The 144,179-nt window shown below is 33.2% G+C and overlaps 11 protein-coding genes across 13 annotated transcripts in view; 7 read left to right on the forward strand and 4 right to left on the reverse strand.

Moving 5' to 3' along the window:
- Positions 1 to 3,974: 3,974 nt before the first annotated feature.
- On the reverse strand, positions 3,975 to 12,178 carry LOC130647020 (splicing factor 1-like). The gene is made up of 14 exons (XM_057452729.1): positions 11,911 to 12,178; positions 9,691 to 9,898; positions 9,328 to 9,447; positions 8,960 to 9,035; positions 7,980 to 8,132; positions 7,559 to 7,648; positions 7,209 to 7,239; positions 6,103 to 6,374; positions 5,544 to 5,672; positions 5,412 to 5,469; positions 5,205 to 5,288; positions 4,780 to 5,062; positions 4,333 to 4,532; positions 3,975 to 4,250 (listed from the first exon to the last, which is right to left on the reverse strand). The coding sequence occupies exons 1-14, from the start codon at positions 12,067 to 12,069 to the stop codon at positions 4,203 to 4,205; spliced, it is 1,911 nt and encodes a 636-aa protein (XP_057308712.1). The 5' UTR covers positions 12,070 to 12,178; the 3' UTR covers positions 3,975 to 4,202.
- Positions 12,179 to 14,723: 2,545 nt separating this feature from the next.
- LOC130647022 (uncharacterized) lies at positions 14,724 to 21,812 on the forward strand. The gene is made up of 10 exons (XM_057452732.1): positions 14,724 to 15,029; positions 15,107 to 15,152; positions 15,578 to 15,598; positions 15,686 to 15,708; positions 16,156 to 16,255; positions 16,763 to 16,801; positions 17,351 to 17,413; positions 19,075 to 19,166; positions 20,018 to 20,091; positions 20,405 to 21,812. Exons 1-10 carry the CDS (start codon positions 14,950 to 14,952, stop codon positions 20,896 to 20,898), a joined length of 1,032 nt encoding a protein of 343 aa, XP_057308715.1. The 5' UTR covers positions 14,724 to 14,949; the 3' UTR covers positions 20,899 to 21,812.
- Positions 21,813 to 22,613: 801 nt separating this feature from the next.
- Positions 22,614 to 44,531, reverse strand: LOC130647021 (uncharacterized). The gene is made up of 13 exons (XM_057452730.1): positions 44,443 to 44,531; positions 37,963 to 38,068; positions 36,301 to 36,413; positions 35,389 to 35,481; positions 29,839 to 29,983; positions 28,832 to 28,959; positions 27,901 to 28,263; positions 26,624 to 26,770; positions 25,187 to 25,235; positions 24,474 to 24,646; positions 23,958 to 24,050; positions 23,286 to 23,465; positions 22,614 to 23,169 (listed from the first exon to the last, which is right to left on the reverse strand). Exons 1-13 carry the CDS (start codon positions 44,509 to 44,511, stop codon positions 22,954 to 22,956), a joined length of 1,875 nt encoding a protein of 624 aa, XP_057308713.1. The 5' UTR covers positions 44,512 to 44,531; the 3' UTR covers positions 22,614 to 22,953.
- Positions 44,532 to 45,568: 1,037 nt separating this feature from the next.
- On the forward strand, positions 45,569 to 53,368 carry LOC130647092 (transmembrane protein 183-like). The gene is given in 4 exon segments (XM_057452821.1): positions 45,569 to 45,694; positions 45,843 to 46,134; positions 47,392 to 47,822; positions 47,825 to 53,368. Coding segments are annotated over 4 exon segments (969 nt in total). The 5' UTR covers positions 45,569 to 45,591; the 3' UTR covers positions 47,968 to 53,368.
- On the forward strand, positions 50,759 to 66,507 carry LOC130647091 (uncharacterized). Of its 3 annotated transcripts, none has more exons than XM_057452817.1 (16): positions 50,759 to 50,881; positions 55,482 to 55,579; positions 56,014 to 56,046; positions 56,956 to 57,260; positions 58,563 to 58,721; positions 59,512 to 59,565; positions 60,018 to 60,056; positions 60,677 to 60,792; positions 61,098 to 61,368; positions 62,258 to 62,511; positions 62,635 to 62,797; positions 62,881 to 62,986; positions 63,363 to 63,417; positions 64,497 to 64,661; positions 64,837 to 64,904; positions 65,725 to 66,507. In XM_057452817.1, exons 2-16 carry the CDS (start codon positions 55,528 to 55,530, stop codon positions 65,787 to 65,789), a joined length of 1,905 nt encoding a protein of 634 aa, XP_057308800.1. In that variant the 5' UTR covers positions 50,759 to 50,881; positions 55,482 to 55,527; the 3' UTR covers positions 65,790 to 66,507. The 3 variants fall into 3 exon arrangements, with proteins under 3 accessions (XP_057308800.1, XP_057308801.1, XP_057308802.1); XM_057452818.1 differs by having other exon boundaries at positions 60,680 to 60,792; XM_057452819.1 differs by lacking the exon at positions 58,563 to 58,721.
- Positions 66,508 to 81,369: 14,862 nt separating this feature from the next.
- On the reverse strand, positions 81,370 to 86,836 carry LOC130647196 (uncharacterized). Its single transcript, XM_057452967.1, has 5 exons — positions 86,617 to 86,836; positions 85,870 to 85,966; positions 84,183 to 85,383; positions 82,556 to 83,269; positions 81,370 to 81,726 (listed from the first exon to the last, which is right to left on the reverse strand). The coding sequence occupies exons 1-5, from the start codon at positions 86,739 to 86,741 to the stop codon at positions 81,602 to 81,604; spliced, it is 2,262 nt and encodes a 753-aa protein (XP_057308950.1). The 5' UTR covers positions 86,742 to 86,836; the 3' UTR covers positions 81,370 to 81,601.
- A 10,469-nt stretch (positions 86,837 to 97,305) lies between these two features.
- On the forward strand, positions 97,306 to 108,138 carry LOC130647023 (T-complex protein 1 subunit alpha-like). The gene is made up of 11 exons (XM_057452733.1): positions 97,306 to 97,470; positions 100,446 to 100,531; positions 100,615 to 100,743; positions 102,660 to 102,757; positions 103,107 to 103,399; positions 105,047 to 105,173; positions 105,388 to 105,563; positions 106,414 to 106,537; positions 106,893 to 107,085; positions 107,452 to 107,615; positions 107,740 to 108,138. Exons 1-11 carry the CDS (start codon positions 97,410 to 97,412, stop codon positions 107,945 to 107,947), a joined length of 1,659 nt encoding a protein of 552 aa, XP_057308716.1. The 5' UTR covers positions 97,306 to 97,409; the 3' UTR covers positions 107,948 to 108,138.
- Positions 108,139 to 108,257: 119 nt separating this feature from the next.
- Positions 108,258 to 110,896, forward strand: LOC130647025 (uncharacterized). Its single transcript, XM_057452735.1, has 2 exons — positions 108,258 to 109,347; positions 110,033 to 110,896. The coding sequence occupies exons 1-2, from the start codon at positions 109,146 to 109,148 to the stop codon at positions 110,194 to 110,196; spliced, it is 366 nt and encodes a 121-aa protein (XP_057308718.1). The 5' UTR covers positions 108,258 to 109,145; the 3' UTR covers positions 110,197 to 110,896.
- A 151-nt stretch (positions 110,897 to 111,047) lies between these two features.
- On the forward strand, positions 111,048 to 122,834 carry LOC130647024 (prolyl 4-hydroxylase subunit alpha-1-like). The gene is made up of 11 exons (XM_057452734.1): positions 111,048 to 111,454; positions 115,303 to 115,428; positions 115,811 to 116,019; positions 116,251 to 116,302; positions 116,409 to 116,629; positions 117,746 to 117,916; positions 119,578 to 119,737; positions 120,107 to 120,234; positions 120,465 to 120,533; positions 121,238 to 121,334; positions 121,890 to 122,834. Exons 1-11 carry the CDS (start codon positions 111,136 to 111,138, stop codon positions 121,958 to 121,960), a joined length of 1,623 nt encoding a protein of 540 aa, XP_057308717.1. The 5' UTR covers positions 111,048 to 111,135; the 3' UTR covers positions 121,961 to 122,834.
- A 5,002-nt stretch (positions 122,835 to 127,836) lies between these two features.
- Positions 127,837 to 135,478, forward strand: LOC130647569 (calcium-dependent protein kinase 3-like). Its single transcript, XM_057453472.1, has 2 exons — positions 127,837 to 128,372; positions 133,054 to 135,478. The coding sequence occupies exon 2, from the start codon at positions 133,074 to 133,076 to the stop codon at positions 134,472 to 134,474; it is 1,401 nt and encodes a 466-aa protein (XP_057309455.1). The 5' UTR covers positions 127,837 to 128,372; positions 133,054 to 133,073; the 3' UTR covers positions 134,475 to 135,478.
- Positions 135,479 to 142,247: 6,769 nt separating this feature from the next.
- The window catches only part of LOC130648040 (protein decapentaplegic-like), a 4,851-nt gene continuing 2,919 nt past the window's right edge, over positions 142,248 to 144,179 (reverse strand). The window contains exon 5 of the mRNA XM_057454060.1: positions 142,248 to 144,179. This exon is cut by the window's right edge and continues 733 nt beyond it. Coding sequence (XP_057310043.1) covers positions 144,122 to 144,179 — 58 coding nt within the window. The 3' untranslated portion in view covers positions 142,248 to 144,121.

Here is a 144,179-nt window from a genome sequence, read left to right on the forward strand (position 1 = left end):
TTTTTTTATCTGAAAGAGCTCTGGGAACAAGACTGCGTATTGTGAATTGTTTCGTTTTACAATTTTCTGTTCTCTTTTGCAGGACACCACATCACATTTAACGATGCACCATGATTTGGCGACGTCAAATATAATGCATTGCGCACATAAATAATAATAATAATAAATATTTTTAATTTTGGATGTTGGGTACTATATCTCTTTTAACATCAAAGTATTCAGAACAACAAAGAAAGATTTCCCTCATAACAGCGAAATAGAGTCCAAAAATCGTAAAAATAAGCCCTGCAAACTTTAGTTCACGATTTTTTATTTTATTTTAATAATTAAATTTGTCTCTTTGCGCTCACTAATCTACAAAGCAGTGTATTTGTTGTATTTGTCTTTACGTTTTGCTTTTTGTATAAAAGAATACTTTTTCGCATGGGTGTGTTTTATTTAGCTTTTTGTATGTGCACCCCCCCCCCCCCCCCTACCTCACTTAAAGTCCTCAACTAAAGTCTTTTATTACTTTGTCTTCAGTTGAAGTGATTATCAAGCCATATTATAAATTACCAAGATGCAAAAGTTGCATAAACACGACGCGAGATTAAAATGTATTCTTTGAAGACCCTTCCTCCCACAATTTTCTTTGCGCTTCTGTAAGAATGAAATTAGAATGGAATTAGCGAGACAAAGAAGTGTACATGAAGATTAAAATAGAAGTTGATAAGTTAGCTATCAGCTATAAACTAAGATCAAATGAAACAGCCACCAAAGAAACTATGCAACACAATAATGAGCACCCTGAGGGAACACATAGATACGAGATATATGATCTCCCTAAGGGAACACATAGATACCAAATACATGATCTCCCTAAGGGAACACATAGATACACAATACATGATCTTCTTAAGGGAACACATAGATAAACAATATATGAACTCCCTAAGGGAACACTTAGATACACAACGATACATGAACTCCGTAAGGGAACACATAGATACATGATGTATGAACTCCTTAAGGGAACACATAGATACACAATACATGGGAAACACCTAGATACACGATGTATGAACTCCTTAAGGGAACACATAGATACACAATACATGAACTCCGTAAGGGAACACATACATACACGATACACGAACTCCCTATGGGAACACTTAGATACGCAACGATACATGAACTCTCTAAGGGAACACATACATACACGATACCCGAACTCCCTATGGGAACACTTAGATACACAACGATACATGAACTCTCTAAGGGAACACATAGATACATGATGGAAATAAAACATAATACACAAAATATATTTTCATATACAACATGAACTAATTAAGTTAAATGACATATAAATAATAAATCCATATTTAAACACAACTTGATCAATTAATTAATAAACTAAGGACATCACGTACACTTACAATAATACATAGAAAACACAAGTAAAAGTAATATATGTAAATAACACAAAGAAAAGAAAACCAAAAGTGTAGGCTGTGAGCCATACTAATACAGGAGCACTAATTATTTATTTTAAGTTTAGCATCAATATTTTGCTTTTTTTCGTAACAAAATGGAAAGAAAGCACTATAGGAAAAAAATTCTTGATAATGGCTTTCTTTGAGTATAAACATATAGAAAATACGTTTTAGTATAAAAAGTAAAAACGTCAAGTAATTCGCCATGGCCTTGTGGTTATCGCGCAGTTGATACGATTTTGAATACTTTGTTTAATAACTTATTGCACAATAGGTGGCCTTGCACTCAAAACAAGACAGTCTTTGTTAATTTTGTTATTTTTTCAAGATTTGGAAAACACGCAGCAAAATATACAGGGGACAATTTATTCTCCATAATAAACACAAAACCAAAACGGTTATTTCTTTGTAAAAAGTAATATCTCCATAAAATTCGATTCGCAACACGGCACTCCATAGCGTGACTTGTCCAGTGCATGGCTCCATATGATAGTTAGCTATGAGATGGAAACCAATATAATCCTAGCAGGCGAGATAGTAACAAGCAAACCGCCAACTACTGATTTTTGAGGCTATTTTGAGAATAAAAGGCATTACGATGACTATAGTATTTACGATGACTTAGCTGGTTGATTAGCTTGTACTTTTCACTATGCTGAGAAAGTAGGCAATAGTGAACCCTACCGTGACCCTTTGGAGACATGTTCATCGTGCAATCAATACAAATAAGGAATTCCAAAAGCATATAACAGTTCTGTTGAAACACTGATAAGTTATTTCCAAGATTTTTTTGGCACATTGGGAAGGTTGCTAAGTGAGGGAATAGTGCTCAAAGTATGGAAGTAAAGCCTACCTTAACGAGATAAATTTTTGCGGACTTAAGTTTTCGCGGTTTTCGCGGATTTTGGCCATTTTCGCGAAAATGTGTCTTCGTAAAATGTTTCCAATTCGTCGAACCGCGAAAATATGTCTCCGTAGAATTTTTTCTGTGTATAATAAACAAGTAAAAATAAGCCATTTTTTCTTCTATTTTTCACTTAAAAAAAGTATTCACATACATACAAAATTTTTTTTTTTTAGCATATCACGGATGTCTTTGCTTTTGACCTCGCCATTCGTGTTCCTTTTTTGGAAGAACTGGATCTTGATTCAAAAGATAATAACCGACAATGATCTCGTCTTTTGGCTCAGTACAGTGTTTTAACAAGTTCCTCATATTTTTGAAGCAATAAATGTCTGCGAGGGTGACATTTCTCCCTTCATACACTTTATTTATAACAAAAACGTCATAAACGTTTCCGTTCTCGTGAAAACATTTCGACTATTATAACGGTTTTTATGGAAGATTGGTATTTTGAAAAACCTGAAACTTCTTTCTCTCAACATGAACATCTGCGAAAATTTATCCACGCGAAATCAAATAACTTTCGATCCGCAAAAATATGTCCACGCGAAAATTTATATCGATAAGGTAACCGAGCTAGCCTGGATCCTCAGCAACATACTGTATACACTTTACAGTTAATAAATCAAATCCTAGCCATGTAAAGAAGGCTGCCAGGTGATTTGGCCTTTTAAAATCATTTATTCTACGGCAACTAGAATTTTTCCTTACACTTCAACATTATTGAATCTGCTTACATCGTACAGCCCAACTTTTGATATTTTTAAGTACGTAACAGGCTATACTATGGTTTAACCACTTTTTACAGTCAACCAAGTATAGTAAATGTGACAATCCTTAATTTTTTTCAGATCAGGTTTTTAGCCGTCCAACCTCAAGGTTAAAGAAATAGACGACATTTAGGTATTTCGACTGTGCTGAGACGTTAATTAGCGTAAATGTTAATAAAAAAAATACTCAAAAGATATGTATCGACCCTGCAACTACACTTTGGCAGCAAAACAATTTTGTAAAACTTCAGCAGCAAAACCAAAATCGATGTTTCTGCTGCGAGTTTTGGCAACATCTTTTTGCATTTCACCATATTTTAACAAAATTTAATAGTGACCCATACCTTTCAACATCTTATTTTTTTGACCAGGCGTTACAGAAGGAAAAATCCAACTGTTTAAAAAGATAAAATGTGATTTTTATTAGCTAAAGAAAAAGTTGGTAACCTCATCAAATTTTTTTAGAAAGGATTGCAGTTGAACTCGTCACCTACGCCTTGGTTTTTACGCAATTCTTCAGATTTCATGGTAGCATAGTAGTTTTTGTTTTCTCCGCCTATAAAAAATTTAATACGTGCTATCTCCAACGCCTTGTCCGTTGCGGGGCGCCACTAACGTTAATCGTAGCCCCGATCATAATTAGTAAACTCAACTAGCTTTTTGTCTATTTACAGAAAAAATGCAAATAATAGAAATCCAAAAAATTCTCAGTGTTTTGTATACCGCAAGTTTCTTCGCCTAAAGTGCCTCATTTGTAGACCAGATACAATTAAAATCACGAATAAATATAACATTTTTGGGCAGTATAACGCAAAATCCAGAATGTCCTAAAAATAGTATGTATTAAAAGCCTCATAACACGATAGGTGATGAACCAATAAACATTTACAAGGTTATCAGACAAAGATTAAATTTAAGTTCGTTCGTTTCAGGATTGCTGTTTGGTTATTTACACTGTAATTTGGAGTGCTTTTACCATCCAGTCACCAACACTATTATTTCGCATAACACGTCTGTTAATTATTATTATTGCGTTACGATATTCGTTTCTGTTTAACTGGATGGTGGCGGTGGCGGCGGAGGGGGAGGTGGCTGTTGGTTCTAAAAAAATAAGAATTAGGTCATTAATTCACTAATCAGAGTTTACTAATCACAGAGTTTAATAAAAAAGTTAATTATTAACCCATGGTGGAGGAGGTGCATAAGCGTTAGCCATTTGTTGATATGGATTATATCCGTAAGGATTTTGCCATTGCGGATATCCTGTTGGTTGTTGCCATCCTCCTTGGGTTTGCTGAGGATAAGCCGCTGTTGTAGGCATATTTCCCATTTGTGAATTTTGTGGTGGTGGGGGAGGAGCACTTCCATAGTTTGGTACAGCTCCTACAAAAAGGTAAATCAACAATTTGTGTGCAATTTTTTTAAGTAAATAACAGAACAATAACATTTACAATTGCAGTAATTTCAGGTTTTGTCATATGTCTTTCATTGAAATTAACTGATATGCCAACATGACCTGCTGGTATGGCCTGTGTTCAGGCACAGTCTAACTGAGATTAGCGCGTACTTCTTCATCATCAATTACTGCGATATATATACTACTTATAATCAAATTACAACACGCACTTACCACGAGCAGGCCCTTGCTGCCACGGTGCATTATTCATGTTCGCTGGTGAACCTTGTTGAGGTCTAGGTCCACGTTGCTGGTTAAGCCATGGAGGTGGTTGGGAATTTGAACCGACTGGTGAACCATACTGATTCGATGATTTATTTCCAAAGTTGACATCCATTAAAGATTTTGGACCTTGAGGATTTCCAGATGGAGGTCCCCATTTACTCTCACGTCTTCGGTTACTATCTTGAAATGAATCTTTGTCACGGTTAGCCTGACCATGAGTGTCCTTGAACCCCTGTCATAAAAAGAAAGTATCGTAGGAAGGATTTTAATATCGGGGATGCTAATTTCAATTACCTGAGTTTTAATTTGTATGACAACAAACCAGTCACGTATGCCATTCACGCCGAAAGAAAAAGAAATATAGGACTTCTTACCTGTGAAGGAGGTTGGTGATCTGGGAAGGTTTTCTTCGCTGGTTGTGGAGCATCAACACCTAACTCAGCCATTAACGACATATACTATAACAAAAAAGTGAATAACTTGAACGACCAGCAAATGATGAATAAGTTTACTAGCTTTGGCTTTAGTTTCCTAAACTTTAAACAAAAACTTCAAAACGTCTACATTTTATAACCTCGTACCTCTGTATCCATTTTTGCTTTCTCTGCAAATGTTTGCAACGGCCCAGTAGAAGAATCACTACGAAAAAATTTAACTGATTTTAGCTGATGAACTAAAGAATGCATGTTTAAAAAGGCAACGTGAAAACTTACACTTGGGCACGACAATCGACAGCCACGTGACCATATCCACCACACTTGTGGCAAGTTATTTGACTAGTTACATTCTTCTGTTCTTGACATTCCCAGTGACGATGATCAGTTGCTCCACAGTTTTTACATCTAAAAAACGTAAAGAGTTAGAATGTTTCACTTGGTAAAGAATGCTGCATTTAACATAAATAATAGACATACGAAGAAGCAGTCATAATATTTTGTTAGAACTAAATTTCGGAAGTTCGCAAAACTTTTTCTATGGAAGAATAAAACAAGACGTTAGAGGAAATCGTTTTTAAAAAAAAGAAAACGAATTCAAGTTCTGCGAATAGCGAGTGTCCAATAACTTTCGTGGGGACATTCCCTTTATGGTAAATTAAAAAGGCATTACATTTTTCACTTCCATAGGCCGGATGGAAAGCGTTTATTCAAGCGTTATCTATTAAATATAAAAATTAAGGGCATTGAGAACACAATAAAAAATATTGGCAATATGATCTAACTGTTAACCAACCTTTATCAGCTTAGATCTCTTTAAAAGTTAATCTACACTTACTTGATAATCTCTTCATCAATCAGTGTCCCATTTAATTCAGCCAATTCTCGTAACTGGTTTCGACGGAGTTCATTTGCAGCATCAGGGCATTCAATTCCTTCTTTCACAATATCACCAACAACTTGTACACCCTTTTTAACTTCTTGTTCTGTTGGACCAGTTATAAGAGCATGTAAGGGCTCGTCTTCCCCAGGCATCAGCTGACCAGGAATGCGCCCCACTTTTCCTTCTTTTACTGAGCCTTTTCCACGAATAATAATTTTACAACCAGTCTAAAAAATTAAGAAAATGCTTAACCAGAACAGATTTTAGGACTACTGATGAGAATTTTGAAGCTGATTTTTTTGTAAAAAAAGAAATTTTAAAGGCAATGAACACATCATATTGCTGTGTTTCACATAGCATTTTTTAAAGAAAAACACGTTACAGGTTGTAAGATTTGAACAGAAAGTTGTTCAAAAATCTACTTTTAGAGAAGATTACAGAAAATCCTAGAGAAACTAAAACAAATATAATCTTGGTAACCTTATTGTAGGAAAAAGGAAATTTTACCATTCATTTCAATTTATAAACACCACATTTTAAAGAAATTGGTTACAAGAGTATCAGTAAAACTAATTATAACAAAATATTTCTGGTGGTATTTATATCGCACAAATTGTAACAATAACACCATCATCAGATGGAATTGCTATTAGGGAGTGCTAAAGCGAGGCAAATATTTTACAGGGAACACACATCTTTGGTTCAAAATATCAGAATGTTTCTAGTGGTATTTATATATTGGAACTAAAGAAGCCAACACATATTTTCAGCACAGAATCTATATCGCACAAATTGTAACAATAACACCATCATCAGATGGAATTGCTATTAGGGAGTGCTAAAGCGAGGCAAATATTTTACAGGGAACACACATCTTTGGTTCAAAATATCAGAATGTTTCTAGTGGTATTTATATATTGGAACTAAAGAAGCCAACACATATTTTCAGCACAGAATCTATATTGCACAAATTGTAACAATAACATCATTACAGATGGAATTGCTATTAGGGAGTGCTAATAGTTTTAGTCCGTGTTTTGTAAGACAAAAATATATCTCACCTCTTTTTCTAGCCTTTTTAATGTATTTCCTCTGTAAATAAAAAGTAAAATCAATCAATAATACACCTGCAATTTTTTAATTCTGCAAAAAAAAAAAAAAGATATATGGGATTTCTTTTTTCAAAATTTTTGTGATTTATAAAACCACTTTTTTAGGAAAATATGATAGTTGTATGTAACAGGTATAAATGACATAAAAGCGAACACCTTAGCTCTAGAAATATATTGAAATTAACCGGTGACCTGCGGATAAATCCACCCTTTACATTATTAGTGAGACTGACGCTATTCTACATGGTTAGCAGAGTTCAATTACACAACTGACCTGAATAAAACCGGAAAACACTCACCTTGGTCCAATTAACAGACCAATAAAGTTCACAGCAGGATTTCTTTCTGCAGGAATAAATACTTTGTCACATATTTTTGATGCTGGTGGTCTAAACAGAAAAGAAATTCTTCACAACAAACAACACATGTCTTCATGACACATTATGACTTTTTGACTAAAATTCCCATCACTTCTTCCATTTTCCAGCTTTTTTCGGCCACGATTTTATATTTATTGGACCTCAAATTAACGGTATATACAATTCTAATAAATTAAGGACAAAAAATTCACTCTTTAACACAGATTTACAATTCCACTACTTATTTTAAATAATAATAGTTGCGTGACAACATTTATAATATTTCTGATATTTTCCAAATTTGTGACAATCCCCAAATTTTAAAGAAAAAAGATCAACGAAAAATGTAAATAATTATTACTTGTAATCAACCGGTGGCTTGTAATTTGGAATTTCATCAATAGCTTGTTTAATTAGAGCATGTCGCTCTTCCTCTAACTTCTTTCTTACTCGAAACTCTCTAGTGTTCAATCGCTTGCCCTCAGAGTTATAGATGGGCTCTGGTGAAGGTGATCTAACGTAAGAGAAAAAAATGAAAAACTCCATACCATTTGCTGCGTAAACCAGAATCATAACTATCATAATTAAATTTGCCTGACTTTATTTACAATGCTTTGGCTACACCTACAGCCTTAAAAATGCATCCATTTTCGCTAAATTTTTGCAGAAATTTGTTCCTTATTCACCTAAAATAATGAACCTGTATTTTTTATTAGCATCCTGGAACAAGAAAATATTAATACTAAAATTAATATTAGAGCTAGAAAATAAAAAAGAATTTAGAAGTAATTTAAGTAGATGTAAACATCCAATCTTGTATATAAACACTAAAAACCATCTAAATTCTAAAAAACATTAAATTCAGTGTCACACAGTTTAGGCAGCAACATTGGATTAATGATATTCTGCCATTGTTTACACCACCACCTCACTGTAAATTTTAAAATACCAGGTTCACAAAGAATTTTATGGATCATTTTTAACTTTAGTCTAAATATGGAATAGTTAAAATCAAAATTTCAGAATGTAGTTAATTGATTCCTTTTCTGTCTATACACCACATAATTGACACAAAACTGAATGGCAAGCGTCTGCTTGTACAGTTTTTAGAAGACTGGTCCAAACAAAATGCACTTAAAAGAAAATACTATACAGTACTTCATTTGAATTTATAAGGACACTAAATAACCATGCGATTTCACCATATAAGCTTGAAGCTTACACAAGGATAACCATAGTTTACGAAGAGCTAGAAATACGAGATTAAGCTAAAAGTAAATGTCATCTGCCAGAGATCTCTTTTTGACGAGCAACCAGCTGACGATGTGTTGTGTCACAAACCTGTCCGCAGGATCGTCAGGAATTCCCAATTCCCCTGTTCGAAGCTTTAACGTTATTTCTTCAATTTTAAATTGTACTAAGGCAGAAAATATATGATACATGAAATACAGAATACAACAAACTGTTAATAAACAGCATCATATATACCATGCTAAAATCAGATACAAGAATGTTATCAATAATAAAGAGAAAATATAATGCAGCTAAAAATAATGTCGTGATTAGCCTAAATAAAGAGGAACATAATCTAAAAGCAGGTTATTATGCACAGGAAACATACACAAGTTTAAATACTGCCTTGAAAAATGTAAAAGATGATATACATACTTACCTTAATTTAAACAAAAAGTTATTTTGAATCAACTAACCTAAATAGTGTTTCCTTTGTTCCTCAGTCAAATTAGCAGGTAGGGTTGTGGGACCATTCACAATTGTTTTATCTTCTTTGTCTCCCCATCGACTAGCTCTCTTGCGCTTTCTACGCGGTGCTAAATTAAGAGACTATGAATTGAAATGTGATGTTTATTACATTTAAAAGTTTTGGTATTTACTAACAGGATAAAATTACCACTGCAAATCTTTGTATTCATGTATCAATAAATACTAAAGTATCATGTATACTTCTCACTAGCGAGTATACATGATACAGTATACAAATACCCTTGAAGACATTCTTTATTAAGTTTGGTTGTTTAGAAAGTGCTGATCATTATTACATGGACACTACCCACCATCATTATTAGCTGGACTTAAAAAACCTTGGTTATTTCCATATTGTTGACCTTGATTAAAATTTTGTTGACCAGGGGGTCCATATCCTGGTGGTGGCATATTCTGATTGAAAGGTGGTCTTTGCTGGTACATGTTTGGTGGTGGGTATCTCATATTGTTCATAGCATGATTAGGACCATGCTGACCATATCCAGGAGGTCCATCCATCTAAATGTATTTTTACAAAAATTAAATTTTTTGAAGAAAAACAGATAAATAACATTCTAGCAGAGTTTATATCATATGACACTACAGCACGCATGTTAACTTTTCACATGTAGCTGAAGATTTGCTGAAATTTTTTTGGTAGATCATAACTAAGCTCCAATGCTAATATATCTCTAGATTTAAATTTCATGTGAAAAGAATTTGATTATTTTGTTCAGTAAAGATGTTTTAAAATACAAAGGTATACATGGCAATTTTTTTTACATGCGCAACTTACAAACGATAAATCATATATGTAAAATTTGCAGAATAGTCAGTTAACAAATTTTGGCGGATATTTAATTTGGCGAAATTTGGCAAATTAAATCCTCGCCAAATTTTATAAAATTTATCATTCGCAAAATTAAATCCACGTAAGGTAGTTTGCATGTCAGTATAGCATTTGCGGGATTTGTGGGAATGCACACATGGAATGTTATGGAATATTCTGATAGATATCAGGCATAGTTCTACATAAACCACAATGAATACAATACACTCTTGTTTGTTAGAGACGAAAGTGTGTTTTCCCAAGTTTTTTTAACTGCTGTTGTATCAATGTTTTCAAATTTTTTGGGAAACGTTATTAATAAATCGCAAAAGGTGTTTTCTTCTTATAAAGTGTGCTGTTCACAGCTGTTGCTAGGGTCAAATCGTGGACAAAATTAAAATGGCTTCCACAATTTTTTTTGAAATTTTGTATTTTTATCATTTTTTAAGTTATGGAAACTTTTTTGTATTGTTTTAATTTTACTGAATAAAAAAGTATAAAAACAATCTACTTTTCTCCTTTTTAAATATATAAATATGTTATACATGTGTGTTATGAATTTCCGAGTTATTTCGTCGAACAAAACACACAAAACTAAAAAAACATTTTTGGCAAAAGTATATCATCTTTCCAACCTTGTGCCAACGTCACGGTACTAGCTACGGACTTGAAAATTGGTATGGAGGGGCCTGGAAACATAGTTCCATCGGTCGGTACCGTGCACTGTTCGTCTTGCAAACTATGAGCTACTTTAATTTAGGCACTAAAAAAGAGGGAAAAAAGTTGCCAAAGTGGTGCATGGCGATTTGATGTAGTGTGATCCCTTTTCTGTCTAATTAAATAATTGTCTTAACTTCTAAGCAAGTCACAACGATGGCGTTTAATGTTTTGGTAGGCATGGTTTTTCCAAGCAAAATTACGGGAACCAGGTGTTTACTTTGGACCTGATTGCTCGACCCGGGAATCCTAGTTCGAAACCGGGATCGAAAATGTTGGAATAAGCAAGACAATGGTGTCTTAGCAATTTTGAAGCTAGCTAAAGTTTGGCAGAGCACGAGGTAAGGGACAAAACAGTAAACTACTTTATTTTGCAGGGATTTTAATATTATTTTTTGCTATAAGATCACCCTTTAAGAAATAGTTTTATAGCATGTAAAACTTCAAACGTGGCTAATTTTTATGTTTTTTTTATCTTTTTTCTTCTGTTTTGTATTTTTCTATAAAGAGTAACTATTTTTTGGTCCTAAAGTTTTGTATTTTGCATCGTTAATTTCATTTCATTCTTGAGATATCCTATTTTAACTGAGAGTGTAATTCGAATTATTTTTTGTAACATTTTTGTCCGCTTCGAAACAGCCGTGTATTTACCTCCTCTGATCGCACAATAAGCTGCAAATGAAGTGTTATTTTTTCTGAATTATGTAAAGGTATATTGGCTGTTTTCCAGTGAAAAATATTTTCCGCAGAATGTAACAGATAAAACAGAATCAGCCTGCCTAGTGCCACTTACAAATATTTATATTTAGCTACCCTGGTTGTGTTGTATATAATTACATTGTGTGTATACATATTCAGAACCATAATACATTGTTACTTTATTCCATACTTTGAACATCTTACACTGAGTAAGGATATTTTTTGAAAGATTGACCCTAAAGTAGAAAGAATAAATACGCCGCATCTAGGACTGAGTGATTCCTACCTGGTTTTGTGTAGAGCTAGAGGCATTTCTTTGGTGTAGTCTCTCTTGGTGTTGTTGCCTGTGTTGTGCCAACAGACTTGGACCATCTCCTTTTTGCTGTCCTAATAATACTGGATGAATTTTGGTCAAGGGCATACGATTTGCCCCTGTTCCAACCATTTTTAGTGAACACTAATTTCTAATTTAGTACTGTAGCACGATTACAGCGATGGCCATGAGGCGGTAAAAACTTACGCCGCGTTCTGAAGGAAAACGGAGAAGATTGGCCTGCCTCGTGATATTAAGTAAAACGTTTTACGGGCCATGCAAGGAAGTAGTCAAACTAGAAGCACAAAACATAAACGGTCAAGTTAACATATATATCAATCGCATAAACGTTACACCACTTTTTTTTTAATAGTATTATTAGAAACTTTTCTATTTTAATACGCGCCTCATGATGTACCTCAAAATGGATAAACCTTTTGGGCAATATACCCCCTGGTAAAATACAAACAACACACAAACGAGGCTTAACATTACGCAACAAGATGGCATCCCCAACTCAAAAAAAAAGATGGCCAAGAGAAAAGGACACGGGTCGCTTTCGTTTTCACAAAATTATTTGCAATAAAAAGAAGATCTTTCAGCAGCTGGGCCAATTTCCAATGCAATTTACCTGACCCGTCTTTAACGGTAGCTAGCTACTAGTTAGCTAGCTAGATTGATAACGCGCTATAAGTTAGTCTAGCTAACTAGCTGCCTACCATGCGATCCAGATGTTATATAGCTTGGTACCAAGCTATAACATCAGGATCGCTTTGAAACGCTTCATGAATTTAATTTTTTTCTTCTTGTTTGACAATTTTTTGCATTATTTCATTGAACAAAGTTTAAGAAGGAATGCTTTGGTGGGCATTAGCTTAGTGGTTATTGATGAAGATGTACTGATGTAGCATAGTTTTTATAACTCAAGGGTCCTTCGAAATTTTTTTTCGGGCCCTGTTAGTGAATTTTAAAAATTTTAAAAATTTGTTCGTGGCCTGAACATTCTTCGTTGTTCGTAAGTAATTCCTCTTTTCATCAATTCCGATAACTTTTATCTACAAGACACGCCCCTGAGCCTTCCAAAAATTTATCCGAATGTGTGTATTTCACAGATGGAAATCCGCTAAAAGAGGGGGGAGGGATTCTGAATCTTAGCGGCAATATCCTGCTAAAGGGGTCCGAAAAATTTTTCAAAGGCCCCCAATTTCTCAGAAGTACGATTTAATGTGAGTGATCATATAGCCACCAGGTTAACCCCCAAACATGTGAATGAAATTGTAGAGATAGCACATTAAAATGTTGTATGTTCTCTTCGCATCGTCCCACCGACTCATTTTGGTAAATAAAGAAACTAGTTTTCGCAAAATTGACAAAAACTCACAAAAATTAATTTCTGTAAAAATTTTTCCTTTATGGTGCTCATATGGCTACTAATAGTTTACAGGTCAGCGAAAATAGGGTCTGCAAATATATAAATAAAGACCCAATTAGGGCCCACGCTCAATTACACAACTCCTGGCAACATCCAAAGGCCCACATAATGTGCCATCTCCCCAATTTCCCTCACATGGCTTGTGTTAACCCAGGACTATGGTAACATTTACTTGCCCATGTTAAATCGCCATCAACAGAAATCGAACCCCGGTCTCCCGCCCAGAGTACGAGAGCTATAACCACTAATCTACTGCGACACAATGATTGACGTACGTATAATATTAATCAAAAACTTTCGATTCAGTTTAAGTATGTTCTTGTTTTTTTCTTGTTTTTTAACACACTGAGACAAATGTGTGAACCGAACTAATTAACTAATAGATCGAGCATGAAATTCCCATTAAATAATTTATTATTTTTCCTGCATAAAAATTAATTTCGATGGAATAATTCATTCTTGTTCTATGTCGATTATTAATGCATTTAATCTAAATGTCATTATTGCAAAAACAAAAGCAGAAACGGCAGAGATATGCGAGAGGGGTGAACAAAACAAATAATATATATTGTCTTTTTGAATTCATTTATTATTACCAGTAAATCATAAGCAAAGCAAATTTTATTTTGATATTCCCACCCCTCTGTCCCTAAATTATCGTTTTTTTAGTTTGGAAGTTAGGGCGGGAGGGTCACCCGAACCAGGTATATTTGCAATCACCGCCTAACAGAGGGTATTGGTAATCTTCAAGTTGTAAGTTGCTAGTTATGAGTTGGTGAGTTGCCTCTTGGTAATCAATTCCTGGGAAAATGTGGGCACTGAAGTTCATTATAATTGCTAAAAAAACGAATAAAATTTTCTACATTTCGTATAAAGAAAAGCATATAATTCACAGACCAAAAAGCAATATTTACAAAATGTTTTGTGTTTGTAGAAATGTTACGAATAAATATATGTCATATAAATATTTCAAATCATTTATTATTAAATTAACATAAAACCTGAATTTTATTTGCAGATTCAAAGTCAGCAACAAAGGGGTTTGTAGCTATATTGAATTTCCGAAGAAACGTGTTATTGTGTGATTTAATTTAAATAAGAGTTTTATTTTGGAATTAGTTATGCAGAGGTCCTATTTTTTTAAAAAAATTGAGAGAAATAACTTTATTATTTTAAGTGTATAAAAATAAAGTTGTACCATAAAAAAGCAACCTACTGACCTTGGAACTCCCAATTCACGCAATTCATGACTAGAAGATTTCCTCTACCTTATAACCAATGTCAAATCCATGACACCAGCTTTAAAATACAAAAACTAATAAAAAGAATCAAATCAATAAGAGTGCTACTGTTTTCTGTAAACACTTGTTGGTTCTCTATTAAGTTGTTTTAGGAAGAGTGCAGTAAAATAATTTGAAGGAAAGAGAAGAGCAGGGTTTTAGTTCAGATATTTAAATTGCTAATTTTTCAAAAACTGAGAAAAACTCATGCAATACGATGCATTATTTGTTTGTTAAGCCTTAAATTTATCTTTCACAGTACATATTGTAAAAAGTTTAAATTAAAGATTAAATCAAAAGATGTCTATGCGTACAACTTGTTGTGGCTGCTGGTCAGCCTTGTTAAAGTCCTTTGAAGGAGAAAGAAGGCATGGTGGAAGGTAGACATTCTGTTGAGATTGAATTATTTTGCGTCACTCCTAGTACAACTGGTTTCTTTTTTTGTTTTTTCATTTAGGTCATACCGACGTGCCAAGTATAATGAAAGAGAGTACAGTATTGAGGTAAATGTATTGTTTAGTTTAATTTGTCGAATGATCAAGAGTTAGAACTAGTCAGTAGCCTGTGGAGAAATGTACAGGTTCTCATATCATGTCAAATTTTGTGTAGTCATAACATAACTATAAAATCGTGCATAAAAAGACAATGGGGGATTGAAAGCTATGTGATTTAATCTGCCATAGAGATGAAAAAACAAACGTCTCAAATAATAATAATAGCTATCATCTACGTTTAAAATGCACAGGGCTTAATTCCATTTATAGTTACTGCTGACCGTGGCCATGTAGGGTTTTAAACAAATAGTAATAACACGAATTTTATATAAAAAGCAAATTTAGGGAAGACTCAAATTTCAGTCCTAATAATTCAGCACTAAAATAGCGATAAGTAAATACAATAACTCAGCATTTTTTATCTTTATTTTTAGTTCGAAAATTTAATTGAAGAGGTATGAGCTTTACCCTTGTTTATTTTATTTTACTCTGTGTTGCTAACATCGGTTTAAAAATTATTTTTTTATGTCTTATTTTTTTAGGAGGATTTTTATGCACCACCTGAGTAAGTCTAATGTTTTTATAGTGCTGTCATTCCATCTTCTTACACATTTATTGCACAGTGCTTTATTATGCATTGCAAACACATGCATTTGTTAGAACCTGTGGAAGTTATAAACCTAATTCCCTTTTTTAGTCAACTATATGTTTATATTAATTTGGGAAATGTTCAATCAAAATCTCAATAATAAACTTTTTTTGTGATTGTTTAGCGTTTTTTTACTCATGCGTGCGTTAAGTGATGAACAAACTATGGCCTAAATACATAAAAAAATGCATTTGAAGTTATAAAATAATGTTGCATTGAAAATTGAGCATGTTATAATACGAATGTAAAGAATGCTATCTTTGGATAGCTATGTTTCCTTATTGTAGTGAAAATGTTTTGTGTCTTTAAACAGATCACAACGTTTAGCTCTGTGTGCTTGTTATACTACTACTTGTTATTCAGCCATGCAGTCTCACAAATTGAAAGAGATTTGCTATCCAAAGGGAAATATGATGAATTTCTGCAGCACCAAAGCAAAATTGACATGGAAAGAGATGCTATGGTAAAATAACTTTGTGATTTTTTTATCAAGGTTTTTGCGCATGTTGCATATTTGGCCAACATTGCCAACACACACACCGCATCTCTACAACGAAGAAACAAGAACAATATTAATACAATGCAATAAAACAATATTACACTTTCCTTTTTTTCTAGTTCAAAAGTTTAGATATATTAGGATATTTTTCTACACAATGTTGCAGAACGAACAAGATAAATATCAGTTGTGCTTTTTCTAAAGCTTTTGTAATAGAGAAAAAGCTATATAAAATGAGATTTAATTTACTTTAAATTTTAAAATTAGAAGAAAAGCTAAATTACCATTTTTTCTGTTTGCTTTTCAAATGCCAGCCTTTTACATTATTTTAAAAAGGCATATAAAGACAGAAAAATTTTTTTAAATGTTGAATTATTTCAGGGATTGGACCCTTCTTACATTGGTAAAACTGTATTTTAAGCATTGATTTTAAATCCAATTTGTTTTAAAGTTTTTAAATTCATATTTTAGTTGCAAAAGAAGGAGGAAGATGCAAGATTGGAAGATGAGGTTCGAAACATTTATTCTTGTGTTTAAAACTGCTTAATGATAAGGCTTAATGATAAGTTTTTTCTGAAAACCCTGAACAAAAAAACATTTAATATACCTGGAATGAAAATGTCAAGAACAAGCATTCCTAAATGGTTGTGAAGTATTGTTTTTCGTTTTGTTTGAATCTTTTTTACCTCCCTATCCGCACGATTAAATGTTGACTCTAAACTTTTTTGTTCAACTTGATTGCGTACAAGAATTCTACTGATGATTCTGCTAATGTACAGCAAAAAACACCTTGAAAAACAGCTAAAAGATAGAAAAAATTCAACCAGCGTAAAAAATCAGCAGACCATAAAAGTGCTTATTTTTTATAAAATCATCTGTGTTTTGTTACACAATCGAATTGTAACTTCTTCGTTACAAGCAATTTACAGAAACCAATTGCAGCATAACATATTTATTATGAGTTGGGTGAGAATACACAAGTTGTGAAATACCTGCACCTTTCATTATAAATTTATTTAAATCAAGAAAATTTACACTGTACCTTGTTATATTTACTAGGCATATATTCAAGCAAAGAAGGAAGCATCTCGTGTGTCCAGACAGAGCCTTAATAAGAAACAGGTATTACTGTGTTTATAAAGAAAATTAATCAGGTCCAAGTTACTGATGTGGCAACTAAGTTTAAATAATAAACATATGAACTAGGTCCTATTGAACTGTGTAGCAACCAAAGATTTGCGTAGCAACTAGGGCCAAATAATTGGTGTATAAACGAGGTCCAAAAGATCTGTCTAACAACCAGGTCTTAATAGTCATTGAAATAGAGCATTAAAAATGATAGCGTACTTTGGGAACATTTTCAAAACCAATTTTCTAATTTTTTAACTTTCTAAATTATTATTTTTAAAATTGTTTACCTAGAATAACCTTGTCAGTTCCTAGTAGTACTGCTATTAACGAAGGGCCTGCGTATCCTTGTTTATTTAAAGCCGCCATTTGAGCTACGAAAGTCTTGTAAAAACAGCAATTGCTCAACTAGACAACTGTCTTAGATATCAATCCTATCCTCATGGTATACGCTAAGCAGAAAGGATAGATTCCCACTTTATAATGTCTGGTGTAAGTCGGTTTAAACCCGAGAACTTACGCACTGGAAACAAATGCCCTACTACAAGGCTATCACTTTACTGTCTTAAATTAGGCGAGGTTTGACAAATAAATTACTAAAGTTTGGTAACCGTTTTGTTTAGGTAACTTTTACAAAAAGTGTTTAACCATTTCGTTTATACACAAAATTAGAAACCCGTGAAAAACCTTAAAACATGATAAATTGCAACTTTGCGAAATTTAACTCCCGCCAAATTTAAATTTTTATGGTAACAGGATATAGCTATTGTGTAGTCTGAAAACAACCTTGGAAGTTTCCCGAATAGATTCTGATTTCCTGATGTTTAGACGCAGGGACAATATCCCGATTTTGTTTTTAACATTGTTTCTTTAAAATGTGTTAACGTTGCCATTTAAATATTGACTTGATAGAGTCTGGCAAAACCGTGACTATGTAATGTGTAAAATGAAAATTACTACAAGTAACAGTTAGCTATGTTTTTTTTTGTGTTTCCTGATAGCAGTACACATGTAATAATTCGAACACGAAAAATATGTCCGAATGAACGAATGTTTGAACCAGGCAGCTGTAAGCAATAGAGTTTCATACATCAGCGAATAATGAAACCTGTATTATAATACCCGTATACGTCTGTCCGTCTGTCTGTCACGCAAAATGACAGCGTAGCTGCGGAAGTAGCAAGAAGCACGCAGTGCGGTATGAAATGGACGGGCGAACCCGTGGATTTTTCCACGGGCTAACGACTAGTTAGTTTGAAATAGTAGATGTTTGAATTAACGGCTTTCGAGTTAGCGGATCTGTGTTAAGGTTATGAAACCTAGTGGCATATATGTTAATTTAAAATGTTGCATACTCATGCAGAGATGGTGTAGTGATAACGCATTCAGTTTCAGGCTCGAGTCCCCACTCTGGCGCACTTTAAATGTAGTGTTTTCAGCCCATTTGGTGCCACCTACTGGCCGCTAATCGGCTTGTGTGGCAGACAAGCTAGCTAAGCAATACTATAAGTATATCTAGAGGTAATGTAACATAACTACAGTGGGAAGGGAGGAAGAGCTTCCTGTTACTTACGTTTTTACTATATCTGTTAAGTCTCTTGCTTCTTGTATGCAAACCTCGACTGTTAATTTAATAATATTATAATTCCTCTTAGCCGTTTGATAAATCAAAGATATCCAATGCGAGGACGCTTGACAGTGTGGAATTTTCAAAATGGCTATCTGAAGAAAAAATTGACATTACCAGGTTTATATGTTAAATTTTCTGATGATGAAATGCTGATATAAATGAGTGGCGAAAGCCTAAAAAAAGAAATAAAGATTTTGATTGGATTGTTGGGACAGACCACAGGAAACATTGTTACGCTTGATTAAGTTTGGTTTATAGATTGTTTTAAACATAACATGAATTTGTATGTGAAATCTTCTTAACCAAAAGCTTAACTGAAGGATCATTAAAATATTCAACAAAAAATTTAAATTACAGCTACTTAAAAGAAAGTGTTGCAGAAGAAACTTTAGCGGTATTCGGAAAATTTGCAAAAAGTAACGTCAATCGAGTAACATTTTCCTCGCGAAATGTGGCGAGTTGAAATAGTCTCCAAGAGTTTGTAAGAAATAGTAGAACAGCAAAAGCTTTTTTCGCCAAAAATTCCGATTTTATAGAACAGCAAAAGCTTTTTCTCGCCAAAAATTCCGATTTTATAGAACAACAAAAGCTTTTTCAAATCTATAAAATTCCGATTTTATAGATTTGCAAAAGCTTTTTTCGCCAAAAATTCCGATTTTATAGAACAGCAAAAGCTTGTTCTCGCCAAAAATTCCGATTTTATAGAACTGCAAAAGCTTTTTTCGCCAAAAATTCCGATTTTATAGAACTGCAAAAGGTTATTCTCGCCAAAAATTCCGATTTTATAGAACTGCAAAAGCTTTTTTTCGCCAAAAACTCCGATTTTATAGAACAGCAAAATCTTTCACCGCAAACACTTTTATTCTTTAAAGTAGTGTTTACTAAAAACAGAAGGCGTGCTTGTTTATTTATTTATTTTTTTACGACGTTGATGTTTTAAAATTTTGAGTTGCATTTTTTTCTTTTAGTCCTGAATTAGACGTTGAAGATTTCGACGCCTTCTTGGAGAAAGTAAAAGCGAAGTCAGCTGAGGCTGTTCGTGGTAGGTTTTATTCGTCGAATTACGCTCTATTTTGTGTGTATACTACACGACCGCAAAAACTAATGGCGATGTTTAAGCGTAGGGGATAGATGCAACCAAAGGATCGTGTGCGTTCTTACATCACTTACGTCTTTTGGACAGCTGTGAATTTATCCTGTTTTTTGATAGCTCTTAACCAATAAATATCGTTATATTCTCTATAACGATAGTTTTTATGGTATTAATTAATATATTCTGCATTGAAACGACTTTTACTAAAAGTTGATATATATAGTAGCACGACCCGTGATATTTGAGGAACTTCTTTTTTTAGCTAAAGATGTTTCCAAGGATGACGGTATGTTTGATCGAACTCTTTCTCAAGGGTTAGAAGCCACAAAGATTGCTGGTGACGCCTTAAGCGCCTTGCAGCCAGTGGAATTGCACGCTGCAAGTGAGAGTCTGGCGGAGGAGGAAGAAGAAGAGATCAACACGCCAGATGTTAGTTTTAATATCCCAAGTGCCTCAATACTGAAAAAAACAACTCATATCCCAAGTCAAGCCTCCATACTGGAAGAAACAACGCCATCTTTAATAACTCCTGAAGCCACAACTATCGCTACTGTCAATACACCACGTAACGTAGCTGAGCATTTAAAACCTGGCACTACGTTTTCGTCACAAAGCGACGATGTTACGTCTTTTAAACTTGTTACGCCTAAAGAGCGACAAACGCATAGTATTTACGAGGATTCTCAAGATGAAGAAGAGGACGATGATTTTATTAGCGCAAATTCCGGAGGCGGATTTGAAGAGCTACTCACATAAATCCACCACGAATTTAAACGATTTTTTTAGGCCATCTTACAATTTATAACTTTATAAGACTGAAACATTTACCATCTTCTACGTTCTTCTTTCTTTCTACTATATGACTGTACCATGTCATCTCTCAATACACACAACACTCGCGTTAAGTAGCTCACTTACGGTACCGTGAAAGTTTGTACGACTTAGCGAACTTCTTCAAACCTCCCTCTAAAAAAGGATTAAATTGTGTGACTTATCGAGAATATTTGAAAATAGATTGCATGTTTTAAAGCAGCAAGATACGTGTTATTTGTCCCAGTTTTTTTTTACTTATCCAGTTTCAAACTCGTCTTCCCATGATCTTTGCTGTTGCCAGGAGACAAATAATCATTAGATAGAGACGTGTAGCTAACATATTTTGAATTTTCTGTTTAAATCAACCTTTTCTCCGGATTTCTTACTCTAGAAACGGATACTTAAAATAAAGATTGTGTTCATGTTTCCTATAAAAAGGATTTGCTCCGAGGCCTAAATCTTCGTGTTCCTAAAGTAACCCTGCGGCCATAATTTGTGTTGTTTGTTAAGGACTTTTATGAAGGAGACGTGAAATAAAGACTGCTAAAGTTGAAATTTCTCTATATATACGAAGTTAAAGGTAAACCAGAGGAAGAAAAATTACTGTAAATCATTTTTCAAAAAGGAAAAAAATCAAAAAATTTTCTGGAGTTGCGAGTTCTTTCATATTGACTGTTAGCCTCGTTTTTATATTGTAATAAATTCCTTCGATAAGCTGGTGTTAATATTGTTCCACAAGTAGTTTAATAATCTTTACGGAAAAGCAGGGAAGGTGAGCAAAACGCAACATTTGTAATTTACACGAATTTATTTATTTCGTTAGTTTGAAAATATCAACATATTATATACATACTTTACATCAATGTGTCTTCATTATTCCAACCATCAATTTTCACAAGTTTTTTTACATCCTACAATTGTTATTGTATAGCATATTTTACCGAATTTTCTGACTAAATAAGACTGCACATTTTTGAAGTTACAAATATAACGGGTGTTAATTTTATTAATAAGTCAGAAACAAGCAATCTGTGGAATTTATTTTTACGAATAATCAAAGAGATAAAAGTATTTTCAAATGAAAAACGAAAAACTCCATGGCTTATAAAGCCCACATGACATCGCATTTCGAAAAAGGTTTTGTGGAGTAAAATCCGCCAAAATAATTTTCGCATAGAAGGAAAAATACATTTCTTTCGCCAAATCTACATAGTTACCGAATGAAGAAATTTTGTCTGTCTGTTTTAATAGTTTCTAGTTTTGCACGAACACATGGCCCGTGTTAGGTAAGAATGGCGCATATTCACTCATAGCGCAGGTATGACAGTCTAAACAAACGCCCCATATTGCGGCAGAGTGACTCGTATTTAGTCATTTACTGCTAGGGCAGGTCGTAACACAACCTCATCAGTTACCAACAGATTATGATCCACAAAACAAACATCCCGTTACTATCAATTTACCCACAATACTCCAACTGAAACAGCGAATAAAGAATCACACAGTTCGCCTTCTTGTACTGTTTATCACATTTTCCTGAAAGTTATCTTACATCATCATTTGTAGTTTAGCATTTTGTTATTAAAAGAACCGAATTCCAAGGTATTTAACATTCGGGAAGATGACCAAAAAACGCAACAAACGAAAACAAAATCATATTTACTTCAAAGTTTTTATTGATTTTTGTTTGTTAGTAGTTCGGCAGTCACATACAAGTATTTCTTGATTTCGAAGCAACTGGTGCCTTACGACGTTATCTCTTTTGACTTGTTATTTTCATTATCAGGTGAAATTTTGATTAGTTTTACAAATGTGCATACCAATGTAGTAGTTAGCCATTAATCCTGTTTCTAAAACTATCATATTAACAACAAAACGCAACGATGAAAATCTCGACAGTGTTGCTTTTGCATCCAAAAGTCGATGTTCAATATGTGCATTCTGTGAGTAATATCAACGCAGTGTCTTTTTACAAAATATATTTCAAGGTTTTAAACACTACGGCAGAGGAGAGCGAGATTTCGTGTAAAGCTTTTTTTTACTGGGCATCCGATAACCCGATTCGGACGGAGTTAAATCTTCTCTGGTGTTATACATGGAGGGCGACCATTCACTTCGTGCATCTCGCACAACACTACCGGTGTAAAAATGAGATATATCGGAGCTAGCAGAAGATTGGTTGGAAGGTTGGACACGGCCACGTGGAAGGTAATGCTGTAAGAGAAAAACAAAACATATGTAAGCTGGGATAATCGAGGCATAAGTGAATCAGGGAAAGAATAGCAGCCTGCGGGTCAGAAAACAAGGGGAGAAACAAAAGGGTGACTTACAGGGTATGCAACTGGCTGATGTCGTCCGTTATAGCGAGTGACACCTTGTGCTTCTAACTCAGTGATACGGTCAGAAAGCTGCTCTTTTTCGACCACCAAACAACAGTATTCTTTCCATCTTTGTTGTGGATCATCTTCAGGTTGCGGACTAAGAGGAGTTTGGTGACGAGGAGGAGGATACTAAACGATATATACAAAGAATATAATAATGCAAGATGTATTACCTACGCATAAATATTGAGATAACAGCGTGTGGAAAAACTCAACGTGTAAGTACATTCTTATTCACAACAGTAGGTAATTTTTTTATTTCAGCCAGAGCGTTGTACTATTCATATATACTTTACGTTAAACTTTGTTAACGTCGACACACATTACACCCAAAATTGCGTTACGTCAATGGTCATTAGAAATACTTTTACCGTCATACAATGCTGGTGATTTGCGATATTTAAGAAATAATACACAGTGTAACACCCGGTGTTTAATACACAACGAGTATTTTTTAACGGTATAATCAAAACAGTAAAATGCTGGATGATCGAATTACGTCATTAACTACAACACAAATTTAAGTGGCGCAAAATAAGGGCTTATATTCATTCATTCATTCATTCATTCACTCATTCATTCATTTATTCATGCATTCATTCCTTTATTCGTCGTGCCTACCTCTTCACGTATAGACGTCGAATTTCCATTTCGTCTCATTAAATTGATTCTTTTTTCTCTCTCCCTATAAAAATCTTCTTCGTAAATTTGTAACTAAAAGAAAAAAGAAGAAACCATTTTCGAAAAATGTACACACAGAGCAGAGCAGCAATTTTTTTTTCTTTAATTCGCTAAAATTATTGTTTCTAAAAATAATTGATCAAGCAATTCTTTAGAAATTTTACAAAATTTCATTCTTATACCTTGAGAATAAAAGAATTCTAATTAAGGGTCTACCCTTAATATTTTCAAGGTTAACTTTTGATGAGTCACAAGGCTAATGCTTGCGAAAGTTTTACGCTCACAAACTCTTAAAATAAAAGTCATTGTTAAAGTTTCTGCACTTTCATCATTTAGAATTTGGCACAGAAAAAATCGATCCCATATACAAACTACAGATTCTCAAAAAAAACAAAAAAAAAACATGTTTACAATCCAAAAATGATAAAAAAGCAAAACTTTAGTTCATAAACCTACCTGTCTAAGGAGATTTTCTTTTTCTTCCGTAAATTGTGTGAACTTCTTCTTCAGTTCTTCATTTTCTTCGATTATCTTTTGTTTATCTTCTTTCTCTGCGTTGAAATCCTCAGCGTATACTTGCAGCTGCTGTTTCAGCAGTTCCACATCTTTCAATTCATCTCCTTCAAAATCTATCAAAATTATCAATAGTTTCCACAAACGACTTAACTTTTGAGCAGGTACTTGACTTGCTAAAGGAATGCCTCAACGTTGATGAAAGAGTTGCTTACACCGTTTATACCATGCAACCCGCAGCGTGAGTGGTCTTAGAAATACAAACAAACAAAAACCATAAAAACTTTGCAGTAAATATGATCAAGTTACAATTTTGGAAAGGCTTCTCACATTTTCCGGGAAAGAAGGGCTTAACAGTTGCCTAAAGAAACAAGTAAAAATATGGAGAATTTTATTACCATGCTGAGAGCTACCCGAATTTACTACAATACTCAAACAACAAGTAATTATTCGGTTTAAAAGCAGAAACTTTCAAATTAACGTGGTTACCAAAATCCGACGCCAAATTTATAGCAAATTTGAAAAAAATGTCGTAACAATAAATTGCATGAATTAAATATATATTCGTGTCTAAACATCAGGTATGAAAGTATAAATGGATGGATGTATACCATGCTGCAGGTACACTGACATAAAACGATGATGCCATAACTTACCATTGTTTGTCGACGTAATTCTAGGACTTGATTCGTGGGTGCTGTGCTTCTGAAAGAAAAAACAAACTTAAATTATTATTGTACACCTCATATTTTTACTGCTTTATTGTTTTTGAACAGATAGGGGAAAAACTGCATAATTAGTTTTGAAGTACCACCAAACAGAGAAATTCCGACATTTAACTCAAAATTAGGACGTGTGTCGGGATCTCTATGAACATGACGTCTTTGCAGGAGACAAAGAAAACATTTGCAGTCGAGCCTTAACAATTAGATCAGCCAACACTGAGCCATTTACGTTCAACATTTAACATAACAAAACTTTATATCTGACATGAAGTAGAGCCATTACAACCAGTTAACCAACACTTGCTAATTAAGTTCGACATTAAACATAACAAAGCCTTATATCGGACATGAAGTAGAGCCACTACAACCAGTCAACCAACACTGGCTAAATAGGTTCGACATTAAACATAACAAAGCCTTATAACGGACATGAAGAAGAGCCATTACAACCAGTCAACCAACACTGGCTAATTAAGTTCGACATTAAACATAACAAAGCCTTATAACGGACATGAAGAAGAGCCATGACAACCAGTCAACCAACACTGGCTAATTAAGTTCGACATTAAACATAACAAAGCCTTAGAACGGACATGAAGTAGAGCCACTACAACCAGTCAACCAACACTGGCTAAATAGGTTCGACATTAAACATAACAAAGCCTTATAACGGACATGAAGAAGAGCCATGACAACCAGTCAACCAACACTGGCTAATTAAGTTCGACATTAAACATAACAAAGCCTTATAACGGACATGAAGTAGAGCCACTACAACCAGTCAACCAACACTGGCTAAATAGGTTCGACATTAAACATAACAAAGCCTTATAACGGACATGAAGAAGAGCCATTACAACCAGTCAACCAACACTGGCTAATTAAGTTCGACATTAAACATAACAAAGCCTTATAACGGACATGAAGAAGAGCCATGACAACCAGTCAACCAACACTGGCTAATTAAGTTCGACATTAAACATAACAAAGCCTTAGAACGGACATGAAGTAGAGCCACTACAACCAGTCAACCAACACTGGCTAAATAGGTTCGACATTAAACATAACAAAGCCTTATAACGGACATGAAGAAGAGCCATGACAACCAGTCAACCAACACTGGCTAATTAAGTTCGACATTAAACATAACAAAGCCTTATAACGGACATGAAGTAGAGCCACTACAACCAGTCAACCAACACTGGCTAAATAGGTTCGACATTAAACATAACAAAGCCTTATAACGGACATGAAGTAGAGCCATTACAACCAGTCAACCATATTCACCCATTTACGTTCAACATTAAACATAACAAAAAAAGCCTTATATCAGACATAAATAAAACTCGTCTTAGATAGCATGCTAACCTTTTTGTTTTCATGCGATTTCTCGATGACACCTGTCAACCTCTGCAATTCAGTTTGTAAATACAACGACTGTTTTGTTTGTTGGTGCAGCGCGTTCTCTAGATACTGACATCTTCTCTTCAAGTCCTTTGCTTGGTGCACAGCCATCTGTGAGAGACAAATCAAATATATGAATTTAAATTACTGATATGTAGGAGAGAGAAGGCATGATAACGACATAAAATTACAACAGTGTTTTAAATTTAAATTTTGCGATAAGGATAGTTTTTCTTTAGTATACAGTAGAACCTCTAATAGCGGCCACTTTGGGGGACCCAGCTTAGTGGCCGTTGCATTAGAGGTGACCGATGTATGGATGTTTTATATGAATATCCTTTTTTATCAAAAAGTCTGGTCGGGAGAGGTGGGAGGGGATCAAAGAATGATTCATGATCAAAATAAACACAACTAAATACATGTATCTTATCAGCAAGGGGACATGTGAAAGCGTTAAAGTGGCAAGAGGAAGTTACAAAAAGATCCTTTCACATGCTACTGACCTCGGTAGAAAATTTCAAACATGATATATTATGAAGAAATATACCTATTGTAAATAAATAAAAACAATTGTTTTTATTTTTCCTTTCATTTGCTTGCATAAAGATATTTTTTGATCGTTAATAGAGGTGAAATTAGACATTGGGACAATAGAAAGTGGCCGTTTGGCCGTTGATTGGAGGTGACCGATGTATGGAGGGTTTTTTTATAAGCGTTTGACCTTGAATTCGGCAGGGACTTTTTTTTATGGCCGCTTATCAGGAGGTGACCGATGTATGCAGTTGACCGTTAATAGAGGTTCCACTGTATATGTTGAAAGTCATTACCGATAGCAAATCACATGATTTTAAATCTATTCAAAAGTCATTATTACACGATACCTTGCAAAATGGAAATGAAAGTGATATATAGAATTTTTTATCTCATAAATAAAAAAACAATTTCGAGAATTAACTTTCGCGAATAGCCTCCGCGTCTTTTCAAAACTTTTCGCGAAGCCTAACTTTCGTTATTCATGCTAAAAATATCAGAACGGCGAAACTGTCTGTATTGGCTAAACAATTTTAGCTCGCAATAAACTGCCAATAATACTCCACGTAAATTCCTTGCGTTTTTTAATGCGTTTTTTCAGAAGAATTCATGCAACATGTAACTTTTAAGAAAAAACTCCCAAATCTCTCCTTTCGAGAGAATCATAAACCACTACCATCCCCCCTTCCTCCCTGGTGAACAAATCATACCTTTTTGTCCTCCTTCTCTTGCGCGAGAATCTGCTCCATTAACATCAACGATTCAGAAAACTCATCCTTCCGAACTTCTTTCGTTTTCTTCGTGTCCTCCACCGCAGAGGATGCACTTCCTTCGTTTTCGTCAACCTGCTCCCATAACGGTTTATCATCCTTGTCATCACAGCCATTAATAAACACTTCAATTTTTTTGGTTAATCGAGCAATTTTTTTGTCTTTAGCTGCTATCTCTTTGTCTTTGTTGACGATGACAGCGTTCAGCTCTTCTTGAGCTTGTGCAGCTTCTCCCTCCAGCGCAGTGTACTTCAGGGTCAATAAATTGTACTGCGCGTCCCAAGCATGGTTGATACTCACGATCTACAGGTTGAAAAAGAAAAACGTGAAAAATGAAAAGCGGTTGAAACAAAACTATACATAAAAATCGCTGAGTACACGCAAAAAAACTTTGACACAAATATTACACATTTCTGTTATAAGAATATGGTTTTAAGAACATCAGGCTGGGAAGTCAGCTTAGAAACAATGGGTGTAATCTACTGTTTGGAACAATAGATAAATGAGCAATAATGGCGATTCTGATTTTTTTATTTTTTGATATTTTTATAAATAACGAATGCGTGTGAAGCGAATTTTCTTATAAATGATTTTCTTGTGTTAAAACAGGTATTGGAAATCACTTTTTACACACCAAGGGTATGACGAATATATATTATTAGAAAGAATTTTAGAAATGTTAAACGGTCGAGAATATCTTTTTAAAGCTACTACAATAAAATTAAAGCAGCGTGTTAAAGTTTTTTTTACTGCTGCCCCTGGCACCCCCCTCCACTCCATCCCCTTCACTATTGGAGAGGTGAGAGTAATCTGAAGAATAAGATACCTAAAGAAAACCGTCGTAGAAAAAATAATGGTCTTTATAGCTCACCTTTTTCCTTCCTTCTTCGTCTTTCGCAATTTTATCTTTTAACATTTGATTCTCATGCAGTAGATCGTTGAACATGACAGGATCCGGTATACCATTCGCTTCGCTCGTTTTTTTTCTTCGCGGTGAACCTGACACAAAGAAGAAAATGAAGGTAAAAAATACGTTAAGAATGTACACCTAGATTTTTATATTACATCAGTTACGTAGGTTACGTCGGTTGACACAAAAGCATAAGGAAAAGGAACACACAAAAACAATTGAAATATTTGTAATGAGTACTAATTTCCACGATAAAGGGCGTAACTCCCGCAAAAACTCGCGTTACTACGTTGCAAGAATATTTCGAATTTCTTCTTCTGAGCTCAAAACTACCTTGTTGTTTCGTTTGTGTGAAATATATAGAAAAAAAATCATCAAATATAGAATTATCTCGTACAAATATTTACTGGATTTTTAATTAAGTGAAAATTTATACCCTCGACAATTTGTAAGGTTAAGATGATATACGAGATAATACGATATTAACGAATGTAACCATAAAAGATGGTCGTGATCAGGAACGCAAAGGTTTAGCAAGGTATAAGTCAAGATAGCCAAAAGTTCACTTAAAATGACAACAGTTTCCAAGCGTTCAAACTATACAAAGAGATATAATAAAAGACACATGATTGGATCAGAGTAAGCAATCCAGCTTCGGGAACTTAAATTTTCATGATTTCACCATTTGCTCTAGGGATGCACCTCAGTACAATATCCTGAATAGTCGTTGTCTCGCTTTCTCCTTCATTTATGTCTCTATGAACTACATGGGTGCTTCAAGTGGAGACGAATTATCGAGACAAGATGGATTCTACAGAGAACATACAATACTTAAAAACGCCCTAAACAGTTGTTCCAGATCTCTTGCGTCGTTTTTAAGTGCTTACAGAATGGAAATACCGAAAACGTTTGGATTTAACACCACATTTGAATACTCACGAGGTTAGGTACAAATACTACTAACATACTTGTTTGGTTAGGTTTTAATAACTTCGAGTTTGGGCTATGTAGGTGAGGTACGGAGGAAGCTTTGTGTAACATATGAGCGTCTCCATCGTTGGTGTTTTCTGCTTTACTGGCCTTATTCTCCATCGCCGTTGCAAATTCTGTACCCTAAATATCGTTCAAATGATTTGTTTGTTAAAAATGATAATTAATTTTCCTAAAAAGAGGAAACATAAAATATTCTTGATAATTAATTATATAAAAAAAAACTAATTTCAATGTTTCCATTTTATTCCATTTTATAAGGTTGAGTTCAAATTTTACTCGCTTTTGAGCATGATTATGTAGGTTTTGTATTTAAAGAAAATCGAGACAAAAAACACTTAGTATAACAATGAAGTCAGTTCATATCAATGTAATCTTAAAGGTAAGTGAGAATAACAACAACAAAAACTAAGTGCAATCTTTCCATCTTTCTCAATAAACTTCCATTTCACGATTATGTTATAACCACAAAAGGTTTTACGAAGAAAAAAATTAAGTGCATAATTAACAACACTGTTATCAATTACAGAAATTGGTAACAAAAATCCTAATTCTTCTGTGTCTGCGAACTGAAGTGAAACCATGCCCCACAGGGTAGCTGAATCATTAAATCGCTAAATCTACACGAATTAACGATGCCTGAAATATAACAATGGACGAAATTTTTAAGACTAAAATATGAACGATGGACTAAAGAGCAGGATCAAATATTCCCCAACAAGAACATTAATAACAACAACAACGACAGCAGCAGCAAACTTTTGTACACAAAATGTTTATAAACACATCTTTATAAACAATTGTCGCCGTGTAACCTGATCATCATGCGTTTTTGTTGTTGTTTGGCTAAACTCAAAACAAATATTTGTGATGACGTAAACAAACAAAAACTTTTCCCCCACATCACATGTCTCGCGTGGACGAAAGCATGTAAATGCAGAATCAGACAAAACCGGAGTACTGCACAAAACAAAACTGTCATCCACAGTAAAACCAAAAAAAAAAACAAGCAGAAAAGACGCCATGGTTTATAATAACATTTCAAATTGTTTACTAAAACCTTTATACAATGCAAATCTAATTGCTAAGCTTGCGATTAAGTTATGAATAAGCATTTATATAACGATAAAGAGGAAGTATAGTGATGGTAGTAAAATGGCAACATAACAAGAGAGGACATGAAAATTACCATTGAACGCATTCCATTATCGTAATACAAGACTCATGCAGATATAAAACATGGCTCCAGACATGTTTATGCATGCCTAAAAGAATATATATTGTGGTGCTCAATTTTCCGATTGTGAGTTAAAGATGGCAGCTGCGCATAGTGACGGTCAAATTCCTTGGTATTTTTACGGGCTTTCATCTAGTAACTTATAATAGGAAAATTCTGCTCATACAGCAAATTCAGAAGATGCAAGCTTTCTAATGACTCGCCAATTTTGCAAACTAAAGAACACGATTCATAACTCTAAGAATTAAATCCATTAATGGTGAATTATCAGGTAAACAAAAATATGTTACGAAATGATAAAAATGATAAAGCCTCTCAACAACATCTTGTGTTTTCAACTCACCATACGCTATAAATTTATACTCAACAAAAAACTTTCCCTCACAGTAAGTGAACAGTCTATAAAATATTTAAAAATGATTCTGTAGAAATCTTTTAAATATTAATCAGCATTGATTCAAGAGAGAGATCAAAACTAAATGTTTAATTGATGATGTCAGCAATATTGGCAGTGTATTTAACTCTTCACGTAACACTATGCTCTCAAGAAGTACAAAAACGATAGAAGCAGATCTTGTGAAAGCACCAACTTCAGAATTTTTGTATAAATCAAACATTAAAGGGATGTAAAGTATTCCAAAAACAAAACTACTTTACCAGATTAATGACTTTCAATTTTAATTTATTTTTTTTAATGGCTAAAATATTAATGCAGGGAAATAACTTTAACTTGAGATATTTAAATTCCCTGTCATAGAGATTTCATCAGAAAAGCTGACTGTGCAAAAAAATTAAACCACGTGGTGGTCTTAAGAAGGAATATTCTTTTATACATATGTTTGTATTAAAACTAATCAATACAAAAAGACCAACAACAAAAATATATAAGCATGAAATTAAAACGTGCGCTTGGTTAAAAGCCATTTAGAAAGTATATGCTGGACATTCAATAATTTTTTTCAGCAGAATTTTCCCTAAAGCAGTCCTTTTATTTACTTTAGGCTGTCAGGTTTTTGCAAAATTCTCTTTTAATTACAGGGTAGAGTCCCACTTATCTGAGACTAATAAGATGAATGTTGAAGTTGGAGTTCAAGGTTGGAGAGGTTGTTCTGAGCAAAGCTCTTGTTGTTTTTTTTAGGTTTGTGGGTCAGACAAACACGAAGTAAAATTCCCTGTTGGTTCCCTGATCTGCATAAATCCAAAAAAAAGTTCTGTCGTTTCCCTAAATTTTAATGAAACTCGCTTTGGAAAGTACGCTAAACTGTCTAATATTATATGACTTTCCCTATTTGCCATCAAGGAATGAAAAAATAATTGTATATAAAGTATTTTCCTTTTAAAGGGTTATTAACTGGCCTCGTCAATGAGGGAAAATCAGAAACTGTTGTTAACATAACCGGCACCACAAGCCAACCAGCATGTATGAGAAAAGTTAGAAATTGTGCGTTAAAAACACAAACACATGTAAACAAAATATGAAAAATAAAAATCTTATTGTTGTGCAACATGTTATTTTAACTATCTGCTATACCTCAAAATTCCTACCAAGTTTTAACAATTATGAATTTTGAGAGAGTTCGATAACACGTGTTTTGTTTTCTTTCCCTTTAATTTTTACGGTTCTTCAAGCTTCTTTAACACACGACCACAAAAAGACCAAAAAAAGCATCCCTAAACATCCAAGTAGCTCCCCCCGTACTAACAAAATGATTTAAATGACACGTTGTATTATTTTTTATGTTTTCTGGAAGCATTGGAAGCATTTTAAGGTTTGGAATTTTTTCTCTGCAGAATGATGGCCATTAAAAGTTTTAAGGTCACCTTATCTAATTTTAGGGTTTTAAGGTCTGGAAGATATTCTAATCACCCTTTATTTATATATAAATATAGTGGGAATCATTTAAGGGCATTTTAGATTCAATATTTTCTTTCTCTAATTTTAATATCGTGTGAAAATTTGAATAACCTTTTATCTGGAATTAATTGGTGTGATTTTGAAGAGTTTTCGTATGGTTCAATTTTAAGCTTCTCTGTTAGAGTTTTTGCCTCACAATGTTTTTTTAAGTAAAACAGCATAAGGTTCACGGATGAATTAAAACAGAACCGAGAGAAGGATGTTTAGAATCGCCCAACAACCAAATGTCAAACATGCAACTGAAGAAAACTTTATTTAGTATTGTAAAAACAGTCTAGTTGGTTTTAAACAAGGTAATATTTATCTTAAAAACGCCTAACTCTTACAAAAAACACATTTTTCACATTCATGGGTCCCACTCATATTTCCAATCAAAACTCCAGGTTATCTCACGTTTTTTTTAAAAGATTAAAGGCCAAAGTTTTTTTATTTTAAAAATGTTCCAAGTACGACGAAAAAGCTGTGCCGTGCAGAGATGAACAGCTCACAAAATTTTCACTAGACTCAGCACAGGTTATAAGACCAATATCTGGCCTTACCAAACTAAACCGAATGTAGCTGCGCCACACACCATGGCATGCTTTAGCCCGTTGCATATAACAAAATAAACAATATAAACTACTTATTTAGCAGAAAATTGTTAAAGACAGATACTATTTGTTTTAAGTTCAGTATCGTGCAGCTCGGCCCGGCTCTTATAAAACTGTGTCCCCTGCCAGATTGAATCAAAGCATGCTTAGTATTTATAAGTTCGGTTCATTAAGTTTATATAACGGGCCTTAGAAATGCACTACAAATTTATATAACATAGTCAAGTCATGTTCTCTCAGTTAAAAGTAAGATATTTTCAGTGTAAACTATATATAACAATTTTTAAAGACATTTTTTTATTAGGCCTAATTGTACACGAAACAAACTTCGGTATTAACTTGAACCTCAAAATTTTGAATTCAATTTGAAAGTGCCAAAAAAGTTGAAAAGCACAATATTCATATTTAAGAAGATGATAATCTTTTAAAGAACTCTTATGATGTAGGGTACTTCTTAAAATATCAAGGTTTAAGCCTCCAAATTTTCAGCCTTGTCAATTGCTTGTTTTAAGAGCCAAATTTTAAGCCTCATACAATAACAACTTGATTCATTATAAAAAAATGTATACCAGTAAAAAAAAAACATCATAGATTTGTACACTGACTGCCATTGGATGATTTTTAAAATGATGATTTTTAATAAGGCGTTCTGGAAAAACTTATATTGATTGGTTACAAAAACAGTACAATACAGTACAATATAATACAGCTTGATTTGGAACTAAGAAAGATTATTCCTGGCCCACATGTAGGTATAGGTTTGTTTTAATGGATTATTGTCCTAATGATCTGTTTGCAATCAAGTAAAAAGCCTTATTTGGTTCAGTAAATATTATTAGTGAATATAGACAATGATAAAAATGGTTGTTGGTCTGTTCAAGAGTGAAAAATGTTTGAGACATATCGTACGCATCCACATAGTGAAAGCACAGTACAGGAAATCAACAACAAGACCCAGGTATAGCTCAACGTAAACCTAGAAGTATAGGCTGTGATATACCTTAATTATATTTCTATTCATTCAATTTTTTATGCTTTACACCTTGTATTTATTATTGAAATCGCATAGGAAAGGAAGAACTCACCAAAATTGAAAAAGCAGACTACAAATGGAGCATGGCAGAAGTTTTGGAATAAAGCAAAGATAACAGATAGGAAGGTAAATAAACAGTAATGAACTTAATGCATACTAATGATTCTTTACCAACCTTTAAATAGATGGTTAGTAATGGAAAAAGAAATAGTTTTTTTGGTCAGAGAGTGGAAAGTTAATTATTATATGTTCCCCTAGTAAGTCGGCAGGCAAAATAATGCAGTTGGTAAGCCATGGGCCACCCACTTCAAATTTTATTTTTGAATGGTGGTATCTTTGGATTTTGAAATTAAAAGATAGTTTGAATATCAGTAAAAAGATGCTACTAACCAAAGCAGAAAAGATTTTAATTAGAATTTGACTTTCTCACTTAAAAATTGCACTTTATTGCCTGTCAGTCTTTTTAGATTTTTCTGTAAATGCACAGAAATCCCATTAAACTGCAACACTGAAACTCACACACTTTTGCTGCATGCAATTTGATATGTAAACATCCTAATAGTTTCAGTTTAGTTTTGTTTCAACAAGGTCTCCTAAAACACCTATTTAAATTTGATTTTCAAGACCTAAAATAATACAACCAAATGGTTGATGCACTGAACATTCTCTACCTTAAAAAATGGAATGTCCTAATACAGTATTAAACCTATACACTGTAATATGGTGGTATAAATTTAAAAATGTTAACCTCACCCCTCTCAAATCTTGCTCTAGTTCTGTTTTAACAGCAGTTGCACCAGAAACATGTTGCGATGCTGGATCAATAGGACCATTGGACAACAAAATCTGTAAAAAAAGTATGTCATATACTTGAAAAAGTAGGGGGAAATATGAAAATGGTTAGATCTAAAAATGCCCATATCGTCAGCAATTAGTGAAGGCAGGCAGACAAACACGCTGGGGAAAAACTATTCATCTTTGGTGAACTATTGTGAAGGTAGCAAGAATGTCATTCTCTTGCTTGCGATATTATACATCTATGTTTAGTCCAATTGATTTTTATCACCGAGAAAAAATTCAATACTAGTTTTGTCTTTGCTTTTTTTATTTATTTTTACTTTACCTAGGAAATTAAAAATAATGTTGTTTTCTGGGAATATCAATATCTTGGTTATTCTTCTCTTAAAATCAGTTAAGCTTTTCAAATTTCCTGTATAAACAGTTGAAAGTATTAAAGCAGTGTGAATAAGCTCCATAAAGCATTGTAAGGGCCTGGTGTTTTGTTTTGCAAAGTTAGGCAACTGTTATTTATGATGGCATTTAGTGCACACTCTGACATAAATTTTGTTGTACGGTACCGATTTATAGAGTGCAAATTAATCCATAATTGCACTCCTTTCTTGGAAGTGTATTTTTTCTGAAGTTATTAAACTAATTAAATAATAATTACAAAATAGCATTCTGTTCATTCAAATGTAATTTCTATGGAATGTTATAATTCTGTCAGTTGACAAAAATATCACATAAAAAAGAGATTAATATATAGGTGAATGAATTATCTTTTTCATTTTTTGTCTACCTAAGTCAATTTTAAGCAAAAAAACAGTGAAATGGCTGGCAGTTGATGAAAAGTGAATTGGCAAAAGTCATAACAGTTTCACATACCTTTGGATCAAGATAATCGGTAAACACTGAATTACGATCAAGCTCACTTCCTCTTAACTTCTGCAGAAACTGATCAGCTGGGTCTTTCCTGAAAGGATTTCTGTTTTCAAAATCTAAAAATGTAAAGTCATTCATAGTCATGATAAAATGTAGCTTTTTTAATGCATGTTGGCAAAGAAGTGGAAAAATCATCATTAATTTTAGCTCAGTTTTCTTAGTAGCATTTTGACCAATTTTTCAGCAATAAACTGATGTGAAAGATTCTTACGCACAATCTAAAAAAGGTTATGGTTTGTTTTGCATAAACATGAGCCCATCATCACGATAGTAAAAAGACACATTTTGAGTAAACAAAACACAGCATTTATCGTAAGCACATTATACGTTATGTAGTTAAAAATCTGACACCTCGAAAAATAGTGGGAAAAAATTTTAAAAAACATGTATCATATACAAATTTCATATGGACTATTATTCGAATATATCCGAATTTAATTGCATTTGATTCGTATAAAAATAGTATACAATTCGAATAACATAAATCAGTTATAAGATTTAATTGAAAATCACATACTTTTTATACAATTTTAATACGAATTATAAAGGGATAAGCCCATACATATTGTTATGCAAATTTTTAATGTCATACAAAAACTTGATCTAATAAATAAAATTAAGGCCTTATTATTATTTTTTTTAAATTTGTTTCACGGGGCAGGTTTATTTTTTTGTAAAATTGTCAATTTTATAATTTAAAAAATATAGAACTAGCTATAAGGGATCCGGTGTTAAAACACAAATTTAAGCCATATGTAACGGAAGTGTGAATGCTTAATAAGGGTCGTAAGGCATGCCACGCATCTAGGAGAAGAGCTTTAGTACAACATAGTATGTCTTGAATAGGGAAAATGCACACATAAATACTGTGCTGGACTAAAAACACAGTTTACAACCTGTTGTTACCCTGTCGAAGCAACAGTCACTCAACATTTTTTTTATTTTCTACAATAAGTTCCTGTAAAAGTGTCGCATATGCAAAAACTGTAATACTCTTTTCGAAAACACTTTACTGCAACATGTTTAAATAGATAAACAGAAAAACAGCCTGCTGTTACTCTGTTCAGCTAAGCATCAATTTTATTTTGCAGAAGAAGTTTTCATAAAATTTGCAAAAATGAAAACAAATCCTACAGCTGTTCTTACAAAATTAATTGTGTTTAAAAAACAAACCAGGTATCAAAGGTATCAAAGGTTAATCAAGACTATGCTCTTATTAAACCAATAAACTTTAGATTTTTGCGAAAGTGTATATCGGAAAAAAGTGCTGCAGTAAAAAAACAGGTTCTGCCTAAATAGCTACAGAGTCATGGGGATTCCGAAAAAAGGTGACCCATCCATTTTAAAGAAATAAAATTGTTACAGCAATATATATATACCAGAATTGAATAAGAAGCCTCTTGTCAATTTTTTGTAAACCATATTTAATGGCTTTCATGTTTAGCATGTTTTAGTATTTTAAGTTCACAAAGACGTTCTGAATAATATGTGAATGTGAGAAGCAATGATCTCAACACTCTAAAAGCACCACCTGAAGACACAAGTGGGTGGCTGCTTCGAGAAACTACAGTAAAATTTTGTACCTGCACGAAACAGTATTATTACCTGAGTCCTTCACCACATCATCTTTATTGTCAAATTGAAACTGCTCAAACTTTGCGTTGAGCGAAAGTTCTTCATCGTCTTCATTCATATTTTTATACCACACATTCTAAAAATATGACAGTTATATGTATATATATTTTAATCTTTTCTCGGAAAAGAAAAAGAATAATTCTCTTCTCAGAAGCTATTTTATTTTAACAAATGCTAAAGATAAAAACATATTTTGGCCTATATAGAATAATAATAAAATTATAGGAATTATTTTTGATGTTATTTTGGATATACATTTTAGTTGAGTTGTTGTAGCTACAGTTTTTTTAATTTTTTAATATTTTTTCCTTTTGTAGCAAAACATTTTTGTAAACAGCTAAATAAATATACTAATTACAAATAAAAATGAATGAAGAGAACATGAACATTTATAAAATGTAAAAAAGTTGTACAACACACACACATCATCATCACAACACAAAACATAAACAATTCATTAATTTCAGGAAGTTTTTGTAAACCAAATTTTTTTCTGTTATTCTCTGTAAAAATCCCATTCAAAGAAGTCGTACGACATCGTCATTAATGAAAATAACTTCTTGATCACTTTTCTGGTAGTTCCTACTTTAAAAAAAAAAGCTTTGTAATGATTGGATGACTAACAAAACCCTCCTTTACAACATTCTGCAGTAATTAACCAGTAGTAATTACTGTTATTAACATATAACTTTTTTTGTAGTAATGAGTGGGTGACTCACAGAAAAAGCTATATTGACAATCCCACTTATAAATCACAAATACCCATTTTACAAACTTTTATTTTACAAATCCATATCTTATCTAATAACAGGGAAAAAGCAATGATAATGCAATCGTGTTTTGTCAGCATACTTATTTCATAGATTTCATTGGGTCATTATCACTGTTATCAATTAAAATATAGTGCCTGGCATAATTTCTGTTTTCACTGCAAACATGGGTATAAACATAGTATTCAACTAACTAATAAAAACAAAAAAGATAAAAACGAACAAAGTTTATTTGCAGAATATTCTATTAATAATATATAAGTTTTAAATCACAAGTCCATCATGAAAAGGAACATAGCTCTACAGTTCCTCCTTAGCAAATCTGCTACATTTCTTTATAAACACACTACTGTAATTTACAAATAAAAGTTTTAATTCAGACCCCTTTTATACAAAATAACTCCCAACAAGATTACAAGCAACCATATAGGCTATGACCAGACAAGAAGAGTTCTATTCAAGGACTAACAGCAAGGGAAAAAGAAAGAATAAGAGCTATTAGACGGATAACAATTTGCTAAAGATTGGAAAAAATTAAACATTATTAGATGCAGGGCTTGAATTTTAGAAAGCAGAAGTTTAATGAGAAAAAATGGTTGAATAGAACTTTCTACTGAACAATGGAACGGAAAAAGTATTATGGGTTGGAACAGAGTTTAGTTGACCTTGTTAAAGTGCTAAACATTTCGGTTCTAATGAGAAAAAAGTGGCATGCATGAAAGAGAGATCTTACATTCATAGCAGCAGTTTTTGCAATACAGTGGATAGACCTAAAGAACAAAAGCTGTTGTGGACAAAAATTATTGTGACATAAGTAATTGCAATTTAAAGGTGAAAATAAATTATGCGTTTTGACAATATCTTTATGGTTTTGCAGCATAAATTATTGCGATTTATCAGTTTCTTTTAATAATTACATCGTTTTTTAGATTTATTTCATTAAACTTAAAAATACTCTAGGCTTAACATTGAAATTTGTTTTTTTAGATTACTATTTTTTACACTTTGCTACACAAAATATGAAGTTTGAAAAAGGGGAGTTTTCCAAGAAAAAATAGTGGAAAACCCAAAACAGCAGAGATGTGTATATTTAGGAAGGACAGAGTCGAATAAAAAAGAAGAAGGATTTCCATATTAAGGGATAGAAAATGTGATGATAGAACAAGTTCAAACTTATTTGTTACTCTCTACATTTTTTAAAAACAATCCAATTTTTCGGCTGAGGCTTTGGGTTAATAAAAAATGATTTTAAGCATGAAGTTTGCTGCAATTTGAAGGTAAATTTCTGGATTCCCCACTTTACATTGAAGTTCAAAATGTATTAATCCAATATAACAGAGTATGTGTGTTCCCGGTTCAAAATTTACAATTTCCGCACAGATATTTTGATTGTGTTTGAAAGAAGTGAACAAACACAATTACATATCGTACCAGAATCATATCGTATAATTTTTGCTGAATACCGCCTAATAGGCCTTTTTATAAGAGATGCTAGATGGAAAAATATAAAATACAATTGGACATTTTAGTCATCAAGTCATCAAAAATATTATAGTGATGTGATTTTTACATCTTATTCTGTGATCCATTTGAACTACTTTTAAGCATATTTTATGAATACATTAACCATACTTGCTACACCTTGCTATGTTGCTCCCAATATAGCAAATAGCAATATATTCATCATTTTTTTACTGCTTGAATATCAGATGTCATTGGTAAATTGAATAAACAAGTAGGATTTGTGAAAGGTCTTGTGGCCTTTTTTCTTGAAAACATTTCCAGTATATATTTACAATTTTACATAATATGAATCTATTCCTGGTGGTACAACATTTGCACAAGTCACTGTCACCACTTTATTAGAACACATGTTGTATTACAGAATCTGAAGAGATGTTGTACAACAAATGGTATATAGATATTTTTAGCTATGCAACAGTTGCACAACAACAACAGATTTTGTTGCAAGCCAAGTTTTCTTAAAAAACTTAATTTTGCCAATTTCTTAAGAAAGCTGAAGAGAATTGCCTTGCCAAAAGACTTCAGACAGAAGGCTATAAAAGCTTACCTTTTGCAGAAATGCAGGTCAGAAATAATTAAAAATGTTTTAGTTGTACAGAACAATCCATGCAACAACATATTGCCTCTGGTATGGGCTAAGATTTTAAAACTAACTAAATACCCAAGATTCTAAGTTTGTTGGAAATCATTAAAAAGTGAACTCTGACAAGTTTATAGAGTGTATGCCTATCATAGAAACAGGGTTAGTCCATGCAGGATATTCAACCCTAACATTCAACAATAGATTAAAGTGTTATGCTCAATCATGAACAATTTTTTAACACCACAATAACAATGTTTGGGTTGCCAGGTTAGGGACCGTCTCCACAATCGTTTCACATTTTATACGAATTGAAACGATTATGATTGTTTCGAGATTGCATCATCATTTTTTAAAATCGTTTACAGATTGTTTTATGAAATGAAGGTGAAACGATTTGAAACGATTATGAAACGATTGAATTTTATTTTAAACTCTAAGCTTAAAAATGATATGAATTGGAAGCGAATGGGATATACGAATGGGAAACAATTCCAAAATTACTTTGAAACGAATGCAGAAAAACTTTTGAAACGAATTTTGAAACGAATTTTTAAAACGAATTCTGAAGCGAATTTTTATCCCAAAACAATAAAAAAACAATAAGAAGACGTTATAAATTAATTGCTTGAAATTATTTTTAGACATTCCTTTCTCACTTCCATTGAATGGGGTGATAAAACTACATAGTTTCGAAACCAACTATGGCTATATTGATCCTGTTTTGATAATTTTTAAACGATCTACAGCGATGTTTGAGCTTCTTTCGATTGCGTTATCATGAAAAAATTTAGACCTTACTGCTATGACTGGAGCAAATGTCCCAGATATCCGGGGTACGACTGAAACTCAATATTTTTGCTTTATTAGAGTCGCCAAATCCAAAAGGACCACAAAATACATACAACTAAGCGATTGTCCGAGCTACCCAGTATGTGACTAAACAGGATTCTAATGTAGTATACAATAGAATTTCCAGCTAATTAAATCGTTTTACATTACCAGCAGATGCTATAGACAGGTTTCTTTACAATGCTGCATTGTTTATATTCCTTATTACTCTTATCCAAATCACATCAGGCAAAAAAATACATGCTGTTTCAGCACAAGCCTATCGATAAGAAAATAACACCTGATCAGTAAATTGCTTCTCCAAAGTTACAATAGTTTAGACTGGGCGAGCAATCTGAATAATTATCTATTTCATCTTGTTTTTTATATATAAATTCTTTTTAATGCAAACAATAAGAAATAACTGATTTTCACGTGTGATGAATTGATATTGCTCAGCCAGACAAAATTTTGTGGAACTGGGGGAGCAATTTATGGCTATTAAGTGATTTTAATTTTGGAAAAACTGTTTTTACGAAACTTATAGATGAGATGTAAAAATCAATAAAAACAACTATTTTTGATTTATTTTGTTTCCAACAGGCTAAAACGAATTTTAGCCTGTTGTAACTTCTTGTAAGCAAAATATAAATCTTGGTTCAGAAAATTTCAGATCACTAAAACGATGACAAATGACAGTTGTAGCTTGGCAAAACCAACTGAATACACTAGACGGATGGCTTAATAGCGGTAGAACAATTATGTCTAAAAATAGCTTTATGTAATAGATTAAGGACATTTTGAGTCATATTTTAATTAAAAATAATAAGAAATGAAACTTGTTTTCACAGTAAATGGATTTGTTTGTTTTTCAGGGATCAGCTCTTTTTTGGCTCTCAAGATGCTATGTGAAACAAGGCTATTTTCAGTTCATTATTTTACAGAATGTATTACTAGGACTTTACATGAATATACAGTCTTGGTCATGAATGGCGTGCGATCGCACATGTACGCCTCCGCACACACCATGTAAAATTTGGGCATGCTCTTATCACACGCCTTGTTCTACTTCGTACACACGCCAAACAGAACTGAGCTATTTTAGAGTAATCCCTTACCCAAACTTTACCTAATACATAACTGTTCTTCCATGTTAAAAATGCATCTCGAAAATGTATTTCTATTAAATACCCACCTTCATTAAGATTGCTGATGTGAGATACATTTCAAATGTTTTGCGTAGATATTGCGTCGACAATATTTGTTTTTGTTTTTCACCTGGCAAAAAATTTTTTCATTAACCTTGTATTGCTCTCCTTAAGATGATGACAAATGGAAATGAAGTACAATTCCTATTGATCTAACTTCCCAATGGTGTACTTCTTAAGTTAATAGTTCTGCCCCAACTACCTCTCTATGTTTTAAGATAAACTGATTAGGACGTAAGTTGTACACATGCTATTTGCAAACTGAAGGTCAGGGCACCATTAAGTTGAATATCGCAAAAGTTGCCGGTGACATGCTTTGAAAATGATTGTCACAGGCACAGTTCAATGCAAAGCAAAACTGTACAGACTCAATTGTTAGAGTCTTTGCAGAACATCTCTCACAAAATCAAGGACAGGGCTGACTTATTGCCTGCTGTGTCATGTGACGTCTTTTTAATACGATATACAATTTTTTTGATTATTATTACTAAACATATTTGATTTCTTTTTCCCCTTTTAAAAAGATTTTTAAACTTTATTGAACATGTTCTTTCTTTGGTAGTAGTACATCATGAGAACATTCGTCCGAAAGCTGTATTAAGGTACTGGACACCTAACCTGTACCATGTTCTGGTTTTATTTAACGTGCATGGGTGTGCACTCTTCTCGCAGTATTCTCTGTGACGATTGTATTAGTGTAGGCGTACGTACCACCGCGCGCGGGCGCAAATATTCATGACCAAGACTGGATATAACAAGGCTGTTACCTTTACCTTGTTGATGGTCTCTTTTTTACACTTTTTCCTAGCTTGCCAATTTTTATTTAGTGACTGTCTCCACAATCATTTCACATTTAATAGGAATTGAAAAAATCATAATTGTTTTCAAATCGTATCATTTTTCAAAATTGTTTGCAAATTGGTTCACACAACAAACAAACCTGAAACAATTTGAAAACGATTGTATGATCTTAAAAATATAACCAAATGACAAGCAGTTTTTAATACTTACCCAGTTAGTTTATTGGCTAAATTTAAGAATTAGAATAGAGTGGACTGTGGCACCGTAGCTCTTAGTAGTGTTATAACTCTCAAACTGTGTGGGAGACCGCAGCAGGGTTTGATTCCCCTTCTTGGTGGTGGTTCGATAAGGACAAGTGAATGTTACATGATTCATAGTCCCAGGTAAACCCAAGCCAAGTGAGGGAAATTGGAGAGATGGCACGTTGGTGCACATGTTGAGCAGTGTTTGGATGTCGCAGTCTGGTAGAGTCAATACTCTAAAACTCCCTATCTAAGCCATGGCCTCTACTGGAAATATTAGAGAGGGTATATCCCTCAATATTTGTGAGGCTAGCCATATAAAATATGCATAACTATCCAACTCTCTGAAAGTTGGACAACGACTCAAGGACTTATTTTCAAAACAAGGGCAGCTGCTTACATTGTGCGAAGTATAAGCGCCCTCTAAAAAGGAAGGGTAAAACTTTTTGATAAACTTAGGTTACAAATTTTCCTACAAAAGATCGTTTTTATACCTTTACTTGATTAAGAGACAGGAATGCAGCAAAACGCAACTTCCCTAACTTGTATCCGGTTTGTCGCATGGAAATCCCCAAAATTGAGCGTACCAGTATTGAGTAAAACATTTATTTTTATGTACCACTTTTGAGGGTGAATTGAAGCTTGTGGTGGCTATGTTCTGCCCGGATAAAGAACATTGGCCTGATTAAGTACGGCAGCTTGCCCCAGTTAAGAACAGGGCAGAAAATACATAATCAGGGCAACGTAATCAGGACAGGGCGGCTTAGTACTCAAAAAAATATTATTTGGCACTTATAAAAGGAACATAATCAGGGCAGGCCAGTTTATATACGACAATCTAATATCATTTCTCATTTATTATAGAACGCCCATAATCGAGGCGGGCCGACTTATGTATGACAGTCAAATATTATTCGAGACTTATAGAACAAATATAATCGGGGCCCACCGCTTTTATATCATTTGTCATCACTTCTGACAAGCAAATAGCCCTGGTGGCAAAGTTGTTGTTGTTCTCAAATGAAACGAAATTTCGTGGCAAATACTAAATTTTGTAATTCGCAAGTTTAATAATTTTTCACCAAACTCAATTCCCGCAAAAAGAATAATTTAGGTTCCGTGAAACTTAATTACTTCAAAGTATATTATGTTGAAATGCATTTACTACAAGAGTAGTTTAAACTAAGAATTACGTCGATACTTTTTCTTTCGGCATGTCTAGTTTTAGGGGTGTTCTATCTTCCAGAGAATGTTTAATTTACAAAAGTTTGAAGAAAATGTCAATCACAGCCAGCCTGCCTGCCAACCATTTATATCAGCGTTCATAATCCGGTCACCACGACATAACCAGTGAAAAAAAACATAATCGGACCATGCGTACATAATCCGGCTGTCCCGGTTGTAAACAGGCCGTTTTCGCAATCTGGGCAGAACAGCTATAGCTTCTTAGACTTTACGTGGATACCCTAGCTAGCTAGCTGGCTTGGCTGGCAAACATTTTATTCACTAGATCAGATTAAGTAAAATAGTTGATGGATTTCTGTAAATAGACTAATAATTTTTCCATCGCGGCCTTCAATAAAACTTCCTCTTGTAACCTAACCAACTTTTTTTATACACAAATTGACTGTTTTTTTATAGAAATGACAAAAAAGTCTAAAAAGAAAGCTGTAAAGACTGGCTTTAGATCAGCTGAAAGTCCTCGTGTAACAACCTTTGCACTTGCTTCAAATATAACCCCACAAGGTAATGTCATAGCTAAGTTAAACTAGATGATGTCCTCTTATTACATCGACTGTAGCTATATAGCTAGCTAAGCTTTTTTAGTAATTTAATATAGAAACGTTTTCGCTCTAATAAATTTATAAATTTAATTTTAACATATCTATTTCAGACAAACATGGTATCTCAACTCTTTCATTGGAAATGGAACAAACTAATATTTACAACCAACCAAAAAAATATCAAACAAGAGCAGACAAAAGACGTGTCAAAGAAGAAAAGCAAAAACAACTGCTAGAGGCTTACAATGAGGAGAATAACAGACGATTGGTTTTTCCTATTGACTTGTGGTATATTTTATCACAGTATATTATGCCCGAGCAAGTGGGTATCTATGCAGCAATTTGTAAGAGCTGTCACTATGTCTGTTCAACAAAAAAATTTTGGATGGACTTGTATAAGCGGTAAGTGAAGGATGAGCTGTACAAAAGTGTTTCAGCTGACAAAGAATTTATATATCCTCTTTGTTGGATTGTTTTTTCTGAATTGTCTTAAGTAAATAGGGTATAAGTTGCTTAAATGGTGGACAACTTGCATGATTTTTATGTAAGTTGTCCATGCAGTTCCATAGACATATGATAACAAGTTTGTATTAATTTGTCTAGCAATTTGAGAGTGCATCAAAAATATTATATGCATTGTTTAGGTTTTAAGGATTGATTGGTTAGTTAAAATGGTGCAACAAGAAAAAATGGCTACTTGTGCACAAAGGTGTAGCATTTTTATATTTCAGCTGCATTGTGCATGCAGCTTTAAAAAAAGTGTTGCATGAAATTGATTTAATTTAATTTTGTGTCACAATGTTATTCGTAAAATTTGCAGCATTGCGTGAAAAAAAAGAAGAAATTATACCTGCCACCATGATGCAATTTTGCCAGTGCCTGCAATCCAACAAAATTGCATTATATGCACACGAAAAAGTTGCACTATATGCACATGAAAAAGTTGCACCGTGGTCCCAGGTCTTAAAGGGAACACAAGCTATATAATGATGTTGGATTTTTATTATAGAGCTTAAACAGTTATTTAAATTTTTTAAAAAGCTATTTTCATTCTCAAGTTATTCACACTTTAAAAATGTCAGATGTAATTATGCTGCATATATAAATTTTGATGTCATATTTAAATAGCAAATTTTGACATTTTCTACTCTTTTTTTTAAAAAAAACGCTAGTTTCCTTGTCCCAGAAATTCAGAGAATTTTGCAGAATTTAATTTTGCGATTGCATGTTGTGAATTCTAGGAAATTTAATTTGCCAATTTCTGTTAAAATCACAAAAACTAATTCCATGTGTTTGAAAAAATTTCCCACTGTGAAAATTTGTGCCTTTAATGAATAAAAAATGGCAATCATGGTACAACATTAAGCAAGGCAAGAGCAAATTCGTTGAAAAGAATAATCAAATTGTTAAATCTCTTCCAATCAAAAAACATTTCTCTTCTGCATTTAAAACTTGTCTGTGACACAAGACTTTCTTTTTTTTTATTAAATTGAATAATCTGGTCTGCAATTTTGCACCTTGTATATTTTTTTAATTTTTGTGAGGTGTATAGGACACAGAGTCTGTCATGCTGCTCGTATTACCAACGTTTTCTATTTCTATAGCTTGATCACAAATAATCTAGAATGTTATGATTTTTTCCAATTTAATCTTTTTAAGGTGTATAACAGATTCAAAATCTCTTCCAAGCCACTTGAAACCAGAAGCTATTACAACAAAGGTTGGATTAAGGGCGCGTGTGATTAGATCCTTATATCATATGTATAAACCATTCACTGAACGAGTCATTTATGATCCAATAATAGAGTCAACACATCAAGTGGAATATAAAATTTGCGAATCACATTGGTGGAAGCGATTGTCTTTATGTAGACGAAACATTACCGTGTGGGTTTTTTACTTTAAACTTGTCCCTCCGGAGCATTTAGAGAAAACAAACATTTTTAAGGTTCAAGACTTGGTCAACCACAATCCTGAGAAACATAGTTCTCTTCTTCAAGTAACTGTACCGTCACTGATAAACATGCTGAATTTGACTGGCCAGTGTTTAACCAGTGTTGGTGTAAGTGTTAGCAGAGACATGAAACATCACAGATTAAATTGATATTTCACAACTATAGATCAACAGGCAAATACTTTAGTAGTCAAGCGAAAGTTATTATAATGGAACCAGTGTTGGAGGTTAAAGTCCTGGATTGGTGGCATCCGGAATATCCACATCCATTTGACAAATAATTTTTTTAGAAGTTTCTTAATAAGTCTTTTATATCCACGGGTTCGCCCGTTCTTTTTATACTGCATTGCATGCGTCTCGCTACTTACTAACTGTGCCATTTTGTGTGACAGATAGAAGAAAAAATACAGCTATTATTATAGGGCTGTGTTTTCGAAATCTGAATAATACAACAATTTTTTTCATTCGTTGGTTTATTCGCCAAAAACTTTCAAATTTACTAGTAATTGAAATTTTCTAGCTAATGTGCAATATACCAAACCTTCTTTGTGCTAGTGTGCTTTCATGTCAGAGAAATTCTTTTAATATTATGACTTGGTATTCTAAGATACGTGTCTAGACACTTTTTTCTTATAATTTTAGAATTTTGAAATTTTTATTATAATATGTTCCTTAAATTATATGTTCCTTAAATTTGACGATTCTTAAGTTTGAAGTTTTTTTGTAACAAAACACATGCGTATATCGGTATATGCTGCAGCGCAGTATAAGTTTATATTTTGATAGGAAGTGTTATAGCTAGATAGATTACTTTATTGAATTAGATCTTCACGCAATAAGCCGAAAATTGTAAGTTTGAGTTTTCTAAAGGCTTGCTTCCGTTTGCTTGTATTTATGAAGTTAAAGGTTTTGTTTATTTCCACAAGCGATAACAAAAAGACTCTGAGTTTTTTTGCGCTATGGCAGTACATGCAGTAAAATTGAAACATGGCTTAATTTTCATGCGACAAAAATCAAGAATTGTTTCGCGCGAATGTGTTTTTCCGCGAACGTGTGTTTGCGCAAAGCCATTTCATATCGAATTTTTTGAAATCAACTTTGTGATGGAGATATGGAACAATAGCCAATCAGATCACTTAAAAATAAAATGATTGCATCACTCTTTACATCGCTCGCGCTATTTAAAAACAAATTGACACATGAATTTAATGGAAATGACATAAGCGGTAAAATCGCTGTCCCAAAAATCTCCGTCACGTTTTGGGCTAAGCCACAAAAATCTGCTTTATCCATCTTTAGTCAATTCAAACAAATTTTAGTTTCGTTTGAATATTTCAGTTCTGCATTTAGTAAAATGTCTCAGATGCTTCGGACGCTGTGTAACAAACAATTCGAATATGCCACGTGATATGTTTAGTCTGATAGCTCAACCTTGTCCCCAGGATCTTCACAAGATTGTAGTACACTCTAGTCTGTTTTCAAAAGAACACCAATTCAAGTCAAAGAATCACCTAGGGAGTTGTTTTTATGGTTAACTAAATTTTTTTAACTCAAAAAGAAAACTCCAAAAAGTTATTTTTATGCACAATATTTACCACAAATTTATGTAAAAGTTCTGTAATGTGAGTATTCCCAATACAATTATGAAGTCGCCTCCTCTCATTCTATTTTCATTACCTAAAACATCTCTTACTGGTTTCATGGTTCATTGAACATCATACTTAAGTATGGGTTAACAAACAGTTAAATGATTTGATCAATAAATCTGTTGTCAATTTTAATTTCAATGTGACCTGGTTTTTCCCACAATTGGTTTTACTCCATTTATATATATCTTCCCAGCAATAATATGAACACCAAGAATGATGTGTAAAAATTTTCTTCTTTTTAACTATAATTGTGTTTATTTTGTTGGGAATGAATAATTTTTATAAAGCTTTTGTTGAAGCTTTTGTAATTAACATAATTCTTATTTTTGTATTTATCATTATCTTTTATAACTCTGTTAATTAAGGCGTAATAAGAACCAGGCTTTAGGAAATATAACGATCAGAAGTTGACAATGTTACCACAAGAAATTAAACGCCCCCACGCTTTTAAATAAACGCCCTTAAAGATAACTCCCCTCAGAGGGAGTAATGAGTTTGGGCGAAATCTTGTATAACTTTATTTTCTACTTTTGTTATTTACATGCAAATGGTAAGTAAACTAACTTTTTCCCAGTCCATATTTTGTTTCACTAGTATGATTAAGAGATAAAATGCACTGCGGTGTTACAATGAGAATATTTTTTAAAAAAATTAAACGATTTCTTGCTAACAGGTACAACCTAATTTGGGCACGTTTTTCTTAAATTTTGCTATATTTAGGCCTAAGTGTGTGGTTCAATTTTAGCGTTCTTATTTACACTCTCTGTTTATTTTCGCTAAATCTTGCAAAGCACTTGTTAGAGACACTTCTGGTTTTTATAGGCAATGTCTTTTAATCAAAACATTAGGCTTAAATCTTGTAAAAAACGAAGCAGCAGCTAACAACATTGATCTCAGTAAAAACTTGTGAAGAAACTCAGTAAAAACTGTGTTACTTATAAAAATGTAATGTGCGTGTTTTAGCAACATTCTTTCCAAATAATTTCTTGTTGTTGGTTTGACATTTAACAACAAAAAAGATGAATTTCAATTTTAGAAATACTAAAAACAAAAACATCAAATTTATTTTCCTCAACATAGTGGCCATTTATTTTTTAGATAATAAATGCTTCATTGTTTTCACATGTTTCTTGTTTAATTAATAAATTGTCATTAGAATGGTATTGTCATCATAGTGTATGTAGAGAATTTTAATAGCTGCCTACTAAAAAATGTGACTTGAGCCGTGATTGTAAACAGAGTGGTATATTTGGATGCAAAGGAATCAAAAGTTTGTTCATTTGCTTGCTTTTTGTTTATTGTGTTTTACCGAAGCTTGTTTATTGATAAATTCATTTATATATAAAAAAATATATATAAGCCATTTGGAAATCATAAACGTGTTAATTATAGTTTCGTTTCAAATATTTAAAATGATTTGAAAGTTTGGTTTTATTAAGAAAAAAGGCTTGTCTACCATAGATAACTTTCTGTTTCGAATTTCAAGAAAGTAGGAATCGATAAAAACAACAAATGAATGAGTTTTAGTTGAACATTATTAAGCAAGGTAAGTAGATAATCTAGCTTCCATAAAGACATGCATTTTTATGTCTGTTTTACGATAGTCTGTCCAGTATTATACATTTGTATATTTTGTGTGAAATATTAAGAAGTGAATTTTAAATGTTGCAAGTTTAATTTCATGAAAGTGAGCATATTAATTAGAGTTTCAGATTTGTAGCATTGTTTAATATATATTGTACCAACAAAAATTTGTTTACTAGACTGTTTTAATACTGTTTTGCTGTAAATTATTTTTTTCTGTGTTTTTCATATGGGCTATTTCTGTGTGAGTCCATTTTTACGTGATAAATAATATCACTTGCCAATATAACTGTTATCATATTCAGAACTGTTTTATCGAACTGAGAATATTGAATTTTAAACCTTTATTCGTTTCTTTTGCTCAGAGCATCGTGAACTTTTTACCCCAAACGCAGTATCAGTGGTAAAAACGTTTTAGCTAAGTCTTGATCACTCTTAAGAGCTTAAAAAGTGCAAAACAATAAAAATCTCTATAAAGGATAAAGGTGAGAGGTGGGAACATTTTTAGATCAAATCAGGTTATTTCTAACAAAGTTAACAATTGCTTACAGTCACAGTGATTTATTTATCAAAGTTAGCACAAGTTAGTCGGAACAAATGAAAAAAAGACTATTATGTTAAAATGAAACCAGTAACACCAAAATAGAACAAAAAGCAACTGTCTTTCGTTTTCGGTGCAATTTTTATTTTATTTACATCAAAGAAATATGTCCCTTGTGACGTTCTTATAAAGAGCATTTTTTAGGGGAGGACATTTTAGGCTCTAGCATCTGCGTGGGAAGCAAAAAGATTTAAATGCTAGGTAAAAATAGAGACGATATAAAGCGAGATCCTTTTTAGACTATTATTTACTTGTAGGTATCTTTCTATCTGCCATTAGTCTCACATCGCTCTCTCACGACATTCTTTCACCGCGTTGTCGTGTGAAAACACAATACGTAAAAGAAACCTCTCTTCTGCAAGCTCCTAGCACCTTTCTTGCCTTCCACACAGATGTTAAAGTTTAAAAAAGAGTTTGCTGCATAAACTTGATCAAGTGATGTAGCACAAGCCATCTATAGCTACATAGAAAGATGTGTAATGATGTGAAGTAACCAGTTCTCTCACTAATAGGAGGATTGTTATGTAAATCTTTCATCGTAACTATTTGTTAACTCGCTTGATAAACCGACAATCAGATAAGTTAGTGAGCGTAGTATGTCTCTTTATTATCCTCTTCCCAGGGTCCCGTGGCCTCTGAACCGTTACTGTTATTAAATGAAGCAAAAAGCAAAATGCCCTGGAAATGTGGTTAACCTCTGGTCTTGCTGCAAACAAAGTCTATAAAATTACTTTTGAGTGATGGCTGCAACATTGGTGATACCAATTCCCCTATTTCAAGGTAAAATATATAGAATACAAGAACCTATGTTTTTGTAAGATAAAAAAACCGCTTATAAGAAACTTATTATTATTGGAGAGCTCAAATTTTAAGACAAGATTATTAATTAAATATCTCTACAAAGTTTTTATTTTAACGTATTTCTTTTTTATTTTTGTTCGTTAGTATGAAACTGATAAATTAAAGTTAAATACAGAAGACATTCCAATCTGAAAAAGTTAGAAACCAAAATATTCTTCTTCAGATTCTGACAAATATCGTGATAGGTTCATATAAATATAAATGAGAGGGGAAAAGTTGTAAAAAAATGTTGTTGACTAAAATTTGACCAACAAATGAAATGTTTTCAGACTATGCAAAACTCAACTGTGATAAAAAGCAGGCCAAGCGAGCACTGTAAAGCAGGATTCAAGACTTTTGCGAGCTCAAAAATTACCCTGGTTTGTTTTGATATTAATCAACAAATAAAATCTAGTTTTCTGAAACCTTAGGCAACTTCATAAAACTTCAGATAAACAAAAACAATTAATAACCTTAGATGCTTTTCCCGAGACCAGCCAGCTAAAACAATAATAGAAAATAATATAATAGTTCTGTGTGTTGTATCTTTTAACAAGTTATTTCTTCTCACTACACATAACCACTAATAATTCTCATACAGATACACTGGACTGAAATCGCTCGGAACCCTCACTAGTCTCATAAAAACCAAACAAAATCGGGGACATGACTAAGTCCATTTTCTGAGATCTTACGTCATGATTTCTTGCATTTTTCAATAGTAGGTCGCTTATGAATATACTTGACTTCTACTATGCGTAACAGTAAATTTGATAATACAAACAAAACAACGAGAGTTTAAGCAGATTAGATTTCACTTGGAATTTAACGGCTTTATGGCCTTAACTTCCAAACACAATCTCTTAAATCATCCTCCATTTCTTATGATATTAGGGTAAGAATAGTCTAAATTCAGTAGGAATTTATAACTCTCGAGTCTTAAATTTCTACCCTTAGGTCCCAAATAACCCCCCTTTCAAACCGCTTATTAACCCCCCCCCCCTCCCCCCTATTTCGGGACCTTAGAGTAAATTCAAAGTGTCACATAATATAAAGCAACAGAGTATTCTGTTGAATAAACTACAAAAATTATTCAAATTTAAGCTCGTGGAACAATATCCTAATGTTAGTTCATAATGGTGTCATAACTAATTCAATTGGTTAAAAAACTGGATAAGCATGCACATACGCACGTAATCCCTAATGTTAAAGCTCATTTTTTAGTGCTTGCACAGTTTCTCAAAGTTAAAAATTTGTCTAGGTGCACAATCGCTATTAAAGAAGAGTCTAAAATGCAGACAAATAAAAACGACCAGCAATGCTAAGGAATAAGAATCAAGTCCAGACTATGTCTACTAGTCGCCTTTATGATAAAACGTTCTATAGTGAAGGATATATTCATTAGCTTTCTGAATGATTAAAATGATAGGAAGGAAGTGTACTACCGTGTTTTGAGAATTTAGAATATCCAAGAATTTTTTAAAAACTCCCATTTACAAGTTTGTTGTTGTTATTTATACCTAGGGTAAATCAACATCATTAAAATAATTAAATGGTACCTACCTTTTAAAAAGTTTTGACATTTCATTCAAGGACGGGCGAACAAAAAACTATTTTGTAGCAGCCAGAAAACAATTTAAAAAAAAATTTCTAAATTCTAACATATACTCAACTTCTTTTCCAAGGATTTTAGACTCTCATCAGCACTGCGCTTATTGCTTGCCATCCGATATGCAAAAAGAGACAACAGGTTCTAGGATAGAGGTTGAACGTATACTAAGATCTAATATGAATAACAAATAAATACCCGATGTTGCAACTAAGTATCTATATATATTCCTAGCAACATTTTTACAGCATTTTCATGACTGTTTGGGGTGAAAATAAGTAGTTTTTAGATTTACTTACCAAAAAATAAGATCTTCTTTCACTCAAGAGAACCAAGAATGTTTAAGTACTATAGTAATAACACCAATTTTATAACCTTCGTTTAAATTTTATTGTGCGGAGCCAGCCCACCTAAACGAGGTAGTTTGTTTTCTGCATACAGACAACCAGTTAAAAGTCTCCCCGGCAAGTGGACCAGACTGATTTATATTTTGAGCCTACTGTGTTGTCGTTCCGCAACGTTTTTGGGTGAAGTTTTACCGTTTTACCGTACGTGAAAGACAAACCAGTCCGTCTGGTCTTCAACATCGACACTGGCCGTTATGAGCTTTTATTCAGCGCAGTTTGCCTCCCTTTTAAGAACCAGCCCTTGTCGTAAGTATTTATGGTAAGGATTTTTTATTCTTATAAGAGAACTTCTTAGCACGTAAGATAAGTTAATAAGTTAAAAATAAGTTATCTGTGGAAAAATTCTGTAAAAAAGCTCTACATGTATCCTCACTAAATTATATTATTATGTGCGAAAAAATGTTCTATTGTCTTGCGTCTGAAAGGTCGTAGGTTTGAACCCCACATTAGACCGTTGTCTATTAGCGCAGACATTTTACAGATTTCTGATTTCAAATTGGACGTTGGACCTTTGACTTGGGCTACCCAATGATAGCAAACATGGACCATTTGGGTTTTAAGTCATCAATTATAATCCAAATGGGCACCCGGCCCATTTAAAAGGTTTAAGGTAGGACAGAATAAAAAGGTGCCACTTTAAGTTTCATTGACTCTATTGACTTTTATCGCCAGAACTGCGAAGCTTAAACAAATCAAGTACAAAGATCCCACTGGTTGATAAATTTGTCTTTCCTGTTATGTTTAAAATGTCATAGTGTTACAATCTGATTGGTTATTTTATTTATTATACCATGTGCCAAAATAATATTGTTTTAAAATTTGTTGCTATAAAAATAGCAGTTGTAACAGGTTTATAGTCACTGTTCTGGACTCTTAGTGTCATAGTGTTACAATCTGATTGGTTATTTTATTGTTTGGAAAAATTAAATGTCAAACTTGATTTTTTAGTATCCTAGTACTGATCTATATATTTTTATATAGATCAGTACTAATATCTGCAGTGTCATTAATTATTATTAATTATTATTAATCTATATTTTTTATATTTGCAGATATTTATTTTAAATTATTTTTTATATTTTAAACTATAATATCCTTTTTTTAGAATATATAGATAATCCCAAAACAGAAAAACATTAACTTAAATATATATGGTGTTTTCATTGCCATCCAAAATGTCTACAGATACAGAAAACAATATAAGTAAGTAAAATTTAATTACTTGGGAATACTTCTGGAGTGAATGGACCTTTCCGGAATTTCCTAATTTAAAGAGGTCGATACAAAAAATTATCCCTAAGTTCCTTGGCAAAAGGTAGCAAAAAATACCTAATTTCGAAAATGTTTCTATTCGTTAAGTGCCTCTATTTCAAGCTGAAAGTTACGGTCAAACCCATATATGCTATTTTCATATAGCAGAGCTTTCTAAGAATAGCCTTGTTTTTAAAATAATTATTTTCTTCAATTCTAAAACAATCCAACCAGAAAATTATATTGATTTAGTTTTGATATGATAATTGATATTCTATCTTTACTCATTCATTGCAACATAGAACGTTCGACGGATCAGAAGACTTTATAGTCTGCTAACAAGGTCAATAAAACATAAATAATTTTGTAACTTGCTTATTTTACAGTTTCTCAACATGACGTTAATAACGACTGGAAAGGTAATATCTTTATTTATGATCTGGTTAGCTACTTTCAACCGGTTTATACGGAAACTTGGCAGCGTGATTGGCTAAAAAGCACGGTATAAATTTAACCTCATAGCAACAAAAATGGTAGCTATAAATGTAAACAAATAAAATTGCTGGAGAGTTATTCAAACTTAGCTAGCTACATACATACAGACTCAAAAATCAAGTTAAAATAAATATAAAATCTAGTCACTCTGCCCGAAAAACAGCGGGAAATGTTGATAATTTTAAATTCTATGCTTTTTGTTATATATGAACATTCATCAACACAATGAGAAACAAGACAAACGGCATCGAATTTGTGTAACAGTGTCTTTCTCCGACGAAGAATAAATCTTGATAAATTCTGTATAAATGCTTATTCGATTGTTTTGTTTCGAAAACAAACGCTTTTTCGTTTACCGACCTTCAAAAAAACTTTTCCCTTAAAAACATATCCTAGGCATATATAAATACTAAATTTACAGCACATGCTCTTTTTATTACTAACGCTCACCTCAATAAGTTTTTGAAATGTTAGCCAACTCTTAGACTAACTTTTTGATAGGGTTTTTTCTTTGCGAGACATCTTCCACAGGTTAATTAGAACATTTGATAAATCAAAAAAATAAATATTTTTTTTATCTCTCGTTTTTGCATAGACAGACATGTGCTGTATTTTGTATATTGAATTTTAAGTGAGTGTCTATTTTGTTAATGTTTGTCAATTATTCAAAACTGTGCTAAAAAAATGTTATTAGATATTGCAGAAAAATTAGTAAAAAATAATAATAGGGCTTTCACGAAACAAGAGGAAGAGCTATCTGCTAGTCTTTTGTGAAAAAGTGTTCGAATGTAAGGAGTCGAATTACAGCTTCTAGTATGAACAGTATTTTTTAGATTTGTTAGCTATGCTTCATGAAATTCCAGGCTATGAAGAAGTGACAGAGCCATTAGATGTTATGATAAAAATAAGACAAGTCAATGAACAAGTAAGGCAACTGCAGCTCGAGCTGAAAACATGCAACGAGCTTTTACGAGAAAAAGAAGAATCATCAGCGCCACAAGACAAAAAGATGTTAAGATATGCCTCGATGATTCAAACGTTTGAGGAACGAATTAAAGACTTGGAAAATACCGTAGACGATCAGAGTCAAATGTTGAGAGAAAAAGACATTGAAATAGAAAACATAAAAAACGCACAGGTGCGTGTGAATAATCGAGCAAAAAATTGCAATCTTGGTAAGCCAATGTGCGAATGCCATAGCCACATATTAAGGCAGTTGAGAGATAAACTTGAAAAATTTGAGAGATAATATTTAACAGTCTAGCACTTTTTCAAACCTGTCCCTCTCATTCCCATTTTTTTTTTTTTTTTTTTTTTTTGCTAGTAGGTTAGTTGGAGAGTGGTAAGTTTTGAATTAAGCAGTTTTATCAAAGCTTCTTTTTGTAGGGTAAAAACATAAAGATGTAATAAAATTTAACCATTTCTCTTCAAAAATTTAACAAAATAATAAGTATCTTGTTAAGCAATCATTGAAGTCAATATTGCCCGTTACCCACTTCAAGAAATCCTAATTTCAAATATTTTAATTCAAACCGTTCAAGCAAGTCAAGGTTTCCTGTTTTACAACAGAATCTTTTGCGCGTTGTTTTTCGTTTATTTGTACTACCAAGGAGGTATAAACCTCATTGGTAGTATTAACAACCTTACACAATTGCACAGAAAGAAACTAATCAGACATTACGCAACTCGGTGAAAATGTACGCATGATACCTGCGAAACTTTTTTAGTACAAGATGAAAATTAGGCTGAACAAAATTAGCGAAACCTGCTAAGAATTGTTCCTGCTAAAAGAAAGCATTCCTAACTCATCAAAAATTTCGTATAATACACGTTTTCCGAACTACATAGTTTTTAAAATTTTAAAATTTTTGAAGTTTTGACTTTGAGATCACATTCAGCATCATTGAATTGGTGTGTGTATAAATTTTTAACGTTATACAACATGTGAAAATGCTGTTTTGGTGGTATTAATTTTACGATTAAGTCTTCTTAATCCTGCGTACATATTCGCCGTGCATATTTCTCGCATAACCACATATACTATCCGTTGCATAATGTCTGATTTGTTTTATTCTGTGCAAATGTGTAAGGTTGTTAGTATTACCAAGGAGGTTAAACTTCTTGGGTACTACAAATAAACGAAAAACAACGCGCAAAAGATTCTGTTTAACAAAAAGAAAACCTGGAATTGCTTGCACTAGTAAATGAATAAACTTTAAATTTCACAAAAAATGACAGAAAATGCAAAAAAATATAATATGAAACTTATCATATAACCAGCACCACATTATAACCTGCAGTAACAGTGAAAGTCGTAAGGCTCCATTCATAAATCGCGGGTTATATACCGGAAAATACGGTAGTACAAAAATACCCCGTTTACTTATTTTCTCAAATTGCTTAGTAAATTAAAATACTTTTAAATATTTTTTTATTTTAGGATCCTCAAAATAATAATTCAAATTTAGAACATAAACTAATACTGATGAAGCAGTCAAAGGACGAATTGTATGTCCATTGGAAGGACGTCATATCAAAGAGGGATGAAATCCAAAAAAAATATGATTCTTTGGACAGACAGTTCACAGCACTCGTAAAAGTACACTTATATTCAAGATTTTTTAATTCTTCCCTACTTGTGCTAAAAGCATATGTTCTGTTAAGGTCTAATTATGTTTCCAAAAAATTGCAATCCCTGGCAGATTTTGACATTTTCAAAATGTAGAAAAAATCCGAACTATGTACATAATTAAAACCCACATTTACAAATTTAAAAGGTTTTTAATAAAATAGAAATTCATGCTAGAAAAAAAATATTTGTCGTTAATGTTAATAACTAGCCAATTTTCCCATTTTACTTCTTTCTACTTTATTTATATACCACCGGTGATTAAACTTAATACCGTAACACCAATTTTTGCATACCGGATTATTCAAACTTCCGGCTCTTTGCACTCTTTATAGGGGATTTGATTTCGTCTTTTTTTTTTTTTATTTGAACTTTGCGAATTTTTGACTTTTTATGTTGAACTTTAAAAAATCTGAAATATAAGAATATATTTTTTTAAAAATATATTTTTTTTCTAATAAATAACACTATTTACACAAAAAATTTTTCACTTTTCCATCAATTATAAATTACTACTCCTAGTTTTTGCAGTACAAAAGAATATTTTTTTTTAGTACAACAGAATAGTTTTTTTTTAGTACAACAGAATAGTTTTTTTAGTACAACAGAATAGTTTTGTTACCAAGTTACAAAATACACAACTAGTGCTTTTCAGTTTAATCAACCCTCCTAACTAAAAAATTTATTTTTTCAAACTATTTTGTCAAATCTGAGAGTGTTTGAAAAAAATCAGGGTTCATTTTGTATTTTTTTTTTTTAGGAAAAAGACCAACAAAAAGAAAGTTTTACACCAAACGGTGTTGACTCTCCCACGGTGTGTGATTTAAAAAGCTAGTTATATTTATTTGGATTCGTCTTCAGGACTTTCGGACTCATTTTTGTTGTTGTTTTAAGACTGTTTTCTTTGTTATTAAAGATTTGAGCCGTGCGAAAACTTTATTGGAACTGAGGCGCACTTTTTAGTAAATGATAAATCGAAGCGAAACAATTTATAGTTATAAGCCCGTGGAAAAACATGCCTGAATTCGACTGTCGCTACTCACTACCATGTTTAGCTCAAAATGAATAGTTGCTTTGACCATCCAACCAAATTACTTCACCCAGGCTACGTGCAACCAGTTTTAACAGCTAAATAGGAGTATTGGCATTAAGACTAGTCGTTAACCAATGAAAAATAACATTCAGCGTGTTTCCTGGAATGCTAGTAGACATAAAATGGAACAGTTTTGTCAAATAATTTATGTAAACGATTTTGCTTATTTTTAGCCTGTTTATGAAGACGATGTTATTGTTTCCTTAAAAAAGGTACGTGTGCAGAGTTTGTAATGACGGTTGAGAATCGTTATTTTGAATATTTGATAAGAATTTCTGTCTTTTCGAACTCTACTAGCTGGTAGCCTTATGGTAGAGCGTTCGCTTCCAGTGCGGGGGTTCTTGGCTGAGTCATGCCAGAGACTATAAAAGCGTGAATCTATCCTTTCTGCTTAGAGCTCAGCATGAGAATAGGATAGGATATCTTAAGCGGTTGTCCCGTTGAGCGATTGCTTGTGCTTGCACGACTTTCGTAGCTTAAATATGGGAGCTTTAAACGCACTAGGGCCCCCTTTGCAATAACAATAAATTTGTCTTAGCTACATCAAGCTCGACTCTACAAAAATTTTTTTGTAAAAAACTTTCGAAGGAAGAAAATTTTATTTGTTTTTGACAAAATTTGTTTTAAGTTTTCCTGGAAGCTTCTTTAGAATAATAACTCTGAATTTAATATATTGTTTTCTTCGTATAAAAAGGATCGTTACACATAAACAGAATTTTAGAAGTGATAGCCAACAAACACGTGCGCATACATAAGGCATAATGTGTGCATGCGCAAAAATAAACATGACGTAATTCAACAGTTCCTTTACTAATTTTCTTTATGTGTTTAGAAGGATTCTAATGGAAGATTTGGCGTGAAGTTTGGCATCAAAAACGGTCCGCCATTTCTGAACGAATCTAACATAGTGATACTCAATGTGGACGAAAAATTGGTTGGATCGCAATTGTAAGTCGATATTTAGCTAGACGTTTGTGTGTTAAGGAAAATAACATGGATTTAACCAGTGGTGTCATATTTACACAGTTTAAAAAATATAATTTATGTGCATGTAAATGAGCTGAACAAAGTCTGCCTTTTATATACGAATTCCAACGCAAAAGGTAAACTTAATGATCTAACCTTTGTTCTTATTTTATGAACATTTTCGTTTTTTTGAGGGGGTCTGAAACAGTGAAAAGCAAAATTAACAGATACTCTTACAGTTACTCTTACAGTATTTTTGTAATTTAGATAATTTAACTTCTTTTTAGAATGCCTGAAGACCTTGTGATTGAAATAAATGGACAAAATACCCAAAATAGTAAAATGGATTTTGTTCGTATGTGCTGTGGCTTGAGAACAGACGAGCTTGCTCTAAAGATCAGACATCCCAAATGCACAATGGAAACGTATGAAATGGAAGGGAATCGAGAACTCTTTGAAGACTGGGGTGTGTCATTGGGAATCTTTTTAAAAGAAGTTAAAATAAATTCGTATGCTTCTCATTACGTTAAGTTACGAGAATTAGATGAAATCATAGAGGTAAGTTGGTGTAACACAATGAATGATAGCTCAGTTGTGCGCTCGATTCATGACTTAGAGGTCATGAGTTCTATGCCATAAGGCCGTTGTTTAGTTGGGCAGCAATTGTTTAGGCTTTTGAAGCTCAAAGGGAAGTTTTAAACCCTCCAAAACCCCTTCTGTTCCATCCTTAAAACAATTGACTGGGTGGATAGCTGGACATTAGTGAGGCTAACGACATATTGTATAAATCTATATTACAAGCAAAGTATTAATGCCCAGGTTGATTGATGTAAAGTTGTTGACATTACCACGTAAATATCCTGTGCAACAACATGAGGACATATACGTGTTTTACGTAAATTATAGTATCGTGAATTACCAACTCCTTAAAAAATAATTTTAAATAAAGAAATATTTTATTTGTCGCTGTCGGCGTAACACTTGCGCCACACTAAAAAATCGGATTTGCATACAGAGTAAGTCAATGTGAACACACTGAAAATTCTTACATTCAGCCAAAAATGAAAACTTGTATTTTTTAGTAAGGCTAGACAAAACCACCACTATATAATTGTTCTACGGCTTTAGCCGGTAAAACTTTAAAATGGGTTTTTTTGTCGCCGTTTTTACTATCGAGAATAGTGAGGCACAGTAGGGTATCAGTCTAGTGTGGCAGGACGTAAATTAGCTATTAGTTTTTGACTGTTAATAACAGAACTAGCCTGTTGAACGGTACAAAAGGTGCAAGAACCTATTAGTTTTACAAATAAATCATTCATTTTGAAGTTTCGCCAGTGTCACAAAGCTACAACGGTCGTTCGTTATCTTTTTTTGTATAATCTAAAATTTTAGGTGAATTCGCCATTCACAACTTGTTCCGTGAAAATCCCCCTTAACCCTCTTCTAGGTAAACAGACACGACATTAATACTTTGAAACTACCAGACATAATGCGCAAAATGAGAAAACCAGTCCGTTTAAAAGTGCGAAGAGATATCACAAAAACACAACATGGTGGTACTAACACGTTCTCTACACCACCGTCTGTAACGTCAGGCGAAGACCAAGGAAGCAACAGCGAAATCTTCAAATATCCAGAGAGCATCCAAATTGATTCTAGTATGGCTATACCTCCAAGACCTGTTCTTGAGCCACCGACTATGTAAGAATATTTTTTGTCTTGTTTTCTTTACTGTTACACTTTTAGAAGAAGAAAAAGATGTTTCAGGTTTCTTGTTGAAAGGTATGCGGTTTGTTCTTTGGTTGACAAGAATATGTTTTTTAGACCTCGAGAAGGAGTTGTTGAAGTCGAGATTGAGAAAAGATCGTTCGAATTCATTGGATGGCATTTTATTGGTGGTAATAAAGTTGGTATTTTTATCAAAGCTGTGGACCCTTGGTCCCCTGCTGAAAAGGCTGGTATCAGGGTTGGATGGAGGCTGTTGGCTGTATGTTTGCATTTATTTTTTGCTTTTAGTGCATCATGTTTTGCGACTTTTACGTGTTGACTTCACATTTTTTCTACTTTCAGCTAAACGGATACAGTGTTGAGAATGTGGCATTCTCTTTTGCAATGGACTTAATCAACTCATTTCGAGACAAAAGTCCTATCAAAGCGACTCTGCAAGAATTTAGTGGTAAGTGGCTTTTACAAGAAAAATTTATTTCAAGAATTTATACGGGTAGGTATCCATACTTCAACGGGTTGTGCTTTTACCATTATTAGGTTATATTTACGTTTTATGAATCATGCGTTATAAATTCGTATATTTACGAAAAAAGTATCTTTCATTTCCTTTAAAATTTTGTTTTTTAAAAAACATTACTCCAAAAGCATTGCGTAATATTAAGGATATTAACAAGAAAACTTAGGTTCAAAGGCTGTTAAAGGCCTTTCCCTTTAGGATCAGAGTTTATTGGTGGTCGGCCGACCAATTAATGTTTTGTGTTAGGAGCATTGTTTGCTATTCTTATTGCTATATTTCTAATCTGTTATTCCCTTCCTTTTTATAGAGGATGAATATCGCAGATTTTTGGAAAGCAAACCATACGATACCTTTTATGTAAAGTTAGCTAACTATCTTTCTTACCTTTTTTTATTATTTTATTATTTTATTATTTTTATTGTTTACTGATTGCAACATATACATGCGTTAAAGATTTAAATTTAAATAACAACCCCTGGAGATAAATTAGTGGAACAGAGAGCGGGCCACAAGTAACTCGGAAAGCCGTTTCTCGCTCATTAACACGCACGCTGAATTTTCTAAAGCCCACGCAGCCAGCTTAGGACCTTGGATTTTGTTTATTTGATTAGATCTAAACTTTGATAAGTTACTAATTTTTGCTGACGTCAACACGTCCGAAAGTCCCAATTTTCACGGGCCTTTCGGAACCGCTTAGTGGGTTAATTTGCAATGGGGACATTTTTTAAGGTGTAGTTAGCTGTTTACTTAAATACATTCCCACTAAAATGAAACTTTTACACCCCAGCTTCAGAGTACTGGCGAAATGAAAAGTAGTCAGAAAATGTCATTTCTGCAAATATTATGTCCAAGGTTGCAGATTTTTAAATGAAAATCTGCAACCCTGACCTCTTCGGTCTGTGAGAACCTTAATTTTGTCAACCAAATTAAAGAATTTTGATCGCTAGATTTCTATTGATGTAGATACATCTCTAACGTTATAAGGCTAATGCCACGACATAAAAGTTGGGTGGGGAATAGACTGCAACCATAGCAGTCTTTTTTATGCAATTCTCTAGTCATGTAATGCAGATACGTCCTTATTAATAGTACAGAACTAGTTGGTGTCCCATGAAAAAATTCACGGGTTCGCCGGTCCTTTTTATGCCGCATTTCGTGCGTCTCGCTACTTGCGCTACCATTTTGCATGACAGACAGACAAACGCATACGGGGATTATAATATAGGCTAGTCGTTAGCCCGTGGAAAAATCCACGTTGTCGCCCGTCCTTTAAAATTTACCCGTCGCAACAAAGTGGACAAAAATATATCGCATTTGGTATTGGTGCGCATTTTAAATATTTTGTGTTTTCGTTACGGGACGCGGCTTTTGACGGCTATTATTAAAGAGATTGGGTTTTTCGAGCAATAGTATGCGTTAAAATTGCTATTTTTGTACATAGAGCTTTAGAAAATCATTCGTCTTCCGGTGATTTGTCTTTCAAAAAGAACGAGGTATTGTGCATCATAGATTCATCTGTCGTCAAAAATGAACAACGAAAGTGGAATGCTAAGAAACAAAGTAACGGTACCGAACAAACTGGCCTCGTTCCAACTCAAGCTTCAAGGTAATATTTTCTCAGCTTTGTAAAATATTTAACTTACTTAAATCACTGTCCAACAAGATAATAGCCACGTAGGGATCGAAACCGCGACCTCTTGGACATAAGTCGAACGCTCTACTGACTGAGCTACCGAACCCAATTCATCCCCAGTCTATTTAATAAATTAACTTATCTCTAGTTTCAATACAGAACATATTTACGAAGAAATCAGTTCGACTAAAAGCATCAAAACTAAAAAGAGAAGAGGTTAGTTGTTTACATATCAACGAGAAAGTATGTTTCTAATTATTTTAAAATTACGGGTTCGCTGGATGTTGCTGAAAACAAAACTGCCCTGTAATGACCAATAAAAATCTTCAACAAAAAGACAAATAATATGCATTTCCAGTACTAAAATTGCTGTCTACTTTCATCAAGAAAAAGGATTATGAACTGTGAATTTGTGCGATTTTCTCCTTATTAACCAATAATTGTCAAATTAAACGGCGATAGCCAAAAAATAGAATTCAGTCTTACTCTCGTACCTAATCCATTTTCCCAATTTAATTTAAGTGGTAATCCGTCCATGCTATCAACCTGGGGAGAGCTAGAAATAGACCTGAAGTTTTTTGAGGTCCATCTGTACTGGTCTGTTAACACAACGACTCTTTACGTTGGAATAGCACACCCGTAGAAGATCTATACGTAATTAATAATGCTAAAAATGAAACGATATCCTTATTACAAGAAAGTATGGAGAATTAATGTAATCGTCAAAAAAAATTGAACAGTAATAAAATACAAACGTAACACACACAACTGAAAACAAATATGTGAACATTCAACGTTGCAATTTTAAGCAAATTTTTTGTAGCAGAGTGTAACAAAACCTCATTAAAATACTCAGTTGGTGGAACATCTCTTTAAAAGCACAAAATGGTGAAAATTGCTTTGGATGCTTGGCTTACCTAAATTCAATTTCTTTCTCCTACTTTTCTACATATTTATTTATTTTTCTACAAAACAACAGACCTCGTTAACACGACCTTTCAGAAAGAAGACATGTTATTATTTTTTCTGCATTTAGATTACTACTACATTAATGACGATGTTGACGTGAAACCTCAAGTCGATAAGGGCTTACCGTTTTGAACACAGTCTAGCTCACGCGACGATAGAAAGATAGAGCGGTCACGCCCGTTTATGTAGAAGTCGTAACACGATCCCTCACCAATAGCGACATGGAATGTTTTGATCGTCATAATGTTGTTGCGTCGTTATTGACGTAAACAATAGAGATTCATTTCTTTATTTCTACCTTCATGTGCAAGAAGGAAGAAAGAACAAGCAATAACATAATACACCACAGATACATTTTGCTAAAATGGCACGAAACAAAATACAGCGACACACGAGTATAACTTGCGCTTATGTTCATTTATACTTAAAAAAAAGGATTTTTTAGTTGAAAATTAAATTATGTTGTAATAATTTTTTTCCATTTTTTATTAATAATCGACATCACGGGTTTATTAAGTTATCTTAATTCTTATAAACAAATGTCTGGTCAATGTAAATTGAATTATTTCAATTATTTCAGGCACGTTGCGAAGTTTTCTTTTTTAAATTGTTACTTTAAACAAGCAATACATCCGAATCCTCTTGTTAGCCAGTCGTGGTATATTACTATAGCATTCACTTTGTTGTGTGGGCGAAGTTAAACAAACCGTGTCATCTCGATGGTATATTTTGATGGATATCTGATGCATATATTTGTAAAATATTAATTTATATTTTAGAATTTTTTATTTTGTGGTTTCACTTTGTCACATGACATTTACGAAAGGATCTCCTTGATTTGTAATCTCGCTGAATTTACGTACTCTATTAGCAGCTTGTGCTGTACCCGATAAACTATTGCCATCGATCATTGGACTAACATTGTGGTTGGTCTAGACCTCGAGCGATACTATGCCGTGAACCCTTGGGTAATCGGTTATGATTGTATTAATGCAAAATCCTATTAAACTTAGCAGTAAACCGATCAAATTTTAGGGTTTTTTCATGCTAACCGATGTTTTGGACCAATTAGGTCATATAACTCAAGAATAAATGTTTTGTGGAAAAACAACCTATATGTAGGCGAGGCGTATTTTAAACCTGTAAAAGTTCACTTGTCAATTCGAATTTAGGACTTTCGTTGTGAAAACATTGAAAGAAGTTTTTAAAATTACTGCAAACATTGCATTGCACTTATAAATTCGTGACAATTGATATTTTCTCCCAGTTGCGTAATAAGAGGTGGGCACAAAACTAGTCTTATATTCCAGAACAACAAACTGCATATTGACAACAGACTTGTGTCGTCACCAAACAAATCTTTGAACTTAAATATCCCCTTAACCGTTTAATAAAAAAAAAAACATTTTTACTCTTGCTCAAAAGAGACAATGGCAAAAAATATTATATTTTGACGGACCTTTATCAAAATGTGGGTGGATTTCTCCAAAGAATTTATATTAAAATAACGCAAATGAAAATAACAAAAGCAAATGCACTATAAATATTATTACACATATTTAAAATCTTGGATTGTTATGATTGTATAAAGCTCACGTTGTTTTGTTATGATCATAAAATTTCCTTTTTTTAACCCAATTTAGGTTGTTGCCTGCAAACACTTCTATTTATATAATCAAGTGCGCAATAATTGCACGCAGTTAAATCGAGGCTAAAGCTGCATAAACAAACCATATAGCTGACGAGTACCTACCGAAGAAGGCAAACAAGTCTCTAGGTTGTGAATGTGCTGTTCATAGCTGCTCAAATCGTAAATATAAATCGAGAAAAACAGTGAAAAAATACTTCGTTTTTTCAAAGACCTTTTGTTTCTTATAAGATGTTGGTTATAAAATATTTGCGTATTTTTCGATGGAATTAATTTTCGCAAAAGAAAAAAAAGAAAACAACTATTGATAAAATTTTTTAGGGGGAATCAAGCGCAAGAGTGAAAAATAATACGAAATTTTGGTTCTTTTTAGTGTAGTATATAGTCGACTCCAAATTCAAAATTAAAAACTTAAAATACAAAAACACGAAATACAAACTGGCAACATAAATTAACATAATTAGTATAATTTATACTAAATAAAACAAGAGGGTGTGTGACTGCAATTGATAAGATTAAAAGGGCTACAGAACAGCTCAAGTAAGATATCGTCATTAATGATAATCTCCATCCTCGCACCTTCTGAATAACAATGGGTAAAAACTCAAAAGAATGTACAAGAAGTTATACCCTTTTTATTGCAAGAATACAGACAACCTGTTCATAAGTACTGTATCTATATTATATTACCCGTATACGTCTGTCCGTCCGTCCGTCTGTCTGTCACGCAAAATGGTAGCTTAGCTGCGCAGGTAGCGAGACGCACGCAATGCGGTATAAAAAGGACTAGTTTGTTAAAAATGCTATACTTAATAGTTTTAAAATGATTTTAAAGTTATTATAGTTGCTTTAACTCATTTTATATGCAGTTATTTCGTATGTTTTTTTACAAAATTTATAAAGAAATAGCTAGCTAGCTAGGTCCAACTTTTTGAAAGTTTCTTTACCAAAAAATAATGATTTAAAAGCAATTTGTTACTTGGGCGTCAATATGATATCCAAGATGATTTTGTTTTGGTCGTCATTGCTAATAAATTCCCCCTCTTTCATAAGTTGTTGGACTGTCGTGTAAGTCACTAAAGTCAAAAATCAATACGTACCGCCTTTAAAAAACAGATACTTTCGTTTAACTCAAACTTGAAACTGATAAATAAGTCAATATGTCACGTGCTTTACCGTTTATAAGACGTGGCAGGGCGTGAGATTCCCCACATGCAATTAGCTTTCCAACACTAAATAGGAACTCTTTTTATTAAACTTCTTGTTTTGAGATATCGTAATTCACAAGCTGTGTTTAAATAAACTGTTTAAGAGGTGTAATACTGCAATCATTTTTTGTGAGAAGTATTATTTAATTGCTCGTAACCTTGGATAGCTCTTTGCTACTATAAGGTTCCACGAACACGGTTCCTTTAAAAGTTGTTTTTTTGTATCCGTCGTATATTGTATTTAAGAATATTTACTAGATTATGAATATATATTTACGGACTGCAAATTTTTTATAAACACGGCTCAAACAGAGCTAGAATGACACACAAATCACTTAAAATTCTATTGTTGTTATATCCCTGTACCGACAATAATACAGGATAGTTCGTGAGCGTAGTAAATTAAGTATTTTAACAAGAAGGGTAGTTGATTTAGCTACTACAGTAGTCCATAGTGTAAATTTCAAGTCATTGAATCGATTCGAGCAAGCAATGACTATGTTTCATAAAGCATCGAATCAGTCTAATGCATTGTGTTGTTGAATCAAGATAAGGCGAACAAAATTGAAATTTCGGATCTTATTGATTTTATGCATATCTTGTCAGCAGGATAATGGATGTAAAAATGATACAATTGATAAGACAGAATAAGATAAGGTGAAGAAAAGACGGCGCACATAGTTTTATGTTGTAGAGGAGGAAATAATGTAATTTCTTTGGAACATGTAGGGATAATAATAGTGTTGCTGTCATTTGTTATGCGACAGAATACAGCATAAACTCGAAGGATAAGGTCAGATTTTGTGCCAGATGTTTTCTTCTTGTAAAGAAACAAAATCTTTCTTAGTTCAGGAACACGCAACGATCCTAAGCCTTCCAAACCATTAACTGTTTTAGTACGAGGTAATAGTGCTTGAAACTGATTCATATTGCACTCAATTGCAGCCAAAAATAACAAAAATGTATAAATTTGTTAAGTAATTTGTGCACTTTCCCGCTACAATTTCAAATGGTTCATAATAAACCTCATTTTCATGTTGCGCTTCGTAAGTCGATATCACTTTCATTGTTATATTGATTTGGAGATAATGGGTCATAATTATTTTTGGAATTCCGATATAAACTGTTTTGATGTGAAAAATTAATATGTGCTTGCCGTGAAGGAATCGAAGGCTCTTCATGCACTAATGATTTTGCATAAACAATTCGATAACGTCATTTTTGTTTATCAAATCACCTTCAAAAATTCTATTTGATCTTCCTGTGAAAAAATGTTTCAGCATATTGAGCACGTGTATTAGCTAAAAACATTCCACATGGTATAATACAAAAGTGAGCACAGCATATTTTTGATCATACAATATGATCGTGTAATGCCGATTTAAGATGCCTGTGTTGAAGTACCCATCTTCTTCATGAGTTAAGTAGCCAGGAGATCCAGCGTAATTTTTCTTACCACCGGGAAATCGGAATAGTTAAGGTGAGAAAAATTACGCTGGGTCTTAAACGATTTTTCTGCGGCCAAAATCTGGCCGCGCTTTTTGATTGGCTAATTCTATTGTTCTTTGCTCACGTGGCCATGTCGGGGAAAGCCCTTTTCATCCGAATATTCAAGCCAGTGGTTTCACTCGCCCTTACAAACATTAGTAAACTATAAAGTTTTTTTGACAGTAAGATGTGGCCAAGCTTGGTAAACAACTCGCAGATCAATTAAAATGGCCTCCGAAGCGATTAGTGACATGTCCAATTTAAACTCGGGGTTTCCGCTGAGTCATTCGTTTGCGTCTAAGCTTTAGTTTGAGAGAAACTCATTCTATCAACTCGAAGAAGAAAGCTTAGTTAACTAGGCTATGAGTTAAGGATATACGTCAAACCCTTTTTTTGATTTTTTTCTCAAAAAAAATATTTTTATGCCTTCGGGAAGCAAATGGTTCATAGAATATTTATTTGAAAAAAAAATGTATAAATTTATAATGCAAAAACAAAAAGGAAAGGAAAATTAACAAACATTTTTTTCAAACCTTCCTTGTTTAAAAATTGAAAAGAATTTAAATCTTGCACACATGAGCATGTTTTTTTCTAATACGCTGAAGAAATGACGGTATTTTCTGAAGTTGATGGTTTGAACATTTCAAAATGATTATATACTCATAGTCGTTAGCCCGTGAAAAATCCACGCCCGTCCTTTTTATACCGCATTGCGTGCGTCTCGCTAGTTGCGCAGCTAAGCTACCATTTTGCGTGACAGACAGACGGACAGACGTATACGGGTATCATAATATAGATTGATTGAGGTAGATATGAATAAAAACCTACAAGTTGAAACAATTAAAAAATATTTTCTGGAAATTATTTTCTTTATTTATATTTACATTTATCATAATCTTATCGAATACGGGTCGGGCTAGTGCGAGTGGATCTTCGTTCAAAAAAAGAAAATTGAAAAGGTTGCAAAAAAGGCAGAACATTTTTCAATTCAATGGAAAAAAATCCTCGCTGCCAGCGACCTCGGTTCGTATTATAACCAGGAACAACAATTGACGATGGACGTATAGCAGGTTCTGACTACAAAACATCACAAACAACGAAAGGAAAAAGGAAAAAATGCAGAAATGCAAAGAATAGACTGGGTGACAGTTTTAGACATATAGAAGGAGTGCAGTATGGATATGCAAAAATTTACAATAATTAGCTGTAAGAAAACGTATTTTTCCACATTATTTTACACTTTATTTTCCTGGAATACAGTCTTTCCGATCAATTTAATCCTTTCCCAAACAAAAGGCGCTGGGAACGAGGTTGCTTGTGTACTCTATTTTTTTGTTATGCTTAGCAAGTGAGTTTACGTTTATTTCTCTTTCGATATATAAATAATTTATTAAAAAAATAGCCACATGCTGTAGAATCAGCATAAGCATAATTCTGCATAATACAGAGCATGCAAACCCGAAGAAATTCTTTTCTTTGTTTCGAATTACTGAAGCATGAGGATGTTCAAGGCTGTTTATCTCGTAAACATATTTTTCTCGATGTTGCTCTACATTTTAGGGTAGAAGGTACAGGGACTTCAATATATCGAGATAAAATTAGCACATAATTATTATGAAGATATTCAGCTCTCCAAAGGTGTTTGTTTTTTTGAAAAAAATGTACCATTCAGAGGTTACCATGTGATAAATTTATTTTTATCAACGAAGGAGTACCAAAATCAATTTTTCGTAATAAAACTAAAAATATGTTTTTAGAAAAAAAACGCAGTGCACCCACGTCTAGTCTTTCCATTTTAGTAAAGCCTTCAAGAGAGTCTCAGATCTTCGTAGATTTCAAATTTTACCTTTCTAAATCTCACTTCTTCATATTTCTCGAGTACGAATTTTTTTACCGGTCACCACAATTTTTTGAAAGAAGTGTCCTACATTGTGAATGAGTCAGCAATTTTTCGCGTGCATTTAATTTTATTCATCGAAATCGATCAGGGTTAGAAACAATAAAATCACACGCGGTCAGGGGCCATATTGAATTTGAAAATAACGTAAAAAAGTTTGCGCATCGCAGAATGGAATGTCTGGGTGTCTACTACCGTGAATCCAGGGGGTATGAATTTCATTGTAGATACATAATTAACACGTAAGGTCCGTGTATATATTATATTAATAATTAGGTCTATATATTTAATTAAATATACAACATATATAATAAAAATTATAAATAAAAATATAATAATCGTATTAGTAATATCTAATATATTCAAAAAACTAAACTTACCCCTTTTTCTCTTTCCTCATTCTTAGAATCACTGCCTCCCTTTATTTTTTTACCGGGGAAAATAGTTAAACACTCGGCCAAAATAACCGTTTTTTGGACGTTAATTTTATTAGTTCTTGCTCACCTTTAAACATTTAATGGTTTTCTAATATCCTTAATTTTAATTCTTCATTATATAATTGGTCATTGAAATTAGAAAAAGCGTCATATACCGCAGAATAACCTCGCTCCTCCTTCACCAACCCCCGGACGCACTTATTGATAGTTTATACAGGAGAGGCTGAAGCCATTCCATGAAAGCTTTTAGGAAGAAGTGACTGCAAACTTTTACAAGTATCGCAGGTATGGCGAAACAAAGTCTGTCTCGTAACGAATTAGAGTTGGAGAATGTCCTAAAATTTGCGACAAAGTATGTCGTAAAGCAATTTTCAACAGATGGTAAAGAATGTTATAAAGAAATTAAACCACACTTGGAAGATATCAAAAAAGTATACCCTGGGGCACTTTCGATAGTTGATGAAGAGAATGAAGAGGTAGATACGGCTAAAATAGATTTTTCAGTAGCCGTAGCCATTTTTACGACAGTGCGTAGAGATCATAGTTTCGCTAAACCGTTGAAAGAGATAAATGAATTAAGAGACGCTATCCATTTTCCATTATCAAATAAAATCTTCAAAAGAATATTATCTCAACTAAAGAAGGATTTAACAAAACTTGATGCAAGCGAAGATGAAATTGAAGATCTTGAAGATGAAATAGACGCAATCAGAAGAAATCTATAGAGCGTTGATATAGGTAAGATTTAATTTTAAAGTTCAATTTAACAACTTTTTCGGATTCGGCAACATTGAGTGGGCAGAAGTTTAGGGTTAGTTAGTCTGTTTCAAGTGCTAGTTACCGTTAATATCAATAACTTTAGAAGTATTATGAAATCCAGATATTTTCAATTAATATGATGTCAATATGCCAGTATCTATACTATGCCTATATATGGATATATATTTTAAAGATATGTCCAGAATAAATATTTTTAGGGAAATAAAATCAATTAAAATCAATTATTAATATAAATCTAATAGAACTAGTCATTAGCCCGTGGACGGACGGACGGACGGACGGACGGACGGACGGACGGACGGACGGACGGACGGACGGACGGACGGACGGACGGACGGACGGACGGACGGACGGACGGACGGACGGACGGACGGACGGACGGACGGACGGACGGACGGACGGACGGACGGACGGACGGACGGACGGACGGACGGACGGACGGACGGACGGACAGACAGACAGACAGACAGACGTATATGGGCATTATAATATAGATATAAAAATAAATAAAAATAAACTCATTTTTCAGATACCTAGTGAGATTTTGTACACCAGAATTTTCGTCACCTATTTATTGTCTGTTTTGCAGACCAGAGTACCAGATTTACAGACTAATTGTGATAAAACTGTCAGTAAAGTATACTGGTAATATATAATGAATGGTGACTCTCTTAAAGTGACTAAAAATATTGTGTATATTTTAAAGACCAGAATAATGCAAGTGGTGTCTCTCTGCTCTGCAAAAATGCAAAAGTGCAAGAATAATAGTGGTATTATCTGCACAAGCCAAGCAATAAGAATTTAGTAAAATAAAAGAAAAGTTGGAAAAGCTTGTATTAGAAGAAAAACGTTTGTAGTTACCGCGAAAAGAAACCACCATAAACAAAGCGCAATTAATAGGCTACTCTGTGTTTCAGTAACAAGCAAAGTGGATGGACTAGCAGACCAGTTAAAAAATGTGCTGAAAACATTACATCGAAAAAAATATAAATGTATTTTCAATTTCTTATTATGGCCACTTCAAGAGAAAACAATTCAACCTTTCATTAGAAAAGATTTATACTAGGAAAAAAAAGAAATGACAAGGAAAGTGCATAATTTACTTTAACTTTAGTTAAACAAAAATAATGCAGCAAACCATTTTGTCATATTTACCCTAATTACTGCGTATGCAGAAACAAAAGAAGATGTCAATCGGTTAGTAAAATCAGCCTATCCAGGGTGACGCTGCTCCTATAAAATCTGTGTGTTCTGAGTCAATAATTCATCTAAAAGCCATTAGCTACAATGCACTTATAATTTTGAGCTGAAATAACTAAAATTGGTGACGTCTGTCACTTTCTACCGCGTGGGTAACTAGGGACAACTTGGGACCAATTGAATAAGTTTCCCAAACCTGAGTTTTTCGGAATGGACGGGTAGTTGATGTCATCAAAAAACCTACCCCAATATCTCTCTAACCATTTGTCAAAAGCAGATGATCTTTGACATTTTCCTTGTTCTAATTGAGAATAATTCATTTCTGTTTGCGTAAGTGGTCTTGAAAAGTTAGATATCACATTTATATCATTTTTCTTTGGGGTAAGATGGCTGATATCCCACTGAGATCGCGTCGCAGAACACGAGTGTTTCTTTGTTTTCGCCGAAGTATGAAAGGCACGGCTTTTCGGATAATGTTGTTCTCAATGTCAAAAACGCTTTTTGGCTTTCTGTATTCCACTCAAATTTTACATCTTTTGCGTTGAGCGTCGGAGAGGATAAGTAATAGAACTGTTGTTCAGAATGAATCGTTTTAAATAATTAATCATCCCAAAAGGGTTTCTTAATGATTCTGTTTAGACGGTTGTTAATTATTGTCTGACTTTGTTTCTTTCCCTCTGCTGGAGACACATAGTCGAAATACTCAGGGTTATGTTGGCCAAACAAGAATTTCTAAAAATTTAATATTATTCTCTTGTCTACTAGTCTCTTTAACACTCGTGTCAGGATTCTTTCGTGTTCCTATGTCGTTGTTGCGTATACCAGTATGCCTCCGGCAATATTTTTTGCACCGTGTATGTCTGAAAGTATTGACTGAATCGTATGTTGGAGTTCCTCTGAAGCACTATTTGGACCAAATATTAATCGTATATACTGTATAATTTTGTCCTGTGTCCAGAAGCCGATATAGATCTTGTAGACTGATCTAGTTAAAACTGGTGAAATGCGTTCTCTATCGCTTTGTTTGCGCATCTCATTTTGAGACATTACGAATGCCGATGTTGACCTTGAGTGCGAATACAATTACAGTTTACCCACGGCACCAGTAATTTCCTTATTTTCGTTTTTACTTTCTATCTTACTGCAAATGGGATGCGCCGTCCCACCTGCGTAACCGGTGTAACTTCCACATTGATATGCATGTTGACCTTATAGTTCGGAGAAACCATGTAAAAATCTGTTTGGAGCGCTTACAGCAGTGCATCCTTTTAGGCGTAATGTCCTTTTCTAAAACATATTTATTATATGACGGTTCGCACAGAGAACACTAAATTATGTCTTTCGTATATATACTCAACATAAACTAATTCTAGATTATAAAGATGCATGATTATGTACTAACACGTGACACACGGTACAAAACACAGACTCACGAACCACAGTACTAAACATAGAGCAATACTTAGACTTATTTTTCTTTACGCAAAACGTCTTCCTTGGTATATATTTTTTGCAAGACAACTGACGAGCATAATTTTTGTAAATTGATTATATGGTTATTCTGTGTTAATGAATTTCTACCACCTTAAGTTTTGACAAAATGCTCTTAAAATGAAGTTGAAAAAACAGCATTGGAAATCGTCATTTTTTTTATTTTTTTTATTTAATTTTTATGGAGCTTTGCCAGCTGAAGAAATGGTTTCCTCAATGGATACCTCAAAACTTTCACATTATAAAAGTTATACTAAAATGCTTGTAAAGTGCTATCGCAGAGGAGAAAAAAAAATATCAAGAGAATGGGTGCTGTCACAATAATTGAACAGGTTGACTTTCTTATACAATCAAATGAAGATTACTACTTGTGTGATTGTTTGTTGAAGTGGTGTGAATTTAAACATGTAAAACATTACATCAGGGATCAAGATCGATTAGGCTGGGTTGCTGTTCAAGAATGTTACAAAAGAGAAACAGCTATTGAGGGGATGCGAAAATACTACTGTTGGCGTCGTGACGATTCAAACGCTTTTTACTTTGCAAGGATTTTGACTCACAAAATGAAAACCTTTGTGCATCTTCAGTATTTTTAAAAGCTGTTTCAAGCAACATCACGACTGGTATGACCGTAGAAAGATTTTGTAGAGAAGTGGAATCTTTAATGGAGATAGAAGATCGTGGCTCTCCTACAACTGAAATGCAATGTCATTCCCCTGCATTTCTCAAGTCTACGTTTTTTAACATTTCGGAATAGAATACAAATATTGGCTTTTGTTTGAAGAAGAGAGAATATCTAAACTTGTAAGAAAAATTATTATTTAGGAGGGACAATGTGTTTTTTTTGCACTATAGTGTAGGATAAATTTGAATGCGTTTTAGAAGCAACACTGCATTTAAGAAATTAACAATTGTGTTTTTGCATGGTACACAAATTGAGAGGACGGTTATTTATTAAGTTTTCTCTTCTACGTTGACTGAGAGAAAAGAGAAGCTTTCAAGCATGAGTTACAAAAGAATAACTTAAAACAGAAAAACAGTAAGGAAATTTTATGGTGCGTTGATTAGAATTTGATTTATAGCACAATGGTGTATATATGTTTTTTTGTCTAATATTTGGAGCAAGGTTTAGCACTTTTTCTATTATCATAGAAAAGGGCGATAAAATTTGTGAAGTATGATAATTAGAATTTGATTTATAGCACAATATATGTTTTTTTGTCGAATTAAACTTAAAAATTTTGTATGAAATGGATATTTAACAAACGGTCTATCACCCTCTCAACCAGAAAGCCTAAGTAACAACATTCATCAAAGCGATCGAAATCAATATTATGATATGATTAACAATTTCGTTTCTTCGAATAAACATGCGTCAAAACTAGACCTCACACTCGCTCATCTAGACCTGTTGCCTAAAGAATTAATGTCAGGCGTCATTTACAAATATAGGTGCAGTGGCTGCAACGCCATTTATATAGGTGAGACGTCGCGTCATCTTAAGGTTCGGGCAAGCGAGCACCTCGGAGTGTCTCCCTTAACAGGTAAGAAATCAACCTCATCTAATTGTACGGCAATTAAAGATCATCTTAAAGCCTGTCACATTACTTCATCTTTTGACGATTTTAGTGTTCTCTCTAGGGGTAACAACCGGTATTTGCTAGAGATTAAAGAGAGTTTGTTCATAATGCGGGATAGTCCCCAGTTGAATAACAACATCAGATCAGCTCCATTGTATTTATAAAATTAGTATTTAATCTGTAACTATGGTTACTGTTAAACTTGTATATATATATATTCGATTGATACATAAAAATGACGTTTATTGAAATCTTCCTCATTTCAAAAATGGATACCAAGCGGAAGCTCATGGTAAAAACGTTGACTAAGATATGCCACGCTATAAAAGAATTGCAGACAGGATTGGCGAATAGAGATGTCGTAGTAAAGTATAAAGTTACCGGCCCCTTCATCTCATTTTATCACGTTTTCTGAGACTTTTCCATTATTTTTCAAACAAAAGCATTCGATTAAAAAAAAAAAAAATCGATTGATGCATAAAAAAGACGTTTATTGTTTGTAATTTGGGATTTTTGAAATACTCCTCATTTCAATAAACAAAGAGAACTCCATTTAAGAAACTTACCAGTGTTGTTTTCAGGTGGTTCATTTTGAAACGAAGCCAGAATGTGCCCATTAGAAGGGCCGATGGTTAAAAAAAAGCGCACTTTTAAGCTTCTTTAGAGATTAGTAAGTTTAGCAACAAATACATACAAATACATCCATATATTGTTTATTTTTTTTGTTCCTCGTTTTCAGCTAAACAATCAAATCAAGAAGATAAACTTTCGTCAACAAGTACGAGTAATTTGCTATCTCGAACTTCAAAAGCCTTCCACGCTCGATATCTCGACCATCCCTTATCTCGAACTTTTTCGTCGGTCCCCGAATATGTATATGTTCTGCTTTTAAACACGAGAAATCACATTAAGGTTATTTCAACACTGTCCTCGCCAAAGAACAGCCCCTTTTTCGTTTATAATGCCTTTGAAATTTTCTCTTGTTGACTTTGTAGAAACATTAGGATTGTATCCTGTTTTTAAAACTTTCAAGAGAAAAAAGGATTTTTTGTTTTTTCGCCATTCGTCTTTTACTAAGTTACCGCTATCATCTAATGAATCAACTGTTGTTTTAGGACGACATGCATTTCTTAAAGTAGTGCTTGTACACATGTTGGGAAGCGCTAACATAGATAAAATGATGTTTTCAATACGCTTCGAAGATAAAGGCATTGTGGTGTGAAATATTTTCCACCAGTTGATAAAATTGCAAAAAAACATTTTCTTAAATACGACGGGTGTGGACTGTTCAAAAATTCTTTTGTGAACAGTCTCGTCGATTTATTCCACACTCCACCATCATTATTTCTGCCATTACAACCTACATCCGGGCACAAGCAGTCATAATTTGGACGGGCAATAGCCTTTAATATAATGAAATGATTCTTGTAGTTTTATTTTATTAGCAAGAGCCACCATTATCTGACTTCTTGATTGTTACATGTTTCCCATCTATTGCTCCGAGGGCATGAGGGTAATTTCAACGATTTTCCAACCTTTCAGCAATTGTACGCCATTCCTCTTGGTTTGAGGGTAATGGTATGAATTCTCTCAACATTAACATTACAATAATCTTTGATAATGTATAAAATAGCACATACCTTAATGCCAAATTGACATTAAAGAGAATAAAAGAGACTAGCTAGTTGCTAAATACCTTAACGTCAGTGCTAGTCTCTCATCTGAAGATACTGGAAGATGCCCTTCCTGTATTTCATTAAGGATTGAAGAATTTCGACTTTATATTCTTTCAAAAAACATAAAATACAGTTAAGTATTTTCTTCGTAAAAAATGATCACCATATGCACAGAGGAAAAAAACACTTCAAACTGATGCAAATTCCATGATATTTCGTATGAAACGAACTAATTAAAAGGCTCTGAATTGTCCACTGTACTCAAATGCTCGAACAAACAGCCACGCGAAAATGCGCAAACACACAATATATACATATTTACAATGTCTCACTTATCCAATCATTTTTCTACAAGGGTGATTATATCATTGATGCATTTTTTTGCAAACAGCGAAAAAGTTAATCCAACATCGTAGATGACATGTTGGATCGGTTTGTGCCTACCTTTCGCTAAGTAATCTTATTCTAGCGAAACTCAGTTTCCCTCATACGAAAATCATAGCTAACAAATGTGTTATAGCTAACCCCGAATGGAAGCCTACTAATGAGTAGTGCACATTGCAATCCGGGTATTATTTTTTTTTGTTTGGGTGACGATAACGAAGAAGAACAAATCTTCCCGATATTGACAACATGGGGAAAAAACAATAGAGAGCATGGTTGGTTTTCAATTAATGTTATTAAAAGCTATTTTCAGCGTCTTTTTATAACAAAGACCCAGCGATATATAATAGTTGGGAAAACATTGCGTCAGATGCTACTTAAGAATGCATTAGTAGCAGAGAACGCGAAAGAATTCAGACTTTAAAATTTCTTTTGAGAAAATTTTATAACTTAAAACGTGGTTGTGGTGTCTCAGTATGTTCTTATGGTGTTTTAAAGTCAGCCTAGATTTTCGTAAAAACTAGGTTCCTACATATTATAGCCAAACAAACGAAAATTTGTAAAGAAACATGGAGAATATTTTCTAACAATAAATCTTATTGCTACAAGCTTCGACTATCTAAAATATATACAATGACAATAATAATAAAAATAATAATAATAAATTCAAATTTATTAAATGCAACAACTTTGATGAACAATTTTTATTATCATACAACAAAAGTTCATTTTACAGTCGAATAAAAAATAAAATTTTGTATCGATGTAAATATAGACAGCGTTTACACCACAGTTTCAGAGTGGCCACACAATTTTCTGATATTTCCATCAATAAAATTAAATTTTCACTGACATTTCCATGACGAAAATGAAATTTTTCCTCACTTCTCCACAAGTAAAATTTTCCTGATTCCATGACTAAAAAGACATATCCCTGTATTTTCGATAAAAAATGAGTTTCAAAAACAACATTTTTTTAAGGCACTATCCCTTTCCACTAAGATATTTAATTCGAATACAACAAAATTAGCTGAATTCCCCAATTTTTGAATTTTTCTATAATTCCCTGACGTTTCGACCAAGTTTTAGAATCTTTTGAATTTTCCAGGTTCTCTATTTTGCTGTACACAATTGTATCTTCTTGTAGAAGGCATTGTACAAATGTAACCACGACGTACCATAATGTGGCTTCAAAGCTCACAAGTTTTTTTGGAATTAAATCAGTTCTAGTAGCAGGTTCCTATTGAATCAATTTCAAAAGAATTGGATATGTCTTTTCTTGCGGATTTAAATATTATCAAAACAAACTTTGAACTATTTATACCCTTCTTGTATATGATTGTACAAGATTGTACACCAGTGACTACAATTAACTGTACAATTTTGCGTACACTAAATTGTAGCAGTGGACATTACTCTTAACTGAAGAAAAATTTAACTGCAGGTATAAAACCTGTAAACTGGTGAAGTAAAGGTGAAGTAAAGTGAACGCTACTGCGCATGAACAGTCATTATTTGAACAGAGAAAAACTGAAGCTACGCGGCTTACTTTTTTACTTATTAGGGATCAATGAGTTGTTGTGGAAAACCCGTCATTGTAATGAAGGATTTTATCAGGTGATTATCGAAATAAAAAATATAAAAAATAAATGATTATAAAATTTTTAAAACATCACTCCAAGTGTATATTCGTATAAAGCGCAGATCCACATGTTAGTCTTTTATTGATCAATTATAGACCATTCCCTCTCTTAAGTATGATCGAAATGAAAAAAAAGTTTTGAAGCTGTGAAAGTACTGTGTTAAGTTACAAAAGTAGAAGAGGCCAAAAAATTGACCAACATTTATAAGTCGCGGTCAACATTCTGCAAGTCGTGGCCAATAATGCGCAAGTAATGGTCAACATTTTACAAACCATAACCAACAAGCATACTTTACAAGTTACTCTCTGTAGTTAAATCCAAACATTTCTTTATCTCAAAGAAGAAAAAGAAAACACGGTCTAGTCGCTTTGGGTCATGGTCGCCACGATCATAACTGCGATGACTCACTCCACATCTAACATTTGTTTCCTGTCTCTGTCGCTAAATCATGCAAATGTCGGGTGCTATCTTGTCACCATCGCCATTTGTTATCTTGTCACCATCGCCATTTGTCAGGTGTCACTATCGCTATGTATCGTGTTTTTGCCACGATGTTCTACTGTCACATTTGCTAAACATTCATATTCATGGTCATTTTCTTCACCATTCTGTGAATGCAGTTTCATGTCTTCAATTTCTTAAAAAATAAATAAAAATAAATACATGCTTTTGTTGCCATGACGGTTGTTTATGTCGACATAGACACAAATTATTATTCTCATTTTACCAAAAAGAATTGTTATGTGAAGTAAGAATCAGCGACTTATCGCATACATACAATTTTAAGAACTAGGAGATAAGTATAGATGGAGGGTTTGCAGAAAATTGAGACAGATCTACAGTCTGAAAATGATACAAGAAAAAGTTACAGCAAAGAAGTAAACAGCAGGTAATTATAAGTTGCACGGTAGCTTTTTACATTGTCCTTTATTGGACGCAATAGAACGTGAATTTAATATTTCATCCTTTTACTTGCTCCTTCCTATACACAAGACAAGTTAATTTCAGTTTCTTTCAAAGTCTTAAGTGCAGTTCACAAAGATAAACTAGTAACTTATTCAGCACCAAACGCCTAAAAGTAGATGTGTTAAGGTGTAATTTTGTTTTGAGATTAGAGCCATTTTAGTTTGCACAGCAGTGTTGCGTGATGTTAAATTTGGGCTGTTCGGTGTTTGCAAATGGAATAAGGTATATAAACCGTGATTATGAACAATCGCAGGGTAGATGGAAATAAGGCTTGTTAGATGAGACGAAACAGGTTTAATAGTAAGGCGGGTTTTCATTAGACGTCAAATATTCTAAAAGCTTGTGGCTAATTCATATACCTCAAGGTGGACCTGAGGTTTTGCAAAGCTGGAGTTGGAAATTCAATAAATTGTAGGGCGGAGAAAACAGGGACGTTATCTGTAAAAGCTTACAGAAAACATCAAAAATTAATGGTTCGATCCTGCAGTACCACATCCTACCTGGTATAATCCGATAACTGCCTTCATATATTACGGTCGCTGGTTCAACAAAGTCGATCTCCTCCGCAGGTGATCGTTTAATTGAAGCTCTATCAATAGATGCATACATTTCCTGTACTTGACTGTCCCTATGTTTCTTCTCGAAATCTACCTTGGCGTAATATTCATCATTTTCTTCTGTAGTCTCTTCAGATGATAAATCTGTGTTATCATGGTTACAGCTGCCATTGCTATCTACTCCAGTCACGCCAGATTGTGGAGGGGATGCATCCACTTTGATTGGTTCATGCGATTCTATACCATCTTCAACTAAACCGACATGGGATGTATGTTCATTCTGTTCACAGACTGTCTTCTTTATTTTACCAACACTAGAATAAGGAAAGCCATCAGATGGTATCACTTTATTCTCAGTTACTTCTACAGTTTTCTGCGTTGCATCCACACTAGCATAAGGCTCTTCCTCGCACGCTATAAGTTTTATCTCATTCGCTTCTGCTGGATTTGGCGTTTTATCCACCGTAGCGTAAGGATAATCATTTGGTACATTACCACTATTTAAATGTTCAGTAGGATTATATTTTGCGAAATTAATTTTATCGTCACTCAACCGTTCTTCTTCACACGTGGTACATAACGAACTACCCTCCATCGTGTCACTGTCTCGTTTTACGTACCTGTCTGCACTTGCTGGGCGAACACGTGGTGAGGATTCTAAGGAAGAAAGAGGATTCTTTGTCCACAACACATATAGATAGGAAAAAACATATTTTGTGTTCTTGTGGTAGTTTTGCAAGAGCTTTCTAATGAACTCAACTTTTTGCAAAAATACCTTTTTAACTTTCTTTATTCTTTTTTTTATTTATTTAAATTTTCCTAAAATATGGTCCATGGTCTGCCGTTTAAAGAAAGGTTACCAAAGGCTTGGAAGCAGGATGTTATTCTACAAAAGATTACGCTTTTAAAGATATTATTACGCGTTAATTTTATCCTGGGTGCTTAAACCCGTTTAGGCCACAATAAAAGTAGCTGCATAGACTAGCTATCTTTTTGCGCAAACAACTGATCAGTAACTTTTGTATATTTATCAACACAGTGTGGAGAGCTGGATACTACACTAGAGAGAAAAACCGTACTTTTAGTAAGGAGTAACGGGAATTTTTATACGCATAGCATTGCTCTAACTTGCTTGCCTGACACATGCGGTCAGTAGATGGCACCAAATCAGCTGACAACATTACATTTAAAGTGCGCCGGAGTGGAGACTCGAACCTGAAACCTTATGAATACAAGCCGAATGCGCTACCACTACACCATCTCCGCCTACTTCTCCTTAATAATTATTAACATGCATTCTTCTGATATTGCAGTTTCGATAAAATGGACACATAGGCATGTTCCAATGGCTAGCAAGACATTGGAAATTTAATAGATGACACAAGCAAAACAAAAGGCGCCAATTACAATGCGATTTTTATAGGAACTCAGATATGCACCCATTTTTTCCTTATAAAAAATTAGTTTACCTAACGAACCCAATTATTAACTATTGAAATAAAAATACTGTAAAAGTTAAGAGAACATTCGAAGTTTTTGCTGTGTATATTAAAAGCTTTATAACACTTACCACAAGAACTAATTCCATCCTGCGCAACAAATGTTTTACGATGCTCTGTAAGATGGATCAACTTATCAACAGAAGGCAACGGTGGAGGGACAACCGAATTGCCGGGCTCCATCTCAGGTGTTAATGACATGCTACGTTCAGGGTTCGTTTGTTTATTTAGCAAGCTATGCACTTCGATGTTTCCATCCGATTTTCTCTGTTTTTTACTCTGTTTCGACGGTTTTACTTTGGATAAACGCGAAGACTGTTTAGGGTTTGTTTCTTCTGAAAATTTAAACTGATCTTTTTGTTTCGAATGCTTCTCAACTTTCGAATGTTTCTCAACTTTCGAATGTCTATCTTTCTTCTCTGATTTATGTTTCTTCTTCAAGGAATCAGGCTCTTCTTTACTTGATTTCTTCTTCGATTTTTTATCAATAGTTCCTTGTCCTGTATGGTTTGTAATGACGTCATAGGTATTGTTAGAACCTGCAACGTCTGCAGAATCCTCACCAATCACTTCATAAGGATCTAAAGCGTTTTCGCTTTCTTTATTCGGTCTATAAAGTTCATGTTCCGCATCTGCGGGTCCACAAGCAGCATAATAATCACTGTTTCCCGAATTTTCCTGCGGAGCATCAGTTTCCTTTTTTTTCTCATCAGATACCGACGCGTAATAGCCAGAACTACCAGAATTCTCTTGCTCTTCGACAGGCAGATGCTTCGCTTGATTTGTGTCTACTTTAGCATACAAACTCGAAGCGCTAGAGGGCGAATTAGGTATAAATTGATTTTCTTTACTGTCGTTAGATTTAGGACTTGGTAACTTACGAACAATATCACCCCCCACAACGTCATATCTGTCAGAGGCTTCTTTGATGTCCACCACTAAATAAGCAGATTCCTCTTTTTCAACGTGTTTCACACGAGCATACGCCCCATTTTCACTGTTCCCACTATATTTCGAGGAATTCCCAGAATCCTCCACAGTAATTACATCAGTGTTACCCTTTTTAATTCTTGCGTAAGGATGCTCAGTGATGTCTTTAGGTAACGACAATGTTTTATTGGTGGCTGGTTCATACTGTTGGAATTGCTGCAGTGGGATGTCACATGAAACCGCACGTCGGTGCGAAGGGGACTGCGCATCTTTTACAACACTTGTGGAGGATTTATTGTTAACATTAGCAACAGAAACTTCTGTCTGTGATGTTACATTAGTCTAAAAATAAGTATTAAGAAGTTTAACACTCTTGGTGATTTCAAACTAAAGGCTGGCTCTTCTTCCCCTCCGATTGTAACCATGTTACATTACTACCAGAAATAAGTATCGCCAAACTGCAACCACTTTGCCTGTTAATGGCAATAAATGGTTTGACAACACAACATGTAAAGTGCGCTGGAGTACAGAGTATAAAGTTTAACTATCCCTGCTGAAGTTAAATTTTATTTGCTACAGACAGTGTTGGACCTTATGGCATTCTTGAAATCTTTAAATACTATTTTTTAAGTCAAATTCACACAAGTGAAAACCAGATGAAGTCAATCTCTGTGAAAATAAATTTTGATCTATGTGCATTTTATTTGTGTATCAGCCAATTCAAGTCCACAACTAGCGAAGAGAATGCTGACGTATTAACCCTTATTAATAGTAGAGTACATGGAAAATTTTTCTGCTGATGTTATTAAACAATTTAAATTTTCTAACCTCAATTTCAGGTTTTACATCAACCACAACTTGTGAACTATTCACACCAACTTCAACTGTTTGAGCTTCATTTGGCACAGATGCATCGTCATTAGAACTATTTGAAAAGTGTACAAGTATATAAAATTAAGTATAAGGACACGTTAAAAGTGTATGAATGGATATTGAAAAGATCATTTGATCGAAAGCTTCAGCCTAGATTAAAAACAACAGTCTAACATTTTCTTCAAAGTTACCACTGAAATTTCAACTTTCAGGTCCAATTCACATAAATTTAGTTTCTTGAAAAAACCAAAAAAAAATGAGCAAAAAAACACTGCACCTAATGAAAATAAATTGTCAACTCTCACAATATTATAATAATTTTACCATTGACCATTTCTGTGATGAGCAGAATCTATTGTTATTGTTGTTAATATCAAAATATTAATAAATAATTCTTAATAAAATTGCAACAAAAGCTTTTTACAATATATTTGCCCTGGAAACATAGCTGCTTTAATTGAGCAAACCTATCACAGAATAAGCAACGCTTGACTACACATAACATAGATCACAACCTAGTCACCGGAAACTCACCTAAATGACTAGTAAAGTCGCTAGAGATTCAAATATCTCGTTTCGAACTTTTGCACTGTTCAATTTTATACGTCAGTAATGTCCACAAAAATGTCGATCTAACTTCTTCTTATAATATACTGCAGTAAATCCTATATTATATATAATCAAATAAATATTCAAACCAACCTGTCCTTTTCTTTCTTACTTCCAGCACAAAACAACAAAGTAGCTACTAAAATCACCAAACAGCCAAACCACACAAAAGCATGGTGGAATAATGAAGGAATTTCTTTAAGTGAGTTTTCGTACATAACGGCAATGCTTCTCAACTTGTCAGCTTTTTAATTCTAGTTGCATTTTTTGTTAGTTTATATTCATATATACACCTACAAAATAAAACAGTTCTAAATAACATCACTAATACAATTCTCAATTGCCAAATTTCTCAGTTAAAACAAAGACAACACTCTCTAAACCATTAAAAAAAGCATTATTCGGTAATATAAACCAAAATTGGCAAGCAAATCTAAATATATTCTCTTTAACAGGAACAATATTAAAAATTCAAACAAAGACTTTCTGACTGATCATATGAGATGTAAATGTAAAAGTGTTTCACATATTAAAAAAAACATTTTGGCGCAAGCTAAAAAAACTTTTAATCCAGAGAAAGTATATTTACGCAAATTGAAATAAGGAAGTTAAAAAAGGTGTCATCTACAGAGATTGTTTTGTTTGGTTATCGTAATTCTAAAACAGTTGTGTTTTTTAAGCATAACTTAAATAAAAGATCGGATTAAACAACAGATCGGATTCAAAACAAATTTTATGCTGAGACATGTTTCTTTTTCTGTACACTATGTGAAACACATTTAAAGAGGTTGCACCACAAATAATGAAATTTTTGGCTTTGGAATACACGTCTGATGTAACAATTCACAAAAAATCAGGTATAAGCCAAAAATTAACAAAACAAAACAACATTTTTTACCAATTTTTTTTACACATTGTTTAAATACAAACTTTACCTTTAAAGTTTGCATCCAAACTTTAAAAAAAAATTTTCTAACAAAAAATAAAAAAATACTTTTTATAATAAATTGTGTGCTTACATGCAAACTTTCCATTCAAGAAAAAAAATCTCATCTCAACACACATGCACCACTAAACAAAAATTAACTCTCTTGCGTGTTTTTAAATCTGTGTTATTAAAAACATAAATGAATATATACTGCAAAATAAGTTATTAATTGGATATAATTACATTCAGTTAATACAATGCCTGTATCTAGACATGTCACAAGATCCAAAAAGTTCTTAAACAAAATAATAAGTTTCTTTTCATAAAGAAATCGGAATACATAATGATCTGTAAAATGACACAGTTGGGTATTTTTTACATTTTTAGCTAACAAAATTATTGCAAAGCTCAAGTTATTACGTTTATTTCTTTCTTTCTACATATCATATCATTTTAAAACCAACAGTTTTGAAAACACACAGTTGTAAATAAACAAAAAGCAAATAAATAAATAAATAAATATAGTGCAATCTATGTGCACTGGAGATATAATCTAAAGTAATCCATGCATACATATGCATGCATTGTAAACTTGAACTTCACAATTCTGTTTTCAGGCATCAATATTTTCATAATGTCATCTGCAACAAAATGATTTACTGATGGATTTTCCATTCCAACTTAGCCACAACTAAATCACTTACAAACATGACATACTTTTTGTCACAAAGCTGAGGTTATGCAAATGACATTAGAAACTGCTAATCAGACAAGCTATGACATCATTAATTAATGATCACAATAGCAGAATTTCCAATTGTTGTTATGGAATTTAAAAGATATCTTAAAAATAAAATGATTGCAAACTTTATTAAAACATTAAAAAGTTCGCAACAGCAATAATATTTGCTAAAAAGTTATTTAACAACAATTTCTGATTTGAGTTAAAAAAAATAAGAGGCCTGGAACAAGCAAATAAGTGTCATTTTGACAAAAAAAAATTAATTTCCCTTTATAATATCTATAAATTTTAAATGCACATACCTTACCAGGTCTAAAATTACCAATGACAGAAAATGTCAAAATTTGCTGTTACTTAAAATATAACATCATAATTTATGCAACATATATTTTAATCTAAAATTCTTTAAATGTGAATATCTTAAGAACAATTAGAGATCCTGTAAGATCTTGTAAGATCTTACTTATGACAAGATAAAGAGAATTCTCTTTCAGCATGATTATAGTTTCAATACATCAGACATGCAAAACTATTGTTTCGGGTCAAATCTTATTGTCAATTTTTACATGCACTTGTGACACTTGCGAAATATACATTATCAAATTTGTGGATAATAAAAATTCAATCATAAAAATATTGTAAACTGGTTATTCAGTTAGAAACTATTTTTAATAAAATATCCAAAATCCTTTTTTAAAAAAATGATTTTTGTAAATGTTTTTTTTAAAAAAATATTGTAAACTGGTTATTCAGTTAGAAACTATTTTTAATAAAATATCCAAAATCCTTTTTTAAAAAAATGATTTTTGTAAATTTTTTTTTAAAAAAAATATTGGAAACTGGTTATTCAGTTAGAAACTATTTTTAAAAAAATATCCAAAATCCTTTTTTAAAAAAATGATTTTCTGTAAATGTTTTTTTTAAAAGAACATTTTGTTTTAAAACATTTTGTGAATAGTGAGTTTTCCAATAGTTCTTGCGGAAACAAATTTTCGCAACATTGACAATAATTATCTCAAAATTGAAAACAATACTTGCACAAACTATAATTCCTTGATATCTTGAGAAACTGATGCTAGCTTACTTTAAAAAAGAGTATACACTGCCTTAATATTGCAATCTCCCCATACACACAGTTATAAGAAAGCATTAACTTTACTGCAGATGGCAGTTATCCAGGTTTGATAATAGCGGTATAAATTGTAGTTGCAACGAGTTGTTTGTACATGTGATGGTACCTCATAATCCACACATTTTTTATCTAATTAATTTTTTTCATGGGTAAACTAAATGAATCTAACAACATGTATATAGTGTTTTTTGTAGAAAGGAAATTTTTTTTTAACTTTTTATTGTTTATTATATCTTTTGAAATTCAATATCCTATATATAACATTTGAATAATTTTTACAACAGCTTACTAAACCCTATGTCGACCCCATCTTCACCTCATTCCCTTTCAAAGGGCGTATTTTCTTTGTTAAAATAATGTTAAAATAAATATAAATAAAAAATTCGTGAATGATGTGTGTTATGTAACATGAATATAATAATTTGAAATAACGAAAACATTACAGTGCACTTAAACTTTTAGGCGAAATTTCTGAAAACAAGGTGGCCACGTCAGTTATTTTTACTGTGCGGGTAACAAAGAACACCTTGGGACCAAATTGAGTAGTTTTCTAAAACCTGGGTTCCTGAATCCTTTTTGAAATGAACATGTTAATGATTTACATGATGAGGGCAATGGGCAAACAAATTCTTTTTAAAACATTTTTGTGTTCTGTATGGTCTTTGCTGACAACAGCAAAAATTTTTTAACCCTTATATCTCCTTGTACGTTCATCAAAAGCACATGATTCTCTGAATTTCTTCTTCAGCGTTTCAAGCTCTACACAATAAAGGCATGTTTAAGGCCTTATATCTTGGAAACAGCTGAAAATAACTGACCATCTTCTGCCTTAGTAACCAGGGACCACCTAAGGGACAAAATTAGGTATTGTAATTTCCCCAAAGCAGGGTCCAACAGGTTGATGACAATATCAAAAAACCTTTAAACACCCAACTGTTTGTCAAAAGTTCATGATCCTATGCATGTTTTCCATCAGCTTTTTATGCTTACACAATGGATGCAATACGTGAACAAATTTTGGGATAAAGTTTTTGTGCACTCTTCATCAATAATCAGGATTTATGACCCACTGGCACTTTGTGCCTCACCCCTTCCCCTTCCCGCCAGAGTTACAAGGGCCAAAATAGTTTAAGTATAATGTTAAGGTCTACACAATAGAAGCAATGTGGCAACAAGTTTATAAAATTGGACAGGTATGGACATTTCTGACATTATCAAAATTCAGATGACAGTATTTTTCAATTGTTATCCTGCCAGAGTGGATTTTTACATAGGCTTTATTGACCAGCATGAAGATATGAAAAAGCCAACAGCATGAGAATGCCTTTTAACTTAACAGCATTTTCACTTAATAATAATTAATATTAATAGTTCTTCAAGCCAGAATCTTTTACAACAGTATTAATCTTAGTTATAGTACAGTCTGAATTTAAGCGTTTATGCACTACGGACAGTAAAACCCTTTCTCTTTTGTTTATCCTAAATACTAAAAAATAAGTGGAAATGAAATTCCCCAAAGCATATATTACCACCAAGTAAGGAAATTGCACAGCTTGTTATTAATCATGCAAAAAAATGAATAAATCACGCATAAAACTGTATATTCATGTTAAAAAAAATTTCAGCATGTACTTTGTTACTATTTTTTGTGTTACCATTCTTATTTTTTAATTTTTAGGTGGATTACATTGGCACATTAACTTTCTCCAGTCCTTTTAAATAATTCTTAAGCAAACTATGAGGTGATATTAGCCTTCTACAGCCTGTTTTGATATGTGTTGAGTGGACTACAGCACTGTTTTAGTCTTTTATTTAACATATTTTAAAGAGTGGGATACGAATTGGCTGATTTTTTTTTCAAGGCTATAAGGAAAAATGAATTTTGTATTATTTTAAACTTTTTAAAGAAAATATGCACAAATGCAAGTACAGTAATAAAAGTAAATTATAACAAGTTCCAAATGCATCAAATACGTTTCTGTAATCACCATCAGCTGTTTTTATATATACTTTTAAAGCTTGGTTCCCACTGTGTTTTAACTTGGGTTTAAATATAAAACCTAACAGGTTTTAAATGTGTTTTAAAAATTAAAATAAAACCTGAGCATTCTCACTGTGTTTTAAAAGCAACAAGAAGCCCTGGGGGCTCTAAGAATTTCCGCGCGCTACCAAAATATTTGATGAAAACCTGCTAATTCGTTGTGTTATTGTGCCAAACATTCGAAGGGGTTTGGTGCATGAACCTCTGAAGATAAAGCCCATCAGTGACATTATATCTTACAACAAACGCAAACAAAACGAAACGTGTCATAATAAACTCACATTTTAAAAGAAATTGCGAACAAAAAATACAGCCTATCATTCATGGTTAAAAGTCTTGCGATTGAAACGTTTATGGTCTTAAACGGCATTAGTTGACAAAACATCAAAATTTTGATGTAACCATCATTTTCAGCATACTTTTTTTATTAACTGTGTCAATTTTTGTCGAAAATAAAGCAGTTTTAATTTTTGGATAAATTTTGGCCTGAAATGACATTTAGGTGACAAAAAATCAAACTTTTGTACCATCATCATTTTCAGCATACTTTATTTGTTAACCGTGCCAGATTTAGCCAAAAATAAAGTGGTTTTAATTTTTGGACCAATTTTGGCCTAAAATGGCATTTAGGTGACAAAAATCAAAATTTCGATGTCACCATTATGTTCAGCATACTTTTTTTGTTAATTGTGCCAAAATTTGTCAAAAATGAAGTATATAGTTTTAATTTTTGGACCAATTTTGGCCTAAAATGACATTTAAGGTGGCAAAAAACCGAAATTTTGATGTCACCATCATGTTCACCATACTTTTTTTGTTAATTGTGCCAAAATTTGTCAAAAATAAAGTAGTTTTAATTTTTGGACCAATTTTGGCCTAAAAAGACATTTAGGTAAGAAGAAATCAAAATTTTGATGTCACCATCATGTTCAGCATACTTTATTTGTTTACTGTGCCAAATTTTGTTAAAAATAAAGTAGTTTTAATTTTTGCACCAATTTTGGCCTGAAATGAAATTTAGGTAAAAAGAAATCAAAATTTTGATGTCACCATCATGTTCAGCATACTTTATTTGTTAACTGTTCCAAATTTTGTTGAAAAAAAAGTAGTTCTAAATTTTGGACCAATTTTGGCCAAAAATGACATTTAGGTGACAAAAATCAAAATTATTATCTCACCATTATGTTCAGCATGCCAAATTTTGTCGAAAACAAATACCAATTTTGGCCTGAAGCGTCAATACTAGACTTCCCAGTAGTTCAGGAGCTTGGGTACGAAGTTTACATCTGTGATGGGCCAACGTGAAATCCCAGGGTCGATTTTTTCTCAAAAAATGCTCCAAAAGAAAAAAACTACGGTTTTAAAGTCTTGGTACCCTTTGTGTAATTTATCAAAAATTACTGGATATTGACGAATAAGTACGCTAAGATTCTCTTCCTGTACCAAACTAAGTTTTTTTTCTGCCATTTTTTATTCTCTTTTCTGTATTAACGTGAAAATGCACAAAATGTGCCCTAAAATTGTTGAAAACTCCTTAGGCATTTGTCGGCGCCTTGGAATATCACAATATCAAAATTTTTTGATCTAAGGTTTTATTTGATCTGTGGTTTAAACAGGTTTTATGGTGAAAATTTTAAAACACGAACACGTTCACATTATGGTTTAACTTTAAAATCTTATTTAAAACATACTTAAAACACACTTAAACCACAGTGGGGACCGAGCTTAAAAAGTTTTTTAAAACCCCAAAATCATGAAATGAAAGTCTCTACCTTTAGAGTATATATATAATTCTAATTAATGCATTTTTGCAAGGCATGGGTGAAATACGGACAGTAAAAAAGTTACAGACTAAACAAGGAATTGTTCTTCCCAGATTGTGAAAACAGCCTGTTTATAAACAGGATGGCCAGATTATGTACGCATGCCCTGATTTTTTGTGGTGTTTTTTATGTCTTGATTAAGTTGTGGTGGTGACCAGATTATGAACGCTAATATAATGGCTGGCCAGGCAGGATTTGAGTGTCATTTTCTTCAAACTTTTGTGAATAAAACATTGATAAATTATTGTCACAAAATAATGAATTTCTCTGCTAGATAAAATACCGTTGAAAACTAGGCATACCGAAAAAAGTCTCTTGTCACGGATGATATGGAAGCCTGTAAGCCCTAATTATGTTCGCTCTATAAGTCAGGAATAACGTACAAATGTCGCACATAAGTCGTCCTGCCCTGATTATGTTCGTTTTATAAGCAAGAAATAATATTTTTAACTGTCGTACATAAGTAAATAAGCCTGCCCCGATTATGAATTTTCTGACCTGTTTATAAACAGGGCAAGCTGCCACACATATTTTGGGCAGTTTTCATAATCCGGGACAGAATCACTTAATAGTAATATACCAATATAATAGATAGATAGATCAGATATATGTGCATACTTTAGGGAGGGCTAGCCTCACAAATAAATATCAAGGGATCTAGCTATATATATTTCAAGGAGGGGCCATGGTTTAGATAGGGAGGCCTAGAGTATTTAATGATCATTTTGAGCTAAGCAGACCCAATAACAGGCTTCGTGCTCTGCAATATAACATCCAACACCCCACACAGTGTGCCATCTGCCCCCAATTCGTATTTAAATTATTCGTATATATTTAAAATGTGTTAGTCACATTTTCTAACATGTTAGAAACATTTAAAATTTTTAACATGTTAGCTGTACTAAATAATCCATGACTGTGCCCACAAAAACACAAGTCGAGAGTTGAAATTTTAATCAAATCAAATAACAAGGTACTTGTGCATTTGTGACGTCTGTCTAGTTGACCTTTCAACTACCCATCCCATCATTCAGACTTCCTACAAATATATTATAACGAGTGGAAACAAAGATAAGCCACATTGTTTTGTCCTTAGCAAGAAAGGGAAAGATGAGGAGGTCAGTTTGTTGTTTGTCATCGTCCTGCAACGAATTTTTTCCATAAAATTTCTTACCGTAAAACAATGTTTACATTTGCAGGTTAAGCCAATATTTTTTAAAGACCTATGCTCCCCTACCACAGACTTCCAAGCCCGGAAAAAGTTTTTACAGCTTTCTCTCCCCCTACCTCCCCCTCTCCCCCCTCCGCTCCTTTCAACTCCATCCTTTTAGATCGAAAATAGTGGGTTATTGGAAATTAAAAACTTTCTATATCAATCAAAGATCTGGGTAGTTGATAGAATATGTAAAGGAAAGGTAAAGTCAACATAGGTCGTCGATTTCATTATGGAGCAATAAATTGTATCACCACAAGAGTAGCATAAAGCGGCAAAGGAAACAAAGCCTGTGAGTCTGCCAAAGCCTTTTGTTTCTCTCGAGTCACATCTCTTTTAACGACGCAACACGCGTCTTTCTTTTTCTACATACGATGATGTTCTGGGTGTTAATAGAGCAGGTTGAACGTGATGTCAAAATCCGAAACTTAAGTTAAACTTTCGCAAGATCCGAAATTGAAAAGTTTTGGCGAGATAAACTTTCGCGATTCGTGATTATGAACTTATTTTTTATGTTCTTATAAAAAAGCTGGCCTATATTTTTTATAATAGAAAAAGCAAGAAGTGTTTCTAACGATGTAATTTTCTTGTTAATGGTATATGTAAAAACGTCTTTTTACAAACTGGGTTCATCGCCCAAATCACAGATCAAACACATTTCTAGGATTGTCTTCCTCCGGCTCCCACGCATCGTCGTCATCGTCTTCTTTGCCAGAAACTCGGTTATAAGCATTCCGCTCCTCTTCATCAATTCTGCAAACTGTGTCCAGATTCAAAGCTAATAAGGTAGGGTCTTGATCGACCAAAGGATCAATATCATAGAAAGGATCTGTCGGTAGTGTACTTAATGCAAGTACAAAAGCGTCGTATATTCCGGCGGCTTTCCATCCATTAATGATGATATCTTTACCATCGGCTGATGTTATGTAGTTGTGAAAAACAACTACTCAACCAGCATGCAAAGGCTTCAACGTTGTCTCTTTTTTATATCAGGAGGGCGAGCCAAGTGAGGGACAGTCAAGAAATAACTTTTAAAAGCAGCAATTTTTTTAAAAATTTTAGTGGATAAACTTTTGCGAATCGACAATTTGAAATTTGTACTGAATTAACTTTCGCGAATGGCTATTTTTGAAAGTTTTGCGAGACAAAGCTTCGCGAAAAAGGCCAAAAACGCGAAATTTGCGAAAGTTTCTTTCGCGAAAGTGTCTCCGAATAGAGTATTTGATATGTCAGAAAATTAAAATTAATCTTTTTTAACATTTTTGTAATTCTTACCAATACTAAAGAATCGCATTATTTTTCTAACATTTTTGTTTTTCTGCTTGTTTTAATATAGAAAGTATTTCAATTCGAGTTGCCTTTTTGTTTAACTTCAAATCAGATATACCGCTTTAGCTGAGTTTTCGCTGCTAAATATTGTTAGATTATAATTGTAGTTAGTCTTTAGTATTTTAACAATTCTCCTTAGGAAAGAAAATTTGTATAAATTTAATATGGAAAGCTTGTGCCAACCTTGTTCCCAATGCGAAGGAGATTTCAATAAATTCAACAATTTTATTAACGCTTTGGACAACTTTTCGATGTTAAACGAACCATTACTTCTGTAAAAGCAAAGGAAGGCGGAGGAGGTGGTTTACATTATTTACGCTAGTCGTACCTCCTGTGAACAAACATTGTATGTTTTTAAAGTTGTCTCAACTTTTTAACAGAGTTTCAGTCCAGGCTGACTTACCTCTCCGAAAGAAAGCACAACATATTGGATGCATATTTTAACATTGACCATCATTGTAATAAAATTTCGACAGATCATCATCGCACACCATACTTTGCTGCAATTGGTCCGCTTGTTTCAGCAATAAATTATCATATTAACCAGCTTAACAAATGGGTTTACCTCAATCTGAAAAACTTATAAATGATGCAGTCGGCGAGAGTTTTTATAAAGCATAAGTTTTTATGATAAAACGTTATGTAGGTGAAAAAGCACGGAAGTCTATTAGAGACAGTTATACTTTATATCTAGTTTCCACTACGACCTTAATACAATTCTACGATCTTAAGATGATTCTGTGATCAAGATAATTCTGCGAGATAATTGTTGATCTTAAGATAATATTTTCAACCCTAAGATAATTTTTTGATGTTAAAAAAATTCCACGATCTTAAGATAATTCTGTGTAATTTTTTGGGGAATTCTACAAACTATGAACCTTGTCTATCAATGTATTTCCTATAGTTAGGATTAGGCTTCATTATAAATCTTGTTAAGCACGAAGGCAACATTGCCCAAGAAAACATTGGATGCAATTTCTCCATTTGCAATGCCTCATCGTTTGAAAGCTTCACCGATCCATATTGAATAACTCATAGAGAGAGCTTTTATTCAAAACTCCAGAATTGTATACTCGACCATTTGATCTAACATCTGCATACAAGCACTGGTTTTCCACGTCGGCGAGTGCGCATGCCCCGAATTATAATCATTCAATCAGCACAAAATCGGCGTGGTCACATCTTATCCTCTTAAATAATTCAAAAATTAATTATATTTGTTCAGGTGAGTGATGTCATTCTCGCGCTTAAAACAAAGGATTTGCGATATTGACCACGTGAGTATTTTGCAGAAAAATCGTTCGAGACCCAGCGTAATTTTCCACCTAATTATTCAGATTTCCAGGTGGTAAGAAAAATAATGGTTAGTCTCCTGGCTATGTTTTGCCAAGTGTTAGTTTGATGAAATGATTGTTAGTTTGCTCCGACTTACGAAACCTGATTTTGCGCCATGTACTTTTTCCTCGGTCTTCTGAGAATCGAACAGGATTTTTTTATAAGGTTCCGCAAAATACCAAAAATATATTTAGCCTTGCTCCGTGTTGTTGCAACAAATCCAGACTAGCTTCTAAACACATGCTTCTGGAACATTCAGGATCGGAGGCAAGCTTTTGAGGGAGGCGGTGTTACAGTTGTTAAACTAGGATAGGACTGCAGTACAAGAAACATACAAAAGATGGCGTCTTTAGTAGTTGGTGGTGAAAGGACATCAGGAAATGAAATACGAGAGCAGAATGGTAATTTGTATTTTTTTAAACTATGAGGACACGCTTTTCACAAAATCTTAAAAAATCAAATAAAAAGGTATAGCTAGCTAGCTAGCTACAATCCTGGCCAAAATTGGTTGAGAAAATGCCAAACACATGTGGATTTATTATCTTTATTATCATTATTTTTGTTTCTGTCGTCCCATGTGTAGAGATTCTCTGTTTTGTTGACATAAACTAGCCAGCAAAATTGTGGTATGTGTATACTAAAACAGTGCAGGTTTTCACTTATAGAATAGTAGCTAGTTTCCAGTCCCCCTCTCCCCCATTTCAATGTTGAAGTCATTGTCACAATTTAAAAATGCAGTTGGCCACTCAACCCACAGCCAGCCATTGGCTTCAACATCGAAATGGGTGGAGAGGGGGGCTTGCATCTTTGTTTATCTTATAAGCTTATGTTGCATTGGAAATTTTATCAACAATTTTGGCCAGGATTGTAGCTGACTACATGACAGCCAAATAAGTAGCTAGATGCATATTTTACATGTGGGATGGCTGGCCTTGCAATAAATATGGACCCAATGGATATACCCTGTCTATTATTTCCAGAAGGAGAAAATGCCTTAGATAGGTATTCCTGGCAGTACGGGATCATTCCCTGATCGGGTGACTGTCCCCCGATCGGGGTAAATCACCCGATCGAGTGAGTGCGCAACCACCCGATTGGGGGAGACTTACCTGAATCGGGTGAGTATTTTTCCTGCTTAAAATTGCTTTTTAAAAGAGCAAGCCGCTGGCCAAATGTGCAATATAATTTTTGTTAACATTAAGTCATAAGCTTATTTTGCGATGTTTCACCGATTACAAAAAATTTCACTATGCCGTTCCAATGCTATTGATGATTTCTTGAGTTGGATTGACTACACGGTGCATATTTTTAGTCTAGGTTGCACGTGTTGTGTCTCTGAAGCTCATTTTAGTTGTCTTATAGACATGTGCTTGGAATTAGTTAAGTAAAAAGCCAGTATAGCAAGCTATATAGAGAAAAATGTGCATATTTTTTATCATATCTGACACAAAGTATAGTAGAGAAATATTAATATCTTTAACATAGCTAGTTAGCTGTCTCTAGAGCTTAAGCTGACTAAGTGCTAGGCAATAACTAAGTCTCTCGGCCAACGGTAAACTGAGGTACGACTTCCTTTGGCCTAATGCTTATTCCATGCAGACTTATTAAGGTCCGTGCTCTGTCTTCCCGGCAACTCCCTGTACCAGTTGGGGATAACCGCAAATATATACACGGATATCCAGTGTCAACTGCACATGCTCAAGAAACACGGTAGGCGAACGTGGTAGGTGAAAATATGTAAAACACAGAAAAATTAATAAAAAGCACTTGCACTAACCAGATATTAGGGGAAATAAAGCTTTTTCCAAAACGCTTACTACCAAAGCCTGCATTATGATCATCTTTTTTCCGTAAGAATTAGCCACATTTGTTTAAACACTTCATCCTCAAATTAGCATTTACAGTGCCGAAGTGTCTTGAGCGTGCTGGGATCGAATACCCGGGTGATATAAAAATGGAGCAATTTAATGGCAGGTAAAATTATTTTTATAATAGGCACGTTACATTGCATTTACTTAATGGATATTCACTACTTGAACAACTTTTCACTGCACAACAACGTGATTGACTTCGTTTTTCGAGAGCAAGATATTTTCTTTCAGCCATTTTTCACCACAAAAAATCAACTGTTCTCATAGTTTACCTACCATTGATATTTCAGAGTCAAAACACGGGGTTTGGTGTATTAGCCTATTCTAGCGATTTATCTCTCCTAATTAGGCTATCAACATGGTTTTTACTGCCATCACTGTTACTTTGCATAGTTGCTTTACTCAGGCTTTTTCAGGAGAGGCGTGCGATCGCACACGCACACCTTGGCACACGCCTAAATCGTTTTAGGCGTGTGGTGTGATTAATCGCACACCTGAAAAATAAATATTGAGTTTTCAAAATCAAACCTAAAAATCCATTTTGTGCGATGGTACCCTTGAAGTAATTTTTGCTTCGTGTTAAAAACAAAAGCTTAGCAAGAAACATTGTTTATAAACAATACTCTGCGCGAGAAAAAATTAAACGCAAAGGCCATTGAATTTTTATTTTTTTTAACAACGAAACTAATTATAGTAATGCGATTTTAATCTCGATATATTTAAAAATCACAAGCTCTTTTTAAAAACAACAAATCCAATGATCTAAATAAAAAAAATAAGCAAGGAGGTTTAAAAGAGAAGGAGACACATCTGCGCAAAAACATCTCTATCGCTGTTTTTAAACTTTTAAAAGTTGATCTAAAAAAACATTTCTATCGCCGTTTTTTGTTTTTAAACTTTTAAAATGCGATCTAAAAAAACATATCGCCACTTTTTGTTTTTAAACTTTTAAAATGCGATCTAAAAGAAACATTTCTATCAAAATTAAAGTTTTAATCTTTGTTTAAACATAATAATTTTTATCACTTAAAAGCTTTATTTAACCCGCGCAACCAACAATGCCTTCTCGCTAGTTTATTTAGTTTCCACACAAAACTTTTATTTTATAAAACTATCAAACAATGGCTTTTCGTGTCACATTGATAGAGTTGATAATATTTGCAATTATGCTATTGGGAATAGTTATGTTAACACTATTTAACAATAGTTACGCGCAGTTATAATAAGCTATTTTTTCTTTAATAATCTTTTGTTTATTACGCGCAAGTAAATGACTTACAAGACTCACAAAATAATTAATAAGAACAAAAGACAAACAACTACCGCCTCCAAGAAAAAGGTGTGAAACTTGAGCGTACGCGTACGCTTACATCTGGACTGTACTGTAGATGCATTAAATTGTACTACTTTAATTTTAATTTTAATTTACAAAATTGTATTTTTTCATCAGACCCATATCCAGAATTAAAAAAAGTTAATTTTTATATTTCTGTTTTTTTTTATAGTGATGGCAGCTTCATCCATTGCTAACATAGTGAAAAGTTCTTTGGGACCTGTTGGATTAGATAAGATGCTTGTTGATGATATTGGTGTAAGTAGAATTTAAATATTCAATGTAAATTCCCCTTAATCAAAATGAGTGCCTTAGTGTTTTTAATAGGATTTCTGTTTTAGGATGTTACAATTACAAATGATGGCGCAACTATTTTAAAGCTGTTAGACGTGGAACATCCAGCTGCAAAGATTCTCTGTGAATTAGCTGATTTACAAGATCAAGAAGTCGGTGATGGGACCACATCTGTGGTACGTTTGTTATATTTCTCATTGCTTGGCCTGCAATAGTTGCTTCCAAGGTTGTTTCGCATACAAATTTATTGCTCAATGGCATGCAAACAATATTTTTGTTGTTAATATGATGGTTTTGTTGATACACCAGTAATGAGAATTAAATTGAAAAGCATATAAAAGCAGTATGTTTCCTACATAACCGACAAGTGTAAAAAACCACTCAGATAAAGCCATCATTTTAAATTGGCAAGACAAGTAAAGTATACTAAAATTAAGGATATGGTAGACCCAAGTTAAAAATTTTTGTGTTTTTTTTTTCACGGATGTAACTTCAATGCTAATTTTCCAGTAAGTTTTTGAAAAAATATTTTATAAAAGTGTTGTTTTGGTGGGATAAAACAGGGAAAATGTATTTCTTTATAACATTATCTTTGATCTTGCCCGAATATGAGTCACGAATTTAATTTTCTTTTAAACACCCACACTTTATTAAAATTAAAGACTTTAAAGTATTAGAAATATAATTTACCATGCACCTATAAATTGTTTTGCACTTTTTTTAAATACTGTGAAGTTATACTGTTATAATTTTTCTTTTACCAACTGCTTTTTTAATATTTATTTTTCTATTATCATTGTTTTTATTTGTACGTTTAGAAGCCATGTTTCACATTTATCAATACAAATTTTTAACTTACTTTAATTTTATACCGAAAATGTTTCGACTCATTAATTAATAACAACGTTAAATTTCCAATGCTACACTAAACAATTTTTTTTGAAACAGTTACACCTCTGGCTACAAATTCGTGTTTTTGTATTTTGAAATTTGAATAATTATCGAGTGTGTTTTTTGTTTGAAATTTTTTTTCTCCATTTCTGTTTTTTTTCACAAATTTATTTTCTTATATACTCATACGGAATTTATCAATGTTTTTAATATATAAAAATGTTTTTAAAAAAGGGACATGTTAAGGAGAATTTTTGAATACACTAAACATGTGTCAAAAGGGTCTACTGTATCCTTAAGGCCTTTGCAAATTGGCTTGTTACACTATTTATAAATTGTGTTGTCAAGTGTCTAGCAAGGCAAGAATAGATATACACTGTTGTGTTTAAAATACACTTGTGTTACATAATGCAGAAAGTTATCATTTTAAATTTAAAATGTTTTGTCCTTTTTCTTCTTAACACAATTAAATAAACATTTTTGATTTAAAAGAAACTACTTTTAAGGCGAATTTCCACTAAGCGTTCCAGAATGTGCTGAGCGTAGCGGCTATTGTACTTTCAGTCCCAAACCCGCTAAAAGCGGTCCGCTCAGCGCGATTTCAAAAGTCGACTCTACTTCGACTTTTACGCGCGTTTTCGAAGCGCTATCCAATTAAAATGCTCCAAGGCCACATGATATAAACAACTTCTTGATTTGCAATTCAAGGTTGTAATTAAAGGAGCAACCCAAGATGAAAGAGTTTAAAGTTTAGTGACATACAAAAATACTTAAAAAAAAGTTGACTGTCTTGAATTCTCCTTTTAGTTTTCATTCTTGATACAGCCGTCTTATCTAAAACCTTTTTGCATACTTCTTTGTTTTGTTTTGTTTTTGTTTTTCTTCATTGAGAAACAGCAATAGTTTGAGAAGATTTATTTTCTTAAACAGCAATAATTTGCTACATCGAACGTTCATGTTTACATATTTTTGTTGTTTAAAAGTTTACACGCTCTTTTCGCTGCTTTTGACAAGTGGAAATAAAAAAATAACATTTGCCTACGCTCCGCGCGTTTTAGACCGCCTAGTGAAAAATCGCCTTAACAGTGTGGAGGTAATTATATATTATATAATTATATTCCAGCCTTTTTAAAATTAAATAGACTTTCTATACAAGGCAACTAGACTCTGTTAGTAAACCAAGAAATATTTTTCTACTCAGGTTATCATCGCTGCAGAACTGTTAAAAAATGCCAGTAATTTGCTTCGATATAAATTGCATCCTACGAGTATCATATCCGGATATAGATTGGCTTGTAGGTAAGTGTAAAACATTTAAAACTGTATGACCTTGATGAAAGAGATGAAATTCTGATTAAAAGAACATTGAAGTTTTGTAATATATGTGTTAGCTTAACAGTAGAAAAAGTATTATTAACATTGCTACCTGTATTAAAGCCCTGTGTAGATAATTTTTGTATTGTAATGAAAAAGTACACGCGAAGTGCCGTATCTGCTTTCAGATTTGCATGTCAAATTAAAACGTGTTCTTGTGTCACTGCATCATAATCACAAATTCTTTTCCTGAAATTGTTCCTGAATTCCCACTTTAATTTTTAATCATGATTTTTCTTTCATGTAAAATAAATACACCATACGTATGTTTCAGGGAGGCGTGTAAATATATACAAGAAAATTTATCCATCAGTACTACAGAGCTTGATCATGACATTGTCTTAAATTGTGCAAAAACATCCATGTCATCTAAACTTGTAGGTGTCGATTCTGATTTCTTTGCTAATTTACTTGTAAATGCTTCCATGTCCATCAAACGTACTGGAAACAAAGGGGAAACAAAGGTACCCATAAAATCAATCAATATTTTAAAAGCACATGGTGGAAATATGAAGGAGAGTATATCAGTGCAGGGATATGCTTTGAATTGCACAGTAGCCTGTGAAGGTAAAGCTCTTTTTTGTGCTAAACTTTAGTTGTTGTACTTGTGATGTTCGATAGCATTTGGTAAATCTCATTGTAAATTATGGGTTGATTATGACATGTTTTTCATAAATTTAAATAAGGTTTGCATTTTAAATTGTTAAAATTTCTTAAGGCCTGGTCCTCACTGTTGCAATATTCTTATAACAATAGTATTTTACTAGTCGATAAGGCCCGTGGAAAAATCCACTTAGGCAGAAGGACAATGGCAAAATAGGTTGTTTTAGATTTTTTGCTGACGTCAGCAGTGCAAGTACAAATATTTTTGGCGAATTTTAGTTTATTCGTTGCCTGTACTGTGCAGAGGTTTAAACGCTGACCAAGAAAATGTATGTCATGTCTTTTTGATAAGTGGTTCATGAGATATAAGGGTTTTAAAATTTTGCTAACGTCAGAAATGGCCAGTCAAACCCCCCAAAAAATTTTTTTTTAAATTTGTATACCTGCTGCCTTCATTGTATAGGTCTTGAAACACTGATCAAAAAAATGTATAGGATCGCGTATTTTTGACAAACGGTTGCAGAGATATTAGGGTTTGAAGCTTTTCTGGTGACGTCATCAACCCGTCCATTCCAAAACAGATTCGGGGACCCAGGTTTGGGAAACGTACCAAAATTGGTCCCAGGTGGTCCTTAGTTACCTACGCAGGAGATGACGTCAGTTATTTCCACCCGTTTCCAAGTTATTTAGCCTTAAATTTAAGTGCAATGCAATGGCTTCACTAATCTTAATATACTTTCCTTTGACGTCAATATTGCTCTAACGTCAAAGTTTGCTAATTTACAGAACAAATTTATAGGCGATGTTTTATAGACTTTATCAAAGAAATTTTATCCACTTTGCAAAAGTGACAGACAGACAGAACTGGCGTATTATTATATAGATTTGTCTGATTGATTAAAAGCACTGCTAACAATTTAAATTTCATTTAAAACTGATCAAATTCTTTATATATATTATTTTTGCTGTTTATTTATAAATGTTGAGTCGCTCTTGTATTCAACACATCTAATACAACCTTACTAATTCACATCAGCACTCCGCAGTTGCTGAAAACTCATAACTCGTAACTAACTAACCAAATGGTCAATTGCAATGTCACAAATTTAAACTTCATACCTAAACTCTCTAAGTACTTAGAAGTCATCGGCCAAAATTGGTATTTGTTTTCGACAAAATTTGGCACAGTTAACAATAAAATTATGCTGAACATAATAGTGACATCATAATTTTAATTTTTGTCACCTAAATATCATTTTAGGCCAAAATTGGTCCAAAAATTAAAATTACTTTATTTTCGGCAAAAATTGCCAAAGTTAACAAAAAAAGTATGCTGAACATGGTAGTGACATCAAAATGTTAACTTTCAACCATGAATGATTGGCTGTATTTTTTCTTTTTTCTATTTCCTTTTTCGGACAATTAAGATCGTATATTATTTTTCTTTATTTTGCTTTTTCTCGAGGAATTTTCTATCAATATTATTGCCTATCCGAATAGCAAAAGATGTCGTGTCTAACTTCGTAACAGAAATCACAATTTCATAGACAGCTTTTTATAAACTTTGTTGACGAGCTAGTTTACGTATATTATACGTCTTGTTTTCTTTAGGTATGCCAAAGAAAATACAAAACGCCAAAATTGCGTTTCTAGATTTTAGTTTACAAAAAGCTAAAATGCATCTAGGAGTACAGGTTTTAATAGAGGACCCTGAAAAGCTGGATGCAGTTCGACAAAGGTAAACATTTTTAGATTGTATTTATAATATTGTAATACATGCTGGAATTACAACAGAAGAGAGAGAGAGATAAAAATATTCAAGATATGAATATCTGAGAGGTAAAAAATGCACAACAATGCATTTATAATTTAAAAAAGAAGAGATTGTTTCAAACAAATTGTGTTGTTTTTTTGGAGAGGGTAAGCAAATTTTAATTATTATTTTCTTTCAGAGAAATGGATATAACGAAAGAACGCATTGAAAAAATACTTAGTAGTGGAGCCAATGTAATGTTGCTTTCTGGTGGAATAGATGATCTTTGTATGAAATATTTCGTTGAGGCTGGTGCTATGGCTGTCCGACGAGTTAAGAAAATTGATCTTAAACGAATTGCACGAGCTACTGGTGGTAAGTTTGTCCACATCTGCTGGCAGTGTCATTTACTACGTGCTATTGATAATAGTGAAATTGGGTTGTGTTTTGTGAATGTGCTCTAAAGGAAAAATCTGAAAGGGTGTAAATCAAAGGACCCATTATATATTTTGTTATCTTCCAGTTGCTAAAGATTTATTGTAGCTTTTTGTCATCAAGATTCTCACTTTCGTCTTCAGTTTCAGAGAAACCAGTTTAGCTATATAAAATGATTTTTGATCTAAAAATTTGCATGTCATTTCGCAAATATTGCAAATTTAATTATACTTTCCAAAATTGGTCTGTTCGAAAAAAGGTCAATTGGCAAAAATAAATATTTGGGAAATTACTACAAATTAATTATTCGCTAAGCTTAATCACACATTGACAAATTATTCGCAAAAACTTTTAAAAGCGTTGTCTTTGTTTTCGTTTTTTCTCATTGTGTTCTTCTTGGTTTTTTTTTAACATTTCGCAAATTTTGTTGCAGCTCATTGGCTTTTCTACTAATTGCTTTATTTTCCTGGCCTTTGCTTTGGATGAAGATCCGTGGCGATGTCTATATTCAGTTTTTTCCTAAGAAAAGTAACCATGATACTCCCCCCCCCACCTTTGAGGCTGACAGTACAGTTCTTTAACCATCTTGTTGTAGAGTCAAAAAATGGTGCATTTGCAAAAAAAAAAGAAAAACTATAAAAACTATATATATATATATATCTAAAAAATCGACTGACTCGTGAAAATGAATCTGAGCAAATGCATTTTTGTGACCCCACGAAAATAAGTGTTGCGATTGCAATTTTAAACTTAGGTAGCCACGATACAAAATAACAATATGTTTATTTAGGTACTGTTTGTTTGTCACTTGCAAATCTGGAAGGTGAAGAAAGCTTTGATGCATCATTACTTGGCTATGCAGATGAAGTAGCCCAAGAGCGTATTTGCGATGACGAGTTGATTCTAATTAGAAAGTATGTCTTTTCTTCTTATGACGTGGATTTCCATTCGATACATCGCTCTGTGTCAAAGCACAGAGATTACCTTTTAAGCCCAGGCTTGCAGGATAAAGTGACTTCATATAGTTATGCTTATATATTTAACCGAAGTGGTTCTTACTTTTTACCTGCAAATTCCCTTGGGCTAACATCTACAGTGGACTTCTCCAATTAGAAATGCCCTCAATCTCAAACACACTTTTGTCTCATTTTGTAATGGTAAGACCTACTTTGAATAAATACTTTGTCCCTTGCAAGTTTGTAATAAGTCGGGTGCATTTGTTCAAATAGATTTGACTGTGTATGCAACCTTTTGAATTTCAACTTCTAGTCCAAAAGTGAAACCAGCTGCTTCAATCATTTTACGCGGTGCAAACGATTTCATGGTGGATGAGATGGATCGATCAATTCACGATGCTCTGTGTGTTATAAAACGCGTGTTGGAATCGAAATCAGTTGTTCCAGGTGGTGGGTGTGTAGAAGCTGCTCTTTCTATCTATCTTGAAAATTTTGCTACTTCGCTGGTAAGTTAATCCGTCAATCTAAATGAAACTTATCTTTTTTGGTCTTCAATTATAATCTGCCAAGTTGTATCAATCTGAAAAAATAAAAATAAAAATAATAAGTAGGCAAATTTACATAAAACTTAACCTCTATAAAAGGGCTTGCTGTGCCTCCCCAGAGCTCCTTCATTCTCAGTTTTGAAACTTCTTAAAACTAAACATTCAGTCAAATAATGGAGAAATATATGTAGAACAAACCTTTTACATTTTGAAATATTTCTGAAAGTTACGTTTTTTAAAAAAATCTGTTAGTGACGAGTGATAAGCGCATGTACTATGCAAAGGTTAATATCTGACCACCAAATAATTTTAAAACTCCTCTTTTAGGCTTCACGTGAACAATTAGCTATTGCTGAATTCGCAAACTCTCTGTTAGTCATCCCAAGGACGTTGACGGTAAATGCTGCAAAGGATTCAGCTGACCTGGTTGCTAAGTTACGCGCCTACCACAATGCCTCACAGACGCAGGAAAACAAGGCTGATTTGAAATGGTATGTGTATGAACGAACAAAAAAGAATAATCTTGACGAAATAAATCTCTTTGGATTAAGGCATCTTATGTGCAACCTAAACTACCAAGAATACTAATTTCATTTTTTCGGTGTTTTTTCTTAGGATTGGTTTAGATCTAATCAATGGCACCATTCGTGACAACAAAAAAGCTGGTGTCTTAGAACCAGCCATGAGTAAAATCAAATGTTTGAAATTCGCAACTGAAGCAGCCATTACTATATTACGTATTGACGACATGGTCAAAATTGAGCCGGACAAAAAAGATGATGCTAATTCGTATCAGAATGCTCGTGCTTCAGGACGATTGTAGACACAGAAGATGGTCTAATAGAAGATGTTTAGTGACACGCGACTTCCTTTCCTCAGATGCAGCTGTAATAAGTACTCTTTAAAATGTTGTACCGAATCTGTCGTTCTCATAAAAGATGTTCGTACATAAAAAAAATTTGTTGTTGTAATCAAAAAAAAATTATCAAGGAAGAATTATTTCCAGTGACAAAACTTTTCTCTATTAAAAAATGCGAAAAATTAAAACTCTTAGGCTGTTCCTTTGTTCAACGTTGATATTCCGTGTTTTGCAATAGGGCTGATACCTAGACGTCGTCCCCAGGCTCCTCAATCTCTTAAACCGTAGCCATGGAGTGGTCTTTAATTTGCCCTTATTAAGCAAAACTCCCAAGTAACGATGTTGTCAGTCAACCGCTTAGATTTGTAGCAACATGACATTGTTTTTTTCTTTAATTACCACAACCAAAAAAGAATTCATAACCAAAAATTCCATTTTAACGATTGCTTGGATGAACACGTGCTTTATCAAAATGTTTTGACTCGGTTAGTTTACGTCTATAATGCATAAAAACAATAAACCGCAAAAAACAGTTACATAAATGACTTGATAATAAAAGAAAATACCTTAAAAAAAGAAATGAAGAGGCCTTGATTGAATAAGGACCGACACTAGCCAGTTCCTCTGCGTATTGTCACGTAATGTCAATTCTTTTTCGTACGTACGTGGTGAGAAATCGTACACGCCTCCGATTTTTAACATATCGAGACAGGAATTTGCCAAATCAATTATGTCTTTATTTTTCAATTTTCTGTTTTTTGATTTGAACAAAGTTTCACACAGTAAACAGTTTAAACAGTTTTCAGTTCTTATACATTCTAAAAGGAGCACCCTTGTGACAACCAAATTTAATAGTGTGCTTTTTTGCTATTGTCTCTACTATGCTCTACTACCAAAAAAGCCTTTAGTCAATTTCTATTGCATATGTGCAGAGCTGGAGACGAAGTTGATTATTGGCAGAAGGAAATGATGGAATTCTTATGTCTCCTTCTACAAAAAAATAATGGATAGTCAGTAAACACTAGAGTATGGAGAGACGAAATACACAATATTGACAAGTAAAAAGGTGTAAATGCGCAAATCGTGACCGTGTTCACGCTTTTAGTAAGGGGCATTTGTTTTTTATTTACAAGAATTTGAGCAATGACTTAAAACGACCATAATGGTGTTCTCCCAGCTTGCTCTCTTGCGGTACAAAAAGAAGGCCGGAAGTGACGATTCTGTTTTGATCTTTACTATGTCGGCTGGCTTTATTTGTCATTTACCTGAGTGCTATGGAGGAACGAGTGGATTCTTGATAAAAGAGTGTCCACACTGCCTGTTGAGCCAACATGACCTGCGTGAAGTTAATTTGTATATAGCTAGTAAGTTTATTTATGAATAGACGACAAAAATGTATATGTTCTGTATAGCTACATTGATAAAGCTGGCTAGCTTGCTGAATTTTTAGTCTATTACAAGCAGATCAGCACAAAGGCATTAAGATTAAGCAATGTTGCTGACAACATCCTGATAAGTATGGATATGGGATATGGACAGAAGACAGCTAAAAAAAAAAAACAGCAGAGGACAACACACAAAGGACAAACTTCTAACTACTAGCTAGACTGTTCATTTACATTATTTTTATTTCTCTATTGTTCTAAGCACAGGAAAATACACATGTATAGCTATATATCTTTTTTTAAATTAACATTAGAATGATTTAAATTTTTGACTTAGCTAGCTAGCTATATATATGTCTGATTTTTTAGATATATACCAATAGAAAATCTAAAACATCAATGAAAGTAAACCTTGTAACTGATTGCACATGTTCACATGATTATCAACATGAAGAATGTTTTTATCTACAACATTTTTATTGTTTGGCATATTTCACTGCAGATATTAGGCCACCATCAAAACTATGTTCGGTTTGTGTCATTTCTAATTATAAAAGTGACTCGGTCGGTCGGATAAAAATTTTTCCCGAAAAATTACAAAAATACTATATTTCACAGCCATATTTTGTTATTTATTTTCAATGTACGCCAGCGGGTTTTTTAGCCTCTGTTTCAAGTCTCATTTTTGTCAATCAACGTCGTTCCCATGGTTTTAGTTTATATTCCGGTATAAATGCGAAGCAGAAAAATGTAGCACTGAGTACCGCAGCACAGTCCCTTATCGAAATAACATTCGGACGTAACAACGGTAATTTGGAGGACCGCTGAAAAGGTAAAAGGTAAATTTTGTTGCGTGTTGAAGATTTTTCGTGGATTGTTTGGTTTATTTTTTACAAATTTACTGACTTCCTGACTCGGCTTTCGTCTTTAAAGTGAGTTGGTCTGGTGACGCTAACCAATTATATTTTTGAGGGTGGCCTTATCATGGCAATAGCATGGCTAAAACATGGTGCATAGTATAGTCACTGCTATTAATGTCCAAATTGAAACAAGTTTGTTGCAAAGATTTATAAACCTTTTTAAATGTTTAAATTTTCTGCAGTAAGCCTTTCTGGATTTAACAAATGTGTTGCATGCAGTAAAATGCGGAAGCTAGCTGTAGAAAGGTCTTTTTCAGCCCATTTCTTTCTACAGAAACATTTTGAGGCTTTAAACTATCATTGAGTGTAGATGGATAAGTTCTGATTAACATATATTTATATAAAGTGGTAATAATACCTTTGTGCAAAGAAATAGACTGAAAAGGACCTTACTTCACCTAGCGCCTGCATCTTTTTGCTTTTGTATTTGATCATGGCATGTGATAAATGTGATTCAGAGTAAAAAACATCCATACATATAACAAGTGTTATAACAAGTTACCAACGCTTTTGAGGTTTAATAATAGGTCAACAGAAAGTTTTAATGAATTCATTTAATATTTGTTATAATACTAAATGTGCCAACTTAATATATATTATATATATACTACTGTTGGGAATGTACACCAGTTTAAATTTTTGTATGTTTAGGTTAATATTGTATGTTAATTTTCTATAAGCTTAAATAGATGGCATCACACTGTTCTAAAAGTATGCACTATTTATAGTGTTTCATTCAAGTGTATCCACTATTGATTATGTTGTGTGTAAAAATATTTTATGTTTAATATACAGAACAAGGAGAGATATTTAAAAGTAACTTGCTGTTTGTTGCTGGCTAGCAAACATGAGTTTACTTGTGGTACTCTTTGCTGTAATAACATGTATCCATGCCGAGTTTTTTACGTCTATGGCAAACATGGAGCATCTGGTGCTGACAGAAAAATATATGCTTTCCAGCTTGAAAAACTATGTGGATTCAGAGGAGGAAAGATTGGCTTCTTTAAAGAAATTTATGTTGCGTGTTGATGAATCTTTAAGATATGTCAATGAAACAGATATTGGAAAGTATCTTGGAAATCCTGTTAACTCTTATCTTCTGCTGAAAAGATTTAATGTTGACTGGAGAAACTTAGAAAATCTGTTAACCCTCGATCATGCTGAAGGTAAGATTTTTACTGTATTTTACAATTTAAAAATTCATATACTATTACATATATATTAACTGTTTTTTTAGATGTCTAACTCAGCTCTACATGTAATTATTTTTTATTTTTCTGTTAAATGCCAGTGATGCTGTATATAATGCCAAATATGTTAAAAAATTTTATATATAATTTATATATATTAGTTGACTGCAAAAACAGGACATAACATTGACACTATATATAAACAAAGGAAATTGCATGTAATGTGTAAAAAAACATTGTGTAAAACTGTGAATAATAAACTTTTATAATAGCCACCAGAAAACATTATGTCTATTGATAAAGGATTAATTATTCATAAAATAATACAGGCTGATTATTATTTATTTATATATGGTTATTCATCACAGTCTTTTATTATCTGCTTTCTTCCTGCATATTATATATTTATTTGCTTTCCTTTAGTAATTTGAAGTCTGGATAAACATTTTTCATGCAGAATAAATAAAAAATAAAAAAAATAATAAGAGTAATATATACACTTTTTCATTTTTAATTGTTTTTTATCATTGGGACAAATTTAGTACTTGGAAAGCTTAAGTCCCCTAAACATTTCTTGAAAAGTCACACAAATTTCAGCCTCTTAAAAAACTGTTTTTTTTCTTCATATCTTGAAGTTATCATTCTATTTTTTGCATTCAAATTGTTTTGTCTAGTTTCAAGATACATATAGAAATTAAGTAACTTTACCTTTGTTTTGTTTAATAACAACATTTGTATTTGTTAGCTAATGTTTTTGCAGATTACTTTGTATCACAATGTTTCAGAAATACATAATGTTCAAGCAACTTAAATATAAGCTGAACATAATAAATCGTTTTTTAAATTTCTGCATAAAATTATTTTTCCACTTAAAAGTGGAAAAATAATTTTATGCAGAAATTTAAAAAACATGAATTATGTGAAATGAAACATTATATAAAGCAAGAGTTTTATTTCATTAAGATTATAATATTCTATTTTTGAGCATTGTTTTTAAATTGCGATTTTTTCAGCAATAGTGAATGAAAATTTATTCATTTGAGCTACGCAGATCCAATTAGGGTCTGGGTCTACCAGACAACTTCCTGCAACATTCAACAGCCCACACAGTGTACCATGTCCCCAATTTCCTTCACATTGTTTGGGTTAACCTGGAGCTATGGTAACATTCACTCGCCTAAATTAAATCATTTCCAAGGGAATCGAACCCTTGTCTTTTGTACAAAGAATAATAAGTATAATAAGAATAATAAGTATAATATAAAAGAGCTTTAATTTTTTTTCAATGATAAACAAATTGCAGCATGACTTTGCTAAAATTAAATATAAATATATTCTAGTAGCAAGGACCATCTGATAAAAAAGTCACTTTAAGTGCTGCCAGCAGGTTTTATTTTGCAGAATTTTGAGAATGTTGATGAACTTAGTTTAAATTGTTTTTTCTTTCTGTATGCACATACCTAGACGTAGGGGAAATAACTATTTCTTCTGTAGGGCTGGCAACTAAATCACAGGAAGTTCATATGAGATACTGTTTATGTGTTTGTCACATTCTACACTATTGATTGTTTCTTTTATCTTCCTATCTGTTGTTCTACAGTACTGTGAAAAGGTTTGTTAACATCGTGGTTCATGTTTATTTCATGTTACGCACGAACCATGATAGGCCACGGTGCGTATTTTTTTAACAATCGTGGACCTCACTATCATGTTTCGTGGACTACACAAACAAAAATTAAACATTACACTGTGGCGTCAACGATAGATAGCTTCTATTGTAAAACAACAAAGACCGTATTAGTTTATCAATTAAATCAAAAACCAACGGCAAAAAAATAAGTTAACACTTGTTTTAATTTGTTGTAATAAAGCTAGCTATATAATAGATTTTAATCGTTCGTGAATCAAAATGCAATCTAAAAAAACATTTCTATCGTCGCTTTTCATTTACATACTTTTAAAATGCAATCTAAAAAAACATTTCTATTGTCGCTTTTCATTTAGAAACTTTTAAAGTGCGATTTAAAAAAAAACATTTCTATCGCTGATTTTTGTTTATAAACTTTTAAAATGCGATTTAAAAAAAAAACATTTCTATCACTGCTTTTCGTTTTTAAACTTTTAAAATGCAATCTAAAAAAAAATTTCTATTGACACTTTTTGTTTAAACTTTTAAAATGCGATTTTAAAATGCGATCTAAAAAACATTTCTATCGACGCTTTTCGTTTATAAACTTTTAAAATGCGACCCCAAAAACATTTCTATCGCGATTTGTGTGCACCACGCTCGTTACACGATGTTAGCAAACCTTTTCACAGTACTGTAGTTTCCTTTCATCCCAGTTAAAGACTTTTACTCCAGCTGTTGTTCGCAATTTCATTTTTCTTCAAATCTGTTTGTCACTGTGCACATATGTTCTGGAACTCCCTGCTTAAATTTCCTTTTTTTGCCTCTACATCACAATCTTTACACAGGATACCATAAACCACATTGCTTTTTTCTTCCATCTAATTTTTATTTTTGGGTTTAGACAATGCTTCATAGTGATCTTTGTGTTGCTTTTATTCAACGAAGGATCTCGCTGGCACCTGGTACAAAAAGTAGAAATGGTGATGCAATGAATTTTTTTGTTGTCTCAGTTGGATCTCTTGAAATGACCCTTTACTTAACTATATATCATGTTTAAGAAATGATAAACCTTTAATAATAATACAAATACTTAACAGACAAACCTGGACAATATATTCAATAGACATTGTTTATTTCTAAATAAACATAAAGTTATAGAGATAATTTTGGAATAGAAATCCCCATAAAAAATTCCCCATTAAAAAAATTGTTTTTTTTTACCCATCAAACCATTTTTCCTCCTAATATCCTCAAGCAAAGATTTTATTTTATTCTTCACCAACCTTAAACACATGATGGTGGTTTAGTTGTTTACAAGCTTGCTGTTTTAATAGATAAATTATATAAAAAACAAATTTAATTTCAATTTGCTGTTGGATAAAGTAACAAACATATTTTAATGGACTTGCATAAAAGTTAAAATGAAACTACTTTAACCAAAGGTAAATAATGTTTACCGAATAAATCATTATCTTGTTGGTTATTGGTAAAAATGTCACAAATGTTATCATGCTGTTATTTTTTACGAATAAGAATAGACCAAGCGGGTCTTGAGATTAGCCAAAATAAGTCAACATAATAATTATCGTATATATCATATATTTATCAACAGTACACAAACATTTACCTATTCGAAATTACGAAAAAAAAAGAAATCATTTGTCATAGCTTAAAGCTTCAACTTAATCATTGCATACACTTGTTATTCACTTGTGAGTGAATCCTTTTTGTTGGCATTATAAATTCGAGATTGGATGAGATGATCTGAGGTCTCTAATGCACATTTTTAGGACTAGTATGCAACACATATAAATGACTTTCTGACCCTATACTTTACCGTATTTACTATATGGCGGGCCATTGCAGATAGTTGAAGTGTCAATCCATAAAGTCTTGAGCTGCCTTTACATAGTAAACAATCTGTTATTATTTTCAGTTTTATTTATATATACCACTGATTTATTGCTAAAGTTTTATACAACGTCTCATTATGGTTGCTTATTGAAAGGGGTACAAGACTGAAAATAGTGCATTAACAGTATTTCCTTTGTTAGAATAACTACGAATATAAACAGGTGTTCAAAAATACAATAGTAGTAACTAATAACTATTAACAAAAACATTACTGACGTTAAAAAAATCACTAGTAGTCTGCTTTAAACCCTGTCATTCATCATGAATTATTTTATCTTAGATTTTACCGCAGCTTATGATGAGATGCGACCATACTTTCCATCTGATGAAGATTATGAAGGAGCCATGACAGCTTTGTTTCGATTACAAGACACCTATAACCTGCCTTCTCAAAAACTTGCGAAAGGTATAAAAATTAAAATTTGAAGCCAAATTAATTAGCACCCCTAGGGTTTAATTACAGGTGTGTATTAGTTAGAAAATTTCAGTAAAGCCTTGTATGTAGACAATTGCTTATTTAATATTTGAGCTACTAGACCATATGCTTATATTTAAGGAGGCTCCTATTTGAACAATGAATACATAATGTTCTAACACCAGCAAAACCGTGTTAGCAATAATTTATTTGAAAATTGTAGAAATTGTGTTATATAAAAATTAACTATTGAAAAGAGTGTGATTATGATTATAACACAGGATTATTTGTGGTAAACTACCTAAAGTCTGATAAATATTGTGAAATATCATTTGTCAGAACAAATTTAATATCCCTATTCTGTATACTATAGGTATTATTCCTGGTGTTGTACAGTCGTCACCGCAAACACTTGATCCAAATGAAATATTTGAGCTTGGTCGACATGCATATAACTTAAATGACTGGACACACTCACGTGATTGGATGAGAACTGCGTTGGCAGAAATAAGAGGTGACTCGTCAGTGTCTGCTGATCAAACAGCCACAGTTCTTGATTATTTAGCTTATTCCGAATTTAAGGTTGGTTTTAATGATGCTTTGTATTGATCAAACAAATGGTCAGTGTGCTGCAATTATGAACAACGCTGAACATTATTGTATTGGCACTTGAATAACTACAATTTTCTTCACAATAGGTCGAAACATAATAATATGCTAAATTTTTGGAAATTGTGTAAATATTAAAATTTTGGAAAAATTATTTAGTTTTAACTTATCGTTTTGTTTTGTTTTGTTTTTTTGCTTCTCTAGTCGGGAAACGTAAAAGAAGCCTTCCAGTTAACTCAAGAACTTGCAAAGCTTAGTAAGTGTTTATTCTTAGTAGCACAAAACTTTTAAAATTAACAAAAACATATAAAGTACTGTAAATGATGCAGTTTTCCCCAATACTGATTGTTTTTTCTTTTAAGCCCCTGGAGAGAAACGGATATTTAATAACCTTGAATACTATCGCCAGGAGCTACGTAAATCACAGTCAACAGGTAAGCGAGGCGACCTTGGTTTACTTGATGATACAGACTTTTATAAAAAAAACAAGCATGCTCAAGCCTACACTGAGAGTGAAGCGTCGAGAAAGAAAACTAATTTGCAAGATTATGAAAAGTTGTGCAGAGGTGAAGTGAGACAACAGGTGAGTTGGTGCAAAAACTACCGTAATCTGCCGCAAATACTTGATTAAGCCCCCAGAAAATATACTGTAAATACTTCATAAACTACCGCAAATACTTGATTAACCCTAAAAAACTACTGTAAATACTTTATGCTGCCCCAAAAAACTACTAGAAATACTTGATTAAGCCCCAAAAAACTACTGGAAATACTTGATTAAACCCCAAAAAACTACTGGAAATACTTGATTAAACCCAAAGAAACTACTGGATATACTTGATTAAGCCCCAAGGGACTTGTCAAAACTGCCTGCTTATTAAAAGGGAGGACAACTTCTAAGAATAACACTTAAACATATTTTAATGAACAAGTTGTAATAATGCATTTGAATCATTTAATATATATAAAGGAAATAAAATTGAGAACAAAATTATCTAAGCAGTGATAAATTGCTGAGATGAGATTGTTGTAAAAGGTTGTTAGTCAATAAGTAGGGAAGTTGCGGAGATAAAAATTATATTAATGGAATTTGGTTTTTTCCAAAACCAATTTTTTCACCTAACTCAGGTAAATCTTTATGGGGATTTATTCAAACATTATCATCTTTTTAGTGTAGGGGCTTATTGAATGAAAGGAGGTTAAATCGAGTATGGTAGCTAATTAGTTGATTGTCCTTCTCTTTACTATTATATTCATGCGTCAATTCTGTAACTTTTGTCAAAAAGGATGTATGTGCAGAGCTTCAGCGGTACATGATTGCCACAAAGAATATAATTAACACAACCATTATTATTTATTTAACTAGCAGTTTTGCCTTCAGGTTTTTCAAGCTATCTATTACAGTGCCAGTTTTAATAGTATTTATTACAAAGGGAAAAAAACAACTAAACTTTGATAAAGTTTAATATTTTTGTCCGGTCCGTATGTAAATCATACTGCACAATTTTAGCATGACTGGCTAAAAAAATTCTTTAGATTTCGAGTTCTGTAAACATTTACAATATTTTTTTTTACATAAGTAGAAAAACATAACATTTTATGTAAAAACATGTAGTTTCAATTTAATTGCTTAGAACATATTCATGATAAATAAATATCCTGGAAATATTTACTTATTTCTTTGTTTTTTTACCTTTAGAGCAAACGAGAACAGAGAAAGATGAAATGCTGGTACAAAACGAACAATCCATTATTGAAGTACAAACCTCAAAAAGTTGAACGTGTCTGGTTTACTCCAGAAATTTTTTTGTTTCATGACATTCTGACCGAGAGAGAAATGGAACTCATCAAACAAAACGCTTATCCAAAGGTATATATACATTACAGAATTTTATTCTTTACAGGATTTTTCAGTAAAGTGTTAGTGTGTGTAGTAAGATTTACATGTCAAAATTTAGGTGTGCTTTTTAGCTGTGTTGTGCATGTGTAAACTTCTCAAAGGTTAACTGTTCTATCCATAGCACAGCTAAATGGCTAAGATTTTTTTAATTACTTGACAGTGTCATTACTAGAAAATCTGATCTTCTATGCGTTGTCGTAATGTTTTACCATTGACTTCCTAAACAGTACCAATATAGTAGCAAGATGGCGGCTAGTAAGGTCGTGTTCTACGCTTTACATTCTCCCTTGTTGTTATTTTGTTGCAGAAATGAACTGTTAGATGCGAAGAAAGGAATGAATTATAGAAGATTTGCTATAGAGAAAGGGATTAAATATATTGCATCAAATTATTCGTGGTTTGTTAGCATTTTTAGTGGTTAACAGCACTTTTTTCGTTGAATCCAAACTAATGTGTTTACTTTATCCGAAACTCGTATTTCAAACGCCGAAGATGTTTTGTAATATCTCAGGTTATTATAATTTTAAAAAAAGAAGAAGGTGTTGCGGTTTATCTAAATAAAAACATAAACTATGTTACGCGAATGGATTTGAAGATTTAGAAGTGTTGTTATAAAAATTGTTGTTAAAAACTCGCATAACGTTTACACAACAACATAATATAGGCTTCAGAACAGCACACAATACTTGCCGAGAATATGAAACAAGTTATTAGAGAAATCATTATCGATTTCTTGTGCGGCGTCTAAGATTTATACTCATAGGAGATATAAAATGAATTGTGATTTGAAAAAGTAAATTGGATCCTTGTACTGTCTTTATCTTTATATTATTTAATGAGAAGTTACTAGATTCTCAATTTGGACACAAAGCTAAACTTTTTAATACATCTTGCAACAACACAGCTTGTTGATGAAATTGAAGAAAAGGTAGTTGGAGCGCGGTTTTATGTCAAGATTTTTGTCAAGATATACAATCAGTCATAATGTTATTTTGAAAAACCTTTTATCATACGGTGTTGGTAATGTGGAATTTGGATGGTTTACACATTTTAACCGATCACAAGCTGTTGAAGTTGGTATCGAACATCAACAACCTTTAATGTTGTTAGGAGAGTTCCGCGAAGGTCGATACTCGGTTCTTTTTAATATTTGCAATGTTGCAATGAATACACTTTCTTTATACTATTTTTAAACTAGGGTACAAAAACATGCAATGCAAAACACAGAATACATTGCAGTAATATTTCACGGTCATTTTTTACGTGTTTTATGTAATAAATTATTTTGCAAGGAAGAACTACAATGTTGGTCAAAAATATTTAGACGAAGGCAGTCTTTTCCTTATTTTTTAAATATGGGCAAAAGTTTCAAACACTCAATACTCTGTAGCTGGCGCGCTGCAAAGTCGCTATAATTCTCGTCGATACCCACGAAGGCCCCGAAATTTGTGAAAAATTGCCATGCTGAAGTTAGCAGCTATTAACGCATTTTAGGAGTTTGGACCAAATAGCTTATTATCTTAATGCGGTGCGGGGAAGACCAATTAATCAGGAAAGCTTCCCAGTTAGACATAAGTCCACACTTGTAAATACACGTTCAAGTTAACAAATTCTATATTATTTATTTCCAGCTTAGTCGAGCCACTATACAAGACCCTGTTACTGGTAAACTTCGCTATGCTGATTATAGAGTCAGTAAGAGTGCATGGTTGTCGCCTTACGATTATGGATTTGTTAGAAAAATGGCGAGACGTTCAGAAGCTATCACTGGACTTGACATGCGTTCTGCTGGTGGGTTTTTTATTCGTTGTGGAAAAAAGTTCAATCATTAATGTGGATTTTGCACATTTTTTACTGTAATAAAAACCAGCGTATAAAACATGCTATCTAAAATTTACCACAAATTTTAAGATTTAAAGTTTTTTTCTTCTAAACTATATACCTACGATCAATTTAACGCTATGGTATTCTTGCAATTAAAAGAATTACTTCTGTTTACCAGCTGTGCGTTATGTCTCGGTCATTCAACTCACTGTTTTTCATGGTCTCAACAATTCAAGTTGGGAACAAATCTGCGAATTTGAAACTCGTCTCATGATTTTCACCTTGAATTTATTGCACCATTTCTGTTATGTTTACTGCAATATTTTTATTCTTTAGAACAATTACAAATAGCTAACTATGGTATTGGTGGACATTACGAGCCTCATTTTGATCATGCACGCGAAGACGAGGACAAGTTTACTGATCTGGGTTTAGGCAATCGAATTGCAACAATGTTGTTTTATGTATGTGATACTCAATTTTTTGTTTTTTGTTTTGTGGTCAACTTTTGACCTGAGATATTAGATATTAATTTTTTTTTTGTTCTTTTGATTTCAAGTTAGAAGTAAATGGTATTCTGAAACTTTCCAGCCTTATGTGTAACGTTGAACATCCAATATCTTCCGTAGCACTGTTCTTGTAAAAAACGAGAGACCTTTTCATTAATTGAATCAAATTCTGTATATCTTCTTAGATTTCTGATGTTGAAGCTGGTGGTGCAACAGTGTTTACTGTTGGCAAAACTGCAGTCTTTCCAAAGAAGGTTAATTTTTTAATTTTTTTCTTTTTGATTGCCTTATGTTATGCATTCGACATACAGCCGAAATTATCACACATTTAATTTGCGCTCTGTTTCGCCTCTTTTTTTTCACAGTTTTCAAGCTCTGTCTTGTTATAGTTATCTATTAAATTGCACCTATTTCAAAAATATTTAGCCAAACAAGAAATCATTCCACTTCCCTTATGGCTCATATGTAGCAACATTCAACTATTCCTATATATGCACTATAAATGTCGATATATGTGATATAACCACCATATATATGATGTGTAGCTTATCTTATACATGATCAATGATTTATCTGATCATATATATTAATAACTGATCATATATATGATATACGTATATATATATGAAGTGGTGGACCTCATTTCTTTTACTTGCGTCTTTCCGGTCTACAGTTTTTACATCGTGGAATACGACAATGGGATATGTGTTTGCTTCTGCGTACACTTCTTTTTTGCTTTTTATTTATATTTTTAAAATTAAATTGGATCTTTATCACGTTTACAAATCTATTTTATATTATATACAAATCTCAAATATATGTATTTTGAGGTTTTTAGTTACCTATGAGGAACCAGGAAGTGCTATCGTTTTATGGCTAGTTCTCAAATTACCCTGCTGTACTACTTGTTTTCATTTCGATTTCTTGCATGATATTTTTTATGAGTTTTTTGTTGTAGGGTACAGCTGTGTTTTGGTACAACTTAAAACGAAACGGTATCGGTAATCCACTCACTCGTCATGCTGCTTGTCCGGTTCTGGTTGGTCAAAAATGGGGTGAGTTGTCTTTTTTAAAACCATCAAGAAATTGTCTCGCAGTGTTTGTAAAGTCACGCATGCTTTTTCTTTTATCATGTACTCTCATGAGAGTACACAGTAAAAATTAAACAAACGATAACCAAGAAATGCTTAACAAATCAGAAAGTGTTTAAATGTTAACCAGGTTGATATGCGACCTTATTTGGAACCTTTCATTTAGTTTAGGCTAATTCGGTTCATTTCTCTTATTTTTTTCGAAAAAAAATTAAAGTTTGAATATTCACACATATGTTTGTCTGTTTGTCTGCCTTTGTCTGTCTACCTTTGCTGTCTGCCTTGTCTGTCTATCTGCAAATGTCGGTCTGTCTATCTGCATATATCTGTCCGATATGTCGGTCTGTCTATCTGTATGTCTGTCTATCTGCATATGTTGGCCTGCTTGTCTGTCTCTTTTTCTGCATATGTTGGCCTGTCTATCTGCATATGTCAGTCTGTCTATCTTCATATGTCGGCCTGTTTTTCTTTCTGTTTTACCTGTACATGTTAGTAAAATTGTGTTTGTTTTTCTTTCAGTTTCAAACTGGTGGATACATGAAGTAGGACAGGAATTTCGGCGAAAATGTGCACTAAATAAAAATTTGTAACAGTCGTAAATCCTGGGTTACATATTGCAAAGATTAAGGAGAAAATCATATGCGGTAGAGGAAGGGAGACGTTCGTGTCACAATTTCAGACATCATTCGTGACGGGTAAATGTCGATTTTTTTGTTAAGATGAATGGGTAAAGGCTTCTCTGGCTTGAGTTTCTGCGTTATTTTTTTTTTAAAAAATCAATATATATAGTTTATTTTATTTAATATTATTTTTATGTTGCATATAGTTTTATAAAGTTAATTTTATATAATTTAGATTAGAATTTTCTATTTTCTTTAAAATATTTTTAGCATAAACTTCTGTTTAATAAGTTGACATTCGATGGTTTTTATGAACGAGTAAGTGAGCTTTGCCAGGTGCTAAACTAAATGGTAAAAACAGCGAGTGAAATGTACTGCTTTACAAAAACCTCGTCAGCAAACTGGCGTGAAATACGCTGAGGGACAGATACTAATATAAAAAAGCGGTTATAGCCGACACTGACGGAAAAGAGAAATCGGTTTGTTTTGCGTCAATATTAGCAATCGATTTTATGGGTTTATATGGCAACAAGTTTAATCTGGAGTCCGATTTTTGTACCGTTTCGGGAAGTCTGGGAACGTGCTTCAATGAAATTTTATCTCCCCATATCCTTCTGTACAATTTCCTGTTTTGGCACGCTATTTTTCAGCTACAGACAGAGAAAGTCATTCTCGCCCTCCATCTTTGCTATTGTTAGATTTCACCCTTCTCTAAACAGCCTTATTTATATCTACCTTATTAATATACATTTCGTTGATTTTTTTTTCATTTTTATATATAAAATATAGATTTATTTTTCTAATATATACGATTCAGTGTGAAATATATATAATCTCGAATGAACTTTTTTTGTTTTGACTCAGCTAAATTATCTAGTAAAAGGTGTGAGTGCATCTGGTGAAATAAAGCTATTTCTACTAAATTTACAAATAAAGTTGGCACTAACAAGTTGTCCTGCTGGCTGTGGTAGAGTGATTAATTCATGACCTTTCTTTTCTCTAAAAAAAATCAAACGTCAAAGAAGTTTGCTCCTTCGTCAACGTGACCACGTTATAAGATATTGGAGCTGTAGTAAAAGACAAACTATCTAAGGATTGATTTAATTCTGTTTATTGGTTATATTAGTTGCTTTAAGCGTGTTTGCAAAGTTCGATAAACTCGAAACTTTCTGTTCTCGTGTAAATGAGTAACGTTTTTCAAATTTGTGGTTTTGTTTGTTTGTTTTTTACCCTTTTTTAACAAAGTTGCTTTTATGCTAGAAAATACAGTAATTTGAGCTTTACAATTCCTGCATGCCATGTCACATAAAAGGATATTGTCCAATTCAGACGTCCTTCGTCTGTATTGGACAATATCCTTAACAGCATTTTCGACAGGTTCTATGATTCTGCAAGATAGTGATTTCATTTCATTTAATTGGAGCGTTACTTCAGTTCGTTTTTTTCTATGGACACCTTCATCAATCTACATTAATGTTTTCAAACGAGAAATGTTAAAATCCATAAGATATCTATGTTATAATACCCACTGTCTGTCTGTGAACCAGTTCACAAACCCCCGGTTTTGTAATAGAAAACGTCATTATAATAACAACTATAATTATAGCAATTAAAGAACTAAAAACAGATGGTTGTTAGTACTGCTCATCATATATAAAGGCGATTGTCACCTATGTAGCTGTAATACACAGAATCCTACTCCGCCGTATACACAGAATGCCGTTGCAGTTGAAGAACCTGTTAAGCGAAGAAAAAACAAATTTCCATAGTATAGGCAATAAAGCTCAGCACGAACGAAATATCGCCGTAGAGGAATGTATCAATTGGAACGATGCGCAAATTTAAAATAGACAGTTAACGCACCCCGAGAAAGAAGGCACGGAACTTCTTATGAAATATCATTCGTTTAGCCGATAGAGAAGAAACCAGTCGGCATTTCGTAAAAGAGTATTTGTCTGATAACATATAGCATCTCACTCCGTGGATGAAAAGCAAGTTAAAATGACAAGGTCGAAAGCATCAGCAAAGCATTCGAGATTTCTAAAAGAAATATGTATGCCAATAAAAAATATTTTAATGCCCATGAGTTTAAAAATTCGGCATTTCTTACTCAAGAATAAGGGAGATATTCTTGAAGTATACGAAGCCATTGCCATTAGTTCATAATTTAGGTCTATATTTGGGTGCATATATGATTGCATCACATCGGTCATTCTCATTGTTAATGGGTAATAAACATCGAAAAATTACATTCTTTGATGTCAAATTTTTGTTCAGATATTCTGTAGTGCGAGGGGTAACCTCGTCCCTAGGGCATTTTGTATCTTTTCTGAACACCAGCACGGTGATACGAACATATCTCGCCCTTCCAATATAAAAAAGAGACAACATGCGCTGGGAACGAGGTTGCGCGAGGGGCTCTCATTTCGAGATATATATAAAAAAACCTGGTGTAATCAAGAAATGTAATCGCACTTCACATTGCACTTCCACATTTTTCAAGATACTCAGTTGTTTTTGAAAGTTACTAGTATTCTTGACCAACTTGGCGTAAGGATTAATTACTTTAGCAACAAGAAAATTTGCACATGCGCGTGAGTTTAATTATTACCTTTCCCATCAAGCTAAGAAGCGAAAGTAGGAAGCAGTGAGGCAGTAAGATAGCTTGAACAAACTTGCCTTTGAACTTCACTTTACAAGATTTAAAATGGGAAACAAAGAATCTCAAACAGAATCTTACAACATCGCCAAGACTGGTGATTATGTTGCCATTGAGGATTTTCTTGAAGGAAACTACAAGAAATGGATTGCAAACAACGGCTATGTGAATCCAAACTTGTCTACTGAAGTCATTGAAGCTTTTTCACATTTCACCTACCATAACAGTAATGGCGAACTTCTGATTTGCGATATACAGGGTGTTGAGAAAGCAGGATACTACCATCTAACTGATCCAGCCATTCATTCATCATCTGGGCCTGGGTATTACGGTTCCACCGATTTGGCAGACAGCTGGAGAGGATATTGGAATAATAAAAAACGATAAAAAGAATGACATTCGTCAGTTTAAACCGCCTTGCCTGGACATTACACGCTTAAACTTTATGTCGTCTATACAAGCAAATTTCTTATTTTTATTATTATTGGTATAATGACATGCTACGATCGTTTTTCAAGTTAAGAAACCTTGGGGAAGGGGTGCAAAGGTTTCATTACAGTAATAGTAGATCTGGCTTTAAGGTGGTAGTCAAATTATTCTGAGATTTTTGTGAACAAACTATATGACCAACAAGAAAACTTGATCGCCCCAAATAAGTTTTAAACTGAAAATTTTAGATATTTTTTTGCTGACATAAGCAACTCTGGTATGACGTCATCATTTTTCTACAAACACATCTTAGGTTTTATGCACATTCACTATTTTTTTTTATTTCACACTTTTTCGTAGTATATATATAATCTCCATAAATGCACTTTTGTATTCCCAGTTACTGTTTTCATTATGAACAAAAAGTGTGGCGGTTACTCCCAGCATGATCATGTTGCCAGTAGAGGCCTAACCTTATCCAATCCCTCTGAGTTAAGCCTACTTCAATGAAGGCGGTGTATCTACAGAATATACGCCCTTCCAGCCAAAGCATTTAAAAAAAGTCACGACGCTGTAAAATTAAAGAAGTCGAGAAAATATATCGCGGTAAGTTTTGAGATTCAAACCAGCTGTTGAAGAATGTTGGGTTTAAACTCCAGCTGGGGACCTTTAAATCTTTAATCTAACGCTCTCCCAACTGAACTATCTCGGCCTCAATCAACCTTACCATATATTCAAAACTCTGCATGTTCTGATTGCCACTTGAGTCAGTCGGAAACAATGTGGCAAGATTCGCTGCGAGTAGGGTTCGAACCTACGCGGAAATATCCCATTTGATTTTAAGTCTAACGCTTTAACTACTCAGCCATCGCAGATAAAGTTCCAAGATAAGAAAAAAATTTAATCAGCTCACCCTGTAACTTCTAAAGTATACCGTTTTTTTGGGTTAAAATGTTTAGAACCGAATAGGGTTAAATATTGTACTTGTAGCAGCAATGACATTTGACATAAAGAATATTTGGCGGTTTTAACGAAATTTTTTATGCGCCAGTTATACAGCCTCAAAAATCAATTTATTTTCTCTCCAAATTTGAAGAAATATGATGGGTAGGATAATTAGATTTGTAGGAAAAATTTGTGCTATTTATCGAGAGTACTCTTGAGTGAAATCCAGAAAGAACACATTTCTTGGTCCTTTTTTATATTGCCCTTATCCTACCACGCATGCTCACCATGTGCACTCCTTCACAGGGCCGAAAAGAGATAGTAAACACTGTATAAACCGCGACTTTTCTGTTTTAAAAGGTTTTATGCATTTTGGAAAGAAAGTTCGTGTACTGGTGTTGTTTACATCTCTACATTTTGTTGTAGCTAACCATGACTCATTATAATAACTTTAGTTTTTTCTAGGAAAAGAACATAAGAAATTATTTTTAATCTTTACAGAGATAGTTTGAGTCAAACACACAACATTTCAAAAGTTCCATGGTGACAATAAATAAATAACTGAAAAACTCAAATATAAAATCGGTATGCGAATCTCTAATTACTTTTACATAAGTTCAGGGGGTCAGGCTTTTAATCTTATAACGTTAGAATGAAGACACGTGGTTGATGCATAGTCTGTCTACAATAAAGATATAAATATCCATTTACAGCAGCGTAGCATGCAATATGAATAAATAATAATTTTATGCGTAATAAGAATACACAACTTTTATTACAATGCAACCCCCGGACTAACCTTTATGTATTCTTGGAAACCTTAATTTTGAATTGTCCTGTAACCGGGGGTCCAGTTAAACAGTTTGGTAAGAAATGATTTGATTTAATTTGATTATTAGTCACTTTTCATACATTCATTATTCGATTTAACGCATTTCTCCCTATACTTATTATATATTAATCATATCTGGGATTATTTAAATTAAAAAAGAAATACCCCTTGTCAACCACCCCCCCTTCTCTATTTCATTTGCTCATTCAGTATTACTCGTGTAATGGTGTCTTATTAACAAAAGGTTAGCAGCAACGTTTACAACTATGGAGGAACATAAAATATATGTTCAAAACAACTTAACCCTATTCGGTCCGGGGGGGGGGGCGGATTTCGCCCCCCCCCCTGACGGTTTTTTTAATAACTCCTCCTGATTGCTTTGTTATATGGCTATGATACTTACTGAGTTTCAACATTTATCTATTAGACACCTGCATGCTAATTTTTTAGGTCCCATACCTTTCAGAGGCTTTGATATTGGCCATTACTCGAAACTACCCCTAAAAATCTCTATGAAGTCCTTATAATAGGGAAAATATAACAACTCCTGTTAGGATTATCCTTAGAACTTGAAACTTGCAACACAACTTTGTTTCATCAAGAAGAATTATTGTGAATAATTTGAACACGTGACTAATCCGATTTCCCGATTTTTTCGGATTTCACCCGAAAATCGGAAAAAAACGGATTTTCGGACAATTTTTGGCAATTTTTTATCCGATCCATGTAAAAACCGGAAGATATGTTAAATAACTTTTACTTAGCTTTCAGAAACTTCAAACAGAATGTAAAAATTCGCTCTAGAACAAAAGTAATTATATTTTAAGCAGATAGTGGCATTTTTAACAATTTTCAAGCTTCTGATGACGTCACAGAAATGTGCTGACGCAAGCGAAAGTTTAATGGCGCCATTTTGTTCCTTTTATGACGTACTATAAGTGTGCCAAGTTTGATTCAATTTGAACAATCCTATGAAAAGTTATATCATAGTATGTTCGAAAAACCCCGGACCGAATAGGGTTAAAGTTGTGGAATATTTTAAAGGTATTTGGGACAAAGTATGTTTTTGATTTATTTTATCAGGATTTCCCAAGGGATGGTACACAATGCTATCAAGCAATTAAAGGCAGTTTGAATCAAATCAAGAAACGTGTGAATCGTCAAGCAGTTTCGGTCCTTGGTAAAAAAAATGAGGAAGTGGATATGGAAAACATAGATTTGTCATTAGCTATCACCATTTTCATAACTATACATAAAAATCATAAACACGTCAAGCCATTGAAAAACATAAAAGAATTAAGAGACTATCTCGCCCATGATTTAAAAGAAGAACCCGAAAATAACAAATGAAATCTTTGAAAAAAAGTTTTCACAACTAAAGGAGGATTTAAAAGAACTTGGTGCAAGCGCAGAAATAATCGATGGAGAAAAAAATAAAGTATTCGGAAAGGAAGAAATTAAAGAGCTGAGTGATGAAATAGACAAAATACAAGAAAAATTAAAGAGCATTAAAATAGGTGAGACTAACTTTTTTATGACGTTTAACTTAACACCCTATTTGTCAAAAACCTGGCAGCTAAATTTTTTTAAGTGCCATACCTCAAAGAGTTTTAGATATAGGTATTACTCAAAATTTCTATAAAATCCTTATAATTAATAAAATACTAGTCGATAGGGCCTGTGGAGTAATCCACTTAGGCAGAACGACAATGGAAAAATAGGTTGTTTTAGATTATTTGCTGATGTCAGCAGTGCAAATACACAAAAAATAAATAGAGAAACTTGTTTTCATGTTTCCTCCATTGTGTAGAGCTTACACTGCTGATCAAGAAAATGTATATAATCGTGAGCGATTAATGAAATGTAAGGGTTTAAAAATTTTCCTGACGTCGGCAATGGCCCATCAAAACCCAAAGAAATTTTTTAGGAATTTGAATACATGTTGCCTTCATCGCATAGATCTTGAAACGCTGATCAAGAAAATGTATAGGATCGTGTATATTTGATAAATGGTTGCAGAGATATTAGGGTTTAAAGGTTTTTTCATGACATCATCAACCCGTCCATTCCGAAACGGATTCGGGGACCCAGGTTTCGGAAAATTACCCAAATTGGTCCTAGGTGGTCCCTAGTTACCCACGCGGTGAAAAATCATTGACGTCACCACCTCGTTCCAAGTTATTTGGCCTCAAAGTTTTAAGTACACTGTAATGGCCTTATTAATTTGATATAGGATATTGACGGTAAAGTAGTGTTATTGACGTTGCGCCGTAACGTCAGAAAATTTAACATATTAGACTATAATATTATAAATCATTTTATTATATTATATTATAAATCATTATAAAAAGTTTTGACACGTAGCAGTCCTATTCCTTTTGGATTATGTGGTAAATTTTCGCAATTTCGAACAGGAGATATGTTAGATAGCCTCTATTTGGCTATCAGAAACTTCAAACAGAATGTAAAAAATCATTATAGGTAAGGTAAAATAATTGAAAGCAGAAGGTATTATGGACAAATTTTAAGCTTTTGATGATGTCAAAGAGAAAGTGCTGACATAAGGAAAGAATTTATTGCCACCATTTTGTGTTTTTTGTTCCTTTACTACAACTGTACTCATTTTGTTTTTTTAAAGATTCATGTTCTAAGTCGCGCAATAGACCTATTTCCACATCCATTTTCGTTCCGCGGAATATACATACAAAATTACCAAACAACATGAAAACGAGATTAGTTATAAGCAAATTTTTAGTTTTCAGCTAAGTAGTGCAGATATGGTTTGTTTACCTGTAATATTTGCAAAATTATTTGTCGTACAGATTGTTATTAACATTTGGTGATAATATGGGATAATAGTATGTATCTGCCAAACATTGGGTCGCTCTAATATTCTTGGTGTTAATTGAGCTAGATATTAGCTAGCTTTGAATAAGATGATATGAGTTAATGGCTGGATGGCTCATTTGTTTTAAACAAACGTAAATTTCAAACTGTTTATTAAAATCAATGATTTTGCTGGTATATACAAATCCTTTGTCTCCAGTTATTGAGTGACCTTTTTTCAAACAATATCTGTAAAAAAAACATTAATTAGGCTTACTCACAGTGCTTTTAAATTAATAGTTGATCTTATGAGTTCCTTACCCTGTTTTTTTTTCAAGTAAGGGTAGTTTTGAAAGTATATAAAACTCACATTTTACACGTTTGTGTTTTCATAATTAGGTGCTAATTTGACTTAGTGGGGCAAGTTGGGCGTTAAACTTTCCATGAAATTTTTTTGCTTATTTTTGTCATATATCAGCCTCCATCGTAGATTGTATTTGTTAAAAAAAATTAAAATTCCAAAATATAAGGTTGACAAAAAAGAAGAAAAAAAGTTAATAAATAAACAAAAGGAATATAAATACAATTCGAACATTCTGCAAGATTAATTTTCAAGATGGAGATTTATGATAAGCTATATGCACTATCAATTCATATTACTTACAAATTGTAATTATTAAGGTTAACCATCACAATGCTTAATACAAATATACGATTATTGACAGTCGGTAAGAGAGACAGAGTTGTGACATAGGGAGCGTGACAGTGACAAAATCACAACAGACAATAGTTTGAAAATATTAATTTTAAATATCATTGTACGTAACGAATGCTGAAAATGCTTTGTTGATTGATCATGCGGCTAATCTCTAGCTACAATCCTTTACAAGGCTTTAAATGGGATTATTAGAAGTGTAATGTCCAGTCTATCACTTTCCGGTTTGTATTTGTGAATGATACCCAGCATGATAATTTTATTTCTTTGAACTGATCAGAGTAATATGAAGTGCCACTAAGCGTTAGTAAACCGTACATTAGATTTTAGTTCTAAATTTACTAGAATTTAAAATCTACAATATTTTTTGTCACACCACTACCAATACCCTCTTTATAACTGTGTTAACTACGATTTTGTAAAACTGCCAGTTAAAAGCTGTAAAAGTCAACATTTTGTTGATAAATTCTTCAAAATTGCATGTAAACAACCAGTATCCTGAAATTTGCTCATAACTAATTTCGTTCTCATGTTATTCTGAATTTTCGCATGTATATTTTGTCGAACCAAATAGATATGGAAAAAGGCCTATTCATAAAACATAGAGTTTTTGAAAAGCTACTACTACGAAAAGCTACTACTATCCAATAAAAATAAAGTACATTACAATAATATCACTTCTAATTACATATTACCATATTTGTTACGCAGGCACACTATTGTAAAATAAAGTTAATTGGATAATGTTTTGCCAAGCCAGCGGATTTTTTAATAAGCCATAACTTATCAGTAAAACTGAATAGCTTTGTTCATAATGCATTGGCTTCTCTAGTTAACTATCTAACTACATATACATTGACGTTCCTTTTAATAATACTGCAACAACAAAATACTTCGATTCGTTGGTACAAACCTACAATCCTGGCCAAAATTGGTTGAGAAAAGGCCCAACACATGTGGATTTATTATCTTTATTATCATTATTTTTGTTTCTGTGGTTCCATGTGTAGAGATTCTCTGTTTTGTTGACATAAACTAGCCAGCAAAATTGTGGTATGTGTATACTAAAACAGTGCAGGTTTTCACTTATAGAATAGTAGCTAGTTTATCTTATAAGCTTATGTTGCATTGGAAATTTTATCAACAATTTTGACCAGGATTGTAGATAGAGCCAACCGAAAATATTTTTCACAAAAAAGCTTTTGAATACTTTGCGATGATACATTTAGAAATAATAAAAAAACTGTAGATCGACGGTTTTTACAATACGTCTACGTTAAACAAACCAAACTTTAATTTCCATTTTTTTTAATCCATCAATTTTTCGTAAATATTCTTTTATTTTTCTATATGGTGAAATTATTTTATGCCCTCCTTTTTTTGTTATTACTGAGAAATGAAAGAAAAGACCTTTTTACTGAGTTTCTTACTATTTTTAAATAAACCTAGATTAATCTAGGTAGAAGCAGCCCAACTAGCTTGGTTGTAAAACTGCAAGCACTTTTATTAAGTGAATCCACCCCCTATAGTTAAAATAACTCTTCAAGTGCTACAATTGAATATTTTTTCAATTCTTTTTGTATATGCATCATTAATGAAATTTCCTTACAAACGTTTACGGTCAAAAACCTTCGCCGAAACTACCTATGATACCCTGATTTTCCCATACTGCATTATGAATTCATAAATTTAAAGAAGATAGCGCTATCAGTAAAAAGGTTTATTGCCGAAAATAAAAATTAGCACACTAGACAAAATCGCAGTGATCAAAATTTTATTTAAGTAATACCATTCAAGAGTGTCAGCTGTTTGTTTGTTTAACAGAACATGTATATAAAGATGTTAACTCAGGTTTTTTGGTAATTTTGATTCTATTATTTTTCATTCGTAAACCTTGGTTAATAAAGCCTTTGATACTAAAATTAATCACAAAAATTTAAAATCAGGCACGAAAGGGGTAAACGCAAATGCAAATAAAACAACTAAAACTTTCGTCTTTCAATCTATGTGCCATTTTTGTGTATTTATCTTAATTTACCTTTAAAGCAGGGGTTCAAATGACAATTAATTTGGAAGAAGTTTCAGTACCAAATTTAGGCCACGTACTTTTAATCCTTATTTTAATCCTTATGATGTCCTGTACATACCTGTCAACATCAAATTCGTACGGGAAGTAAGCTTTTTGAAAAAAATGGCTTTGCGACATATAGTGTCAATTTTGTATTTTCTTGCGACATCTTGTGTTGCGACATATAGTGGCGTTATTTGCGACATATAGTGGCGTTTGCGACATATAGTGTCACGACATCAGCAACTTTGTTTTAACAAAAACATTAAAATGAAAATTGTGCCGAAAAATGGTAGTTACATAAAAAGGTTAATTTTTAAACACCAAATTTTGATTTAAAACGCAAACTATTAAAACTGTTGCATTTTCGTTTTAGCGCAATGAAGACGAGAAAAGTTTATAAGTAGGACCAAACCTAGGGTTTTTTTAGCCTAAAATGGGCTAGAAAAAAGCACTCTACATTTCTCGTTGCTGTATTTTTTAAACTGGGGTCAGGATATCTCATCCTTTTATAAATTTCATGGAAATAAAAAAAGTAAAGAGATGCAGAAAATCTTTGTATTCCTATACAGTTTTTTTTGTTATTAAGGAGATCAACAAGTTAAAGAAATGTCTTCGAAAATTTCAAAGCTCTCTGATCAAAATAAAACGCTTGCTAAAGAGTTTATAAAGTACATTAAGAGAGGAGAAAATGCAAACATAAAAGAAATGGGCGCAGTAACAATAATTAAGAAAGATGAATTTCTTATATGGCCAAGATGTACTGATATCGAGGACGACAAAACATCAAGTCCAATTCAACTTACAAAAATATACATAGGGTATCAAAATAGCGTAGGTTGGGTTGCTGTTAAAAAATGTCCCAAGGATAATAAAGCCATCAAGGTAATGAAGAAGTTCTGTTGGCCTTTTACATTTCCAAACGTTTTGTATATTACAAAGATTTTTACTGAAGAAAACAAAAGCTCCTGCTATTTGGTGACAGAACTTTGTGACAAAACGCTGAAAGATTACATAAAATCAGGAATTGAGGAAATGGAAAAAGTGGAAATGGCGATTACCTTGTTAAGAGCAATGGAATATCTTCATACTAAAGAAATTGTGCACAGAGACATCAAGCCCTCAAATATCCTTTTCACAAATGGCGTCCTAAAGGTTGCAGACTTTGGAATTAGCCGTCAAATAAATCCTGATGCAACATACAGAACGACTAATGCAGGGACATTAGATTATCAAGCACCTGATCTTATCGGCGAACAAGGCAATGTTCTTGTTAAATTTAAACATGATGTGTACAGCGTTTTGGTTATCATGTTTTATATATTTACTGATGGAGAACATCCATTTCACTTTGATGTTGACCGAAGTTTGAAGAACATAGAAAGAAAGAAAAGGATCACAGACTTAGATTTTCGCTACGAAAAGCCTATAAATAAGAAAATAGAAAACCAATTAAAGCAGTTCTTGTTACGCCATGTTGCATCACTTGTGAAGAATGGCGAAGCCGTGACATTGAAGGAAATAATCTCATTTTTTCAAGAACATACCAAAGCAAATCCTTATTGCACCACTTTAATGAAGGAATCTACATCAGCAGTTTCATATAAGCGCTACGCTATATTACTATACTTCACTACTGAAACTGAGCAAAAGAAACATTTTCTAGAAACTGAAAAGAATGTTAAAGAAAGAAAGTTCGATGAAGCTACTTTAAATGTAGTATTTAGGGAATCTGTGGCAGAAGGAGCATTATCCTCCCCAGTCGCCGATGTAACGCTCATGCGTAATGCTCTTGAAAGATGCGGATTTGACGCGTCACGGACGAAAGATGACGCCTCTGTAAACGATTTAAAGGCCATGATAGAGGACATCGCAGCAGGAAATCAAAATCAAACAATATGTATCTTTCTTCACATTTCAGGTCATGGGTTTCATTGTGAAGAAAACGATGATACTTTTATAATATTCAAAGAGTCAGAATTTTTGCAGTCAATCAAATTATTCGCATGATCATTACTACAATTGGAGATAATAACCAGATTATTTTCACAATAGATGCATGCAGGAAAATATCTTCCATCGACCGACAAGAATTGGACAAAATCAACTTACCTCCCAATGTATGCATTTTATACAGCTGTGAAAAGGGTAAAGATACTGCAGATGCTGGTATGTCAGCTAGCATTAAAAGTAAATTGTGTGATGGTGCGAATACAGTTCCAGCAATTTTCTCGAAGGCAATTTCAGAAAACATCACGCGCGGATTGAGCGTAGATCGTTTGTTTGAAAGAGTGGAATCTGTTATGAGAAATGAAGGTTCTTGCACCGTAGCACCTGAAAAGCAAGGCAATATCGATTTTGTGTTTTAAACAGTAAGACGTCCACTTTTGTTGCAAGAAAGGGTAAACAGAAAATATGTTGTTTTTAAATAATTTGTTTTTTGTGTTTTGTCTTATTGCAAGAGAGTTCGTTAGAAGTACGTAATTAATATTTGGAAAGAATTTTAAGAGAGACTTCGTTAGTTTGGTTTATGAACAACTGATGCCAATGTAATTAATTTTCGTGTAGAATTTAAAATGTTTTTGTTTGATTTTTTAAATGTTGCCTTGTGAAAGGGTTATGATTTTTTGAAAGTATTTTAATTAGATTTAGGTTTATAACGATTGATTATGATTTGTGTTTGTGAAAATGATTCAAAAAGAAAGAACACGTTCATTTTATTTTTTCTATTATAACAGAAAAGATTGACGAGTTTTTAACGTCATTTAATAAGAATTAAATTTATTAATTAATTTCTTTCTGAAAGGGGATTTCTTATATTTCTTTTTTTTCCCCACTATTGCAGGAAAGGGCGATGCATTTTCTTTAAGTACGGTAATTATATTTAGTTTTATAACTTTTCCCCATTATTACAGGAAAGAACGATGCATTTTTTTTAACACGGTAATTAGAATTAGATTTATACCACGGCTTGCAATGTAATTAATTTTTGTGAAGAATTTAGAAAAATTTAATAATTTGTTTTTTCTACTTTTTTACATCATTGGCAACTAATATTAAATCACCAGGATATATTTTTTCAATAAAGAATTATTTTGATAAGTTTTCTTGAATATCCTGGCAACATCTAAACCTTGAGGATAGAACTGTGTTTTCAATATGACTTTGCAGTTGTTTTTTTTTCCAAAATCGACCTTAATTTCGTACGTTGTTAGAATTTTCTTTACCTTAATTATAAGCAAGGTCAAACAATAGCTACTTTGTGTTTTCGATTGATTTCACGTCATATTTCTTATAGAATGTGTTGCGGAGCGGGTAACAGGCTCGTTTTGGTGCGCAAGCGAAAAATTTTAGATATACCTTTCGGTTGAATTGTATAAAAAACAAGAAGACATGTGTCTTTAACATCTGTGCTGCGAGAGAAATCATATCGTCATACGTACGCAGACCGTTTTACATTAAGGATGCACATGAACGTACGTAAATGGATCAAATCAGTCTTCTTGGCTAAGCCAAAAGTAAATTTTGAAAATGACGGCTGGCTATAAGAAGTATGAAGAAACGCGGCCATACTCGCCTCCCCCCCCCCAAACTGTCTTGTTAGGTGTTTCCATTAGGACGGATCCTGAACCGCCACCAGTACACGTTTTTTTATAAGAAACCAGTCCATAAGAAACCTTTAGTCAAAATTTTAAGAAACTTGAGCAGGCTGAAAACATCTCCAACATTAAGAAACTTATACATATATAGAAAAAGAAAACATATATAGAAAAAGAAATGAAAACAGAGTAAAAAGTGTTTTTTATAAGGTGGATGCTTAAACATGCATCTATTTATAACAAACTAATATAATGTCAGAAATAAAAAACGAATAAAATGATACTGTGCAAACATAGCATATGTCGTTTACTAATCATAGTCGAAACCATTGTAAATAAAAGATTATTTAAAGAAACCTTTCAGAACTTTTCAGGCTTAAATAAAGAAAATTAAGAAACATTCCAGGCTCAAGTTATCGGAATTTTAAGAAACTCCAGGTTCAACCAAATGCTTACGCTTCTTATAATAAAGACGTGTAGGAAAAAAGAAGAAGCTCTAGAAACGAGGTTGGAAATGCAGCAAGAAGTATTATTTTAATCATCATGAAAAAATGACTTTCGAATATCACAACACACTCTAGCCTACTTATAACTATGCACTTCGTCTTTGTCGTTCAACTTTGATAAAAAAGAGAAGACTGTGGACTATAACATTGTTAACATCTAAGTCGTTATTGCGCATGGTTAGCTACTATTTTTAGATAATCTAAAAACCATTTTAAAAAAATCGATGAAAGATGTGAAGCGCGTCTGGTCTACTGGTAGGCTAAAAACAAATACACTTTTCCATAGCGCCCCTGCTACCCTATCTTTGTGAACAGCAGAAAGGGACCGCGAACATCATGCAATTGATATTTTTTTCGCTCAAAAGGGATACTGCGCTATTGGATATATCAACAGACACCAAGACAAGTCACAAGACTCAGTAAAACTAACTTCAGGGGTTAAACCACAGGTAACTGTGCGGTCTGGCTTTGAATGACCAGTGGAACGCCTTATAAGAACTGCAAACAGTGTCACACATTCAGGCGAAGCGATTTAACTGTAGCTGAAAAAAAAAACACAGTTTACAACACGTTGCTACCCCGTCATAACAGAAACAGTTGGCGAACATTTTTTGGAGAATGTTTGCGGTGAAAGTTCAAATATGAATTTTACTTCAGGCTGAGAGCTTAGTTAAAGTAAGCAATGTCACCCATCCATATAGATGCAACGCAACGTCAGTTAAACAGAAACAGCCCATAGTTAACACTGGACTGAGCTTAGTACGGGTAAACCATGTGCACATGCATTTATGTATTAATGTGTCCTGTGTACAACCTGTTGTTAAACCTGTCATACTTTTTTACCGAATATCTTATGGTGACTGATTGTGAGTAACACCAAGATGAGTACAGATAAACAAGCTCACATATACATGCGATGCTCAAAAATGCTTGCTGCAGATGCTTAAGTGGTAATTTCGCAACAGTTAAAAGCAAATAGCAACACAAAACACGTAAACAATAAAAATATTTTATTCTTTACGAACTTTTCGTTACGTAGTAACATCTTCAGATGGATAGATACAAAAAATAAAGTTATCCACTTTATAGACATCATTAAAATACCGACAGGTCTATTATTGTTTTTAGTTATTTTATCTCTTCAGGTAAAGTTTTATTGTCGCATGTGTAATAATACGGATATAAAGTGTATAATCTTAGCACAATTAAGCTGGTTAGCTTCTATGTTTTAAAAGTCTAGTACCTGTTTCGAAAAAAATGTTAGTCTTTTATTGTAGTATCTAGCTAGTTTAGTGTAAAGTGTAAATAACCTGTATAAATATTGATAATAAATAAATTAAACAAAGCCTTGTGAGAGCGTCACTGGACTTGTGATGTGTGTGTATACCTAAAGGCATGTATGGTATGTTGTACGTGCTTTAAGTTGGAACCCGTGAGAAAACTATATAAACTATACCCGTTTGGCATGTCGGTTACCATAGCTACCACACAAACTCGATATATAAAGTCATCTGAATTGTCATAAAAACAAAATCTTTCTTTTTAATTTACTTTTATCTTGTGGAACGTTTATTATTGTTCTGCAACCCCCTTAGAAATTATAGCAATACCTTCAGTAGCGTTATCCCACAGTCCTATACCCACAGGATTTGTTGAACATATTTACCTTCTTTGTGACCTTTCGCAGATCCTTGCAGTTTACAGTTAATGAGGGACATAAACTGTCTGTTTTCTTTTCTTTTGTTTAACACGAAGGAACATATAAAAGAACATCCAGACATCAACCAAAATAGAAAATATGTAGCGCTTTGTTAAAGATTCTTTTATTAATAACCGTATTTTTTGTCTGTCCGCAAGTAACGGACACACAACGCAGCAAACGCAATATATTTTTATCCCTTCAAGTAAAGGTGATGACAGCGTGTTGCAAATGGCGAATGAAACGTACACAGCTACTCCTTATTTATACTTGTCGTTTTTATGTTCTTGCGCCGGGAGAAGTCGTGCTACAAAAACATCAAATGCGATATATGAAGGATGCGCAAACCCGTTAATTTATCAACAGGTTACGGAATAGGGTCCTTATTAGTAGTACCGGTTTTTTGTCTGTATCTGCGCTACCACAGTAACCTCAGTATCGTTGCGCAATGTTTCAATTGCGCTACGGACTAAGGAAATGCAAAAAAGAAATGAGAGGCACGTTTTCGCGTGGATTTATCCATTAATTATACACAATTCTATGTTATAATACTAAACTTTCCGTAGCTGCAAGTATTAAATCATAGATTATCGTAGACATTCATGGGCTTCCGACTAGTCATTGTAATAATATCTTATTTTGTCAGTTTTAAGGCTGCAACAGGTCATGCATGAAACCTTCCAATTAGAAATGACAAATAAAAAATATGTTAATAATGGTGAGTGTATGATAATAAAGGAAAAAAAGAACAACAACTTTTTTAGGTGAAATATATTTACGACGTTTCGGCCGTACGACGGCCATTCTCAAGTCCGTAGGGACAACGTTATGCATTATCAGAAAATAAACACAGGGGTATTGATGCAATGTTTCTATTAAGTATAGGTTTGTCCCTACGGATTAATAAGCCCTCTTTGAGTTCTAGATCGAAATTAGTATATGCGGTGGAGAGTGTACTAAAGTTGTCAAAACTCCGTACGTTATTGCAGTAGATAACGTGTTTTAGCACAGCACTAGGATTTTGAGTTTTGACGGCTTTTCCAGTCAGAGAGGAAACAGCCATATGTCCGCAAACTCTAACTTTCAAATGTCGTACGGTTTTGCCGTAATAGATGGCGTTGCAGCCATCGCACTTAAATCCATAAACGACATTTGAACGCATGGTTTTTGATGGGCGGTCCTTAAATCTGAAAAAGTCACCAATTCTGCAGCTAGATTTAAAAATAACCCTCAGCCTACAACGAGGAAAGCTTTTGTCAAAGGTGTTGACTAAACGAGATCGTATTTTAAGAGATAATTTACGTTATGGAGATAATAGCCCGGTCCCATAAAGCGGCTAGTTTGCAACGCATTCTGGTCATTGTAGTAAAAGAAGTTTCGTCTGGCGAGATGCACAACGTAAACAAAACACTGTGCGTATTTAACTATGGAGAGAATGATATTTGCGAACAAGGTCGATCTTTTCACCGTAATTAAACAATGTTAGGGATATATCTCCACAGCTTTACACTATAGCGTTGGTCGCAAAAGCCAGTTTTGTTATAGAAAGGAGGAAATCATTTAGTTAGTTATGGAAAACGACGAAGATATTCCAATTTTTTTAAATGATTCAAACATGGAAATTGATCCTAGCTTCTCTCAAAGCTCGAGCACGGGACCAAGACATGTTCTTCGAGAAACAACAAACGAGGAGCTGGATGTAGATCAGGAATCTTCTTTACTCGAAAATGTAAAAAATTGGTCAAAAGATTTGACAAATTTACCAGCCATCTCTCAAGCACACCTTTATAAATATCTTGTTGATGGAACAATATCTGTTGATAATCGAGCAAGGGGTGCAACAAAACATAAAGTTCTTGGCTACCAACTATTCAAGGAAAACTATGTTAAAAAAGTTTTTGTTAAAGATAACGTTGTGGGTGAACGTAACATGTTTTTTATGAAATGTTGTGTAGCTGCTTCTATGAAACGAAACGTTATACTGTTTATGCACATTGAAGCCAAGTTACTGGAGAAATTTTTTATGCAAAATGTACATGCAAAGCGGGAGCAGGAGGGTGTTGCAAACATGTAGCTGCAGCTTTGTATCAATTAATTGACTATAAAGAATTAGCAGTGAAAAGTGTACCTTCTGATAAGACTTGCACTGATATTTTACAGCAATGGCATGGACCTGGTGAGAAAGCTAATGATGAAGAAATACTGTTTTTAAATTTAATTTTCGAGAAAGCTGATGCTGAAAAAGACAAAAAATGTTCGAGAAAGGGACCTGTTGTTTCTGGGAAGCGCAAGTTTTGTGCTACACCTCTATTCGCACACGAAACTAATACCGAAAAAATGAGAAAACTTAGCAAGGACTTACATGATCTTGGACAAGCCTTACAATTATCAGTGACTCTTGAAGGGAACGATTTCAAACCTTTTGAATTTTTTAAGACATCAGTAACTGAAGTAAATAAGCCGGCAGTTAGTGTCGCTAATAACATTGAGGAGAAAGAATGTATAAATAAATTTTTTTAGAAAATGGATGATTTTGTGAATACTAGTGTTTTATCTGATGCACAGGAAGTTTTTATTGATATGCATTTAAACATTTCTACAATGGAATTACGTTCGATTGAAATGGATACCATTACCCAGTGCAGATGGCATCATTTCTGAACATAAAGGCATGGAAGTAAGATGTCCGTATTCCAAACGTTTATTTACCATCGAAGAATGTTGCACCGAAAAAAGTTTTTTATGCATATGGTAAATGGTAAACCAGAACTTAAACTGAAGCATCAATATTTTTACTAATCTCAAGGCGTTATGGGTATTTGTGACCTCTCTGAGCTTGATTTTATCGTTTACACAGAAAAAAGTTTATTTGTGCAAACTATTCAGCTCGACCGGAAATTATGGGAAGAGAAAGTGTTACCTAATTTGACAGCATTCTATTTTGATTTTCTGGCTTCTAAGATTTTTTCTGAGTAAAGACATCTAATATATTGTGTTACATATATATATATCATATACAACTAAATATTATGTAGAACTAAATTTTATATCATGTAAAATCACAGATGTTTTAGTCTTCTGAGCGTTCTGTTATTAGTGGTTGCACCCATATCTTGTTTAATTCTGGGGCCATCGACAATTGAAAAATTGATTGAAGTATTCGATAGTTTTTTATTCGTTCAATCGCCCGTTCTACATGAATTCTTACCGAAGCTATTCGTCTGGTTTCTAGCTCTTCAGTCAAAGACAAATGTGATTTTCCATTCATAAATGGTGGTATGTTGAGTGATACATTTTCTGGGAGGTCATCATTAATATTGAAACATAGGTCTGCCATTAGGAATCACCTGGTTCTAGTAGTTTTAAAATCCCACAATGTTGTGTTATTTTTCGATCACTTGATCTTCCAGCGTATAAGTCTGAGACAAATGTAATTTGTCCACTAGGTGCTATCCCAGCTAATCCTTTAGCGGTGTTTTGATGCTTGTAATTTGAAAACGTGGCAGACTGGCTTCGATAAGATGTTGGCATCTCAGTAAATATTTCTGTACAGTCAACATCGTGTTGTAGGATACAAGTCCTTGAAACTTTTTGGCATAGTGTATATTATGGTTTGTTTAGAGGCCCATATTGGCAGAGCTCTTAATTTTGTATGCAAAAAGTCAATCCATGTTATAAGAATACGACTAGCATCACTTGTTGACATATTGAATCGCGCTCCTAAGTCTTCTACAGGAAAAGCACACCGCAAGCGTATTAAAATCATAAAAAACTCTTCCTTGGTTGTTAGTGTTCTCGAACGTCCTTTTTTGATTTGATTTGAATCCTTTTTATTCATAATAGTGCTAGAACCCCAATAATTCAGAGAGCTAGCAGCAGGTTGTAAGTATTCAACAACGACATAAAATAGGTCATATGATTCAAATCCTGTGTAAAATTTAAAATGTGCTTTATTGTGCTTAAAACGATCTAATGTAAACTTGGTCTTATTCAAAGTGTCTGATAATTCATTTATTTGATTTTGTAGTTCTTTTTTTTTTTCGAACTTATTGACTCCAAATGTGACACCTTGCTTTTAAGCTCCTGTATCTCTTGCATTAATAGTTCTTCATTAGTAAGCTCTGGCACTTTTTCATTTCCTTGTGGCTCAGGTAGGTTTCTTTTAATACCAAGACTGTTTTTAGAATCCTAGGTTTATATACTTTTGGTTTTACAATCTTTGGAACAACTGTTAGGATGTTATTCATGTAAGTCTTTTCCCACAATCAAAGTGTTCAGAACATACTCTGTGTCCATTAGTTGCTACAAAATTAAAGACTAATCTTGCCTAGCCATATATTTCGTAACTCAGGATTTTTTGGAAATACATAAAACGACAAGTATTTGTTTTTCTTTGAGTTGTTGTTGTTGCACAATGGGACACAACAAGTGAAGCCACCAACAGGACTCCCTAACCCTGGATTTTTCTCGTTTCTCGGTATGTTTATCGGACTTCTTAAGGCAAAATCAATATCAATATCTTCCGAAGGTCCAGATGTATTAGAATGTTGTATAAACTTTTGAGAAAAACTGTTTTCAGGTTGATTAAGAATAGCAAAATCATTGTTTTCTGTTTTTATGCCTAGCCATGTTTATTTTGTTTTGTTCTACCATAATGCATTGCGACTTCGCCTGTTTATGGGAACAGGTTATTTACCTTAATTTACTTTAACCTTTCGGTCCGGGGGAGGGGGCGTATTCCGCCCCCCCTCCCTGACGGTTTTTTTTAATAACTCCTTATTGCTATGTTATATGGCTATGAAACTGACTGAGTTTCAATATTTATCTATTAGACACCTACATGCCTAATTTCTAGGTTCCATGCTTTTCAGAGGCTTTGATATTGGCCATTACTCGAAACTACCCCTAAAAATCTCTATGAAATCCTTACTATGGGAAAAATTTAATAACTCCTGTTAGGATTATCCTTAGAACTTAAAACTTGCAATACAACTTTGCTTTATGAAGAAGAATCATTTTGCATAATTTGAACACGTGATTAATCCGATTTCACGATTTTGTCAGGTTTTACCCAAAAATCGTAAGAAACCGGATTTTCGGACAATTTTTGGCAATTTTTTGGGCGATCCACCTAAAAACCGGAAAATATGTTAAATAAATTTTATTTAGCTCTCAGAAACTTCCAACAGAATGCAAAAATTCCCTCTGGAACAAAAGTTATTAACTTGTCCTCATATATATAAGTGTCCTCATATAAAGTTTCAACACAAGTATCGATGGTTCCATGTAAATGAATGTTAGTGAAAAGCGAATCCACGTCTAACCTAGCCATATAAAGTTTAGAACCCTGGTTTCTGATTTCATTAGCAAGTTAGCAAAAAGTTTTGAATAGCGAAAATTTTAAATTCCACCATATTTGCTTTTTGCCTTATCACGCTGAGTATGCTAAAAATCGCGTTAGTAGTGTTGTTGTAATGTTGTTTCCTGCAAAGATACTTGGCAAAAAGGTAGTGGAAACGACAAGGGGGAATACACGTGGTTCATATTCAGCCAATTACAGCAATAAGTTATCTTGACCAACTTAATCGCTCATCATTACAGCAAGAAATACTATAATGTATTACATTCATAAAGATTATGACTTTTCATTATGTGTGTAGCAACGTTTTCTGAAGACTAAAAAATATTACCAAATTTATAGGACAGTCAAACGTTGTTACATGATTCAATATGTCTATGTAACTTACAATCCTTTGTTTCTATAATCTGATTTGCATTGAAAAATCTCATCAATAACGATTCAGCCAATGATTTGCTTCATGTTAAATTGACTATATTATTTTGATACTATTTCTACCGGCAACCACATTCGTCTGCTATCATATTGGAGTAAATTATTATTTTAAAATTA

Source organism: Hydractinia symbiolongicarpus, chromosome 6 (genome assembly GCF_029227915.1).
Source record: "Hydractinia symbiolongicarpus strain clone_291-10 chromosome 6, HSymV2.1, whole genome shotgun sequence".
NCBI classification, from domain to species: Eukaryota; Metazoa; Cnidaria; class Hydrozoa; order Anthoathecata; family Hydractiniidae; genus Hydractinia; species Hydractinia symbiolongicarpus.

Bases quoted from the DNA above. Each gene is read 5' to 3' on its own strand.
- LOC130647020 (XM_057452729.1), bottom strand. From the start codon at position 12,069: ATGGTTGGAACAGGGGCAAATCGTATGCCCTTGACCAAAATTCATCCA. The intron at 7,240-7,558 runs GTGAGTGTTTTC...TTTTATTTACAG, and splicing joins GGTCTGTTAATTGGACCAAG to AGGAAATACATTAAAAAGGC. The intron at 6,375-7,208 runs GTGAGATATATT...TTAATTTTTTAG, and splicing joins TAAAAAGGCTAGAAAAAGAG to ACTGGTTGTAAAATTATTAT.
- LOC130647022 (XM_057452732.1), top strand. From the start codon at position 14,950: ATGTCTATGCGTACAACTTGTTGTGGCTGCTGGTCAGCCTTGTTAAAG. The intron at 16,802-17,350 runs GTTCGAAACATT...TATATTTACTAG, and splicing joins ATGCAAGATTGGAAGATGAG to GCATATATTCAAGCAAAGAA. The intron at 19,167-20,017 runs GTTTATATGTTA...TTTTTCTTTTAG, and splicing joins GAAAAAATTGACATTACCAG to TCCTGAATTAGACGTTGAAG.
- LOC130647021 (XM_057452730.1), bottom strand. From the start codon at position 44,511: ATGCGACAAACCGGATACAAGTTAGGGAAGTTGCGTTTTGCTGCATTC. The intron at 35,482-36,300 runs GTATGTGAAACT...CTTTTTTTACAG, and splicing joins CCGATTATCTTGATCCAAAG to ATTTTGTTGTCCAATGGTCC. The intron at 23,170-23,285 runs GTAAGTCACCCT...TTTCTCTTACAG, and splicing joins ATCAGCCAGTTGCATACCCT to CATTACCTTCCACGTGGCCG.
- LOC130647091 (XM_057452817.1), top strand. From the start codon at position 55,528: ATGGTGTTTTCATTGCCATCCAAAATGTCTACAGATACAGAAAACAAT. The intron at 59,566-60,017 runs GTGTGTGATTTA...GCTTATTTTTAG, and splicing joins ACGGTGTTGACTCTCCCACG to CCTGTTTATGAAGACGATGT. The intron at 61,369-62,257 runs GTAAGTTGGTGT...ACCCTCTTCTAG, and splicing joins AATTAGATGAAATCATAGAG to GTAAACAGACACGACATTAA.
- LOC130647196 (XM_057452967.1), bottom strand. From the start codon at position 86,741: ATGTACGAAAACTCACTTAAAGAAATTCCTTCATTATTCCACCATGCT. The intron at 85,967-86,616 runs GTTGGTTTGAAT...CTTTTCAAATAG, and splicing joins AGTAAGAAAGAAAAGGACAG to TTCTAATGACGATGCATCTG. The intron at 85,384-85,869 runs GTTAGAAAATTT...ACTTATTTTTAG, and splicing joins ATGTAAAACCTGAAATTGAG to ACTAATGTAACATCACAGAC.
- LOC130647023 (XM_057452733.1), top strand. From the start codon at position 97,410: ATGGCGTCTTTAGTAGTTGGTGGTGAAAGGACATCAGGAAATGAAATA. The intron at 100,532-100,614 runs GTAAGTAGAATT...TTTCTGTTTTAG, and splicing joins TGCTTGTTGATGATATTGGT to GATGTTACAATTACAAATGA. The intron at 103,400-105,046 runs GTAAAGCTCTTT...TGTTTTCTTTAG, and splicing joins TTGCACAGTAGCCTGTGAAG to GTATGCCAAAGAAAATACAA.
- LOC130647025 (XM_057452735.1), top strand. From the start codon at position 109,146: ATGGTGTTCTCCCAGCTTGCTCTCTTGCGGTACAAAAAGAAGGCCGGA. The intron at 109,348-110,032 runs GTAAGTTTATTT...CGGGTTTTTTAG, and splicing joins AGTTAATTTGTATATAGCTA to CCTCTGTTTCAAGTCTCATT.
- LOC130647024 (XM_057452734.1), top strand. From the start codon at position 111,136: ATGAGTTTACTTGTGGTACTCTTTGCTGTAATAACATGTATCCATGCC. The intron at 116,020-116,250 runs GTTGGTTTTAAT...TTGCTTCTCTAG, and splicing joins TAGCTTATTCCGAATTTAAG to TCGGGAAACGTAAAAGAAGC. The intron at 116,303-116,408 runs GTAAGTGTTTAT...TTTTCTTTTAAG, and splicing joins TCAAGAACTTGCAAAGCTTA to CCCCTGGAGAGAAACGGATA.
- LOC130647569 (XM_057453472.1), top strand. From the start codon at position 133,074: ATGTCTTCGAAAATTTCAAAGCTCTCTGATCAAAATAAAACGCTTGCT.